The sequence below is a fragment of the Bufo bufo genome, chromosome 3 (genome assembly GCF_905171765.1).
Source record: "Bufo bufo chromosome 3, aBufBuf1.1, whole genome shotgun sequence".
Taxonomy (NCBI): Eukaryota; Metazoa; Chordata; class Amphibia; order Anura; family Bufonidae; genus Bufo; species Bufo bufo.
The window spans coordinates 460,318,630-460,449,301 of record NC_053391.1 but is presented as its reverse complement, the minus strand read 5'-3'; the positions used below and the strand labels follow the sequence as shown (position 1 = coordinate 460,449,301).

Genomic DNA, 130,672 nt, shown 5'->3' with positions numbered 1-130,672 from the left:
ACGACTAGTATCTACTGGCCTGGGCGTGGCTAAGCTCCATTCAAGTGAACAGAGCTTAGCCTCGCCCAGGCCATTGATACTAGTCGTGACATCACTGGGCCGGCGGTAAACAGTGAGAAGGCCGCGGCGCTGCTGGAGCGCCGCTGCCTTCTCAAACAGCTGATCGGCAGGGGTCTCGGGTGTCGGACCCCCGCCGATCAGAAAGTGATGATCTATCCAGAGGATAAATCATCAGTTTAAACAAACTGCAGAACCCCTTTAAATTTGCAGCATGTCAATTTATGGTGTGAATTTCTGCCACAGATTTCACTCTTTGCATTGTGAAATAAATCTGCAGCATTTCCACACCAAAGTCCGGAACATCAGTTTAAACAAACTGCAGAACCCCTTTAAAATCCACACCACATGTCAAGTTATGTGTAAATTTCATTACTGATACTTTCTGCAGCATGTGGATGAGACTTGCTAACATCTGATTCATTTTGCTGCTAAGTAACTCTGTAAGGCTTCACAGAGTTATTTGATCAGTTATTTCCATCAGTTAGGCCTCATGCACATGGCCATTGTGTGTCCGTTCCGTGCATTGGGGACCGCAATTGAAACATCCGTGCAGCGGGCTGGACCCATTCAACTTGTCATATTTTTTTGCGGTACGGAACAATGGAAAGAAACACCACGGAAGCACTCCGTAGTGCTTTCGGTGTTCCGTTCCGTGACTCAGTTTCGCATCTCCGGAATTGCGGACCCATTCAAGTGCATGGGTCCGCATCCGTGATGCGGGGTGCACACGGCCGGCGACCGTGGATTGCCGACCCGCCGTTTGTGGGCCGCAATACGGCCACGGCCGCCCGACGGCCGCGTGCATGAGGCCTTATTCTGAGGCAAAACAAGTAGCGAAGTCTACTCAGAGATAAGGTATAATGGAAAGATCTGCACCTATTCTGTGTTTTTGACCCAAACCTGGTTTTGGCTGACAATAACTGATGGAAATAACTGATCAAATAACTGAAGTGTGAACTCAGCCAACCAGTTCTTTCAGATTTGATGTCAAACATAGTATAGCATGAAGTACTATTTTAATGGAATCCACAACAGAACTGCTGGTGGACCCCATTATAAATATATAGGGTCCTTCAGCGATTGTTTGGATACATTATATGACAGATCTGGCACAGGACTATGGCTTGCACTTTGAAGGAAAGCCACAATGCATTTGTGAACAGTGATGGCCAGTTCGTCGTGTTCGCGGGCGAACACGGCGAACTGGCCAACACTGTTTGTGAACAGAGCCCTAAAGTGCAGCTGCACTTTAGAAAAACTTGTGTTAGCATAATAGCAAAGACTTTTATCGGTCGAGTTCCAAGTGCTGAGATCCTTACCAATCTCTATGGATTTATAAGCACTCAGCTGAGTATACTGTTCTCTATTTTTTATATCTTCATTACTGTTTTCAACATCAAGGAGAAGTGGCTCTCTGAGAGCTGAAAGCTTCAAACTCCTCATTTCAGTGATCTTTGGGTTTCTCAGCACTCAACCCCCCCCCCATCAAAACTTTTGATCAGTTGATGTGACATATCAAAAGTTTTTCTAAAGTGTAGGTACTCATTAATATATAAACTTAGTTATACCATAGGTAACTTTACACTTTTCTTCTAGTTCAATAGTCCAATATACTGTATATGTGGGTCTTCTTCCTTTTGCAGTGATTGTATTTTGACATTTAGGGAGAAGCAGTCATTATTTCCATATTCAAATTTGCTTTTCGGCGATCATTCGTTGCAAATACATGAATGACACAGGAATTACTACAAATCGAAGTATTGGTGAATTAGGGTACTTCCACACTTGCGGCAGAGGATTCCAGCAGGCAGTTCCGTCGCCGCCACTGCCTGCCAGATCTGTCAAAACATATGCAAACTGATAGCATTTTGTCCGATGGATCAGGATAAGAAATGCATTGAAATGCCAAATCCGTCTCTCCGGTGTCATCCGGAAAAACGGATCTGGCATTTATTTTTTTCACTTTTTTTGCTGTCTGAGCATGTGCAGATCGCAAAAACGGATCCATTTTGCTGGAACACTCGGGGCCGGATCCGGCATTAATGCATTTCAATGGGAAAAAAATGCCGGAATTTTGGACGGAGATAAAACCGCAGCATGCTGCGGTATTATCTCCGTCCTGAAAAGGCAAAAAGACTGAACTGAAGACATCCTGATGCATCCTGAAGGGATTGCTCTCCATTCAGAATGCATTAGGATAAAACTGATCAGTTCTTTTCCGGTATAGAGCCCCTAGGACGGAACTCTATGCCAGAAAAGAATAACGCTAGTGTGAAAGTACCCTTACTAGTCATCTCTTGTTAATTAACACCATAAAAATATATATATGTAATGTAAAAGGTTATCTTGAGAATCATCTGTTTGAATCTCCTTTTTTATGCTGCAGCTGGTTATTTTTCTGCTGCTCACATCGATTTTTATCTGTGGTTTATCTTGTAGCAATACCATGATTTTATGCAATTTTCTGCTTTAGAATAAGGGCAGTTTACTACATTTCTTTAACCAAAAGTCCCTAGAAAGACATACAGTCATGAGAAAAACAAAGCCCTCTCTTAATTTTATGGTTTTACATTTGAGGTAATAAGAAAAAAATTCTGGTCATTAGAACTTAAAATTAGGTAAATACAACAGATTGAACAACACACAACAGATTCCATTGTGTCATTATTTATTTTAAAAAAATGAAGCCATAATCGAAAAGTCATGTGTGAAAAACCAAGTACCCCCCATGAATCTATAGCTTACAGAACCACCTTTAGCAGCAATAATTTGAATGAGTCATATTCTGTATGACTTTATCAGTCTTTCACATAGTTCTGGAAGAATGTGCTTGCAATGTTGATTCAGTTTATTGAGATTTGAGGGCATTCATTCTTGAACAGCTTTCTTAAAGGTGTTATCCAACCCCTATAATGACATATACTTACCTGCTCCCCAACACCCGCATCGCTCTGGATCCTTGCATGGCTGCCGCGGCATCTCCCTTTCGCTCGGATCAAAATATCCTTCAATGGGGCTGCGATGGAGAAGAGCCTCCCTAGCATCGAGGAGATGCAGTGGCAGCCATGCAGGGATCCGGAGCGACTCAGGTACTGGGGTGCAGGTAAGTATAATGTATACTACGGGCCCAGGCATTGGAAGGGTCATTATAGGGGTTGGATAACCCCTTTGAGGTCCCACCACGGCATTTCAATTGGGTTGACATCAGGACTTTGTCTTGGCCATTACAACACCTTGATTCTTTTCTTTTTCAGCCATTCTGTTGTAAATTTGTTGGCATGCTTGGGATTATTATCCTGTTGCATGACCCAGTTTTGGACAAGCTTTAGCTATTGGATAGATGGGCTCACATTTAACTCTAGAATACTTTGGAATACAGATAATTCCATGGTTGATTCAGTGACTGCAAGGTGCCCAGGTCCTGTGTCTGCAAAACAAGCATAAAGAATCACCCTCCCCAAAAATTTGTATTTGTGCTGGTATGCTGTGTTTGGTTTTTTGCCAAACGTGGCACTATGAATTATGGCCAAAAATCTCCACTTTAGTCTTGCCTGTCCAAAGAACATTGTTCCAGAGTTTTTTTCAGATGCAACATACTGCCATGTCCTTTTTAAAAAAATGAGGCAACTCTTTTTCTAATTGTATTGTCATGAACTTGAACAATTGACATGCTAACTGAGGCTTGTAGAGTTTTTTTTCTAAGCATTCCACGGTCTGACCTTGGGGTGAGTTTGCTGAAATGTCCACTCCTGGAAAAATTGTCAACTGTCATGAATTTTTTCCACTTGTGAATAAATTTTCTCATTTCAGAATGATGAACTTCAGATCATTTGGCAATGAGCTTATAATTCTTTACAGATAGGCAGCAACAATTGTTTCTCTAAGATAATTGCTGACTTCTTTCCTCCATGGAGTAGTGTTAACACACTCCTGAATACTCCAGACCAGCAAACTGCCCAAAATGTAATATTTATAGAGGTAGTCACACTTTCTGATGATCATTTAATCAAGGACATTTGATTATAATCAAATGACTTGACTGCTGCTTAGCCTCTTAATTGTTATTAAAGCAGTAGGGGTTTGCGTCTCGTTCTCCTTGTTTGGGAGATGTCCAATCACAGCGGACCACGTCAGAGCCATTGAGAAAAAAAGCTCACCTTCTCCCTGGCTGTGACGTGCTCCGCTGTGATTGGACAGCTGACAGCCTGGGAGAAAGAGATGCCCACTGAGAAACTCGGCTGTCTCCTCCTCCCTGTACCCATGCTATTGATAGCATACAGGGCAGCAAAACAGAATGGGGGGCACAGCGCTGCAATGGAGCAGCATATCTGAAAAAAATAGTGATATCACATCTCCCATGCCCAACAGTGGCAAGTATTAAAATTGTAATCTCAGACCCGGTGAAAGGTCCTCTTTAAGTTTTCACACACAATTTCTACATTTTGGTCTAATTTTTTATTAAATAACTAATGACACGGTATAATCTGTCATATAAAAAAAGGGAAGGCTGGTACTCAAGTATGTGGAATCAATAGAAGTGACAATTTAATACATAAAAGCCAATACAGTACACAATCAATTGGTTAAAATACGTAAGAAATACACAGAATATAGAATAAAAATGGAAAATACAAAATGCCGCAACGTCAAAGTACACTGTGGGCTGCAATCCAGGGATAATGTGTCCCTGGGGAAGCTCAGGATACGTCTCTTGGTTTGCTCTGTGGGGAAACTTGTAGAGACAGTTTCTCTATGGTATGAGATGATGTCCTCCTAAAGGTAATCCTCTATTGGGATACAGGCTGTAATGAAAACGGCACTGTGGCCGGATGGTGATAGCACGTCAAGAAGTAAATCAAGTTCCAGCTAATGTGAATCTACCACAGGGTCGCTGTAGGGCTGCAGGTGGGGAGTAAGGCGTAACCGGTGTGTCTTACCCTGTTAGATCGGGTCCGGTAACTAGGAGGTCTCTTCCTCTTGCCACTACTCACCACGATGCGCCAGCTTCTCCTCGCGCTGTTCGGCGTCCTCGCTCGAGACTGTTGTGTCACGTGACGTTGGTCTCGCAGGATTTGCCTTACAGGAAGTTCAGTCCGTTCTTTCTTCCGGCTACTTTCGCTTTAGGTATCTGATGGAGCGCTCCAACATCCGATAGATTTAAGAACTTCTTTAGTGACTCCAAGTCATTCTTTGGGGGTGAACTCGCCAGACGCGTTTCGGGGACGTCTCTCCCCTTCCTCAGAGAGCCACTGAGGAAGGGGAGAGACGTCCCCGAAACGCGTCTGGCGAGTTCACCCCCAAAGAATGACTTGGAGTCACTAAAGAAGTTCTTAAATCTATCGGATGTTGGAGCGCTCCATCAGATACCTAAAGCGAAAGTAGCCGGAAGAAAGAACGGACTGAACTTCCTGTAAGGCAAATCCCGCGAGACCAACGTCACGTGACACAACAGTCTCGAGCGAGGACGCCGAACAGCGCGAGGAGAAGCTGGCACATCGTGGTGAGTAGTGGCAAGAGGAAGAGACCTCCTAGTTACCGGACCCGATCTAACAGGGTAAGACACACCAGTTACGCCTTACTCCCCACCTGCAGCCCTACAGCGACCCTGTGGTAGATCCACATTAGCTGGAACTTGATTTACTTCTTGACGTGCTATCACCATCCGGCCACAGTGCCGTTTTCATTACAGCCTGTATCCCAATAGAGGATTACCTTTAGGAGGACATCATCTCATACCATAGAGAAACTGTCTCTACAAGTTTCCCCACAGAGCAAACCAAGAGACGTATCCTGAGCTTCCCCAGGGACACATTATCCCTGGATTGCAGCCCACAGTGTACTTTGACGTTGCGGCATTTTGTATTTTCCATTTTTATTCTATATTCTGTGTATTTCTTACGTATTTTAACCAATTGATTGTGTACTGTATTGGCTTTTATGTATTAAATTGTCACTTCTATTGATTCCACATACTTGAGTGCCAGCCTTCACTTTTTTCTATTACATTACCCCCTTGACTGATTGGGTGATCAGTCTTCAGGCTAGAGCACCAGCTCTGTCTGGGGAGAGGTGGTGAGCTATCCACTAGTGTGCTATTCATAATCTGTCATATGTTGCTGTTCATCTGAGGTTGTATTTACCTAATTGTAAGACCTTCTCAGGACCAAATTTATTTTATTATATTTTAATATGTAAAGCCATAAAATTCAAAAGTGGTGTACTTCTTATGACTGAATAAAAACTAACTAGGCATATACATGGAGCACATAAGTCTGTCATTGTAAATATACTTTGTACTGGATACATTTTATACATGTGATTTTTTTCTCATTTGGCTGTATGTGTATATATATATATATATATATATATATATATATATATATATACAGTACAGACCAAAAGTTTGGACACACCTTCTCATTCAAAGAGTTTTCTTTATTTTCACGACTATGAAGGCATCAAAACTATGAATTAACACATGTGGAATTATATACATAACAAACAAGTGTCAAACAACTGAAAATATGTCATATTCTAGGTTCTTCAAAGTAGCCACCTTTTGCTTTAATTACTGCTTTGCACACTCTTGGCATTCTCCTGATGAGCTTCAAGAGGTAGTCCCCTGAAATGGTCTTCCAACAGTCTTGAAGGAGTTCCCAGAGATGCTTAGCACTTGTTGGCCCTTTTGCCTTCACTCTGTGGTCCAGCTCAGCCCAAACCATCTCGATTGGGTTCAGGTCTGGTGACTGTGGAGGCCAAGTCATCTGGCGCAGCACCCCATCACTCTCCTTCATGGTCAAATAGCCCTTACTTTCAAAGTTTTCCCAATTTTTCGGCTGACTGACTGACCTTCATTTCTTAAAGTAATGATGGCCACTCGTTTTTCTTTACTTAGCTGCTTTTTTCTTGCCATAATACAAACTCTAACAGTCTATTCAGTAGGACTACTGATTACTTCAGTAATCAAAGCAAAAGGTGGCTACTTTGAAGAACCTAGAATATGACATATTTTCAGTTGTTTCACACTTGTTTGTTATGTATATAATTCCACATGTGTTAATTCATAGTTTTGATGCCTTCAGTTTGAATCTACAATTTTCATAGTCATGAAAATAAAGAAAACTCTTTGAATGAGAAGGTGTGTCCAAACTTTTGGTCTGTGCTGTATATATATATATATATATATATATATATATATATAGACATTAAAAAAGCGGGCAGCACTCCATAAGATAAAAAAGTAGAAAAATCTTTATTTACCCAGACAGGACATGCAACGTTTCGGCTCTATGCTGGAGCCTTCCTCAAGCTTGAGGAAGGCTCCAGCATAGAGCCGAAACGTTGCATGTCCTGTCTGGGTAAATAAAGATTTTTCTACTTTTTTATCTTATGGAGTGCTGCCCGCTTTTTTGACGTCTATACATTGGATTTGCTTAATCCTAACTGGGCCAGTTGCACCCCCTTGTTTTCTCAATAGACGGTGCTGCCACTTTTTTAAATATATATATATATAGTAGGAAGGAACAAGGGGTCGTCATTGATGGTTGGTATGTGTCACTGAGGTTCCTGGCCTCGGTGAGGTAAGAGCCAGTTTTTCTCAAGTGTCATTATTACAGATTGCAGTCTGACACTTCAGCTGTTTAGTATAGCTGTAAAGCTGATCCAGGACGGCTTTTACTGGGAGTAGTCAAAAGTGCTGGGTGGGTGGCTACTCCCCACGTTCCAGGCCGGGTCTTGGCAGGCTTATAAAGCAGTCAGCACTATCAGGTGGTATGGATCTACCACCATCTGACAGTGAAGCTGTGGAGTCCTCTGTTCTGAAGGATGAAGACTGCAAACAGGCGTGCAGGCCGCCTGGAAGCCTGCCAGTGAACTTTTCTGTGGCTGAGCATTCAGCCGGGTGTGAACTGACACCTAGGATTCAAGGTGAACATTGTTTTGTTTTGCTGTGTATGAACAAGCACCAAGACTGTTATGTTTTGCTGAGTGTGAATAAAACACTGAAGTTTGATTTACAACCTGGTTCCTTGCCTTTAAACTGCACCCGCTAACCTGTCAACCAGAGCAAATCCCCACAATATATATATATATATCAATATATATATCAATCACTATTGAATAAAGTAATTACCTTAATATAACAAAAACAAATACAGGTGCACTCTGCGGTCTTACTAACCTCGTACTGGTGTACAATTTAGCCAACATATCCTGCTTGGAGGACATGTCTGAGCCCAAGCACCGCGCCAAGGTTTCTCAAGTAGCTCGGGAACCTAACGCTAAACCTACCTGGGCCGTATGGGCAATACCAGGAGCCAGTGGGCGAATTACAGGTGCGCAAGGTCCGACTCAAAGCAATCTTCCAGTAACCTCCAGCATGTGACCATGCATACAATGGGAGGAGGCAGAGAGCTCTGAGCCCCACCCAAGACTGGCTGATATAGCCCGGGCCTCACATGTGCACCAGAATGCTGCCTGTGGATGGAAATGAAGGCACATTCAGACTAGGAGTTTCTACACCTCCAAAAATTCAAACTACAAATTACAAATTGGCGTGGTGTTAAAAAGCAGGAAGTGCTCAACCCCATATGCAGTGGTGCATCTATACCGGGGGGGGGGGGGGGGGGGGGGCAGATCCTGCACTTGTGGCCCGTTGCTAATGGCAATCCCCAGCAAAAATGCATACAATGGAGGATGCCTGCAGCGGACCACAAGTACCACAATGGACATCCTACACAGGATAGCAATTGTGTGGATGTGATAAACAGTCAAAATAACATAACAAAAACAAATACAGGTGCACTCTGCGGTCTTACTAACCCTCGTACTGGTGTAAAATTGAGAATTAGCCAACATATCCTGCTTGGAGGACATGTCTGAGCCTGAGCAACGCGCCAAGGTTTCTCAAGTAGCTCGGGCTATTGCCCATGGTATTGCCCATACGGTCCAGGTAGGTTTAGCGTTAGGTTCCCGAGCTACTTGAGAAACCGTGGCGCGGTGCTCGGGCTCTGCCCATCTTCTCGTACGCGAATTGGACGATGAAGAGGAGGGGGAGGAGGAGCAGGAGACGGTTGCCTCCGCTACAGAGGGTAGTTCCCATGGAAGTTTAATTCCATCTGTTCAGCGTGGGTGGGCAGAAGAGGAGGAAGAGGATGAGGAGATGGACAGTCATCCTGATGATGACAGCGAAGTCTTGCCTGTTGGTACTCTGGCACACAAGGCTGACTTCATGTTAGGCTGCCTTTCCCGCGACCCGCGCGTTTTACGCATTTTAGACAACACGGATTACTGGTTGTTCACCCTTATCAACCCCCGCTACAAAGAGAACTTCTCATCTCATTCCTTAGGTGGAGAGGACGAGCAAAATGGTGCAATACCAGAAGGTCCTTGTTGAAAAATTGCTTCAAAATTTCCATCTGACAACGCTGGCGGCGGAGTCCGTACTTCCTTGGCCAACCGAGGAGGGGAGACAAGGGGAACACACAGCAGTTCCAACAGAGGCAGAGCAACAGGTAGGTCATACCTACCTGTGCTTTATACTGCACAGATTTACTGGTAGTTTTCTTGGTGTTATTGGCCCTGTGCTTCTCCGTATACTGTATACCGTCCTGTTGTTTTTCCATACTTTTATATTTTATAATAAATGACATTCTGATATATTATTTCCACTTGTTTGGTTTTTGTCAACACTCTCCAAGGCCTGGGACAGTTTCATGACACCCCGCCAGCACCCTCACCCTGATGCGCGGCCTAGTGTCACAAGGAGGGAAAAGTTTTGGAAGATGGTGAAGGAGTACGTAGCAGACTGTGTCAGCATCCTCAGTGATCCCTCAGTGCCTTACAACTACTGGGTGTCCAAGCTGGACACGTGGCACGAACTGGAGGTGCTGGCCTGCACTGCCATCAACGTTTTGTCTGGATTGCCCCTGACTGCTCAACTCCACCAGAGGAAAGCGGATGAACAAAGGCACTTTAAATGTATTGTTTAATGTACTCAATACACTGTATTCCCATGCACCTCTTCCACCACAAAAAAAGGTATAATGTTTAAATCTTCCTTTTCTCATCCTCCTCCTCTTCCATCAAATCAACATGCTTATTCATTGCATATAATGCCCTTGAATATATGCCCTCGCATATAATTTTTTACAAGGTCAGCTCACCTGCAGGCTCTCGCATATAATTTTTTATTGGGTCAGCTCACCAGCAGGCCCTTGCATAACATTTTTTACAGGGTCAGCTCACCTGCAGGACCTCGCATATAATGTTTTATAGGGTCAGCTCACCTGCAGGCCCTCGCATATAATGTTTTACAGGGTCAGCTCACCTGCAGGCCCTTGCATATGTTTTACAGGGTCAGCTCACCTGCAGGCCCTCGCTAATAATGTTTTACAGGGTCAGCTCACCTACAGGCCCTCGCATATATTGTTTTACAGGGTCAGCTCACCTGCAGGCCCTCGCATATAATGTTTTACAGGGTCACCTCACCTGCAGGTCCTCGCATATGTTTTACAGGGTCAGCTCACCTGCAGGCCCTCACCTACAATCTTTAACAGGATCAGCTCACCTTCTGATGACGACAGCGAAGTCTTGCCTGTTGGTACTTTGACTTCATGTTAGGCTGCCTTTCCCATGACCCGCACGTTATACGCATTTTAGACAACACGGATTACTGGTTGTTCACCCTTCTCAACCCCCGCTACAAAGAGAACTTCTCATCTCTTATTCCTCTGGTGGAGAGGAAAAGCAAAACGGTGGTATACCAGAAGGTCCTTGTTGAAAAATTGCTCCAAAGTTGAGAGGACAGACGTCCAAATGGATCGTCGCTGTCATGGGGACATGCGATCGCTTAGAAGTTATCTAGAGTCAACAAAGCGGCAGCAGGCCCTCACCTACAAGTCCAGTCCCAGTAGCCTAGAGTCTGGTCAACACTATCCTCACCATGACGGCACACTGGGTGAACATTGTGGAAGCCGGAAGCAAGTCCGATGCTGGCACCAGACTTGCCCTCACATAGATCCTCGTTAATGGAAAGTGTACTCATTCCAATAACAGGGCCTCTTGTTATTTATCGTCACTACCTCCCCAAATCAGGAGTGGGTAATTGTCGCTATCCTGCTGACATCCTAGGACGCCTGTGCTTTAATAACGACCCACCCTCTCTGGGTGGTTCACAATTAGGAAAAAAAAGGGGCAAGGCAACAACAGCCAATCAGATTTCGGCCATTGACCTCCCTTGGATGTGGTAGCCGTTTCTCAGGCTCCCTCTCTGGCATCGAACCCTGATCCCCCGGTACCCGTGATCCCTATGGTATGCGCAGAAAAGAACATCGAAAGTTGATAGGGCAGACATCCGAATGGATCATCGCCGTCACGGGGACGTGCAATCGCCCAGAGGTTATCTAGAGTCACCAATGCGGCAGCAGGTCCTTGCCCCTAATGTTTTAGATGGTCAGATCAGCAGGCCCTTGCTCCAAATGTTTTTGAGGTTCACCAGCAGGCCATCAATCATAATTTTTCAAGAGTGTGTATGATGCCCTCCTTTATGTGTAACAAATGGAATTTTTGAGTTCCGGTTCCTTGTAATATTTGGCAGCCCTTTCACATAGTGCATGGGCTTTATGAGTGTAGGAGTCCCATTACATGAACAATTGTACCACAATGTGAATGAGGCCCTCCTTTATGTGATATACAGGCTGTATCGGAGTACCTCTTCCTTGTAATTTTTGGCAGCACTTGAGCTTTATATGTAAGTAAATATATAGAAAGAATGTTTGTTAACAATTTTTCCTCTAAAATAGATTTTTTCCCCGTTTTTTGCGTATTATTGTCAGTCTGTAAAAGTGGCTTACTACTTGGACAACATGGTTCCCAGCAGCGACCTGGGAGTCCAAGATGCATCGAGACATCCTCCCCATGCTGTTCCCGAACCATTTCGGTGGTGTTTCAATCAATTTATGACCTTTTTCTATGAACCAGAGCAGGGGGTGCCTGGTTTAATGCTCGGGTTCTCCTATTGACTTCCATTATACTCGGGTGCTCGGTAGTGCAAATGTTCATTTTATTATGTTTATTTTTACATTTAATTTGGGGAAAGGGGATGATTGGAATTTTTATATTTTACATTTTATTTATTTTTATTTTTTTATTTTTTACCCTTAGGAAACATAAATATACGATCACTTTAGATCACTTCTTTCTTACACTGCAATGAATTAGCATTGCAGTGTATGAGAGATTCTCTATTTTCCTATGTAGATCTGCCAACTGCAGGCCTCCTTAGAAACTAAAGCTCTAATAGCCCTGTTTCCTGCAGAAAGACCCAGGCTATTGCAGAGAAAGAATGGCCTCAATGAGGCTTCTAAGTTACCTATCAGGTAGAACATGCAAACTCCATGCAGATGTTGTCTTTGGTCAGATTCAAATCTAGGACTCCAGGACTGGAAGGCACCAGTGATAACCCCTGAGCCACCACACTGGCATTACTTCTGGATGTGAGAACTTCTCTTTAAATTTCAGTGACACATTGAGGTTTACTGATGCAGTCTTGGAAGCCAAAACCTCCTCTCCTTTTATGATCCACTTCTGATTTTGGCTTCCAAAACTGCATCAAGAAACCTGAATGTTTGGATGGACCCTAACACAGTGATATCACAGTTTGTACAACATGACTAATAGTTATAATTAACTCCATGTCAAGTGAATGCAGGTAAGATACTCTTTCCTTCTTTTATACTATTTTTATATTGATCGACGAACTGTTAAATATCTTAAACTTTACAGCTTTGCATAAAAAATATTTGTGGTTCTTTCCTGTTGTCACTTCCTCAAGCTCTTTCCTTATCTTTAAAGATCATTTTCCTAGTGACATAAAGTGAGTGGCAGAATATCCCCTGCCTCACTTGTCACACATCAACATTTCCATTTGCAGAGGATGCTGCTCCTCCTCCTTTCTTGCTTAGTTTTGACTGAATCTGTGCAGGCTAACTTTAAAGGTAGGTGAATGCATTACTGATTTTGGTGGGAAGTCTAGAATTCTTTCGTTTTACATAATTAATTAAATAAATTATTTTAGATATTTCCTAAATGGCTGTTTTGGCCTCTGCTTTGGTTATCTTTATCATTTTTACATTTTTTAATGCTTTCGCTGCCCTCCTAAGAGAGTTGTAGTATACATTTGAAGCCATACGACAATCAGCCATAAAATTGAAAGTCCAAGCAGCTGGACACCTAGCCATCAAAACCTCAAACGTTGTTCGTTTACTGCCCAAAGACTTTTCCTCTCTTACACGAACCAATGTAGAAGTCAATCAGCACTTATTTAAAGAGGCCTTTACCATGGCCTGATGTGAACTGAAAGGGGGTGAATGATTGTTATTACGATCATTCACCATCCCCCATTCACTATGCATATTATTGGCATTGCTGCACATCACTGTTTACACAGGGCGACATGCTGCCATCCAACAATGATTTTGGGTGGTACATCAAAGATGGCATCACTGAACAAACAAGTATTTTGGTCATTTGTCAGGAGATCATTGGCACTTTTACACAGGCTAATTATCCTCTGCCAGTGTAGAATGGCCCTAACACCTTTGCTGTAGGAAGCAATGTTGACTACTGAGATTATATAGATGCTCACCTGTCTATTGTCATGTAAGGTGCTCTAAGGCTAGACTGACTCACCCAGTCAGAGGAAGGTGTAAATAGGCTTAAATAGGTAGACTGGTACACTGTATCTGGCGGTCAAGTGGAGGACAAACAGGTGATAGTTTAATTAAATGATAATTTATTCCTAATATAGTAAAAGCAATGTGGATATATAAAAAGAAATAATGTGTAGGAAATAAGGTTACAAGGATATAAAAATATGAAAAATATATAAATATATGATAGAATATGTTGACTACCAATCTTCCCTAGAAGTTTAGGATCCTCTTACTTGTACACCAGTTACCTTTTGTCTTTACTTACAAATTAAAGGGGTTGTGCAGTGGATTAGTATTCATGACCTGTCCTCAGGATAGGTTATCAATATCAGATCGGTTGGGGTCCAACTCCCGGCACCCCCGCCAATCAGCTGTTTGAAGGGGTTGTGGCGCTCGGGTAGCTCTGCATCGTCATTCAAAATTTACCTGCACACCATCTATAGTGGTGGTGCAGTGTAATTAAATCAAGTGAGTAGGACAAGCATTTGTAATTACGCTGCTTGCCGCTACAAAGAAGACAACGTGCAGGTATATAGTGAATTCAACTGTATTGTCATCCTCAGGACGATGGACCCACCTACAACAAGGAGCCACTTTTAGTTTTTTTTTTCAGGGCCACTTTAAGTTCCAAGTCTACCCCTGGTTTTCATTTATCTTTGTTGTTTATCATTCATATCAGTAAGGTGTGACCATAACATTTTTAATGCACACAAGTATCCACATGCATTTTAAAGGGTTCGAAAATTCTTTAAAGTGCTATTTCAATCTGGACATTTCTTGGCATATCAATAGCATATGCCAAAAATGTTCAATAGGAACCTCTGGGAACTTCTCCTATCACAAGAACAGGATCCTGCCGTGAATGGAAAGCAAGCTGCACATGCGCCTTCCATTCACTACTATGGGGTTTCTTAAAAAAGCAAAGCTCTGGTTATTTTTGGAGTTCCCATGTCAGTGAATGTATGCAGCATGGTCTCTGTTCTTGAGAGAGGATTGGGTCCCAGAGGTGGAACCTGCATCTTTTGGAAAAAAAAATTAAAATATGTACCTATTTATATAACATAAATGTCAACAGGGAACCACCACTTTAAGGTTCACTTTATGTGATTAACCACACTCTTAGATCTCTTTTACATCAGCCATGCCAATTATGTCAGGATCTGCTCAGGAATAAATGTAGGCTTGTGCACGCACGTTCAATCAATTTTGACTGTGATTGCATTCAGTGTCTGTGCGTTTTCTGTCTGGATTGCATGCGTTTTTTTTCACGTGGAAATAACCTGAAGAATAACAATCTAGATCTCCTAGCAGCCATCAGTGAAAAACGCATTGCATCCGGATGTTTTCTATTTTTCATGCAAGCCCCATTCATTTCTATGGAGCCAGGGCTACGTGAAAACTGTACAATATAGAACATGCTGTGATTAAAATGAATGGGTCAGGATTCAGTATGGATGCTATGCATTCACTACATCCGGATGGAAAACCCGCAGAGCCCTTATAAAACTGAATCCTGCTATTTTGCTTAAACTATATTTGGAATGGATTTTTTTCAAAATATAGTTTTTTGAATTACTAAAATTAATAAATTTGAATGTATGTCTTTATTTATATTATTTGTAATAATTGCTATTTTTATATTTACAATTCTGCCTTATAATATTTCTATTTCCCATATCTAGGTCCCCCAGAGGATGTAACTTTGTCATGGCAGGATCCTATTATGATCATTCAAACTTCAGATCAGTATGATGGGACAATAAATAGCAATTGCATAAAACTTGTTTTGCAGCTGAAAAACAGAGAAGAATTGGAATGGCAGGTCTGTAGTGATTTTCTTAATCTTGGTTTAAAAAGAGAAGATTGTCCGACCCAGCTGGCCACACCTCTATAGTTATGAGTTTTGAAACCTCTCATTTTCCATGCTCAGCTTTGGAGAGGCTACTGGTATGCAGCTTGCACTCTGCTGTCATCACATTATAGATTTGTAGTGGCAGACATGGCTGTGATCATCCTTGGATGTACACTTTTATTCAGTTATCTCCTGATATTGCCAATGTAACCCACAGTTATATCAACCCAATGATTTTGGGAGTAATATCTCTCCTTGGGGAGAGCGCTTATAGAGCCTATAAGTCTCCTCATGCCGATCGAGGCGCTCTCTCCCCAAGGAGAGATAGAACCCCCAAACCCTGACTTAGGCCTCTCACTCAGTTAAGCCAGTGCTCTCTGCTCTGCACTGATGAGGGGCAATCATCCCAAAACAGCTGTCTGGAGCTGAGGATCTGACTTAATATCCGAGTCATGTCTTAAGCTCTATTTAAAAAGTTGAACACTGACTTATAGGATAGCCTCCTTACATCTGGTAGCATCAGAGGCAGAGCTTGGCAAAAGCTCATTTGCATCCCTTCTTCCCCGAATTCCAGAGGAGCGTTGTCTGGCCTATAAGTCTGCTCACACAGATTTAAGGCGCTCTCTCTGCAAGGAGAGAAAGTACCCCCCAAATCCTGACTTAGGCCTCTCAACCAGTTAAGCCAGTACTCTCTGCTCTGCACTGATGAGGGGCAACCACCCCGAAACAGCTGTTTGCAGATAAGATGCTGGCTTATTTATTATCCGAGTCAGGTCTCAAGGCCTGTTTAAAAGGTTGAACATTGACTTATAGGTTCGCTGCCTTACATCCGGTTGCATCAGAGGCAGAGCTTGGTAAAAGCTCATTTGCATACCTTCTTTCCATCACCCTAATGATAAACATCAGGCTCCAGATATAATAAACTACTATAATAACTTTGGGGGTCAGTTACTAATCTGAAATATGCCAAAATTAGGCGTATTTCAGGCACAGATGGCAGCGCAAGGGTTAATTACTGTACTCCGCCATCAGTGACTTTTTCCCGCTTATGCCAGGTCTAAAATTTTGGGTGTGGCGTAGGCAGGGAACGAGCCGGTAGGCCCGTCTCATACAGAGAATAGGAGTAGAAAATTATCTATGATGTTTAGAACTGGTGCTGGATGCGCTGAAGTTATGGAGAGGCCGACGCTTCTTCATAACTTTGGCAGATCCACCCCAAGCTATGGGTCTTTATTAAGTCCGGCGTCTAAAATGCTGGTCTTAATAAATGTGCCCCTTTGTTATTTGGATAACTTTGAATTGAGAAGTCAGTTTACTATTTGTCATCATTACATATTAAAGGGGCTGTCTTATAAATACTACCTTTGTGCATATGCCCTATCATAGGGGGATCTTAGGACAGACAGAGGAGGTTCCAAGTGAATGGGCCTGAGATGCAATACAAGGCATAGCTCATAGACAAAACTGACACCCTTAACATATAGTTCCTAAAAGGCGGGGATTTTCTCTTTGATCTTCTTCATGTGTGTATCTGTTTTGCCCAGAGTATTTATTAAAGGTGCTATGCCATGATTGATTTAAAATAATAAAAATCAGATATCATATAGTACATGCCAAAACCTTTCAAACAAATTTAGAACCAGCCCTGTACCTCACATGGATCCAGAGATCTCCCTATTCATTGTTACTATTCCACTGCTGAATTTATCTCAGTCTGGTGGCTCGGGGGTTGTGTCCTTTCTTAGGGGTGTGTCCTTTCTGCAGAAGATTTAAAGGGGTTCTGCAGTTTGTTTAAACTGATGATCTATCCTCTGGATAGATCATCAGCATCTGATCGGCGGGGGTCCAACACCCGGGACCCCCGCCGATCAGCTGTTTAAGAAGGCAGTGGCGCTCCAGGATTGCCGCGGCCTTCTCACTATTTATCGCAGGCCCAGTGACGTCACGACTGGCCTGGGCACGGCTAAGCTCTGTTCACTTGAATGGAGCTTAGCCGCACCCAGGCCAGTTGATACTAGTCGTGACGTCACTGGGCCTGCGGTAAACAGCTGTTCGGCGGGGGTCCCGGGTGTCGGACCCCGCCGATCAGATGCTGGTGATCTATCCAGAGGATAGATCATCAGTTTAAACAAACTGCAGAACCCCTTTAGGCTAAGCTCATGGAACCAAGTTAGTGAGGTGGCAAGAAATAAGAAAAACAACAAACAGCAGGTGGCGCTATACAAATACATTTTATTTTGAATAGCTCAGTGGCTATACAAATTTTTTAATTACATGCAGTTTCAAAAGTATTCAGATCTATATGCTGGTTTGAAAATTGTGGAATATTTTTCGTGGCACAATCCCTATAAATTTAAACATTAAAGGAGTTATCTCCAGGACTTTGGATATATTCTAGTTATCAGTCAACCTGCAGAAGGAAAATCATTTCACTCCTACTTACCATTGTGTCGCTCTGTCGATTCCGCAATCTAGGCTGTGCTCACATGACCACCTGACTGGTGTCTTCCATTGATATCTTGACTAGTGATGAGCGGCAGGGGCAATATTCGAATTTGCGATATTTCGTGAATGATTGGTAGAGTATTCGAGAATTCGCGAAATTCAAGCTTATTTTCTTGATCACAAAAAATCGGCAATGTAATATTCGTGTAATGCGCTTGAAATACAGGCGTGGGTCACTTATGCTACATTTTTCAAGCTGCTAGAAGTTTCCTGAGACTGGAGAAAATGGTTGGCACGGCAGAACATTACAATAGCTTTATATGCAGATAGAGTGCTCCAATATATTCGCAATTGCGAAATCGGCACCAATGATGCGAATATGTTGGTGCAATACGTGCAACTTCACATTTTAGCAGGTCTGACTACATATTACTGATTGGTGCACTAAGTATTGTTGTGAACTTGTGACATCACAGCACTATGCATGTATGTATGTATGTATGTATGTATGTATGTATGTATGTAGCATAGATAGATAGATACATACATACATACAGCACTATACATGTATGTATGGACAGCAGCATCAGTCTGGCAGCGTTCAGCCTCCGCACCGCTCAGCAAGCGGACACCTGAACGCTGCTTGCAGCGTTCGGGTGTCCGCCTGGCCGTGCGGAGGCAAGAGGATCCGTCCAGACTTACAATGTAAGTCAATGGGGACGGATCCGTTTGAAGATGACACAATATGGCTCAATTTTCAAACGGATCCGTCCCCATTGACTTTCAATGTAAAGTCTGGACGGATCCGTCTGAACTACTTTCACACTTAGAATTTTTTCTAAGCTATAATGCAGACGGATCCGTTCTGAACGGATACCATCGTCTGCATTATAGGAGAGGATCCGTCTGTGCAGACACCAGACGGACCCGCTCTGAACGCAAGTGTGAAAGTAGCCTAACTAACTAACTAACTAACTATCTAATGTAATGGCACAGGAAAGCGGAGTGCACAGCAATGACACTGCTGTCTCTGTCAGATCTGCAAAATACTGCATACATGGGCTGCTTGGGAGGTTCTTATATAGTAAAGGGGTAGACAACTTTCCTATTGGTTGCTAGGGATGTTGCTAAGCTCAGACAAAGACCTTGCAGCCTTCTCATTAGCCCACAAGCAAGAAGGGAGGTTACTAATAAAAAAAATCTAGAATATTTGAAATTATGAATATATATCACTATATTCTAAATATTTGCAAATTCTCAAAGTGCCGATATTCGCAAATAATATTCGCTATTCGAATATTCGAGCCCAACACTAGCCTTGACTGGATGTTCTTTTGTGTCGACCATGTACATTAGGTGAGCATAGACAAGAGTGTGAAATCGGCAGTGCAACGGAATGGTAAGTAGTGGTGAAACAATCTTCAAAGCCCAAGAGAACCCCCTTTTAAGCATTTTGCATATTTTAGTGACCCAAAGATGTCATAGTTTTAGGGAAACAAAGTATATAATTGAAATATCTCTATCAGACCACAGTTTTATTTATTCTTAGTTAAAGGGCTTCTGTCACCCCCCAAAACTCATTTTTCATTTTTGGGCTTATTAAAATCGTTATTGTACGACTATTCCCTATATAGAGCTCTTACCTTGTTCTGTGGCTTTGTTTCATTAAAAATCGAGCTTTTAAAATATGCAAATGACTTCACTACCAGCAAGTAGGGTGTCTACTTGCTGATAGCCGCCGCATCCTCCTTTTATAAAAACGCCCCCTCCTCCAGTTGATTGACACGGCCAGCGAGCGCTCTCCTCCTCCGGCTGGCCCTGTCATCATTTCAAATCCCGTCACCTCTAAACCCGAAAGAGAAGACGTCATCGGCGCAGGCGCACTGAGGAAGTGCTGAGGAAGCGAGCGTCCTTCTCTCAGAGCGCCTGCGCCGAATGAAGACACGTAAGGCGCAGGCGCGGGATTTGAATTGCAGACAGGGCCAGCCGGAGGAGGAGAGCGCTCGCTGGCCCTGTCAATCAACTGGAGGAGGGGGCGTTTTTTTAAAAGGAGGATGCGGCGGCTACCAGCAAGTAGACGCCGTACTTGCTGGTAGTGAAGTCATTTGCACATTTTAAAAGCTCGATTTTTTATGAAACAAAGCCACAGAACAAGGTAAGAGCCCTATATAGGGAATAGTCATCCAATAAGGATTTTAATATGCCCAAAAATGAAAAATGAGTTTTGGGGGGTGACAGAAGCCCTTTAAATTAGTTATAAATATTTTCACAATGGCAATGCATATTGATGATTACTTTTCTGTGAAGGACAATACTAAACTTGCCATTTTAATTTAAATTGGTATTCCCATCTCAGTCATTTATGAGATATATAGAAAATACCATGATTGATAGAGGTAAATTTCCTATGTGGGACCCACACATATAGTGAGCACACTGGTCCCCCAACCTCATCCCATCTGATGAGGTAGCTTCCACATCCAGGAGGAGAATGTTGAGGTAGGCAATCATTTGCGTGGCTCTCTCACTTATTTGGAGGCCCGCATGTGGTCACCAGCTGGAAAGCATTTATGATTGATAGTCAGACTCGAGCACTTTGAATCCAGGCTAGAGATGAGCACATTTTTCTAAAATTCTATTCGCTGGTTTGCTAAATCTTTTTGGAAAAATTTGCTTCGATCCGAATAAATTTGTGGCGAATTACGTTAAAAATGGCTATTTCTTAGTTGCAGAGAGCCCTTCTAGTGGTGTAGAACACTGTGCCTTGCAGTAACACGCATAGGGAGTCTGCTTTGATAGTGAAATAATACTGTGAGTCCGTATGGCATGCAGATGACAGGCGTCACACTTAGAATCACTGCATACTTTACTTATTTGGGCAGTCACTGGGCCAAAACTAACCAAATAACTGAAGTATCAACTCAGCCTTACAGGTCGATGTTAGCATCAAGCGTGATTCCACATAGATGTCTACAGAACTTGTTCTATTAAACGCTTATACAAGTAGAGCCCCCCTTCCAGAGTGGAGAGGGTGTCAGCATTAAGTTTGTGTTGACGTCACTGATTAATTTGCCTTTCCTCTGATTCATCAGAACAATAACCCACAAAAAACGGATCCTGTCTGTGGAGCATACGCCTTCACTCGGTCAGCATTTGCTCAATAATCCATCAGTATTGCTAATGCCAAAAAAACAGCAGCGGATCTAAAGCAGAGATGACAGGTGAATGGAATATTTGCATGTCTTCTGTGTTTTTTACTCACTCCTGCTTTTGGCTACCAAATCATAAGCCAATTCTGATGGGACCATACAGGCCTTACAGCTGCTACACAGACAGGATCCATTGCGCGTCTCATTTTCCCTTTCTTCTGACAGATCAGAAGAAAGGTCAAATAAATGATGATGTCAGCCAGGCCGAAAGCCAAAATAGTGGACCAGTCATGAAGTGGGGAGGGTGAGAACAGAATGAAAAGTCCACAGAGTGGACCTATGACATAATGTGGAGGTGGAGGCAACAGCACTAGCATCAGGAGGAAACCACAGAGTGGCAAGGTGACATAGTGTGGAGATGGCAGCAGCAGGATACCACAGAATGGCAAGGTGACATAGTGTGGAGATGGCAATAGCAGCAGCATCAGGATACCACAGAGTGGCTAGGTGAAATTGTGTAGATATGGCAGCAGCAGCATTAGCATCAGGAGACCACAGAGTGGCAAGGTGACATAGTGTGGAGATGGCAGCAGAATCATCATTAGATCACAGAGTGGCAAGGTGATAAAATGTGAATATGACAGCAGCAGTAGCATACCACAGAGTGGCAAGGTGACATAATGTGGATATGGCAGCAGCAGCAGGATACCACAGAGTGGCAAGGTGATATAGTGTGGAGATGGCGGCAGCAGCAGCAGCAGCAGGAGGATACCACAGAGTGTCAAGGTGACATAATGTGGAGATGGCAGCAGCAGGATACCACAGAGTGTAATGGTGACATAGTGTGGAGATTGTAGCAGCAGTAGCATCATCAGGAAACCACAGAGTGGCTAGGTCAAATTGTGTGGATATGGCAGCAGCATTAGCATAAGGAGACCACAGAGTGGCAAGGTGACATAGTGTGGAGATGGCAGCATCATCATTATTAGACCACAGAGTGGCAAGGTGATAAAATGTGAATATGGCAGCAGCAGTAGCAGCAGGAGGATACCACAGAGTGGCAAGGTGACATAATGTGTATACGGCAGCAGCAGCAGGATACCACAGAGTGGCAAGGTGACATAGTGTGGAGATGGCAGCAGCAGCAGGAGGATACCACAGTGTCAAGTTGACAAAATGTGGAGATGGCACCAGCAGCAGGAGGATACCACAGAATGGCAAGGTGACATAATGTGGATATGGCAGCAGCAGTAGCAGCAGGAGGATACCACAGAGTGGCAAGGTGACATAATGTGGATATGGCAGCAGCAGTAGCAGCAGGATACCACAGAGTGGCAAGGTGACATAGTGTGGAGATGGCATCAGCAGTAGCAGCAGGAGGATACCACAGAGTAACAAGGTGACATAATGTGGATATGGCAGCAGCCGTAGCAGCAGGAGCATACCACAGAGTGGCAAGGTGACATAATGGGGATATGGCAGCAGCAGGATACCATAGAGTGGCAAGGTGACCATAGTGTGGAGATGGCAGCAGCAGTAGCAGCAGGAGGATACCACAGAGTGGCAAGGTGACATAATGTGGATATGACAGCAGCAGGATACCACAGAGTGGCAAAGTGACATAGCATGGAGATAGCAGCAGCAGTAGCAGCAGCAGGAGGATACCACAGAGTGGCAAGGTGACATAATGTGCATATGGCAGCAGCAGGATACCACAGAGTGGCAACGTGACATAGTGTAGAGATGGCAGCAGCATCAGACCACAGAGTGGCAAGGTGACATAGTGTGGAGATGGCAGCAGCAGAATCAGGAAACCACAAAGTGGCAAGGTGACATAGCGTGGAGATGGCAGCAGCATCAGGAAACCACAGAGTGGCAAGGTGACAAAATGTGGAGATGGCAGCAGGAGAATACCACAGAGTGGCAAGGTGACATAGTGTGGTGATGGCAGCAGCAGGAGGAGGATACCACAGAGTGGCAAGGGGACATAATGTGGATATGGCAGCAGCAGCATACCACAAAGTGGCAAGGTGACATCGTGTGGAGATAGCAGCAGCAGTAGCAGCAGCAGGAGGATATCACAGAGTGACAAGGTGACATAATGTGGATATGGCAGCAGCAGAATACCACAGAGTGGCAAGGTGACATGGTGTGGAGACGGCAGCAGCATCATCATCAGACCACAGAGTGGCAAGGTGACATAATGTGTATATGGCAGCAGCAGCAGGAGGATAACACAGAGTGGCAAGGGACATAGTGTGGAGATGGCAGCAGCAGGAAACCACAGAGTGGCAAGGTGACAAAATGTGGAGAGGGCAGCAGCAGCAGCAGCAGCAGGAGGATAACACAGAGTGGCAAGGGACATAGTGTGGAGATGGCAGCAGCAGGAAACCACAGAGTGGCAAGGTGACAAAATGTGGAGAGGGCAGCAGCAGCAGCAGGAAGATACCACAGAGTGGCAAGGTGACATAGTGTGGAGATGGCAGCAGCAGTATCAGCAGGAGAATACCACAGAGTGGCAAGGTGACATAATGTGGATATGGCAGCAGCAGCAGGATGCCACAGAGTGGCAAGGTGACATAGTGTGGAGATGGCAGCAGCAGTAGCAGCAGCAGCAGCAGCAGCAGCAGAAGGATACCACAGAGTGGCAAGGTGACATAATGTGGATATGGCAGCAGCAGCAGGATACCACAGAGTGGCAAGGTGACATAGTGTGGAAATGGCAGCAGCAGTAGCAGCAGCAGCAGGAGGATACCACATAGTGGCAAGGTGACATAATGTGGATATGGCCACAGGAGCAGCAGCAGGAGGATACCGCAGAGTACCAAGGTGACATAGTGTGGAGATGGCAGTAGCAGCAGCAGCATCAGGAGACCACAGAGTGGCAAGGTGACATAGTTTGGAGATTGCAGAAGCAGCAGCTGCATCAGGAGACCAAAAAGTGACCTGGTAACAGAGTGTGGTGGTGGGTGGCAATACCAGTACCCGCTGACGAAGGTATGTGAAATAAGGAGCACTTGGCATCAGATGTATGGCATCAGACGGGTTGCAGCATCAGAGTAGTAGCTGAATTGGTGGTTGGAAATCCTGGCTGATCCACGCCTGATTCATCTTTACAAAGGTCAGTCTCTCCACATTTTGGGTGGACAGGCGAGTTCTCCTTGTGGTAACTATGGCCTCCGCCGCACTAAATACCCGCTCAGATGCCACACTACTGGCCGGGCAGGACAGCTTTTTCAGGGCAAACTCTGCTAGTTGCAGCCACAAATCCAGTTTGGCTACCCAGTACTCCAGCGGATCTTCAATGTGCGGTGTCAGGGTGCTGTCCAAGTAGGCCACCACCTGCTGGTTCAGGTCCTGCTCCAGGTCTACTTGCTGCTGCTGGTGAGTAGTTTCTTCACTATGCGGGTGAAGAAAGCTACTCATCAGCAACTGTAGACTCTTGCTGCTGCTGATGGAGCTGGTACTGCTCCTGCCACCCACCCCTCCCCAGCAGCCATGGCAGTGGAACGTGAGCGCAGAGGGCCCCCTGGTCAGACCTGCAAGAGGATGGACGATGGTGCAGATAGGCAGCGGTCAACTGACTACATAGGATGTCTCTGTAGTAGTTCAGTTTGTCCTCCCTTTCGGTGTGTGTAAAAAAGACCCCCATTCTGGACCGGTAGCAAGGGTCCAACAAGGTGGAGAGCCAGAAGTCATTCCTCTGCCGAATGGTGACAATTTGGCTGTCACTACGCAAGCAAGTGAGCATGCAGTGGGCCATTTGTGCAAGTTACTCGGAGGGACTTTCTGTCTCCATCTCCACTGCATACTACCACGGGGTGTCCGGGTCCACTGTCTCGTCTTCCTCATCGCCCTTTAGCTCCTCTGGCTGCTCCTGTCCTGTCAGCTGAGTAGAAAAGCCACCTGTCATGTACCGGGGACCAGACGAGCCCACCATCTCACTTAACAAGGGTTGCCCAAGCTTTTCAGGCCGATTCACCTCATTCCCTCACACGCTGTTACGCCCTACGCCAGGCCGTAACTTGAGCATAAATCGCCACCTGAAGCCTGCAATCACACCCACGCACTCACGCGAAACTTTCACTGCCACCATCCGTCAGTTATAAGGTCGACAGGACACCCCTGAGTGTTCCACTCGCAAGCAGTCACCCACACGATAGCAAGCCTGATGGAAAAACAACATACAGCCTCAGACTGCACACACACTCTTCATGGAGCTAACAGGTTACAAGACAAACCATCAAACTTTTAGGTTTAATGTATAAAAAATAGACAGTACTTGGTTACAAAAAATCATTAACAAGAGACATACATAAATGGCAAACAATTGTAAAATAAAAAGGAGAAAACAAAGAAAGTTCTAATACTTAACATTTGTGTGGTAAAAGTCCTTTCCTCCCAGAAGATTTGGGCATAGAAATGGTGCACAAACCAATTCGATTGGATCTCCCACTTTGTGACACACAAATATCCCAGAAATTACATTTTTATGTCTATCCTCCAGGGGCAGGCCTGAGTGGGATTCTCCCTCACACGTCTGACTCAGCCCCTCTGGGCTGGGCTTCATTACACATGCAGCCTGGCCCCCTGGCCATCTAGGGAACAGGTATGAAAATATCCAAAAGTTATTTTACCATTTGCCCTGGTGAAGATACAGGCCCCAGCCCTTCTTCATAATTCATATCTCACCGTTCCGAGTCCTAGCATATCAAACGCATCGTCCAGGACGCTCGGAAGGTGACATCCTTCTTTTAAGAAGATGAAGGCGAGTTGATATACCTTGTCTGGTGTCCATGCAATGCCCCAATCATACCAGAGGTGACGAGCTGGATTTTGGGGACATCTGCCCCCTCCTGAACAAGTTATGAAGTATTACAAATGATTGTTCATTCTCTGGTTAGGAAGCCCCCTGCTGACAAAAGTGTGCCAGAGAGTCTGCAGACTCCTGTCCCAGGCGTGACCAGCAAACAGGCCCATCCTCGTTAGCATCTCTGTGCTAACTACCTCCCGGGGACAATTTGGCTGTTTCCCAGGTCCGAGGCAGACAGCTCGGCTCTCTCTTTATGCAGCCTTAAACCAATTTATAAATGGCTGCTGGCCTTGTAATACAAATACATAAATACACACTGTATGTATATATGTGAATCACACCGGAATATGTTACACTACGATATATAACCATAAAACATATAATATCACAGCAAACATTATAATAACTAGGGATAAGGCGGTCCTTATTCCTGACACCACCTATTTCGCTACACATTGCCTGTGCTCCAATGTCCTTGTCCCCCTCCTCTTCCAGTTCAGCCCCCACAGGGCTCATGTGGCCATGAGATCTAGGTGCCACGTTTCCTGTCCCCTGACCAGCCATTGTTACCAGCATTTGTTCCAGGACATGAAGCAATAGAATGATGTCGTTCAAACGACAGGTGTCACGCATGAGCTGCCACTAGCTGACATCGAAGTTACAGAGGGGAATACTATCCGCTTGTATAATTAAGAAATCGTTGATGGCCTTTCTCTGTTCGTGGAATTCCAACGGGTGGAAACGTCGCATATCAGCCTATTTTGGGGGATGCCGTTCTGCTCAAGGAGAGTGTGCTTTGCGGTGTACGAGTGGCTGAAGTGCATGCAAAGTTTCCTGCCCATTTTTAGGATGTCTAGCAGATGGGTGGAAGACTTCAGGAACCGCTTGACAACCAGATTGAACAAGTGTGCCATGTAGGGCGCATGGCTCAGCCTTCGTTGACGCAGCACCGACACTATGTTCTTCCCGTTGTCAGTCACCATGGTTCCGATTTTCATTTGTCACGGAGAAAGCCAGAATTCTATTTCTTGATGAATCACACGTAGCATTTCCTCCCCTGTGTGACTCTGTTCGCCCAGGGAAACGAGGTGCAGAACTGTGTGACACCGCCGTGCCCTGCACATGTGGTATGCTGGAGGGGCACTGTGAATTGTTCCTGCAGTGGAGGCTGAGGACAAGTTGGAGGGTGAAGAGGCAGAGGAGGACATTTTCGCAGTACCAACGGCGTTAGAACGTGGAGGCGGAAGGAGCGTGACCTGGCCAAGTTGCTGGTGTGGCTGTGCAGGAACCACATTCACCCAGTGGGTCGTAAAGGACATGTATTGTCCCTGACCGTAGTTACAGCTTCACACGTCGGAGCTGCCGTGCACTTTGGCAGACACCGACAGGGTCAAGGACAGGCCCACCTTCTGTTTTACATGTTTGTGCAGGGCTGGTACTGCCTTTTTCGCAAAGAAATGACGGCTTGGGACTCTACACCTTGGCTTGGCACAAGCCATCAGTTCACTAAAAGGTGCAGAGTCCACCATTTGGAAAGGGAGGGACTGGAGCACGTTCAACTTCTGCGCCGTTCGATGCGTGCACGCATACTGTTGTCTCTTGACAAACGCTTCAGTGATCAATTGCTGACGGAATGACTGACGAGGATTAGGAGCAGGAGCATCTGGACTAGCAGAAGAAGGGAATGACAGACAGCTCCCTTCGGCTAAGATGGTGGAGCCTTGACTGGCTCAAACCAGGTGCATGCCACTGGGTGATGCAGCGGTCGCTGCTGCAGGCTGGACCACCACATTGGAGCCTCGGTTTTAACTTTATGGTGACGCTGCATATGTTGATGCAGGGCTGTGGTGCCAACATTGGCACCCTGGCCACGCTTCACCTACTTCCCACAGATTCTATATATGGCCATGTTGACCTCCTCCGGCGGCTTCGCAAAAAACTGCCACACCGCTGAGTACCTGATTTTTCCCCCAACAGTACTCACTGGCTGACTGCTACCGCCGCTGCTTCCGTGAACCCGTGCACCACTCCTCTCCTGGCAGGAAAACTGCGGCAAAGTGGGTAGTCTACCCCGGTCACGTTTGGCTCCTGACCTACAACTGCTGCCACCCTGCTGACTCCCAGCCATGCTACCACCTTGCTGGCTCAGCCGCTGCCTCACAGGCAAGCTGCCACCCTCTTCTGATGATGATGATGAAGCCTCTTCTGCACCCGGCTCCCAAGTGCGATCGGCTTCATCATCATCGAGTATTGTCTGCACATCACTGATGTCCTCCTCAACAGTCTCTGGGTAAGGAGCCTGACCGCATGCAACACCACCTCCCACGCCACTCTTCTCATCACTACTTGCCCGCCTAGCGGAGGAAGCGGCGGAGGTCTCCTCCAGATCTTGGCTGGGCAGTAGCTGCTGACTGTCCTCTAGTAGCTTTTTCTCGCTGAAAAGTGGAGCTGAGCCCAGAGCATGTAGTATTTCTCATGGTGAGGGAACAGAAAAGGACAGAGACAGGTTGAGGACAGGTGAGGGCACAGGGCCTGCTCCCGGACCATGCCAACTTATGGTTGTGTCTGACGAACCCATCGACTGTTGGCTGGGGGTGTCTGATGTCACTTGGGATGACGTGGATGACCGAGTTAACCAATCAAGAACCGCAGGGTTGCTGGTCAAGACACGACCGCTAGATGACACCAGGAGCTTCTCGCTGCGACTCCTGCTGCCACGCCTCCTTACCCTGCTGTGATCACTGCTTGCGCCAGAAACATTTAGGCCCCTACCACTCTTCTGTGCATGGCCTGGCACTTCTCTGCCTGACATACTTGTACCTGAACTAAACAAATTAAACGGAAATTAAAACACCCCTAAAAGCGACAAATATATTTTTCTTTTTGTACTGAAATAGGCCACTAAACAATTTCACCACAATTAACTGCAGAAGTGAACTGAGAATATATTTTTCTGGTTGGACTAAAATACGCCACTATATGCTTTGACCAGAACAAAATTAAAGAGTGAACTGTGATATATTTTTCTAGTAGTACTGAAATACGCCCCTATACGCTTTCACCAGAAATAACTGCAGAAGTGAACTGAGAATAAATTTTTCTTGTTGGACTGAAATACGCCCCTATACGCTTTCACCAGAAATAACTTCAACAGTGCAGTGCATATATATTTTTCATTTTTTTTACTGAAATACACCACTACATGCTTTCAACAGAAATAACTGCAACAGTGCAGTGCGTATATATTTTTCTTTTTTTACTGTAATACGCCCCTATATGCATTCACCAGAAATAACTGCAACAGTGCAGTGCGTATATATTTTTCTTGTAGTTCTGAAATACGCCCCTATACACTTTCAACATAAATAACTGCAGAAGTGAAATGTGCATATATTTTTCTTGTAGTACAGATATCAGATACTAAAGATACTAAGATATAAGCCACTAATAGCTTTTCAACATTGCACTTGCAGCCCAATAACAAATAGCTGGAATGACACAGCTGTCTAATGGCTATTCGGATCCCCAAATAATCTTTCCTTGCACTTGTAAATTGCTTTCCTATCAATGTCCCTAGCGCCTTCTGACATCTCTCCCTGCACTAAGATGCTGTGAAATGATTCCTCCCTATCCTTTCCCTGCACTTATAAATCGTTTTTTCAGTCTTTTTTTTCCACAATCAGGTTTTTCCAATTGACGTCTTTCACACGTCTGTCCCTGTACTCTGAACGCTTGAAAATGTCTAACTGTAAGATGGTCGCCGTATTTATAGGGCTGTGACATCACAGGGCTGGCTGGCTGCTGATTGACTCCATGCAGGCATGTCAATCTGGGTGATCCCGCCTTCCCAGAGTTCCTTGCCCCATGTCCTCAGTCCTCACACGTGTAGCCGCCATTTTAGGAAAAATGCAATTCGTTACCATGAAGCGCAAGGAAATTCACATTTGTTGCGAATAATTTTTTTTTCGGCAGCTTCGATTCGCTCTAATCCAGGCCTTCAATTCTTTTTGTATCATGATCAATGCTGATAGTGATGTTGAACACCGGGGAAGCGGGAGGGGGTTCTTCCTTTGTCATCTCCCTGTGTTGTCTAGTCAAGTTTTAGACTTGGCAGCTTGAGGCCTAACAAAGTATCTAACAACAACTGTTTCTTACCTTATAGGATCTTGTGCATTTTAGTTGCACAAGCAGTAATAACACGTGTAGTACCCCATAGTAGGGAATACTTGCAAATTGTTTTATTTGTTTATGTTTATTTTATGCTTTATATCCCCAGTTCTTACAGGTTACAAAGCTGCTATTAGAGCTAACAGGCACTTTTCCTTATTTAATGAGGCTCTGTCACCAGATTTAATAATATTAAACCAGACATATAACCTGGTAGGGTTGATGTAGCTGAGTAAAACAATACCTGTCTTTCTTTTGTAGGTGCTGGTGTTATGGAGAAATTCAGACTTTTACTCCTATGCAAATGAACCATTGGAGCACTAGCAGGCGGGATTATGCGGTTTGAGGGCCACTCTAGCAAGTCCCCTAGTGCTGACATGTGCACTTATTAGTAAATACGGCGTGTGCACACCCCATCTTCTGCTGCTTGCCGAGCAGTGAGGATGATTAGTGTGCCCCACCGTGTTTGCTAACAAGTGCATAGGAACGAGAATCTACATTTCTCCACAATGCCAGAACCTTCAAAGGAAAGACAGGTATTATTTTGCTCAGCTATCAACCCTACCAGGCTTTATGCTTGGTTTAATAGGGTTGATCCTGGTGACAGAGCTTCTTTAATGTATACTTTAACAATGTCCTCTGTGGGATGTGGATATTCTCCTATGCAAGTGATCAGTCTGCTCATAGGGTGTGTCCAGGCTATGTAAGACTTTAATCTCCTTGATACATGGCTATGGAAACTCCGGGGTCCTTTCATTTTAGACAGCACTTCTCCACAGTACATCTCCTCACACCTCCTCTTTACTTCTGGAATGCTACTAACACAATTCTTTGCTCTTTTCTTATCTTTGCCTAGTTTAATCTAGAGCTTGACTCAGCTAGCTCAGCTCCTCTCACTTCACTGACTCAAACTGTTCTGACTCTAGAACGTTCTAACTCCTCCTTTCTAAGGAGGGATACAGCTCCACCTAGTGGCTAGTGGTCACGGCCTGTTAACAAAAATTTGCTTATTTACACAGCAAAAACAGAAATACACATCACAACAGTTTTGGTCTTTTGCAGTTAGAATATAGGAAATGCATCAGACAACTCCAGATGCAGGGGAACCACTGCTTTAACAGTGGGGCACTGCAATACTAACACATTTATTCTTCCTTCTGTATATAGTCTATTTTGTTTTAGAACTTCTTTACCTTGATCTTATCTTTTTATCTCAAATATGGTACTGCATGTGATTTTTCTTTATGTCAGCATTTGTTTGGAGATCTGATAATAGATATTGTAGATATTACGTTAGTAAATGTTGCAATTTCCTGCAGCTGGTTGTTCTTATTAAACATCGAAAAGTCAGTGACCACATCATCACTGTTACATTAACAATTTTCCACCATTCAGTGCTACAGCACAGTATTCTACACTAAGGCTACTTTCACACTAGCGTTCGGGTGTCCGCTCGTGAGCTCCGTTTGAAGGGGCTCACAAGCGGCCCCGAACGCATCCGTCCAGCCCTAATGCATTCTGAATGGAGGCGGATCCACTGAGAATGCATCCGCCTGCCAGCGCTCAGCCTCCGCTCCGCTCAGTGAGCGGACACCTGAACGCTGCTTGCAGCGTTCGGGTGTCCGCCTGGCCGTGCGGAGGCGAGCGGATCCGTCCAGACTTATAATGGAAGTCAATGGGGACGGATCCGCTTGAAGATGACACTATATGGCTCAATCTTCAAGCGGATCCGTTCCCCATTGACTTTCAATGTAAAGTCTGAACGGATCCGCTCAGGCTACTTTCTGACTTAGAAAATTTTCTAAGTTATAATGCAGACGGATCCGTTCTGAACGGATGCAAACGTCTGCATTATCGGAGCGGATCCGTCTGATGAAACATCAGACGGATCCGCTCCGAACGCTAGTGTGAAAGTAGCCTTAGCTGTACAATGCAATTCAAGTCATTGTATCTCCTTATTTTTCACCAGGAGAGAGCCAATGTGTAATTAATGCTTAGTCACTATTATGTAAATACAGAGAACCCTTTTTATATGTCCATATGCCCATGTTTAGCCAATAAACTATGGACCTATAGTATCTAAAGCCTAGAGCAGTGATGGTGAACCTTTTACAGACCGAGTGCGCAAACTGCAACCCAAAACCCACTTATTTATCGCAAAGTGCCAACACGGCAAGTTAACCTGTATACTATAGTCCAATATTGTATATCTTCCATGTACTTTATCATTTAGCTATAATATCCTGTCTACATTCAGTGCGCTGCCTGTGCCGTTCATAGTGCGCCCTGCGCTGATGAATGTAAGGAAAAGTCTAATGCCCCTTGCAGACGAGCGTGTCCGGATTACGTCGGGATGCGTTGCGGATGCGTTCAGTGAAAACTGCTCAATTTCGCAGGCAAAGTGATTCAGTTTTGCCTGCGAGCGCGTTCAATTGTTCAGTTTTTATCGCGCGGGTGCAATGCGTTTTGATGTGTTTTGCACGCGCGTGATAAAAAACTGAATGTATACAAACAACATTTCTTAGCAACCATCCATGACAAAACTCATTGCATCTGCACTTGCTTGCGGATGTGATGCGATTTTCACGCAGCTCCATTCACTTCTATGGGGCAAGCGTTGCGTGAAAATCGCAGAATATAGAACATGCTGCGATTTTCACGCAATGAACAAGGCATGCGTGAAAACCAATGCACATGTACACAGCCCCATTGAAATAAATGGCTCCGGATTCTGTGCGGGCGCAATGCGTTTGCATCACGCATTGCACCCGCACGGAATACTCTCTCATGTGAAAGGGGCCTAAGGCATATTAGCACACCATAGACTTTTTCCAGTGCATGGGTGCCCACAGACAGGGCTCTGAGTGCCGCCTCTGGCACCCATGCCATAGGTGTGCCACCACTGGTCTAGAGCCACATTGGTGGGCCATCGATATCAAAATCTCAGACAACCCCTTTAAATAAAAGAAGAGCGTCTCATTCTTGAGAGCATGCTTTAGGTCAGAAATTGTGTTTATCACTGCTTTGATGATGGACTACAGAAGTGCCAATCTAAACTTTGGATGTCATGAACACACATGCAGCACTTTTTTATGCTGATAATTTTCTCTTTATGCTCTTTATATAATATGTATAATATGCTGTAAGTGTTGAAGGTGAATATCACCTTTAACCCCTTAAGGACTCAGCCCTATTTCACCTTAAGGACTTGGCCATTTTTTGCAAATCTGACCAGTGTCACTTTAAGTGCTGATAACTTTAAAACGCATTGACTTATCCATGCCGTTCTGAGATAGTTTTTTTGTCACATATTGTACTTCATGACTGCTAAAATTGGGTCAAAAAAGTTAATTTTTTTTGCATAAAAAAATACCATATTTACCAAAAATTTTGAAAAATTAGCAAATTTCAAAGTTTCAGTTTCTCTACTTCTGTAATACATAGTAATACCCCCAAAAATTGTGATGAATTTACATTCCCCATATGTCTACTTCATGTTTGTATGAATGTATCATTTTGGGAATGATATTTTATTTTTTGGGGATGTTACAAGGGTTAGAAGTTTAGAAGCAAATCTTGAAATTTTTCAGAAATTTACAAAAACCCAATTTTTAGGGACCACTACAGGTCTGAAGTCACTTTGCGAGGCTTACATAATAGAAACCGCCTAAAAATGACCCCATTCTATAAACTACACCCCTCAAGGTATTCAAAACTAATTTTACAAACTTCGTTAACCCTTTAGGTGTTGCACAAGAGTTATTGGCAAATGGGGATGAAATTTGAGAATTTCATTTTTTTGCCTAATTTTCCATTTTAACCCATTTTTTCCACTAACAAAGCAAGGGTTAACAGCCAAACAAGAATGTATCTTTATTGCCCTGACTCTGCCGTTTACAGAAACACCCCATATGTGGCCGTAAACTACTGCACGGGCACACAGTAGGGCGTAGAGGGAAAGGTGCGCCGTATGGTTTTTGGAAGCCAGATTTTGCTGGACTGGTTTTTTGACACCATGTCCCATTTGAAGCCCCCCTGATGCACCCCTAGAGTAGAAACTCCATAAAGTGACCCCATCTAAGAAACTACACCCCTCAAGGTATTCAAAACTGATTTTACAAACTTTGTTAACCCTTTAGGTGTTGCCCAAGATTTAATGGAAAATAGAGATACAATTTCAAAATTTCACTTTTTTGGCAGATTTTCCATTTTAATATTTTTTTCCAGTTACAAAGCAAGGGTTAACAGCCAAACAAAACTCATTATTTATGGCCCTGATTCTGTAGTTTACAGAAACACCCCATATGTGGTCGTAAACCGCTGTACGGGCACACGGCAGGGCGCAGAAGGAAAGGAATGCCATACGGTTTTTGGAAGGCAGATTTTGCTGGACTGTTTTTTTTGACACCATGTCCCATTTGAAGCCCCCCTGATGCACCCCTAGAGTAGAAACTCCAAAAAAGTGACCCCATTTTAGAAACTACGGGATAGGGTGGCAGTTTTGTTTGTACTAGTTTAGGGTACATATGATTTTTGGTTGCTCTATATTACACTTTTTTGTGCGGCAAGGTAACAAGAAATAGATTTTTTGGCACTTTTTTTTTGTTATTTACAACATTCATCTGACAGGTTAGATCATGTGGTAATTTTATAGAGCAGGTTGTCACGGACGCGGCGATACCTAATATGTATACAATTTTTTTTATTTATGTAAGTTTTACACAATGATTTCATTTTTAAAACAAAAAAAATGTTTTAGTGTCTCCATAGTCTAAGAGCCATAGTTTTTACAGTTTTTGGGCGATTATCTTAAGTAGGGTCTCATTTTTTTGCGGGATGAGATGACGGTTTGATTGGTACTATTTTGGGGTGCATATGACTTTTTCATCGCTTGCTATTACACTTTTTGTGACGCAAGATGACAAAAAATTGCTTTTTTTACACCGTTTTTATTTTTATTTTTTTACGGTGGTCACCTGAGGGGTTAGGTCATGTGATATTTTTATAGAGCCGGTCAATACAGACGCGGCAATACCTAATATGTATACTTTTTTAAATTTATTTATACATATGATTTTTGGTTGCTCTATATTACACTTTTTTGTGCGGCAAGGTAACAAGAAATAGATTTTTTGGCACTTTTTTTGTTATTTACAACATTCATCTGACAGGTTAGATTATGTGGTAATTTTATAGAGCAGGTTGTCATGGACGCGGCGATACCTAATATGTATACAATTTTTTTTTTTTATGTAAGTTTTACACAATGATTTCATTTTTGAAACAAAAAAAATCATGTTTTAGTGTTTCCATAGTCTAAGAGCCATAGTTTTTTCAGTTTTTGGGTGATTATCTTGCGTAGGGTATGATTTTTGCGGGATGAGATTACGGTTTGATTGGTACTATTTTGGCGTACATGCGACTTTTTTGATCACTTTTATTACCTTTTTTGGGAAGTAAGGTGGGCAAAATTTCGATTTCCTAATAGTTTTTATTTTTTTTATTTTTATGGCGTTCACCATGCGGGGAAAGTAACATGACCGTTTTATAGATTAGGTCGTTACAGACGCGGTGATACCAAACATGTGTAGGGAATTTTTTTTTTTTCATTTTAATCAGTGATAAATGTGTTTTTTGATTTTACTTTTTTTTCACTTTTTTTTGGACCCAGACCCACTTGGTACTTGAAGATCCAATGGGTCTGATGTCTGTATAATACAGTACAGTACAATATATAGTGTACTGTACTGTATTTTACTTACACTTTGTCTGAACAGATCTCTGCCTTCAGCACAGATCTGTTCAGCACCATGGACAGCAGGATGCCTGAGACGGCGTCCTGTTGCCATGGGAACCTTCCCCGTCTGCTCAGTACTGGTCAGAACTTCGCAGACGAGGAAGGGTAAGGACGGGGCTGTCGGGGGGCTGTCTGGGAGCTCTCTCCCTCTCCATTGGGGGTCTGAAAAGGCACTGCAGCCCTCCGATGGGAGAGGGAGGGAGCTCCCTCTTACTGTTAACTTTTTCCATACAGCGGTCCGTACGGACCGCGGTATGGAAAGGGTTAAACGGCTGACATCGCATCACCGTTGTCAGCCGTTTATACCAGGGTGTCAGCAATGTGCTGGCACCCTGGTATACCCACTGTACACCAACGAATTTTCAAGAGGAGGCGGGCGGGGGATCGCGATCACGCCTGCCGCACCGCCCGCCTCCCGCACCGCCCCCACCGCCCACAACTCCTCCCCCCCTGCACCACCCGCCGGCAAAAAATCATGCAGGGGTGCAGGGGGGGCGTAAAATCTATATTTTAGGGACACTAAAGTTTCTGATCGCTGCGGTCAGGAACCGCGGGGATCAGAAACTGCAGAAAGCGCAGCAAACCGCAGGTCTGAATTGACCTGCGGTTTTCTGCGATCGCCGATACGGGGGTCAAATGACCCCCCCCTGCATTGTTACGGGATGCCGGCTGAATGATTTCAGCCGGCATCCTGTTGCGATTAACCCCCGCGGCGCCGGAATCCCGATTTAAAGTTAGGACGTACCGGTACGCCCTGCGTCCTTAAGGGGTTAAGAACAGAGGAATATACTGCAATATGATGATATTTATGGAATGTCAGTATATAATCTAACATGGGATTCAAGGGTCATAATAAGCAGTAGTGTTGGGCGTGAATATTCGAATCGCGAATATCGCCATGAGAATTCACGACTATTTAGAATATAGTGCAATATATTCGTATTCGCGAATATTCTAGATTTTTTTTACTTGAACACATGAGAAGACTGCAATGTCTTTGTCTGAGCTTAGCAACCTGCCTAGCAACCAATAGGAAAGTTGCCTACCCCCTACTATATAAGAAACTCCCCAGCAGCCATTTTCTGCATTTTTTTTTGCATTTATGAGAGAGACAACAGTGTCATTGCTGTGCTCTGTGCTTTGGTGTGTCAAACTCATTATATTAGATAGTTAGTTAGTTAGCTTATATATATAATACAGATAGTTAGTGAGAGATAGTCAGTGTAGGTTATATCCTGATATAGTGTAGCTGATGTTCTAGTGCAGGGTGTTAGGCAGTGTGATAAGTTCTGCTGTCCATACACACATGCTACAGGCATAGTGCTGTGATGTCACAAGTTCACAACAATACGTAGTGCACCAATCAGTAATATGTGGTCAGACCTGCTAAAATGTAAAGTTGCACGTATTGCGCAAAAATATGCGCATCATTAATTGCCGATTTGCGCAATCGCGAATATATTGGAAACTCTAATTATTTGCATATAAAGCTATTGTAATGTTCTGCCGTGCCAACCATTTTCTAGAGTCTCAGGAAACTTCTAGCAGCTTGAAAAATGTAGCAAAAGTGACCCACGCCTGTATTGAGTGCGCATTACGCAAATATTACAAATATTCTCCCAAATATTCGCGAAATATTGCGAATTCGAATATTGCTCCTGCCGCTCATCACTAATAAGCAGTATGGCTTGTCAACAATGTCTCTGCGCACATTTCAATCTTGTTCCTTTGCCCCTTGCTAGAGAACTATTACATCTTCAGATTGTCATGATATGGACTCATCAACAACACACATACATTGCAGTTTCAACAATCCAAATCTGGATCCAGAGAAGTGTTTTTATATGCAATTGCAGTTTCAAACCGTGGAGGGTTGTAAATGGTCAATATATGAAAGCGAGTGGAGTAATAACATCTTCATGAAGAACTACAGTCTAGTAGGTATGATTCACGTCATATAATATTCTGTACCACATTGTGTCTTGGTCTATTGCTTTGAAGTTATGTAGATTTGTTATTTCCTCTTTATTAGAGTCATGTGATGTGCCCCCAGCAGCCGGAGTGCAGACCTTCATCATTACTTTTTCAGTAATTTCTACAGTGATCATAATTATTGTAGTATTTCTCAGGTGTAATATGGAAAGGTACGTAAATTAACAAGTATTACTTACAGCAGTAAATGGGTTCTTCGAAATATCCATTTTCAGTGTGAAGTTTTTTTTTACAACAGGCAAAACTATTAAAAAGTGATGTAAATCTATAAGGCCTCTTTCACCCGGGTGTTCTAGATTTGCTCCGGATGCGTCGCGTGTGCATTGCGGGAAAACCGCGCGAGTAGGCACGCAATTGCTGTCAGTTTTGACTGTGATTGCGTTCCGATGTTCAGTTTTTTCCACGCGAGTGCAATGCGTTTTGCACACGCGTGAGAAAAAACTGAAGGTGGTACCCAGACCCGAACCCGGTCTTCTTCACTGAAGTTTAGGTTTGGGTTAGGTGTTCTATTCACTTTATTATTTTCCCTTATAACATGGTTATAAAGGAAAATAATAGCATTCTTAATACAGAATGCTTACTAAAATATTGCTTGAGGGGTTAAAAAATAAAAAAAATTAACTCACCTCATCCAATTGATCGCGCAGCCGGCATGTCTTCTTGCTTCTTCTTTCAGGACCTGCAAAAGGACCTTTGATGACAGAATCTTCTATCTTTATTCAGCAGGACCTGCGCTGACGTCACCGCGCTAACCACGTGGTCAGTGCGATAATGTAATCAAAGGTCCTGAAAGAAGAAGCAATAAGACATGCCGGCTGCGCGATAAATTGGATGAGGTGAGTTAATTTTTTTTATTTTTTAACTGTTCAATCCACATTTTAGTAAGCATTCTGTATTAAGAATGCTATTATTTTCCCTTATAACCATGTTATAAGGGAAAATAATACAGTGATTAGACTTTAATGGGGTTGCTCATCCCTATCATCTCCTAGCAACCATGCGTGAAAATTGCACCGCATCCGCACTTGATTGTGGATGCTTGCAATTTTCACGCAGCCCCATTCATTTCAATGGGGCCTGTGTTGCGTGAAAATCACCGCTCATCTGAACAGCCCCATTGAAGTGAATGGGTCCGGATTAAGTGCGGGTGCAATGCGTTCACCTCACGCAATGCACCCGTGCGGAATTCTCGCCCATGTGAGAGGGGCCTAAGTTTTATGAGCAAATGCATAAACACAGTAGAGAAAGCAAACGCTAGGTTAAAATGTACAATAGGGGACCGGGAGAATCGGCTTTAACTAAACAATATTATACACGGGGTTAAAAGGGTTATCCTGACTAGTGATGGCCAGTTCGCATTGTTCGCCCGCGAACACATGCGGGCTGCGATCTTTTCTCACAAGTCCGGCGAGGCACAGGTAAGCCCATACCTGTGCCTGCGCCGCGAGCCGGTCTGAAACAAATGCAGTCAGCGGGAGCAGGCAGTTCCAAGAACAGCCGCCGGTGCAGCGTCCCACTACGTGTCTGTGGGCACTGCTTTAAAGCACTTTTTACCTTGTCAACAGTATTAGGTTGTAATGTATGATTTTGTGTGTATGTATCTGCAAAATCCCTGTTACCAGGCAGATTAGGTGTAATTTATACATCCCACCACTAGATGGGGGTATAGCTTAGGTCTTATATATATACCTAGGCCAGGCCTAGTCAGTCAGAAGATGAGAGTGGAGTAAAAATGTAGTCAGAGAAGAGAGCAGATCTGAGGAAGTCAGATCCTATTAGTGGGAAGAAAATGTAGGGTGAAGACTTCATGACACAGATTAGTGAGTGGAGCCAACTTCGCTAGGAGGTGATACTCAGATGTGAGGCGCAGAAGAGCGTTTTCCTTCTGTAGCCGGACTATAGACTTGCATCCCTGACCAGTAGGAGAAGAGTTTGCCTCCCTGGAAAAGAAACAAGCTTTCCTAAGGAATCATCGGTGATAAGAGCCATTATTGAGGGCCACAGACACCTTTGCGCATGGTGGATGTTTTATAGCTTCTGGCAGCCACACCATACTTCAGATGAGTTTTCCTGTCTAAATATTCAGCTTGTAGGGAAAGACAAGGATTAGGATCCCACACATCTAAAGGAACCAGGTACACCTAACCCACTGCTCCAAACTACAACCTGAAAAGCCTAGAAACAGTGGATTTGCAGAATTAACTCTGTACCATCAAGAGACTGCATATTTGTACTGCTGCAACCAAAGACCTCAAAAGTAAAAGTTGTGAGTTGCATCTTACCACTGTCTACCTCATTATTACTACCTATGGTTGTACCACCATTAACGGTACTGGCGTCACGACAAAAACCATCAAGGGACTCAGCCGCAACAAGCACCCTAAGCACCCCTAACATCAAGAGCACCTCAACCACCATCTTGCCTGATGCTTCCTACCACAGAGCGTGCCCCGGAGGATTTCGTGCTGTCCACCTCAACACTGTACTGCCAGCCCAGGGAGGCTATCTGCTAACCGTGAGTAAACTGATGAACTGTGTGTTATATTATTTGGCCCCTCATCGGTCAACCGTGCACCTCACATGTTGCCCCTGCGACTGGCTGGCTGCACCGGGGGCCTTCATCGGGCTGTTCTCGGAACTGCCTGCTCCCGGTGACCGTATTTGTTTTAGACCGTCTCGCGGCGCAGGCACAGGTAAGGGCTTACCTGTGTCTCGCCGGACTTGTGAGAAAAGATGGCAGCCCACATGTGTTCGCAGGCGAACACGGCGAACTGGCCATCACTGATCCTGACAACACAGGTAATAGTTTGCAGTGATCTTGGCAGTCCATGATAGACAAGCATTTAGTATTAAAGGGAGCCTGTCATATTGAACATGGCATCTAAGCTACAGGAGAAGGCATCAGGTAATAGAGCAGGAGAAGCTAACCAGAGAAAAATTAGAATATTGTGCAAAAGTCCATTTATTTCAGTAATGCAAATGAAAAGGAATTGCATTAATGCAGCTTAAAATTAGAATTTTGTGAAAAGGTTCAATATTCTAGGCTCAAAGTGTCACACTCTAGTCAGCTAATTAATCCATACCCCCTGAGCAAAGGGTACCTCCAAATTGTGACTTTGGGGTTTCATAAGCTGTAAGCCATAATCATCCAAATTATAACAAATAAAGGCTTAAAATATCTCACTTTGCATGTAATGAGTCTATCTCATATGTTAGTTTCACCTTTTAAGTTGCATTACTGAAATAAATGAATTTTGCACGATATTCTAATTTTTCGAGTTTCACCTGTACAGTTCTGTGGAAAAAGTTTCAGGATTGCTTGTATTTCATTCATTTATATCTCTTCTCTTTCCAAACTTAGGATTCCATCAAGTGCTCCTACTAAGTGACTGACAGCCTTTCCTGTAGAACTGTGCATACAGAAATAGCTGTCAATTACTGTTCAAGTCTTCTTGACCCCTAAGCCCACAATGTAAAGGTATTTAAAGGGTTTCTGTCATCAGAAAAATCATTATGTAACTGGCTGACATTAGTGATGTGCTAATGTCAGCAGAACATAACTGTCTGACTTATATCTTATATATACACTGCTCAAAAAAATAAAGGGAACACTTAAACAACACAATGTAACTCCAAGTCAATCACACTTCTGTGAAATCAAACTGTCCACTTAGGAAGCAACACTGAGTGACAATCAATTTCACATGCTGTTGTGCAAATGGGATAGACAACAGGTGGAAATTATAGGCAATTAGCAAGACACCCCCAATAAAGGAGTGGTTCTGCAGGTGGTGACCACAGACCAATTCTCAGTTCCTATGCTTCCTGGCTGATGTTTTGGTCACTTTTGAACGCTGGCGGTGCTTTCACTCTAGTGGTAGCATGAGACGGAGTCTACAACCCATACAAGTGGCTCAGGTAGTGCAGCTTATCCAGGATGGCACATCAATGCGAGCTGTGGCAAGAAGGTTTGCTGTGTCTGTCAGCGTAGTGTCCAGAGCATGGAGGCGCTACCAGGAGACAGGCCAGTACATCAGGAGACGTGGAGGAGGCCGTAGGAGGGCAACAACCCAGCAGCAGGACCGCTACCTCCGCCTTTGTGCAAGGAGGAACAGGAGGAGCACTGCCAGAGCCCTGCAAAATGACCTCCAGCAGGCCACAAATGTGCATGTGTCTGCTCAAACGGTCAGAAACAGACTCCATGAGGGTGATATGAGGGCCCGACGTCCACAGGTTGGGGTTGTGCTTACAGACCAACACCGTGCAGGACGTTTGGCATTTGCCAGAGAACACCAAGATTGGCAAATTTGCCACTGGCGCCCTGTGCTCTTCACAGATGAAAGCAGGTTCACACTGAGACACGTGACAGACGTGACAGAGTCTTGAGACGCCGTGGAGAACGTTCTTCTGCCTGCAACATCCTCCAGCATGACCGGTTTGGCATTGGGTCAGTAATGGTGTGGGGTGGCATTTCTTTGGAGGGCCGCACAGCCCTCCATGTGCTCGCCAGAGGTAGCCTGACTGCCATTAGGTACCGAGATGAGATCCTCAGACCCCTTGTGAGACCATATGCTGGTGCGGTTGGCCCTGGGTTCCTCCTAATGCAAGACAATGCTAGACCTCATGTGGCTGGAGTGTGTCAGCAGTTCCTGCAAGACGAAGGCATTGATGCTATGGACTGGCCCGCCCGTTCCCCAGACCTGAATCCAATTGAGCACATCTGGGACATCATGTCTCGCTCTATCCACCAACGTCACGTTGCACCACAGACTGTCTAGGAGTTGGCAGATGTTTTAGTCCAGGTCTGGGAGGAGATCCCTCAGGAGACCGTCCGCCACCTCATCAGGAGCATGCACAGGCGTTGTAGGGAGGTCATACAGGCACATGGAGGCCACACACACTACTGAGCCTCATTTTGACTTGTTTTAAGGACATTACATCAAAGTTGGATCAGCCTGTAGTGTGTTTTTCCACTTTAATTTTGAGTGTGACTCCAAATCCAGACCTCCATGGGTTGAAAAATTTGATTTCCATTTTTTTATTTTTGTGTGATTTTGTTGTCAGCACATTCAACTATGTAAAGAACAAAGTATTTCAGAAGAATATTTAATTAATTCGGATCTAGGATGTGTTATTTTTGTGTTCCCTTTATTTTTTTGAGCAGTGTATATATTTGACTTTTATAATATGCATAATAGGAGCGGGATTTGCAGGGCACGGAGGAGACCGAGGATGTCAATCACCTTTACAAGGGCGAAAACGGTGAGAGGACGGAGCCTCTAGGTGCTGCAGCAACGCCCCACTAGCACCTAGAGGCTCATTTGCATATTATAAAAGTAATTATTTAGCGCGAACGGCGGCAGGCAGGGAGATATAAGTCATACAGTTATGTTCTGCTGACATTAGCACATCGCTAATGTCAGCCAGCTACATAATCATTTTACTGATGACAGAAACCCTTTAAATGGATTAAAATTTAAAGGGGTTTTCCAATCTCAGACATAGGATATGCCCCCAGCGGCACATGTCTGATAGGTGCGGGTCCCACCTCTGGGACCCGCACCTACAATTAGAACGGAGCTGGGAAATGAACGGAGGGCACACAGCCGCCCTCCATTCATTTCTATGGGGCCGCCGAAAATAGCTGAGCGCTGGCTTGGCTATTTCTGTCTGCCCCATAGAAATGAATGGGAGCAGGGGCCGCATGTGCATGGTGTGCTCCCATTCACTTTTATGGGAGCAGAGGGGAGCAGCGTTTGATGGTGGACGGACCCCGGGAAATCCGGGGTCCTCCAGCCACAGCGCTCCCCGCTCCATTCTCGTTGTAGGTGCGGGTCCCAGAGGTGGGACCCGCACCTATCAGACAAAGGAGGCATATCCTAGCGATATGCCCCCATTGTCTTTGATGGGATAACCCCTTTAGCTTATACTAAATCTTTTTCCACAAAACTATATATCAATCCAGTCAGCCCATCCTATCATATAACTTTCTGTTTGGAGTTAGGACTTCATGTAAAAGTGACAAGTTCCCTTTAAGTGGAGCCCATTTATTTGAATGGACAAACATATAATACATGCCTGTGCTGAATACTGTTTGCAGAAACTCTCCATTTTGGCTAATACTTCAGTTTTTCTGCTGAACAGAAACCATTAATTTGCATATCTTGCAACAATTGTCCAACATATAATGTACATTTTCTTAAAAGAAGACACAGCACAAGAATCTACAGTAATTTCTTTGTTTGCAGAGTGGGAGAGGACTGACATACTTAATCTGCTTGTCTGCAGGCCCCAGTTTCAGTGGTTTTAAAGTAGACACACTTGGGGCCCACCAATTTACACCTTCATTTTTAGCTAGCTACTGTATAAGGAATGCACATCCCCCCCATGCCACTTTTCTGCCATAAAAACGTGCAAACCCCATGATTGAGACTTTTTAAACGCCATTTGCAAATTAGCAACAATGTATTTACAAATAGCAACAATGTTGCATAATAACTACTGTTTAATCATGACATAGAAAGAAATACCAAATAAGTTTAATCTTTTAAGATATAAAGCACAATCCTGATCCAAGAGGCAACAATCTAATGTCGTGGGGTCCTTGCTCATAGTGTACTACTGCTACAAATTAGATATGCAAAATAAATAAAGGTGCTGTCTTACTGTATGTTGCTGCTGTGCTTCACTTTTGGTGCAGTAAACACACATTTTCTTCCAATAAAGGGAAAACACACAGCAGACTTCAATTACCTTAAAGGGGTTGTCCAAGTTATGAAAAAAAATATATAGCACTGTAAATCTGATGATCAGCAATATATAGAAAGTTTTAGGCAAAAAAATTATATTTCCTCATTTCTGGTTCTCCTCTGGCCCTTTGTTTACCTGCAATAACAACTATCTCTGCCCCTCTCCTTTCTCTGCAAAGGGAGTGAATAAGTCTGCCCTGAGTGACATGTCTGACTGCTGGGATACTCAGCAGCATGTTGTATGTGTAGGACTACAAGTCCCAGCTGCACAATGACTCTGCTGATTTACACAGGATCTTCCCCCCTACCTGTTCTTGTGCGATGTTTTGCAGAACTCCTCCAGTCTGTCAGGTCCTGTGCCCAGTATTTGCCCCCTCACTGCCTCCAGCTACTAAGTAAAGCCTTCAGCCCTGAGTCTGTGCTAATGAAGGGGTTAAAGTTTTACCTGAAGAATCCAGGGAGAGAGCAGACAGCAGTGCGGGGGTGGGGTGGGGGGCACGTCCAGCACAGTGGCGTCTTGTGTACAGACACATATCTGATCTCTCAGGCTTGTGCACAAAATCTCATAAGAACAGGGAGAGCAGCTAACATCATAGGTCATGTGACCCTCAGTGAAATCTGAGGAAGCAGCAACTGTAGATGCAGTAAGTGCATGGTAAAGCCTTTACATTTCATTAGTGAGAAACATACAAAGAACAAAAAAATAACCCGGACTACCCCTTTAACGTAAAGGCAGGTTTACACTGGCCAAGCTAAAGCCGATTGTTGGGAAGAAAGCATTTCTTCCCAACAGTCGGCTGCTCGTTCAGTGAAGGATATTGCTGTATTTACATGTATCAATCTTCTTCACAGTATGAGTATGAGGGATCACTATTGCAATTGCCTGTCCCCATACAGAATCATTGTTTTTGGTCAGCAGATCGCTGTTTATACTGCATGCTCTGCTGCCTTGAAACAACAATTTATGTGCCTGCATGAACAGCAGGATCACCTGACGAACAGACATTTTGCTCGTTCATCGGGTGATCAGCGGCACATTAAGCAGATTGTCAGACGTGTAAATCCACCTTAACTATGTTTTGTAATGATTAATAATTAATAATTCAGTTCTGCTGTGTGTTTTCCTTTGCGCAAAGTAAATACACCATAAATGCAGGTATGTTGATACAAAAACCACATGCATTTTTTGGGTGAATTTTTTTACGGCTTCAAAAATGCAGAAAGGCTGCAACCTTTGGCAACACCCTAAAACATATCTAAGATTCCTATAAATTACACAATGATGACGTATTGTTAACCACAGAATTGCCCATTGTTCAAACCTTTAGTGGGTATAAAAGCAGACTATACATTCACTACATCAGCCAGTAGTGCCCAACCCCCTCCAGTAGTGCCCAACCCCCTCCAAATGTAAAAATGAAATTAAACTTTCTAATAGTCTTTATTAATGTCCTTATATAGTACTGTATCATGCAATCTGTGAGATCAGATGAAGCCATGTTCTGCACACCTAGCAGAGAGGAAGTCACAGTTTCATTAGAGATTGCTCCCATGTCTGGATAAGATAAAGGCTGAGGTGTTTTTCATAATGTCTAAATTGCCTATTTCTAACAGAATGAAGAAATGTATATTTCCAATTGTACCTGATCCAAAGAATTCATTTCATGACTTATTTGACAGTCACAATGGATACTTGCAGGTAACATTTATTGAATAACAAGTACACCATGTATGAATATACTGTACAATGCATTATATTTACAGTATGTTTCCTTATTAAACTTTATATATTTGGAAACATAATTGTATTTAGCGATATTAGCTTACAATAGGTCACGCCTTCAGGCCAGTGATTGACAGGCAGCTGTCAATCTGAATATACAGAATATACAGGATCCATAAACTATGTGCCCAGTGTATTCTTTCAGTCTTTTAGTACTCAAAATGTCTTGTTTTGGCTACTAATAGAACATATTAACTGTAGTTGTAATATGTTGCTTTACATAGAACAGCATATTAAGCTGACAGATCCACTTGAATTATGTATTATGTTACACCACATCCCGTCCTGCTGATGCCTTTTTTTGTAAATGAGTAGTGGGAGGCCAGAGGTGCACTTACAATTCTGTTTTTTACTACTGCACAGCCAGCACTATCATCAATATTTAAAGGATTGTGAACATAGTTAATAATCTCTGACAAATCCTAAAATGATTTAAAATAAAAACATTTTTATACTCACCCCTTGTCAAGCACAGTTCTCTACAAAGCGTGCCCAGTTCTCCTTTTGCTATTTGTTTGCAGTAGTAGCAGTGACGTACATGGATACGACATGTGACCTCTGCAGCCAATCACTGTCCTCAGCTGTTTATTGATTGGCTGCAGTGGTCATGTGTGGTATCCAGGCACGTCACTGCTGTTCTTTGCAAACAGCAGGAGAGCTGGGCAAGTAATGTAGAGAACAGTTCTTGACAAGGGGTGAGTATAAGGGCTCATTCTCAAGGATGTATACATTTTTGCAGTCTGCAAATTACAGATCTGCAAAACACAGATACCGGCCGTGTGCATTCTGCATTTTGCAGATCAGATAGTCTTTCTCTTGTGTAGAAAAGCCTATTCTTGTCCGTAATTGTGGCCAAGAATAGGACTTGTTCTATCTTTTTTGCGGGGGCCACAGAACAGAAGTACAGATTCTGATAGCACACGTTGTGCTGTCCGCATCTTTTGCGGCCCCATTGAAATTACTGGGTCTGCATCACGGATGTGGACAGAAATATACGGTCACGTGAATGGGTGCTTAGTGAGTATACAAGCCATTTTAGGTCTTGTCCAAGATTTTTTATTATCTTGGACAGCCCCTTTAAGAAGAACAACCATTGTGTTTTTTGTATTTCTGTACCTTCAGAGGAGCATAAAAATGGATCTGTTTTAAACTCAATTTGCTTGAATGGGTTATTTTGAGCATCCGAAATCACTAAAATTGTATTGATTAAATGATAGCAAAAATTCATGTAAGGATGGGTTCACATCAGGGTTATGGATTCCGTTATGGCTTTCCGTTATAACAAGGCATTCCGTTTTGATCCGTCATAATAGAAGTCTATTTGCACTCATAACGGATCGGTCTGGTTCCCGTTATGCAGGACTTTTTTGTCCGTTCCGCATAACGGAAACGGGACGGATCCGTTATGATTCCTATAGACTTCTATTATGACGGAAAACAAAACGGAATGCCTCTTAAAGGCTTCTGCTTTGCATTCCGTCATAATACAAGCCTATGGGCAGCAGAACGGAAACCAGGACAAATCCGTTCTGCAGCCCATAGACTTGTATTATGAAGGATCAAAACGGAATGCCTCTTAAAGGGTTCCGTTTTGACTTCCGTCTTAGGGTACTTTCACACTTGCGGCAGAGGATTCCGGCAGGCAGTTCCGTCGCCGGAACTGTCTGCCGGATCCGGCAATACGGACGCAAACTGATGGCATTTGTCAGACGGATCAGTATCCTGATCCGTATGACAAATGCATTGAAATGCCGAAACCGTCTCTCTGGTGTCATCTGGAAAATAGGATCCGGCATTTCTTTTTTTCACATTTTTTGCGGTGTGAGCATGCGCAGACCTCAATGCCGGATCCGTTTTGCCGGATCCGGCATTAATGCATTTCAATGGGAAAAAATGCTGGATCCGGCATTCCGGCAAGTGTTCCGGAATTTTGGACAGAGATAAAACCGTAGCATGCTGTGATATTATGTCCGTCCTGAAAAGGCAAAAAGGCTGAACTGAAGAACGGATTGCTCTCCATTCAGAATGCATTAGGATAAAACTGATCAGTTATTTTCCGGTATTGAGCCCCTAGGACGGAACTCAATGCCGGAAAAGAAGAATAACGCTAGTGTGAAAGTACTATGTTATAACGGAAAGCCATAATGGAATCCATAACGCTGATGTGAACCCACCCTAACCCCTAAGTATCCCGTATCACTGAAAACATGGAAAATTTATTAGATATCATATAAAAAAGAGGTAACCACTGGGCCATAAACAACAATTCCACATTGACCCCTGATGAACCCGGATGGGTGAAACGCGTTGGTGCAGGATAAACAGTATTATAAGCTGTATTTGTCTTTTTTATAGTATAGGGTCATTTAGAGTATATTAGTTGTAGGTTACAGTGTGAGGTACATCCACCATCAGGCTATGTCCAAGTTTAGTTAGGGTAAAAGTAGGTAAAGGATTTTTTCTCCTGCCCTTATCTGCCTGCCTTATACCCTACTTCATTTCATTCTTGTCTGGTAGTGTTTTTGTTAGTGCTTGTTCTATCTGGGCTCTATTTATTATCATTATTGTCTATGGTCCAGTTGTGACCTTTTTTTTAACATCTAATATTTGATATCTAATAAAAGCTAGGTTCTGTTTTCCACGTTTTCAGTGATATGTGTTATGACCATCAGTTGTGCTCATTTTTTGTCCATTCTGTTTGGTTTCAGGCACTTTTGACTGTAGAAAAAGTGCCGTCTTTCCCTGTGTAAAAATCAATAAATATTAGAGTTTTCCAGTATTTTTCAAAACTCAACAAGCCCTTAACCACTTCCCATCTAGGCCATTTGCCCCCTTCCTGACCAGGCCAAATTTTGCAAAACTGACATATCTCACTTTATGTGGTAATAACTTTGGAACGCCTTTATTTATCCAAGTCATTCAGAGATTGTTTTCTCGTGACACATTGTACTTCATGATAATCATAAATTTGAGTCAAAATATTTCACCTTTATTTATGAAAAAATCCCAAATTTACCCAAAAATTTGAAAAATTCGCAATTTTCTAAATTTCAATTTCTCTGCTTTTAAGACAGAAAGTGATACCTCATAAAATATTTATTATTTAACATTCCCCATATGTCTACTTTATGTTAACATCATTTTGGAAATGTCATTTTATTTTTTTAGGACGTTAGAAGGCTTAGAAGTTTAGAAGCAATTCTTCAAATTTATAAGAAAATTGCCAAAACCCACTTTATAAGGACCAGTTCAGGTCTGAAGTCACTTTGTGGGGCCTACATAGTGGATACCCCCATAAATGACCCCATTGTAGAAACTACACCCCTCAAGGTATTCAAAACCGATTTTACAAACTTTGTTAACCCTTTAGGCGTTCCACAAGAATTAAAGGAAAATGGAGATCAAATTTTAAAATTTCACTTTTTGGGCAGATTTTCCATTTTAATCCAATTTTTTCTTTAACACATCGATGGTTAACAGCCAAACAAAACTCAATATTTATTACCCAGATTCTGCGGTTTACAGAAACACCCCACATGTGGTCATAAACTGCTGTATGGGCACACGGCAGGGCGCAGAAGAAAAGGAACTCCACATGGTTTTTAGATGCCATGTCCCATTTGAAGCCCCCTGATGCACCCTTACAGTAGAAACTCCCAAGAAGTGACCCCATTTTGGAAACTAGGGGATAAGGTGCCAGTTTTATTAGTACTATTTTTGGGTACATATGATTTTTTGATCATTCATTATAACACTTTATGGGGCAAGGTGACCAAAAAATTGGTTGTTTTAGCACAGTTTCTATTTATTTATTTTTACAGCATTCACCTGAGGGGTTCAGTCAAGTGACATTTCTATAGAGCAGATCGTTACGGACGTGGCGATACCTAATATGTATACTTTTTCTCATTTATTAAAGTTTTACACAATAATAGCATTTTTGAAACAAAAAAATTATGTTTTAATGTGTCCATGTTCTGAGAGCTATAGTTTTTTATTTTTTGAGAGATTTTCTTATGTAGGGGCTCATTTTTTGAAGGATGAGGTGACGGTTTTATTGGTACCATTTTGTGGGACATACGCGTTTTTGATCACTTGGTGTTGCACCTTTTGTGATGCAAGGTGACAAAAATTGCTTGTTTTGACACAGTTTTTTTTTTTTTTTTTTTACGGTGTTCACCCGAGGGGTTAGGTCATGTGATATTTTTATAGAGCTGGTTTTTACGGACGCGGAAATACCTAATATGTATACTTTTTTTTATTTGTTTCACTTTAACACAATAATAGCATTTTTGAAACCAAAAAAATTATGTTTTAGTGTCTCCATGTTCTAAGAGCTATAGTTTTTTTATTTTTTGAGAGATTTTCTTATGTAGGGGCTCATTTTTTGCAGGATGAGGTGACGGTTTTATTGGTACTATTTTGTGGGACATACGCGTTTTTGATCACTTGGTGTTGCACTTTTTGTGATGCAAGGTGACAAAAATTGCTTGTTTTGCCAGTTTTTTTTTTTTTTTTTACGGTGTTCATCCGAGGGGTTAGGTCATGTGATATTTTTATAGAGCTGGTTTTTACGGACGCGGCAATACCTAATATGTATACTTTTTTTTATTTTTTCTATTTTAAATATTTTTTTTCATTCCTTACTTGGGGACTTTTTTTTTTTTACATGTGAAGCTTTTTTTTATATTTTTATTTTCAACCTTTTATTTGTATTTTTTTTATTTTACACTTTTCGTCCCCCATAAGGTCATACAAGACCTCTGGGGGACATTTACTTCACTTTTTCTTTTTTTTTTCACTGTTGATTTCTCCTGTAACTGGGGCTGACATAGTAGCCCCAGTTACAGGACAAATACACCCCTATAGAGGCTGTACAGCAGCAATCCTGCGCTGTACAGCCTCACAGCAGGGCTGATCGAGGTCTCTGAGAGACCTCACACAGCTCCTGCACACTCGGGTCACGGCGGTCATATGACCGCCGGGCCGGAACAGGAAGCGCACAGCGCTTCCTTCTCTGCAGACACAGCGCTCGGTGAGCGCTGTGTCTGCAGCGATCTAGAAGGCAGGGACACCTGGGCACTGTCCCTGCCTTGTCTTAGGGTTGCCCTGCTGTCACTGACAGCGGGCAACCCGATCAGCAGCTGCACGATTAGCGTGCAGCTGCACTTTCTGAACGGACGTTCTGGAACGTCCGTTCAGAAATAGACGTCCACCCATAGGACGTTTATATCCTATGGGCGGACGTGAAGCGGTTAACCTTCTAATATTAAAAATACTCTTCATTTGCAGAGCACCAAAATATTCCTCCAAGTTGTAAGTTAGTAGCTGCAAACAATAAGTGTGGTAGGGGGCGCTGCTTATTAAAGATCACAGTCATAGGGAATTTCCTCTTATTAACACTGAAAACAAGGCTGGCCTCAGGTGGTTTTTAAATCTCAGCCTGAAGGAACGTTGAAAATGAAAATAAAGATTTTATTAGAATCAAAGAAAAGGGGTAATAGATAAAATCAAGCATACAGGGAATCAGAGATGCGGAGAGGGATAGGGTAAATAACCATCCGACACTCTGAAGGCCTGACTAATAACCTGTTGCTTGCTATCACTCAGTGTTGGAACACACTGATATAAGTGTAGTCAGTAGCAACCAGGTGATAGTATCGCTACACTCAGATCAGGGACTGACAATGCAGATCTAGTCAACTTTACATCTGTCCTAATGCTCTTTGTGTTGAGCCATAGGGTGGATGATCTGCACAGTTTAAGCAGCTACAATGGGTCCTGGTGCACCCTGTTAGCGCTGCCCTGCTGAGTGAGCGGTATGTAATGCTTCAAATCACTCAAGTCTGGACGGCCAGTGATGGTACATAATCACTAATAAAGACTGCCCTGCCTATTGAGCGAAAAGTGACACATCAGATCGCTCAACGCGTTTCTACATGACTACACTGTGTCATGTGTCATCAGGAGCGATACATAATGAATAGTAATATCAGATGCGAATGAAGCTGCCGCACTGTAGCCTGCATGCATCGGCGCTGTGATGGCCATATGCGGCCAAGCACACGGCGGATATAAATAATATAACACCTGCCCCCAGGAGGTGTGTGCCAGCATAAGCCACCAATCAGAGAAGGAGGCGCGTCATCTGACACGCTCCCTGACGCGGCCGCCGCAAAATAGAGCGTAATACGTTCTGGGGGAGGAGCGCACATGCACTCGAACATATGGGGGAACAATCACATGCGGTCTGTAATGTCGAGTGACACCGCTGTAGTTGGTTAATCAGGATATATAAGGAGGCCTATGTAGAAGAAACAGCGCAATGTAAATAGTCGATTTAACCATTCCACTGCCATACAAAATGGAGAAAGCAGCTAGCATGGAATAGACCACCCCATATATAAAACATGGGGTGAAATCATAGACAGGAGTAGGTGTTCACCAATGCGTCTCCTCAATTCACGTCTGGTCTTACCTACATATTGCATACCACATTGACAAGTCAATAGATATACAACTCCCACTGATGTGCATCTGATGAAAGATCTGATGGAAAATCTTTCCTTGGTCACTTGGCTAGTAAAGAATGTCCCTTTCATAATGTTGCCACAGATGACACATGCTCCACATGGGAAAGTCCCAGTCAGTGTATTTTTAAGCCAGGTCTCGGGTGTTGGATGTAGGTAGATGCTATGGACCAGACGGTCGCGTATGTTTGAACTACGACGGTATGTAATGGGGGGACGATCTGACACTATATCACCAATGTCCGGATTTGACTGTAAGATAGGCCAGTGTCTCTGGAGGATCTCACGTACCTGTTTCTGCACTTTGTCGTACGATGGTTTACAAAAAAAACTAGGAGATGCAGTGAACTTCAGTTCATCCATTTTTCTATAGCTATAGACCAGAAGCACATGTGCATCTCCCTTCAGCAGTGACTAGTGATGTGTTTCCAGGTTGCACACCCTGATAGTAAGTCCTTACAGGCCAAATTACAGACCTGTTGCCATTCCATGTGCCACCATATGGGCTCTCATGAGACATGTTCTGAGGATGCACAGATTCAGTTTGATCATTTACTTATGCAGAAACTCACTGAAAAAAGTGGCCTAAACGGGTGAAAATGCTCCAAACCCAGACACTGTGGCGTGTCTATAACCGAGGGAGCAATCCCTCTGCATGCGGTCCGCAGACAACGGCAATCCCCAGCAAAAAATGCGTACAATGGAGGATGCCGGGGCGGACCACATGCACCACAAGGACATCTTACACAAAATGATACATTGTGCAGATGAAAAAATATACATACACAAATCACTGCAAAAAAGGCACCAAAATGATACACAACTGACAATACTAGCTAATTCCTCAGGCCTGGTAGCTTCTGTGTCACATGGTCTGTTGTGGGTGTGGCTTCTGTGTCACATGGTCTGTTGTGGGTGAGGCTTCTGTGTCAGATGGTCTGTTGTGGGTGCGGCTTCTGTGTCACATGGTCTGTTGTGGGTGCGGCTTCTGTGTCAGATGGTCTGTTGTGGGTGCAACTCACAGCTTTATCCTACCTCACAGTGCATTGGTGATACCACTATGGAGGCCTGTGAGAGACTGGCTGTGAGTTGGTTCAGACCCTGTTCACACACCATGGGTAGTTTAGTGGTAGGACCCCATGCGTGCTGAGACACTGCGACGTGGTGCATGAGGGGCTCCGATATGTTCCTGACTAGAAGATATTGGCAAAGTTCTCAGCTTTTAACATCGGCCTGAGGAATTAGCTAGTATTGTCAGTTGCGTATCATTTTGGTGCATTTTTGCAGTGAATTGTGCATTTACCTATGCAGCATAAATCCTTTCTACAGCTCTGTGAGCGAGTCCTTATTGTAGTTTTCAATATGTGCCCAGGTAAAACAGGTAATGGGAAAAAGTGTTAAGACAAAAGGATGTGATAGTACTACTAGGAAACAGATATGTCCATTAGAAGGTATATTTTTAGGGAACACTTAAAAATGGGAAGTTTTGCCTGATAGACATAGAAATTGTGCCTCTATTCTACTGATGTTGATTCCAGGGCAGCATTTGGCCATTTAAATGCTAATGTTATTTCCAGTTTTGAGATCTAGGAGAAGATTTTGCACATTAGTATGCAACCGTTCCGTTAGGATGCGGTTGTGTAAAATCAAAACAATCCGTCACCATTGACTTACATTGTTTTTAGTGACGGATCTGGTTTGTTCCATAATACAAACAATGTAATAATACAAAGGTGTCCATAGCCTTTTCAGCTTCTGGGTCCCTATGTCGATCTGTCAAAAACCAGTGTCATTTCTGCAGTAGTACTAATGTCTTACTGTATGTAGAGTATCAGTTGGACTGTCTCAGACATCATGGTCTGGTATGACTGCAACATCTCCACCCCTGTAGCTAAGCTCACAAGTCCCAACCAAAAAAAGTTATGGTGCTTCTTAGCAGTACGACTGACTACCTCCCACTGCCTCCTTATTTTTGCACAGGAAGACATGTGAAGTTAAATGACTGCATATGAATTAAAGGATTAAGTTAAAAATGAGACAAATCTCAATAAAAAATGCTTAAGGTTTAAATAATGTTCAGTTTCCTATGTAAACAAGATGGATACTTATCAATGTAAAGTTTATGTTTAACCACAGTACACTTAAAAGCTCCTCTCAAGGTTACTTTTCAGACATAGTCATCAAAAATGACCTACTCTACTGACCTTTGTATGCACTCTCTTTTCTGGAGCTGCCCCCTCATCAAGTTCCACTTTTGTTAAGAGAAGATATACTGAACTTGAATTCGTTCTATTATACATAAATTACACAATCTCCCCTCTATAGCATGCCAGGTGACTGCTTACTCCACCTATTCCATATCTTACCTTGTGTATCTTATATTTTTATAAAGAGTGCATACAGTATAGACATGTAAGTACTACCTACTTTTAGTGCTCTCTAAGATCCCAAGGGCCTACATAAATATGTGTGTACTGTACTCTACAGGTATCTGTAAGATGAAATCTAACTTCAAGTCTCTATATTGTAGCTACACCTCTAGACTTCCTCATAAGTAAAGAAAAGCATCAGAATGTAAATTGAACATCTTAAAGTGTAACTGTTGATTCAGTTTATTTTTAATATTGTGTAGGGACGGGGATGTTAAACTCTTTGATATACTAAATTAGGGAAAGATGTTTCTTTGTACTAGAAAACAGGTTTTAAAGAATCTTCTTAGCAAAGCTCTAACATTGCTCACGAGAGCCTGTCTTCAGTCTTCAGCATTTTACTGAGCGGGAAGAGGCCTATGTTTAATACAGTTAGTTCCAGCCTACCTCTTGTCGCTACCCCTGTCCCTGACTATGTACACGTGTCCTATTACCGGCCATCACCCTGCCTATTGGATTTGTTTTTAGCGCTCAGTAAAATGCCTGATACTGAAGACAGGATCTCCTTAGCAACATTTAGTTAAAGCTTTGCTAAGAAGACTTTTTAATCTGAAATGACATTAACACTTTAAAGTTTAAAGCATTTGAAAATTGCAACTGATTCTTAGCCTAAAGATTTTTCAGTGACAGTTAAAATGGTCAACTGTTCAGTCAGCATATACTTTTGGTTTTTCCAAATGTGCGTCTTAAGCTAGCCATACATATTAGATAAAGGTCAGCCATAACTACTGATTTTGGTGGGGCAGGCCGACCATCTAAAGTGCATGGAGGCCTCTTGATTGGATTTCAGCTGCTCAAGCCTTTTCTTTTCAAAGAGATAAGTCACTGCCAGAACAGTATTGCTGAGGTTTTCTCATGCTCAGTCAAGCAGGCATAAACATTAGAACTAATGATCGAATGCGAATGGTCAGCCTTAGAAAGCAACAAGAAAGGAAATCTTTCCAGGTACCTCTCTAAGAGTAGTATTTACACTAGCTTTTTTCTTTTCCGGCATTGAGTTCCGTCCTAGGGGCTCAATACCGGAAAAGAACTGATCAGTTTTATCCTAATGCATTCTGAATGGAGATCATGCCGTTCAGGATGCATTAGGATGTCTTCAGTTCAGTCTTTTTGCCTTTTCAGGACGGAGATAATGCCGGAGCATGCTGTGGTTTTATCTCCGTCCAAAATTCCGGATGACAACGGAGAGGCGGATCCGGCATTTCAATGCATTTGTCAGACGGATCAGGATCCTGATCTGTCTGACAAATGCCATCAGTTTGCGTCCGTATTGCCAGGTCCGGCGGGCAGTTCCGGAGTCGGAACTGCCTGCCGGAATCCCCTGCCGCAAGTGTGAAAGTACCCTTATTTAACCACCTCCCGACCGCCTAACGCACGGATGCGTCCGGAAGGTGGTTGATTCATTCCTCCTGGACGCATCCGTGCGTAATCTCGCGAGACGCGAGATTTCCTGTGAACGCGCGCACACGGGCACGCGCGCTCACAGGAACGGAAGGTAAGAGAGTGGATCTCCAGCCTGCCAGCGGAGATCGTTCACTGGCAGGCTGGAGATGTGATTTTTTTTAACCCCTAACAGGTATATTAGACGCTGTTATGATAACAGCGTCTAATATACCTGCTACCTGGTCCTCTGGTGGTCCCTTTTGTTTGAATCGACCACCAGAGGACACAGGTAGCTCAGTAAAGTAGCACCAACCACCACTACACTACACTACACCCCCCCGTCACTTATTAACCCCTTATTCACCCCTGATCACCCCTGATCACCCCAGATCACCCCATATAGACTCCCTGATCACCCCCCTGTTATTGATCACCCCCCTGTCATTGATAACCCCCTGTAAGGCTCCATTCAGAGGTCCGTATGAATTTTACGGATCCACTGATAGATGGATCGGATCCACAAAACACATACGGACGTCTGAATGGAGCCTTACAGAGGAGTGATCAATGACGGAGGTGATCACCCCATATAGACTCCCTGATCACCCCCCTGTCATTGATCACCCCCCTGTAAGGCTGCATTCAGACGTCCGTATGAATTTTACGGATCCACTGATAGATGGATCGGATCCGCAAAACACATACGGACGTCTGAATGGAGCCTTACAGAGGAGTGAAAAATGACGGAGGTGATCACCCCATATAGACTCCCTGATCACCCCCCTGTCATTGATCACCCCCTGTCATTGATCACCCCCCTGTAAGGCTGCATTCAGACGTCCATATGAATTTTACGGATCCACTGATAGATGGATCGGATCCGCAAAACACATACGGACGTCTGAATGGAGCCTTACAGAGGAGTGATCAATGACGGAGGTGATCACCCCATATAGACTCCCTGATCACCCCCCTGTCATTGATCACCCCTCTGTCATTGATCACCCACCTGTAAGGCTGCATTCAGATGTCCGTATGATTTTTATGGATCCACTGATACATGGATCGGATCCGCAAAACACATACGGACATCTGAATGGAGCCTTACAGGGGGGTGATCACCCCATATAGACTCCCTGATCACCCCCCTGTCATTGATCACCCCCCTGTAAGGCTGCATTCAGATGTCCGTATGATTTTTACGGATCCACGGATACATGGATCGGATCCGCAAAACACATACGGACATCTGAATGGAGCTTTATAGGGGGGTGATCAATGACAGGGGGGTGATCACCCCATATAGACTCCCTGATCACCCCCCTGTCATTGATCACCCCCCTGTCATTGATCACCCCCCTGTCAGGCTGCATTCAGATGTCCGTATGATTTTTACGGATCCACTGATACATGGATCGGATCCGCAAAACACATACGGACATCTGAATAGAGCCTTATAGGGGGGTGATCAATGACAGGGGGGTGATCACCCCATATAGACTCCCTGATCACCCCCCTGTCATTGATCACCCCCCTGTAAGGCTCCATTCAGACATTTTTTTGGCCCAAGTTAGCGGAAATTATTATATTTTTTCTTACAAAGTCTCATATTCCACTAACTTGTGTCAAAAAATAAAATCTCACATGAACTCACCATACCCCTCACGGAATCCAAATGCGTAAAATTTTTTAGACATTATTATTCCAGACTTCTTCTCACGCTTTAGGGCCCCTAGAATGCCAGGGCAGTATAAATACCCCACATGTGACCCCATTTCGGAAAGACGACACCCCAAGGTATTCCGTGAGGGGCATATTGAGTCCATGAAAGATTGAAATTTTTGTCCCAAGTTAGCGGAAAGGGAGACTTTGTGAGAAAAAAATAAAAATAAAATTTCCGCTAACTTGTGCCAAAAAAAATAAAATTTCTATGAACTCGCCATGCCCCTCATTGAATACCTTGGGGTGTCTTCTTTCCAAAATGGGGTCACATGTGGGGTATTTATACTGCCCTGGCATTCTAGGGGCCCTAAAGCGTGAGAAGAAGTCTGGGATCCAAATGTCTAAAAATGCCCTCATAAAATGAATGTGGGCCCCTTTGCGCATCTAGGCGGCAAAAAAGTGTCACACATGTGGTATCGCCGTACTCAGGAGAAGTTGGGCAATGTGTTTTGGGGTGTCATTTTACATATACCCATGCTGGGTGAGATAAATATCTTGGTCAAATGCCAACTTTGTATAAAAAATGGGAAAAGTTGTCTTTTGCCGAGATATTTCTCTCACCCAGCATGAGTATATGTAAAAAGACACCCCAAAACACATTGCCCAACTACTCCTGAATACGGCGATACCACATGTGTGACACTTTTTTGCAGCCTAGGTGGGCAAAGGAGCCCACATTCCAAAGAGCACCTTTAGGATTTCACAGGTCATTTACCAACTTACCACACATTAGGGCCCCTGGAAAATGCCAGGGCAGTATAACTACCCCACAAGTGACCCCATTTTGGAAAGAAGACACCCCAAGGTATTCCGTGAGGGGCATGGCGAGTTCCTAGAATTTTATATTTTTTGTAACAAGTTAGCGGAAAATGATGATTTTTATTATTTTTTTTTCTTACAAAGTCTCATATTCCACTAACTTGTGACAAAAAATAAAAACTTCCATGAACTCACTATGCCCATCACGAAATACCTTGGGGTGTCTTCTTTCCAAAATGGGGTCACTTGTGGGGTAGTTATACTGCCCTGGCATTTTAGGGGCCGAATGCGTGAGAAGTGGTTTGAAATCAAAATCTGTAAAAAATGGCCGGTGAAATCCGAAAGGTGCTCTATGGAATGTGGGCCCCTTTGCCCACCTAGGCTGCAATAAAGTGTCACACATGTGGTATCGCCTTATCAGGAGAAGTTGGGCAATGTGTTTTGGGGTGTCATTTTACATATACCCATGCTGGGTGAGAGAAATATCTTGGCAAAAGACAACTTTTCCCATTTTTTTTATACAAAGTTGGCATTTGACCAAAATATTTATCTCACCCAGCATGGGTATATGTAAAATGACACCCCAAAACACATTGCCCAACTTCTCCTGAGTACGGAGATACCACATGTGTGACACTTTTTTGCAGCCTAGGTGGGCAAAGGGGCCCACATTCCAAAGAGCACCTTTCAGATTTCACAGGTCATTTACCTACTTACCACACATTAGGGCCCCTGGAAAATGCCAGGGCAGTATAACTACCCCACAAGTGACCCCATTTTGGAAAGAAGACACCCCAAGGTATTTCGTGAGGGGCATGGCGAGTTCCTAGAATTTTATATTTTTTGTCACAAGTTAGCGTAAAATGATGATTTTTTTTTTTCCTTACAAAGTCTCATATTCCACTAACTTGTGACAAAAAATAAAAACTTTCATGAACTCACTATGCCCATCACGAAATACCTTGGGGTGTCTTCTTTCCAAAATGGGGTCACTTGTGGGGTAGTTATACTGCCCTGGCATTCTAGGGGCCCAAATGTGTGGTAAGAAGTTTGAAATCAAAATGTGTAAAAAATGACCGGTGAAATCCGAAAGGTGCTCTTTGGAATATGGGCCCCTTTGCCCACCTAGGCTGCAAAAAAGTGTCACACATGTGGTATCTCCGTACTCAGGAGAAGTTGGGGAATGTGTTTTGGGGTGTCATTTTACATATACCCATGCTGGGTGAGAGAAATATCTTGGCAAAAGACAACTTTTCCCATTTTTTTATACAAAGTTGGCATTTGACCAAGATATTTATCTCACCCAGCATGGGTATATGTAAAATGACACCCCAAAACACATTCCCCAACTTCTCCTGAGTACGGCGATACCACATGTGTGGCACTTTTTTGCAGCCCAGGTGGGCAAATGGGCCCACATTCCAAAGAGCACCTTTCGGATTTCACCGGTCATTTTTTACACATTTTGATTTCAAACTACTTACCACACATTTGGGCCCCTAGAATGCCAGGGCAGTATAACTACCCCACAAGTGACCCCATTTTGGAAAGAAGACACCCCAAGGTATTCGCTGATGGGCATAGTGAGTTCATAGAAGTTTTTATTTTTTGTCACAAGTTAGTGGAATATGAGACTTTGTAAGAAAAAAAAAATCATCATTTTCCACTAACTTGTGACAAAAAATAAAAAGTTCTATGAACTCACTATGCCCATCAGCGAATACCTTAGGGTGTCTACTTTCCGAAATGGTGTCATTTGTGGGGTGTTTGTACTGTCTGGCCATTGTAGAACCTCAGGAAACATGACAGGTGCTCAGAAAGTCAGAGCTGCTTCAAAAAGCGGAAATTCACATTTTTGTACCATAGTTTGTAAACGCTATTGTTCAAAGACATGTAGAACAATAAATTTGGAGAAAAATTTATATATGGATGTCGTTTTTTTTGCAAAATTTTACAACTGAAAGTGAAAAATGTCATTTTTTTGCAAAAAAATCGTTAAATTTCGATTAATAACAAAAAAAGTAAAAATGTCAGCAGCAATGAAATACCACCAAATGAAAGCTCTATTAGTGAGAAGAAAAGGAGGTAAAATTCATTTGGGTGGTAAGTTGCATGACCGAGCAATAAACGGTGAAAGTAGTGTAGGTCAGAAGTGTAAAAAGTGGCCTGGTCTTTACGGGTGTTTAAGCTATAGGGGCTGAGGTGGTTAAAGAAGAACCATAGAACTAGACAGGAAAATCCAACCTATCCACACACTCCATCTTATAAAATAAATGTTTTTTTTATGATCTCACTGCTCCAAAGATTAAACTTAATTTTTTCATGAAGTTGGGAGTCAGACCTACAAAATGTAGAATGATAAGGGATTTACTTCACTGTTTGCTCACATTATTTTCCATACTTGTATTTGAATATTTTTTATTTCTGATTCTTGAGGAATGGGTAAAGACTGAAGCCAATGACACTCATCATGAAGAAGTAGAGTGCGTCATGGATGAAAAGAATGATGAGCCTGTATTAACGTATGTGAAAGCAAATGAGATTGTGATGCCAGTAAATCAATCTGATATCGAGAAACAAGAGGACAAAGCTTCTAATGTTTGCTTCGGGAATATAAACTTTACAATGAATGAAAGTATGTATGTAATGCTTTAGATCTCAGGGTACTTGATATAGATATGCTAATTACTTTTGAAGCAATATTAAAGGGGACTGCTTGCTTTACCCAGCACTTTATTATATACTCTACTAGGGTATGCTATGCTAAAAGGATGGGGGTGCCCTGTAGGAAAGGCTTGGTTTTGGTGGTCCACAGATCCCCATAATTTATATTGACACCCCAGTCTTCAGCTGCTGGCAGGATGTAAAATTAGTGCTACAGTAAAATTCTGCAGTTTCTTTCCATAAAGACATTATTCATGGACCCTTACCCTTACTGTTTTCAGACACCTTCTAATGGTCTGCATTAAGTCTAAGAGCTCTGACAGATGCAGGAATGTCATACTACAATTACTGACTTCACAGATGTATTAATCTTTTAGACAGTGTAAATGTCAATGTAGCTCATCCTGGAAAATAAATAAAACTATATAACACACTAGTTTGGTGCAAAATGGGGCATTATAATTCAGACCTCATTTCCCAATCAGCTACACCCCTTGACGAGCTAGGTGCAATGTATTTTTCTAAAACTAGATGCACCAAACTGCCAAAGTTTAGCACATTTTAGGACAAGGTCTAGGCACAATCACATTTGTAAATGTAATTCTGTATATATACAGGAGAATGCTTTGTATTGTCAGAACAGATCCAGTTTATCCATAGTATCTTTGCAATATTTTTTGCATTTTTTTATTTTTTATAAATTGCAATGTCTTTGCTTTTGTCTTTGTTAACTGAAACATTTATTTTCCATGATGTAAGGATTTGCTCTTTTCTGATCAGATGAGATCATGGATGAATTAAAATGGAAGGATGTTTGAATGATTATACTAAGCATTAGTTACTTTGTAGCATAATTAAAATCCTACAGTGGTGATTCAAAGGAAATGACCACATAACCCTGAATATTAACCATGAAGGCAAAATGGATCAGGGTTTTCCTGATCTTCAGTATATGTAAAATGTGAACTCCAAAATTACACACAAAATTATATACAGCATATCTTGCATTCTCAGACGAAAAATGTATTATCTTGATTTCCTGAAAGTAGCAACAAGATAAAATCTCAGAATACTGATATTGTATACACAGATGTAAGAATCATTAATTTGACACTCATTAAATACACAATTGCAACAAACAACTTAACTTTTAATGTCATTTATTATAAGTGTCAATTTAAAGTTTGATGCATCCATACTGTATGAAGGATATGTAATAACTCTTAGAAGCTATGGACACAGGGGCATATCTAAGTACACCAGCAGGACCATATGACTTAACCAGTTAAGGAACCTCTGCCATATATTTCTATATTTTCTAGCGTCCTCACCATAGTATACTTACAGCCCAGGCTTAGCCTGGGGCCTGACTGATCAGGCAGCTGAATGTCAGGTCCCCACAGTATAAGGGCTCATGCACACGACAATATTTTGCGTTCAGTATACTGGCCGTTTTTTGAGTTCAGTATGCGGAACATGTACTGAACCATTCATTTCAATGGTTCAGCAAAAAATACTGAAGTGTCTCGGTGTGCATTCCGTTTCAGTATTTCCGTATTTCCGTACCGTGAAAAGATAGCACATTTCCTATTCTTGTCCGCAAATCACGGTGCTTGGCTCCATTCAAGTCAATGGGTCCACAAATAAAAACGGAACACATACAGAAGTGCATCCGTATGTCTTCCATATAAGTTCCGTTTTTGCTGAACCATCTATTGAAAATGTTATGCCCAGCCCAATTATTTCTATGTAATTACTGTATACTGTATATGGCATACGGAAAAACGGAACGGAAAAACGGAAAGGAAACGGAAACACAACGGAAACAAAAAACGGAACAATGGATCCGTAAAAAACGGACCGCAAAACCCTGAAAAAGCCATACTGTCGTGTGCATGAGCCCTTAGACTGTCGGTAACCCTGGTCAGAAGACAGAAGCTTTTTTTTTTACCACTTTTCTCTGTTTTAGTATGAGCATTGTGTCTAGAACAGAGGCAGCAGCATTGCCTCTATTTGTCCGGGTGATCATGTGACTGGTCACATGATTGCTGGGATGCCAGTTCTAGGAGGCTGCTGCCTGTCACTTGTACTGGGCAAATTTCCCCTGTAACTGAGGCTGCTATGTGGCTCCAGTTACAGTGGAAGAGTATAATTTAAGAATACAGATAATAACAATAAAGCATGGTCATTTCTGACCTTCAAAGGCCAGACGATAAAATAAAAAAAGGATAAAATTAAACTGAATGAAAAAATTACGCAAAACAACCCACCCCCAAAAAATTGTCCCCTGCACAACTCATGATTGTACCTCTAGCTAAGACATGATTACCACAAAATAGATAAGTAATATATTAAAATTTATTGTAGACAATGATGAACGCAAGGTCTATTTTACGATGATATCATTACTAGAAAACACAGCTAAATGTAATGTTTTCAATTTATAAGCCTACCTAAGCCTAATTAAAGGTATAAAAATAATATGGAAGGAGGCAATGTGAGGTGGTGACCTCAGGTGTTGAGGTGCTAAGACAGCAAAGGGGCGGTAATTTACTCTCCAGCCGTGCATTCCTGCACAGCCCTGCAGACATCTCTGTCATTGAGAATTATTGTACAACATGGTTTTACTGCGGTTTGTGCCATACTTCATGGCAAACACCACAACAAAAGCGCAATGTACAATTATTCCTTCATATAGATATACATACCAGAATATACACTGCTCAAAAAAATAAAGGGAACACAAAAATAACACATCCTAGATCTGAGTTAATTAAATATTCTTCTGAAATACTTTGTTCTTTACATAGTTGAATGTGCTGACAACAAAATCACGAAAAAAAAAAAAATGGAAATCAAATTTTTCAACCCATGGAGGTCTGGATTTGGAGTCACACTCAAAATTAAAGTGGAAAAACACACTACAGGCTGATCCAACTTTGATGTAATGTCCTTAAAACAAGTCAAAATGAGGCTCAGTAGTGTGTGTGGCCTCCACGTGCCTGTATGACCTCCCTGCAACGCCTGTGCATGCTCCTGATGAGGTGGCGGACGGTCTCCTGAGGGATCTCCTCCCAGACCTGGACTAAAGCATCTGCCAACTCCTGGACAGTCTGTGGTGCAACGTGACGTTGGTGGATAGAGCGAGACATGATGTCCCAGATGTGCTCAATTGGATTCAGGTCTGGGGAACGGGCGGGCCAGTCCATAGCATCAATGCCTTCGTCTTGCAGGAACTGCTGACACACTCCAGCCACATGAGGTCCAGCATTGTCTTGCATTAGGAGGAACCCAGGGCCAACCGCACCAGCATATGGTCTCACAAGGGGTCTGAGGATCTCATCTCGGTACCTAATGGCAGTCAGGCTACCTCTGGCAAGCACATGGAGGGCTGTGCGGCCCTCCAAAGAAATGCCACCCCACACCATTACTGACCCAATGCCAAACCGGTCATGCTGGAGGATGTTGCAGGCAGCAGAACATTCTCCACGGCGTCTCCAGACTCTGTCACGTCTGTCACATGTGCTCAGTGTGAACCTGCTTTTATCTGTGAAGAGCACAGGGCGCCAGTGGCGAATTTGCCAATCTTGGTGTTCTCTGGCAAATGCCAAACGTCCTGCACGGTGTTGGGCTGTAAGCACAACCCCCACCTGTGGACGTCGGGCCCTCATATCACCCTCATGGAGTCTGTTTCTGACCGTTTGAGCAGCCACATGCACATTTGTGGCCTGCTGGAGGTCATTTTGCAGGGCTCTGGCAGTGCTCCTCCTGTTCCTCTTTGCACAAAGGCGGAGGTAGCGATCCTGCTGCTGGGTTGTTGCCCTCCTACGGCCTCCTCCACGTCTCCTGATGTACTGGCCTGTCTCCTGGTAGCGCCTCCATGCTCTGGACACTACGCTGACAGACACAGCAAACCTTCTTGCCACAGCTCGTATTGATGTGCCATCCTGGATAAGCTGCACTACCTGAGCCACTTGTGTGGGTTGTAGCCTCCGTCTCATGCTACCACTAGAGTGAAAGCACCGCCAGCATTCAAAAGTGACCAAAACATCAGCCAGGAAGCATAGGAACTGAGAAGTGATCTGTGGTTACCACCTGCAGAACCACTCCTTTATTGGGGGTGTCTTGCTAATTGCCTATAATTTCCACCTGTTGTCTATCCCATTTGCACAACAGCATGTGAAATTGATTGTCACTCAGTGTTGCTTCCTAAGTGGACAGTTTGATTTCACAGAAGTGTGATTGACTTGGAGTTACATTGTGTTGTTTAAGTGTTCCCTTTATTTTTTTGAGCAGTGTATATATAGGCCCTTTCGCAGTACTAATGCCTACATTGTCTCCTCCCACAGCAGTAATGCCCACACTGTGCCTAATTCACAGTACTTATGCCCACATTGTGCCCTCTCACAGTAGTTATGCCTACATTGTGCCTCATTACAGTAGTTATGCCCACATTGTGCTCCCTCACAATATTAATGTCCACATGGTGCCCCCTCATGGTAGTTATGTCCACATTGTGCCCCCTCACAGTAGAAATGACCACCTTGTTCCCCCTTCACTATAGTAATGCCCACCTTGTGCCCTCTCACTGTATTAATGCCCATCTTGTGCGCCATCACAGTAGTTACACCCTCCTTGTGCCCCCCTCGCAGCAGTAATGCCCTACATTCTGCTCCTTTAACCCCTTATGGACCGGGCTCATTTTCACCTTAAGGACCAGGCCATTTTTTGCAAATCTGACTAGTGTCACTTTATGTGTGAATAACTTTAAAACGCTTTTACTGATCCAGGCTATTCTGAGATTGTTTTTTGTCACATATTGTACTTCATGACACTGGTAAAATGGAGCCAAAAAATACATTTGCTTATTTCCAAATTTCTATTTCTCTACTTTTATAATAGATAGTAATACCTTAAAACATAGTTATTATTTTACATTCCCCATATGTCTACTTCATGTTTGGAGCATTTTGTGAATGTCATTTTATTTTTTGGAGACGTTAGGAGGCTTAGAAGTTTAGAAACAAATCTTGAAATTTTTCCGAAAATTTTTAAAACCCACTTTTTCAGGACCAGTTCAGGTCTGAAGTCACTTTGTGAAACTTACATAATAGAAACCACCCAAAAATGAACCCATTTTACAAACTACACCCCTCAAGGGCTCATTTTTTGCAGGATGAGATGGCGGTTTGATTGGTACTATTTTGGGAGGCCTATAACTATTTGATCGCTTGCTATTACACTTTTTGTGATATGAGGTGAGAAAAATGGCTTTTTTGACACAGTTTTTATGTAATTTTTTTTTACGGTGTTTACCTGAGGGGTTAGGTCATGTGATATTTTTATCGAACAGGTTCTTACGGACGCGGCGATACCTAATATGTAAATTTTTTACAATTTATTTTACTTTAACACAATAACAGCATTTTAGAAAAAATAAAAATCATGTTTTAGTGTCTCCATAGTCTGAGAGCCATATTTTTTTTACTTTTTGGGCGACTGTCTCATGTAGGAGCTAATTTTTTGTGGGATGAGGTGCCGATTTGATTGTTACTATTTTGGCGTACATACGACTTTTTTTGATCACTTTTATTACTTTTTTTGGTGGGCAAAATTTCTATTTCATCAGTTATATTTTATTTATTTTTTATGGCGTTCACCGTGCGGGTAAAGTAACATTACCATTTCATAGATCAGATCATTACGGATGCGGTGATATCAAACATGTGTAGTGCATTTTATTTTTTTAAGTTTTAATCAGTGATAAGTGTGTTTTTTTGCATTTTTTTGACCCAGACCCACTTGGTTCTTGAAGATCCAGTGGGTCTGATGTATGTATAATACAATACAATACAGTACACTATATAGTGTACTGTACTGTATTTTTACTTTGCACTTAGTCTGATCAGACTTAGCTTTACCATGGCGTCCGGTTGCCATGGAAACCATCACCCGCTGCCACAACAGAGCAGGCTGGGGTTAAAAATGAAAAGTTCTGTCATTTTGAAGTTTCTGATCCCCGAAAACGCTGCTAACCGCAGGTCTGAACCGCAGGACCCCCCTTGGCATTTTCACAGAGTGCCTGCTGAATGATTTCAGCAGGCACTCTGTTCCGATCACCGTGCAGCGGTGATCGGAAAGACACAGGACGTACAGGTACGCCCTGTGTCCTTAAGTACCCTGTGTCCCCAAGAGGTTAATTAGTGCCCTCTACCAGCTCCATTAATAACGTTAAAAAAAAACCACTACATACAGATAATTACAATAGCACGTAGCAGCAGCAGCAGAAGGGGTGGCTGCAACCTCCTTTAGGTGTGTAACTAGTGATGATGACAGTGGGAGCATGTGTTACGAGCGCTCAGGGATGTGGTCATGAGACTGGTGAGGGTGACGTAAGTGACAAACAGACATTTGTGGATGATGATGTAGCCGATCACACGTGGGAGTCAGGTGAAGAGGGGGCATCATCATCATTGGGGGGAGGGTGGCAGAAGGCTGTGAGAAAGCAGCAGGGTGGCAGCATGCCAATGAGCCAGCAAGGTGGATTGGGAGATCTCCCAATCTGGAGCCAAACGCGCCTGGGGTAGACTGTCTGCTACTCAGCCTACCTGTCAGGAAACAACTGGCGGTGCATGGGTTCATAAAGGCAGTGGCAGGCAGTCAGCATGCAGTGTGGCATTATGCAGGATATGTAGGCAGAAGGTGAAACACGGTCAGGGTGCTAATGTTGACACCACAGCCCTGCATCAACACATAGAGTGTCACCATAAAGTGGCCTGGGAAAACTGTGGCACTAATGTAGTGGTACAGCCTGATGACAGTTACATCTCCCAGTGGCCCACACACCTTCTCCAGCAGTCAGGCCTCCTCAACCTCAGCAGAAGGAAGCTGTCGTTCCTTCCCTTCATACTGTATATTACTCCTGATTCTCTTCCTCCTCCTTGTCATGTGTTTCGCCAGCAATCGATCACCGAGGCGATTGCAAAGAGACAACAGTATGCGTGCACTTATCCAATGGCGCAGAAGCTGAAAATGCATCTGGACAATTTTCTGGTACTACAGTCCCTCCCTTCCCATATTGTGGACTCTGAATATTTCAGACAACTGAAGGCTTGTGCCCACCCATGGTGGAGAGTCCCAAGCTGTCATTATTTCTCTAAAAATGCTGTACCAGCCCTGCACACGTATGCTGAGCAGAAGGTGGGCCAGTCCTTGAGCCAGTCGGTGTCTGGTACAGTTCATGCCAGCGCTGATTTTTGGAGCTGTAACTATGGCCAAGGACAACATATGTCCGTTACAGCCTACTGGGTAAATGTCAATCCGGCCTAGGCACACCAGCAACTTGGCCAGGTGATGACAATGCTGCAATTGTGATTCTGGGATTTCTGCACCAATGTGCTCCTCTGCTTCCTCATCGTCCACTTTATCCTCAGCCTCCACTGTAAGCACAGTTCAGAGTTGTCCTCCAGCATACCACTTATGCAAAGCAGGACATTGTGAAGCGGTTCTGCACCTGGTCAGCCTGGGCAAACAGAGTCATACCGGTAACGAACTGCTCTGTGTCATCAACCAAGAAATCGAATCTTGGCTGTTTCCTCACCAACTGGAGATAGGAACCATGGATACCGAAAAAAGGAAGAACATTCCATCTGCGCTGCATCAGGGAGGGCTGACATATGTGCCCTGCACATCTTCAATCTGGTTGACACCTGGTTCCTGAAGTCTTCCACCCAACTGCAAGATGTCTTTAAAATGTCAAGGAAACTGTGCATGCACTTCAGCCACTCTTACAATGCAAAACACGCCCTCCTTGAGAGCAAAATATGCCCTCATATGCAATGTTTCCACACGTTGTAACTCCACCCTCCACATGTTGGACAAACTGCATGAACAGAGTAAACCTGTGACAGATTTCTTGATGATGCAGACGGACAGGACTAGTCCCCGGTGTAACTTTGACGTTAGACAGTGGCAGCTCAAGTGTGACACCTGCTGTTTGCTCAGGCCCTATGATGAGGTCACTCTATTTTGTCAGTCGCCAGGACTATGGGATGAATAATGTCATTCCACATCTTCACATCCTAGAGGGCATGCTGATAAATTTGACTGGTGAGGGGACAGAAGATGTGGCACCTGCATCTCATGGCTACCTGAGTCCTGTAGAGGCTGAACCGGCACAGGAGGAGGAGGAAGATGAGGAGGAGGACATAAACACCCAGGAATTCTATATAAAACTAGATGGTTTATCTACCCAAGCAACAGGAGAGGTGCAGGAGGAGCATTAGCAGCTAAAGGGTGACAACGAAAACAATGCAGATGACCTAGACAGATTCTAGCAGTATTCAGTGGAGATGAAGTCCCTCCGAGTCCCTTGCGCAAATGGCCAAATGCACGCTGAGTTGCTTGAGTAGTGACGGCTACATTATCACCATTCAGCAGAGGGAAGACTCCTGGCTCTCCACAGTTACATACAAAGTTACATACATAGTTAATACGCTTGAAAAAAGACCATAAAGTCCATAAAGTTTAACCAAGGGATAAGTGGGGACGTGAATCCCAGAAGGAAGTGAGAATTCATCTAAACCCTTTTTAAAACTGTCCATTGTTCCTGCTGTGACCACGTCTGGAGGTAGTCTATTTCATAGTTCTTACAGTAAAGAAGCTTTGATGCTTCTGGATACTGAACTTTTTCCTTCCCAGTCGGAGGCAGTGCCCCCTTGTCTTTTGAGGGCATTTTATATGGAACAGTTTTTCACCATATTTTTTGTATGGCAAACTTAGACACATCCTATGCCTTGCCCACGTCTTCAACATTGTGCTTCAGCAGCTTCTCAAAATGTACCCCAATTTGCCTGAGCTACTGGTGAAGGTGCGCCGCATGTGTGCACATTTCCACAAGTCACCAACAGCTTCAGCCGGTCTGTCAACGCTGCAGCAGCGCTTGAATCTGCCAGCTCACCGGCTGTTGTGCGACGTGAGCACATGCTGGAACTCCACGTTCCACATGTTGGCCAGGCTTTGTGAGCAGCAGAGGGCAGTAGTGGAATACCAGCTGCAACATGGTCGTCGCCTTTCCAGTCAGCTTCCGCTATTAACAAGCGAGGAGTGGGCATGGATGTCTGACCTCTGTGAGGTTTTAAAAAACTTTGAGGAATCAACACAGATGGTGAACGGCGATAACGTTATTATCAGCATAACCATCCCACTTCTGTGTCTACTCAAACGCTCGCTGCTCACAATTAAGGATGAAGCTTTGCATGTGGAAGAGAGTCAAAGACATTACACTGGATGATAGCCAGACCACCCTCAGTTCATCTTCTCAGCACGAATTGGACGATGAAGAGGAGGAGGTGGAGGAGGAGGAGCAGGAGACGGTTGCCTCCGGTACAGAGGGTAGTACCCATGGAAGTTTAATTCCATCTGTTCAGCGTGGGTGGGCAGAAGAGGAGGAAGAGGATGAAGATATTGAGAGTAATCCTCTTGATGAAGACAGCGAAGTCTTGCCTGTTGGTACTCTGGCACACATGGCTGACTTCATGTTAGGCTGCCTTTCCCGTGACCCACGCGTTATACGCATTTTAGAAAACATGGATTACTGGTTGTTCACCCTTCTCGACCCACTCTACAAAGAGAACTTCTCATCTCTCATTACTCTGGTGGAGAGGACGAGCAAAATGGTGCAATACCAGAAGATCCTTGTTGAAAAATTGCTTAAAAAATTTCCATCTGACAACGCTGGTGGCAGAGTCCGTAGTTCCAATCGAGGAGGGGAAACAAGGGGAACACACAGCAGTTCCAACAATGGCAGGGCAACACTCTCCAAAGCCTGGGACAGTTTCATGACACTCCGCCAAAACCCTCACCCTGATGCGCGGGCTGCTGTCACAAGGAGAGAAAAATTTTGGAAGATGGTGAAGGAGTACATAGCAGACCGTGTCAGCATCCTCAATGATCCCTCAGTGCATTAGAACTCCTGGGTGTCCAAGCTGGACATGTGGCACGAACTGGCACTCTACGCCTTGGAGGTTCTGGCCTGCCCTGCCGCCAGCGTTTTGTCTAAGCAGGTATTTAGTGCTGCTGGTGGCATTATAACAGTGTCCACCTGTCAACTGAAAACGCTGACAGGTTGACTCTTTTAAAAATGAACAAGGCCTGGATTGAACATGATTTCTCGACTCCACCAGAGGAAAGCGGCTGAACATAAAGGCACTTTAAATGTGTTGTTTATAATGCACTGTATACACTGCATTTCCATGCAACCCTTCCATTACAAACAAGGGTATATGGTTGAATCTTCATTTTCTCATCCTCCTCCTCCTCTTCCATCATATCAACATACTTATTCATCACATATAATGCCCTCGCATATATGCCCTTGAAATATAATGTCTTACAGGGTCAGCTCAGCTGCAGGCCCTCGCATATAATTTTTTAGAGGGTCAGCTCAGCTGCAGGCCCTCGCATATAACTTTTTAGAGGGTCAGCTCACCTGCAGGCCCTCGCATATAATTTTTTAGAGGGGCAGCTCAGCTGCAGGCCCTCGCATATAATTTTTTAGAGGGTCAACTCAGCTGCAGGCCCTGGCATATAATTTATTATAGTGTCAGCTCACTAGCAGGCCTTCACCTACAATCTTTTACTGGGTCAGCTCACCAGCAGGCCCGCACCTCAAATCTTTTACAGGGTCAGCTCACCAACAGGCCCGCACCTCAAATCTTTTACAGAGTCATCTTACCAGCAGGCCCCAACTAAAATCTTTTACAGGGTCAGCTCACCTGAAGGCCCTCGCATAAAATTTTTAGAGGGTCAGCTCACCTGCAGGCCCGCATCTCAAATCTTTTACAGGGTCAGCTCACCTGAAGGCCCTTGCATATAATTTTTTAGAGGGTCAGCTCACCTGCAGGCCCTTGCATATAATGTTTTACAGGGTCAGCTCACCAGCAGGCGCTCGCATATAATTTTTTACAGGGACAGCTCACCAGCAGGCTCACACCAAAAATCTTTTACAGGGTCAGTTCACCTGCAGGCTCGCACATAAAATCTTTTACTGGGTCAGTTCACCTGCAGGCCCTCACCTAATTATACCTAAAAATAGGTAATTTGCGCGCATGCTGCCTTGCTTGGATGTGGTAGCCTTAGCCGTTTCTCAGGCTCCCTCTCCTGAATCAAACACTGATTTCCCGTTACCCGTAGTTACAATTGTTTGCGCTGACAATAACATTGATTTTTTTATTCGGTTTTGTCAGTCTGTAAAAGTGGCGTACTATTCAGACAACATCGTTCCCAGCAGCGACCTGTAAGTCCAAGATGCATCCATACATCCTCCCCATGCTGTTACAGAACCATTTCGGTGGTGTTTCCATAAATTTCAGACATTTTCCTATGAACCAGGCACCCTCCCCTCTTCAGAGCAGGGGGTACCTGATTTAATGCTCGGGTTCTCCCATTGACTTTCATTATACACGGGTGCTCGGTCGATCACCCGAACATCCCAATGTGTTCAGCCCGAGCACCCAAGCACTTCGGTGCTCGATCAACACTAATCACTATACACACCCAAACATGATTACCAGACCTGTTGAATCTAAACATCACTTTAAAAAAAAATAATAATATTATTTAGAAAACACCAAAACCAAAACAAATACATTTGATCAATAACACCATAATTATTGTTCCTCATTTTCCTTTTCTTGCCCCCCCTAATTTTTTCCCCTTCCCATACAAATGTACCCCAACCTACCCACCCTCTCTTGCGATGCTTCTCTGAACCTTCCTAAAAAAAATTAACAATCAGTACAAGCAAAGTGTGGGAGGGGTGAACCGTAGAAGAGAACTACCACTTCCAACCTCCCCATATCTTGGACCATTTATCCTCAGAATTTCTTTGTTTATATAAGACCTTCTCATATCTCTTCACTTTATTAACCAGGTACAACCATTCATTGAAGTTAGGAATATTTTGTGAGATCCAAACTCGAACAATCAACAGTCTGGTTAGAAACATAATTCTAATCAAAAGAATCTTTTTATCCTTATGGCAGTTTACCCTACTTAAATCGCTCAATATCCAACATTCGAGAGCAGAGGGAATTGCTACCCTCAATTTTTAGATGATAAAGTTCTGAATTGAATCCCAGTAAGCTTTAAGACCCAGAAATAACCAAAACATGTGTAGAAAATCTGTGCGCTGTTCATCATCAAATCGTGGGCAGTTCGAGGACTCTCTTAATCCACATCTATTAAGCCAACTCGGCGTGATATACACTCTGTGTAAAATATTAAACTGTACCACAATTTGATGTGCGTTATGCGATACTAATCTTAAATAGGCATATAGATTTCCCCATTCCTGTGCTGTGAACCTTGGACAGTCAGTTCCCCAGGTCTTCTGACCTGGGGAAGCGACCTCATAAAATAGTGACCTAACTAATAATTTATATATTTGGGAAATCTTACCCTTCCGGCCTGAAGTCCCTATCAGAACATTCGAATGTGTAGAAGTGTCTATCTCCAACAAAGAGGCTTCTTTTTCACTATATAGTTGTAACGGTCGCGTACACACACACACAGGGGGAGGGAAGTGACCACTGCGCTCCACCCTCACCCCTGGCCCTGCCTAATTGCCTCGCAAGTCCTAATGATAGGGGACAACTGGACGGCAATCCCTAGCTTGGAATAAGTGCAGGGACGACAGACAAACAACAGAACGTGAACGGACCGAGTCAATACCAGGAAAGCTACGAAGTACAAATGGAGCAAGCAGAGAATAGTCAGGAGAAGCCGGGGTCATAAATACCAGGAGAGCCGTGAAGTACCAAAGGAGTCAGCAGAGGATTGTCAGGAGGAAGCGGGGGTCAGAATACCAGGAGAGCAGCAAAGTACACAAGGAGCAGGCAGAGGATAGTCAGGAATTCAGCAGGAGGTAAGTACGCCAGGAAAGAAAATCGCAGACGGAACCTAAATAACAGGCAATCTGTGGTCAGCAGACTGCCTGTTTAAATAGGGAGCCAGAGTTGTCATGTGACGTGGCTAGTGTCACATGACTCCACACAGACTACACAGCCGAGCGCCGAGTGATCAGCTCGGTGCTCAGCTCTGTGCTCAGCCCTAAAACCATTCGCATAAATGCACATAGATGCACGAGGGGCGTGCATAGTATTATCAGGAGCGCGGGCGATGCTGGATGCGCTGTTGATGCGCGCGCGCTCCGGACGTGCCCGCCTCCTAGACGGCACCGGGACAATAGTGCTGAACGTATCTGAAAATACCTAAACCAACTTAGGTTACCTAAGTTACTCGCGCGCACTAGATCAAAGAAGGGAACTACATCATCATTCCTCATCACCTGTGAAACATAAATAATATTGCTTTTCTGCCAAAACTTATCCCCAAATAACTTATGAACATCCTGTAAGTAAAAATTATGCCATAAAGGAGTGCACAAAAGAGATCCCTTTATCCCCATCCAGCTTCTAATATTGGTCCAGGATCTAGAAAATTACTTTCCTGTCGCTCTAAATTCATGTTCAATTAATTGCCCCAATTCCAGTTGGGTAAATATATTATCAAATGGAGAACGTTCCACCAAGATCTTACACAAAGGACTTTTCTCCCATTCACAAAAAAGCCATAACTGCCCGCCAGAAAATAACCCTTGAAGTAGGGAAAATTCAACCCTCCCTGCTCAAAAGGTTAAAAATTATCCAGCTTTAGCCTCATTCGTTTTCTTCCCCAGAGAAGGTAATTAATCAGTTTCTCAATGAGTTTAAAAAAATGTATCCTCAATCCAAATTGGGGAATTCCTAAGGATATAGAGAAGTTGGTGAAGATCACCATCTTAACTAAAGAAATTCTGTCAGATGTAGTCAAAAGTAAGCAAAGCCATATCGTAATTTTTTATCTCAGTTTAGTTATCAATGGTGTCAAGTTAAGTTGGATAAAATCTTCCACCCTAGGCGATATCAACATACCCAGATATTCAAATGAATCAACCACCTTTAAGATTCTCAGGGGCCCCTCTTTCTGATACTCAAAATTGTCTAGTAGCATAAGAGTGGTCTTTGACCAATTAATGTCCAGGCCTGAAACTTCCCCAAAGGAATTGACTATACCAATATTTTTCGGAAGAACTACCGTATATTAGTACGATTTATAAAAAATAGGATATCATCCGCATATAATGAAATTTGATCCTCTAATCCCAATACTCCAAACCCCTTGATCCCTGTATCTTGCCTAACCCTAAGTGCCAGAGGCTCAGTATAAATATCAAAAAGTAACGGGGAGAATGGGCAACCTTGATGAGTACCTCTTGTCAACATAAAACTCGGAGTAAGGCTGCCATTAATATTCAGTTTTGCATTCGGAGAGTTGTACAAAAGTCTAACGATACTAATAAACCTTGTACCGAATCTTATCCTTTCCAACACCCTCTATAAAAATTTCCACTCCACCCTGTCAAACACCTTGAGGTGTCCAAAGACAGGATGGAGCAGGATTCCCCCCCAAGAGGACTGTATATTGGCAAAAAGTCGATGGAGATTATGATGGGTACCTTTATCAGGGATAAACCCATTCTGATCGGGGTGTATAATGAAGGAGATAACTCTGTAAAGCCTTGTGGCCTACATCCTAGATAGGAGCTTGACATCTGTATTTAAGAGTGATATTGGTCTATATGACTACAAATCTAAAGAATCTTTCCCCTTTTTCAATATCAGTACGATTACAGCTTCTGTCATGGACTTGGGAAGGATACCCTCCTTCAATGACTCATCAATTACCTTAAAAAAGCATGGTAAAATAAATCACCGTACTTTTCATAGAGCTCGTATGGAAAGCCATCTGATCCGGGAGAAGAATTTTCCAAACAGGCCTTTATTGTGGCCTCAAGCTCCTGAAGTGAAAAATCTACTTCCAGGGATTCTCTCTGTGCATCAGTAAGAACAGGGAAAATGATGGAATCCAAATATTCGTCCATCAATTCATCCAAAATATTATTCCTGGTTTGATACATTTCCTCAAAGTGTTTTAGAAAGGCTCTCTTTATTTTGTCTTGATTATCCGTATCTATACCCTTGGTTAAAGGGATACTAAGTATTTCATTTTTTTAATCCTGATTAGATATCACCTTAACTAGATGCTATCCTGGACAGCCAGATTCACAAAACAGTTTTTGTCCCTTAAAGAAGAGTCTCTGCTGGGCCTTATCTAGAAGAAATTCAGAGTACTCCTGGGTTGCATTTTGCATCACCCTTCTATTCTCTTCCCTTTTATTCCTAGAGAACTGAGTCATCCTCGATATCGCCACTGCTTTTAAAGCCCTCTCTTTCATCCCATAGCCTTTACTCAAATTTGAAATGCTACTTACAAATAGCCCCCTAACAAATGCTTTAAAGGCATCCCAAACCAGTTGAATTTTAGCTGATTTGAAATTAACATCCCAAAAATACACCATCTCCTGTTTCAACCAATCGTGATTGTCTATTACCAAGAGCCAATAAGGATTCAGTCTAAAGGGAGGTACTACCCCCTGCCTATCATCATACAAACAGAGCTCAAGTGATACTGAGACATGATCCGAGAGTGACCTGGCTTCATATTTCATTTATTTGATATATTTACAATATTTTTCATTTACTAACGCCAGATCGATCCTGGACATGCAGGTCCCAGATTTAGACACACAGGAGTACATTCTTTTCCCCCGTCCTAGAAAACTCCAAACATCTAGGAAGCCAAACTCTTGGCAAAATCGTGCCAAGGGTGACCCCTGATTAGCTGTACAACAATTGGTATCTCTGTCCGTAGAAGTCCGATCTATCTTGGGGTTGATCACACAATTAAAATCCCCATTCACTAAAGTGAGACAATCTAGGCGTTGTTCAATAAACAATAATAAACTATTAAGTACATGAAAAGAGAAAGGGGGAGGAATATAAATAAAAGCTAAAATACATGGTACTCCAAAAAGTTTCCCATATAAGAAAACATATCTCCCCTGCTTATCAATAGAGGAGGCCTCGCAGGCAAACTTGATCTTCTTATGCATAAACACCGTCACTCCTCTGGAGTGACTGGTAAAAGTTAAATAAAATACCTCTACTAATCCGCATCGCAACCTTTTCAATAAAATGGGTTTCCAAAAGCAAACCACCCCTGGTAAATGCCTCTGAACTAGATCAAACACTACCTGTCTTTTTAACTTATCTCCAAATCCCACACTTTCCAAAAAGAAGCATCGCAACCCACCCAAAAAAAAAAAAAGAAAAAAAAAAAAAAGGGACCTCCCCACCCTACATGATCAGCCACTGTCTAAAGCAGATCTCTCTCCATAGACCCTCCCTCCCCCTGCCCTAGTCCTGCCCCCACTATAAATGTTCAACGGAGAAGAAAAAACACAGCAAATTAGACATTATTCCGATCCAACCAATCCGTGACGAGTGCTGGATTATCAAAAAAAATTGTTGCCCCATTAAAGATTTTCCGGAGTTTAGCTGGATAAAGAAAAGAATACTTAATGTCTCTGGCCTGTAGACGCTTTTTTATAGCAAAAAAAGTCTCTTTTCTTGGATCTCTTTTGAGAAATCCGGAGAGAAGGACAGCCTGCTTTCATTATAAACAATAGGGGGGCACTCCCCGCCCCCCTTTAGGATCATGTCTCTATCCTGGGAGACAAAGATTTTTGCCAGAAGTACCTGGGGTGGCATTCCAGGATTTGGTTTACCACCACGAATTTAGTGAGCCCTCTCTATTAGGAAAAAAGGTGAGAAGTGTTCTTTTCAAAAATTCTCAAAAATCTAGGACTGAATAAATCCAATATGATTTCTTTCCTCTGCTCCCTCAGGAAGTCCCAAAATTCTATCATTAGATCGTCTCGACCTGTCCTCCAAGTCCACGACTTTTTTTTTGTAAGTTATTATAGTCCTTTTTCAAGATGACAGTTTCAGATTTTATTAGTTTTAATTCATGAATCATGATCCAAGGAGCCAACAGATCTTTCTATGTCCGTAACTCTATCTCATATCTTTGTTAAGTCATCTCTTATTAAGGACACGTCCGACTGGACTACCCCCAGCTAACACGCAACATCTTGTATTACCTTTCCATTGTTTTAACCATGTGTAAGATCTCTTCTAATGTAGAGGGACCCACCAAGGAACCATCAACTTCTTCCACCCTTTCCCCATCTCCATCCTGAAACCGGTCATCAGCCACCTCCTCCGGTGAGAGCCCAGCAATATTCTTTTTTTGTATCCTGCTTTCCTTTTTGTCCTGTTCTTGTATTTACAATAGGCGATTTTAGAAACGGATACATTTTTGGGGATTCTGCTGGTCTCTGACCAGTAGTGATAGACGAACATCAGCCGGGACGGTTCACGAACGCGAATGTGCATTCGCTATCAAATGTTCGTGAACCGCGAGCTCGCGGTTGGCCCAATTGACTTTAATGGCAGGCGAACCTGAAAAACCTTCAGGTCATATTTGCAGCCACCAAATACTTACTAGAAGTGCACAAATAGTCCCACAACATGGACAGTGACATACCAGAGGGGGGTCATTGGCAAAAATTCCCACAAAAAATATGTATTTTAATCAGGGGCCATTTTTATGCGTCTTAAAGGGAAACTCTCAAAAATGTGCCCTGCTGGAGCCTTGAAAATTGTTATTTTAGGCCAAGGAAGTACAGGCCCCAAAAATTAGGCATTCACCTGACAGAAAATAACTTGTGATTATGTGGCTGCAGGTACATTAGGCGGTCACTGGATAAAAATGTTACTGTAAGCCAGTACAGGCCCCAAAAATTAGGCATTCACCTGACAGAAAAGAACTTGTGATGATGTGGCTGGAGGTACATTAGGCGGTCACTGGATAAAAATTTTACTGTAGGCCACTGGAGTACAGGCCCCAGAAAATAAGGCATTCACCAGACAGAAAAGAACTTGTGATTATGTGATGGAACTTGTGATGGAAAAGAACTTGTGATGGAAGGCAGCAAAAATCCAGTGCTTCTGATCAATCACCTATTAAAGGTGATTGATCAGAAGCACTGGATTTTTGCTGCCTTCCATCACTACGATTCTACATGCGATCCTGGCTGGGGGGGTTCAAGTCACAGGTGTATTATGCTTATCCTGATGACTACCCCCCAGTGAAGTGAGTTTTATTTGTGTGAAACTGCCTTAAGGGGCACTTCACATTGTTTACATTTTTTACTATACTATTTATATTATTTTTATTATGTCTACATGGTTTTAGTCGGTCCCTTCTCTATTAGCCGTGTGTACTCAGGGTCTTCTATCCGGAGTACCCATTATCTTCACTTAACGCTATTGCTCTATGATATATTTTGTGCAACATAGTAGTTATTACTGCGAGTGGTGCTTTCTACTCCAATTCCATTTTTTATTTTCCAACTGTACTTTGACACGGGGTTTGGCGCTCTTTTTCCCTCATTTTGTCTTTGGGGTCTATGCTGCAAGTGTTTGACTTTGTTCAACACGGTAGATATATCACCCTGCACACGCATATACTTTCTTGTTAAGTGTCTGTAACCACAAACACTTTCTGGAGCTGCCTTCCCCTCCCTTTCCCTCCTTCTCTCTTTTTCCTTATCTCTACCACCCCTGTCGGCGCCCGAATTTTTCATTCCTTTGGGATACGTCGTGATCCCTACGGGTCTGAATTAACTTCCCCTTTTTTTCTCTGTTCTATATTGACTTATCCAGACCATTCTGAGATTGTTTTTTTTGTCACATAGTGTACTTCATGACACTGGTAAAATGAAGTAAAAAATAATAATTTTAATTTATAAAAAAATACAAAATTTACCCGAAATTTGTACAAAATTGCAAATTTCCAAGTTTTAATTTCTCTACTTCTATAATAGATAGTAATACCTCCAAAAATAGTTATTACTTTACATTCCCCATATGTCTACTTCATGTTTGGATCATTTTGGGAATTATATTTAATTTTTTGGAGATGTTACAAGGCTTAGAAGCAAATCTTTTTAGGGACCAGTTCAGGTCTGAAGTCACTTTGCGAGGCTTACATAATAGAAACCACCCAAAAATGATCCCATTCTATAAACTACACCCCTCAAGGTATTCAAAACTGATTTTACAAACTTTGTTAACCCTTTAGGTGTTCCACAAGAGTTAATGGCAAATGGTGTTAAAATTTCAGAATTTAGATTTTTTGGCAAATTTTCCATTTTAATCAATTTTTTCCAGGAAAAAATGCTATATTTATTGCCCCGATTCTGTAGTTTGCAGAAACACCCCATATGTGGCCGTAAACTACTGCACGGGCACACAGTAGGGCGTAGAGGGAAAGATGCGCTGTATGGTTTTTAGAAGGCAGATTTTGCTGGACTGTTTTTTTTTACACCATGTCCCATTTGAAGCCCCCCTGATGCACCCCTAGAGTAGAAACTCCATAAAAGTGACCCCATCTAAGAAACTAAACCCCTCAAGGTATTCAAAACTGATTTTACAAACTTTGTTAACCCTTTAGGTGTTGCACAAGATTTAATGGAAAATAGAGATACAATTTAAAAATTTTACTTTTTTGGCAGATTTTCCATTTTAATATTTTTTTTCCAGTTACAAAGCAAGGGTTAACAGCCAAACAAAACTCATTATTTATGGCCCTGATTCTGTAGTTTACAGGAACACCCCATATGTGGTCGTAAACTGCTGTACGGGCACACGGCAGGGCTCAGAAGGAAAGGAATGCCATACGGTTTTTGGAAGGCAGATTTTGCTGGACTGGTTTTTTTGACACCATGTCCTATTTTAAGCCCCCCTGATGCACCCCTAGAGTAGAAACTCCAAAAAAGTGACCCCATTTTAGAAACTACGGGATAGGGTGGCAGTTTTGTTGGTACTAGTTTAGGGTACATATGATTTTTGGTTGCTCTATATTACACTTTTTGTGAGGCAAGATAACAAGAAATAGCTTTTTTGGCACCGTTTTTTTTTTTTGTTATTTACAACATTCATCTGACAGGTTAGATCATGTGGTATTTTTATAGAGCAGGTTGTCACGGACGCGGCGATACCTAATATGTATACAATTTTTTTATTTATGTAAGTTTTACACAATGATTTCATTTTTGAAACAAAAAGAATTCATGTTTTAGTGTCTCCATAATCTGAGCCATAGTTTTTTCAGTTTTGGGGTGATTATCTTAGGTAGGGTCTTATTTTTTGTGGGATGAGATGACGGTTTGATTGGCACTATTTTGGGGTGCATATGACTTTTTGATCGCTTGATATTACACTTTTTGTGATGTAAGATGACAAAAAATTGCTTTTTTTACACCGTTTTTATTTTAATTTTTTTATGGTGGTCACCTGAGGGGTTAGGTCATGTGATATTTTTTATAGAGCCGGTCGATACGGATGCGGCGATACCTAATATGTATACTTTTTTTTATTTATGTAAGTTTTACACAATGATTTCATTTTTTAAAACAAAAAAATCATGTTTTAGTGTTTCCATAGTCTAAGAGCCATAGTTTTTTCAGTTTTTGGGCGATTATCTTGGGTAGGGTACGATTTTTGCGGGATGAGATGACGGTTTGATTGGTACTATTTTGGTGTACATGCAACTTTTTTGATCACTTTTATTACCTTTTTGGGGAAGTAAGGTGGGCAAAATTTCAATTTTCTCATAGTTTTTTTTTTGTTTTTTTTATGGCGTTCACCGTGCGGGGAAAGTAACATTACCGTTTTATAGATCAGGTCGTTACGGACGCGGCGATACCTAATATGTGTAGTGTATTTTTATTTTATTTTTTTATTCAGTGATAAATGTGTTTTTTTAATCTTTACTTTTTCACTTTTTTTAAAAAAAAATTTGACCCAGACCCACTTGGTTCTTGAAAATCCAGTGGGTCTGATGTCTGTATAATACAGTACAGTACACTATATAGCAGGCATGCTCAACCTGCGGCCCTCCAGCTGTTGTAAAACGACAACTCCCACAATGCCCTGCTGTAGGCTGATAGCTGTAGGCTGTTTGGGCATGCTGGGAGTTGTAGTTTTGCAACAGCTGGAGGGCCGCAGGTTGAGCATGCCTGCTATATAGTGTATTGTACTGTATTTTACTTACACTTTGAACAGATCTATGCCTTTAGCACAGATCTGTTCAGCACCATGGACAGTAGGATGCCTGAGAAGGCGTCCTGTTGCCATGGGAACCTTCCCCGTCTGCTCGGTTGTGGCCACAACTGAGCAGACGGGGAAGGGTAAGGAGGGGGGCTCCCTCCCTCTGTGACCCCATCCTGTCTGGGGGCTGCAAAGGCACAGCAGCCCCCCGATGCGAGAGGGAGGGAGCTCCCTGACCCTGACTGTTAACCTTTTCCATACAGCGGTCCGTATGGACCGCTGTATGGAAAGGGTTAAACGGCTGACATCTGCAATGTGCTGACACTCTGGTATAACCACTGGCCACCAATGAATTTTCAAGAGGAGGCGGACAGGGGATCGCGATCCCGCCTGCCGCACCGCCTGCAACCCCCAAATCAACATTTTGGGCATCATTTTGGGATCAGAAAATGCAGAAAGCGCAGCAAACCGCAGGTCTGAATTGATCTGCGGTTTGCGGCGATCGCCGATACGGGGATGGCGTTGTGACAGGATGCCAGCTGGCGTTGTGACAGGATGCCAGCTGAATGTGGCCGTGGATTGTCGACCCGCCGTTTGCGGGCCGCAATATAGCCACGGGCGTCTGCATGAACATTGTGTGATTACAGGTGTTCCTGTTCCCTCTGTCCGCCGCAGGTCGTCGACGGACGAGTTGGAGGTGGTGGAGGTGTCCGCCGAGGAGGACGGGAAGCTGGCCGGACCCTCCCAGCCGCAGCAGGATGCATCACCCCCACCTTATGTGGGCGAAGACGTGGAGGAGGCCGGAACCTCTCGGCAGCCGGATTCCCCAGCTCCAGATGAGGAGGAGGAGGATGTCACAGCCCCCACTAGGAGGGTAAATATGTGCACACAGCAATATAATTCTGTATCCGTGCCTCTTAACAGTACTCATTAAATTAAAACAAAAAATGAGGCAGCTGCAGCGGAAGCATGATGTAGCCATAAAGGAGATCCGGGAGCAGGTGCGGAAGTTGGAGTAGCTGCGCCGCAAACGGATGAATGAGATGTTGGACCTGCACGACCTTCTTAAAAAGTTGCCTTAGAGCCATTTTTGTTAATAAATAGTTTTTTTCTGTTCTAACGTGTGCTTCCGTTTTTTTTAATATTGTTAGGTTTTGGTGTAATTTTAACCAATAAGGTTGCAGTAAGGCCCCTTTAGTCCAGGGTCAAACTCATCAGGATCAGGACACACAGCATCAGCAGCAGGTACATGGTAACGGTCGAGTATAAGGCCTACACATAGCTCGGCCAAAGACATCAGAATCAGGACAGGCAGCAGCAGCAGGTAATTGGTAACGGTGTAGTATAAGGCCTACACATAGCTTGTCAGACCCAAGGTCGACCAGTGGTGGACTGAGGGGAACAGCATAAGTGGAGCCCCTGACCTGGCTCCGCTGTCCCCCTGCTGATGTCTGGGTCTGACTAGGTGCGGGGGTTCTGTGGCTGAAACCACCAGCACCAGTTGGAAAGGATGTCACTAGGGTAATGACGGGCGGTACCCCCTCCTCCTCCTCAATCCCTTCCAAAAGGTCCTGACCGTCCGGACCAAGCTGCAGCTCACTCTCCTGCATTACCTCCCCCAGGATATCACTGCCCAAAATTAAATTAAAGGCCAAAAAAATAAGCAAATAAAATAAGGAGGGACTTTGGGAATAACTTTATTGGGTTTGGGACAATGGGGCAAAAATCTAATAAAATAAAATAGTAATTTAGAATAACAGACAGCGAATGTGTTTTTATTTTATTTTTTCAAAGACAAAAGATGGTGACACTAATCCCTCTCTAGCACAGTAATTCCTAAACTAGCAAACTAAACCCTAGGACAGTGACAGAAAAACGGACAGAAACTGTTTTTTTTTTTAAGGATGAAAGACAGTGACACTAAACACTAGCAAAGTAATTCCTAAAATAGCACACTAAACACAAACCCAATTAAAACACAGTGTCACGACCCATGATCATGGTCGTGACTCTGGATCCGCATGCAGTTGCCTGCGGTTTCGGTTTATTGTTCAACCACTGGTGAATGCTGTTAATATGTTGCCTCACATGTGGTTGCTGCTGGCAACATGATTGGTACTTGGCAGTATAGCAGTCTGAGCTGTTGCTAGGCAGCTTGCTGTCAAGTGCATGCGGTTATACCAGGTAGGTGTGGTACTGGTTGCACTTACTGCCATTGCCATATGTCTGTTTCTGTTCCCCTTTTTTCATAGCTTGGCCAGTGAGACTCTGGTTCCTCCGTATCCAGGAGGAACAGATCGTCTTACCCTGCTCCTAGTCCAGGGCCGCCCTGAGGGCTAGTAGGAATTACAGGTTCCAGTGTATGAGCCCTCCCATCATCAGGGACGGCTCATACGGCTAGGAGACAGGGTCAGAAGTAGGGATGTGATTAGGAGGTGACCTGCTCCCTAATTCTGTCATCCTGGTCAAGCAGCGACCACCATCTTCCGTCATCACACGGCTGAGGGTTTTCCCCATCTTCAGCAGTCACAGTATGACCACAAGGGTGGCCCTCACTGGCAGATGGTATAAGGGACCAGGAGGGTGCCTCCAGCTTACAAACAAGGCTGGAGTACCCCTCAGCTTCAGGTCTTCACTGAGGCTTTATAGCCCAAGTAGCCACACCCACACAGACACACCCAGTGTTCACACACACAGAAGGGAATTAACCCTTCTCACACCAGGGAAGGGAAGACAGCCACTTAAAGGAGAAAGTGCACACAAACACACTCACCTGTTACCGCTGGCAATGGCATGCGTGGCAATCATGTCCTGAGGAACAGCCAGCAGGCCGAGACACTGCCACCACATGCACACAACACCAGACGTTGCCGCGGACAACCACAAGTGAAGGGAGGTGTCACAGTGCACACAAACACAACCTCGTGCACAAAAAACAGACATACAAAGTGCGTACATACACACACACCCAACCAAGTGTAACCGCATGCACTTGACAGCAAGCTGCCTAGCAACAGCTCAGATTGCTATACTGCCAAGTACCAATCATGTTGCCAGCGGCAACCACACGTGAGGCAACATATTAACAGCACTCACCAGTGGTTGAACAATAAACCGAAACCGCAGGCAACTGCATGCGGATCCAGAGTCACGACCATGACCATGGGTTGTGACACACAGTAATCCCTCCCTATCACACTCCATTGTATACATGACTGCTGGGGATTGCCGTTGGCAACGGATCACATGTGCAGGATTTGCTCCCCCCGGATGGAAGTGCGCTACAGCATTGGGGTTTGGAGCATCTCCTGCTTTGTAAAACCACTTTATTCTGTAAATCTGTTGTATATTGTTGTGCATTTTCATAAGTGTCCAGTATTATCTGATGATATTATAGCCAAAATAATTGCTCATTGAGTTGAGCGGACACCTTGATGTTCGGGTTCGACGCGTTCAGCCGAACTTCACAAAAAAGTTTGAGTTCGGGACCCGAACTTGACCGGAACTTGACTGCGAACCCCATTGAAGTCAATGGGGACCCGAACTTGTCATGGAAAGGGATAGAGGGCTGCAAATGCCAGCACAATGTGGTTAAGAGCATGGTAAGTGCTCTACAAACAAATGTGGATAGGGAAATGACTTTAAATAACATAAAATACGTAAAAATAATAAATAATAATCTTGATCTAGGAGGACAAGGTCCATATGGAGTAGGAGGTTGAGGAGGCAGTGAATGTGGCGGTGTAGGTGGAAGCGGCGGTGGAGGTAAACCCCAAAACATTGGGAAATATAACCTGTGATAACCCCCTCCAGTTGTGCTAAACACACGTTCAGACAATACACTGGCTGCAGGGGAGGCCAGCACCTCCAAGGCATAAAGGGCAAGCTCAGGCCATGTGCCCAATTTGGAGACCCAGAAGTTGCAGGGGGCAGACCCATCAGTCAGTACGTTTAGGTGTGTGCACACATACTGCTCCACCATGTTGCTGAAATGCTGCCTCCTGCTAAGAGGTTCCATATCAGCTGGTGGTGCTGGTTGTTGTGGCGTGCTGACAAAGCTTTTCCACATTTCGGCCATGCTAACCCTGGCTTCTGAGGTGCTGGTGGTGCCCCAGCTGCGTTGGCCACCTCTTCCTCGTCCTCTGCCTTCGCCTTGTGCTTCCACTGTGCCCTCGCTGTCAGGTGGGAATGCCACCAGCAGCGCGTCTACCAGCGTGCGCTTGTACTCGCACATCTTACAATCACGCTCCAGTGACGGAATTAAGGACGGTACATTGTCCTTGTAACAGGGATCTAGCAGCGTGACCACCTAGTAATCAGAACAAGTTAGAATGTGGGTAACTCGGCGGTCGTTGCGGAGACACTGCAGCATGTAATCGCTCATGTGTGCCAGGCTGCCCAGAGGCAACAAAAAGCTGTCATCTGTGGGAGGTGTATCGTCTGTGTCCTCTGTATCACCCCAGCCATGCACCAGTGATGGCCATGAGCTGGTTTTGGTGTCACCCTGCTGTGAACACAGTTCCTCCTCCTCTATCTCCTCCTCCTCATCCTCCACCTCGTCATCCTCCAGAACTGTGCCCTGGCTGGACAATTGTGTACCTGGCGTTTGTGGGTGCAGGAACCCACACTTGGAGCCACTTGTGAATGACTGGCTGGAAACCCTATGAAATGATCCCTCTTCCTCCTCCTCCTCCTGTGCCACATCCTCTTCCATCATCACCAGCAGCGTTTTTTCAAGGAGGCATAGAAGTGGGATAGTAACGCTGAGAACGGCGTTATCGGCACTGGCCATGTTGGTGGAGTACTCGAAACAGTGCAACAAGGAACACAGGTCTTGCATGGAGGCCTAGTCATTAGTGGTGAAGTGGTGCTGTTCCGCAGAGCAACTCACCCGTGTGTGCTGCAGCTTAAACTCCACTATTGCCTGCTGCTGCTCGCACAGTCTGGCTAGCATGTGCAAGGTGGACTTCCACCTTGTGGGCACGTCGCATATGAGGCGGTGAGCAGGAAGGCCGAAGTTACGCTGCAGGTCTGACAGGCGAGCAGCAGCAGGGTGAGACCACTGAAAGCGCGCACAGATGGCCCGCACATTATGCAGCAGCTCTGACATATCGGAGTAATTTTTAAGGAACCTCTGCACCACCAAATTCAGCACATGCGCCAGGCAAGGGATGTGCGTCAAACCGGCTAATCCCAGAGCTGCTACGATATTTCACCCATTATCGCACACCACCAGGCTGAGCTTGAGGCTCACTGGCACTAACCACTCATCGGTCTGTTGTTCAAGGCCCATCCACAGCTCCTGCGCGGTGTGGGGTTTGTCCCCCAAACAGATACGTTTTAAAACTGCCTGGTGTCGTTTACCCCTGGCTGTGCTGAAGTTGGTGGCGAAGGTGTTACGCTGACCGGATGAGGAGCCGGTAGAGGATGAGGAAGTGGAGTAGGAGGAGGAAGCAACAGGAGGCAAACTGAAGCGCCCTGCAATCCTCGGTGGTGGAAGGACATGCGCCAAACTGCTATCCGCCTCAGGCCCAGCCACCACTGCATTAACCCAGTGTGCTGTTATGGAAATATAACTTCCCTGACCGTGCTTACTGGTCCACGTATCCGTAGTTAGGTGGACCTTGCCACAGATGGCAGTGCATACCTGATTTTGTCCCCCACTTGGTTGTGCAGGGTAGGGATGGCACGCCTGGAAAAGTAGTGGTGGCTGGGCATAACGTACTGTGGGACATAATTACAAAAAACAAAATGGCTGCACACCGTTATATATACAAACAATAGAGCAAAGAAATGGGGGTCATTCTAGATAAAAGTGGTACAATACCGACTGTAAATAAATAATGGAAGCTCTTAGCGCACATACGTGTCGGGCCCATCTACCAGGCGTCAAGGTGGCTTCCGCAGATGGGTCCCTATCACTAAATATACTGCCTCACTTTGGACTTACTTAAGCCTACAATATTCGGGGCAGTGTAGGAACCAGCTACAAACGTACTCTGCTCAGAAGTCCCAGGTAGATGGGCGTGTTCAGTCTAAAAGAGGTGCTACCCTCAATATATTGCAAGAAAATTTTGACTAGAACCTTCAGAATCACAGGTGAATATCCATGAAGCGAACATAATTACAAAAAACAAAATGGTTGCACACCGTTATATATACAAACAATAGTGCTAAGAAATGGGGGTCATTCTAGATAAAAGTGGTACAATACCGACTATAAATGAATAATGGAAGCTCTTAGCGCACATACATGTCGGGCCCATCTACCACGCGTCAAGGTGGCTTCCGCAGATGGGTCCCTATCACTAAATATACTGCCTCACTTTGGACTTACTTAAGCCTACAATATTCAGGGCAGTGTAGGAACCAGCTACAAACGTACTCTGCTCAGAAGTCCCAGGTAGATGGGCGTGTTCAGTCTAAAAGAGGTGCTACCCTCAATATATTGCAAGAAAATTTAGCCTAGAAGCTTCAGAATCACAGGTGCATATCCATGAAGCGAACATAATTGCAAAAAACAAAATGGCTGCACACCGTTATATATACAAACAATAGAGCTAAGAAATGGGGGTCATTCTAGATAAAAGTGGTACAATACTGACTGTAAATGAATAATGGAAGCTCTTAGCGCACATACGTGACGGGCCCATCTACCAGGTGTCAAGGTGGTTTCCACAGATGGGTCCCTATCACTAAATATACTGCCTCACTTTGGACTTACTTAAGCCTACAATATTCAGCACCTGTGTTTTGTCATCATCCGAGACGTGCTGCGATGGTCCTCCCATGTACTCTTCTTGAAAGATAAGTGGTTGGGCATCGGTACACTCAATCTCTTCCACTTCTGGGACAGGGCCAAGTGGATGGCCCTGGGAAAGCCTGCTAGCAGAGTCATCAAAAAGCAGAAGAGACTGCTGCATGACTTGGGGCTCAGACTGCTTGGCTGATTTGCAAGGAGGTGAGGTGAAAGATAGATGGACATCGGCTGCAGGTGCCAACTCTGATCTTTCAGCAGGAGACTAGGTGGGAGACAATGTAAAGGAACTGGATTTACTGTCCAGGGCCGGTTCTAGGTGAAATGGGGCCCTGGGGCGAAAAACAATAAGGCCCCCCCCCCCATGACACTTGATGACTTTTACAGAGGAAACTGTATATTGTGGGGCACGGTGTATGCTATATGTGTATAACATAAACATATTTCATATGAAAACTTACAGTTACTTGGCTTGGCCCTTGGGGATCTCGGACACCACTTCAACACTTTGGCCAGGGGCTCGGTGTAGCTGATGTGTTTTATCCTAATGAGAAAGAATTCATAATAAGGATTTGGAGAAGGGGCAGAGGGATAGCAGAGCAGGGAGAGGTGGCGCTGCTACTAGGGGGTCATACCATGGGGGAGTAATAAAGCCCACCATAATGCCCCCCCATAGAAATAATTCTCCTTATAATGTAAATGCCCCCATAGTGCTCCTCTCCCCCCTCCCTCCTAGTGCCCCCCATAATGTAGCAGTATAAAATGCCCCATATATAGTGCCCCAGTAGATGCCCTCAGTGTCCCCCATAATTTGTAAGTATAAAATACCCCTTCTCAGTTCCCCCGTAGATGACCCCATAGTAGTCCTCTCCCCCTTCCCCATAGTACCCACCATAATGTGTCCCAGTATAAAATGCCCCTATACAGAGCCCCCATACAAAATAACCGTTCTTTGTGGCCTCAGTAGATGCTCCTATAGTGCCACCAATAATGTGCCAGTAAGAAGTGCCCCCATAGATGTCCCCCAATAATTTGCCAGTAAAATGTGCCCTCATAGATGCCCCCCAATCATGTGCCAGTAATAAGAGCCCCCCCATATCATGTTCCAGTAGCCAGAGGACCCCCCATCATGTGCCAGTAGCCAGAGCCCCCCCTATATCATTTGCCAGTAGCCAGAGCCCCCTCTATCATGTGCCAGTAGCCAGAGCCCCCCATATCATGTGCCAGTAGCCAGAGCCCCCCCTATATCATGTGCCAGTAGCCAGAGCCCCCCTATCATGTGCCAGTAGCCAGAGCCCCCCTATCATGTGCCAGTAGCCTGAGCCCCCCATCAACATGTGGCAGTAGCCATATGCCCCCCTATCATGTGCCAGTAGCCATAGGGCCCCCCTATCAAGTGCCAGTAGCCATAGGCCCCCCGATCATGTGCCAGTAACCTGAGCCCCCCATCATGTGCCAGTAGCCACCAGTATTGTACAGAAAAAAAAAAACCTTATACTTACCTCCTTGGCAGTGATGCGATGCAGGCCTCTTCCGGCCTGTGTCCCCCGCTGTACGGCTCACGGCTCAGGCGGCGCGATGACGTCATCGCGCCGCCTGCGCCGGCCTTTGATAGGCTGCCGACCTAGTGCCTACAGCCTATCAGAGGAAGGGGAAGGGACACACCTCTCCCTCCCCTGCCCTGCTGCACAGCCATCTGTATCGCTGTCCTGAGGACGGCGATACAGATGACTGGAGATGAGCGCTTCCACAATGAAAGCGCTGATCTCCATGTGACACTGACTGTCCTGCCTGCCTATAGTTAGTTGCAGGCCGGCGCGGGGGGGCCCCTAAGGACTCGGGAAACTGGGGCAATTGCCCCCCTTGCCTCTATGGAAGCGCTGGCCCTGTCAGCAACCCAATCTACTATCGCCTGTACTTGTTCTGGCCTCACCATTCGTAGAGCCTCATTAGGCCCGACCAAATACCGCTGAAGGTTCTGTCGCCTACTCGCACCTGAGGAAGGTGTTTCACTTGTGCGTGTAGCTGGCACAGATCGTCCACGTCCTCTCCCTGCAACAGGAGCTCCACCAGCAGCACCACGACCGGGGCAACGTCCCTTATTTGACGCTCTCCTCATATTTCTCAAATGTAGGATCTTGCCCAAAATGGGTGTTTTTTAATAACAGAATAGAACACCAGTATCTAACGCGTGTATACCACAATGACAGATGCAGCAAAGGCTGCCAAATTAAGTTTTTTTGCCCAAAATAGGTGCTTTTTAAATAGCAGAATAGAACAGCAGTATCTAAGGCATGTATCTCACACTGACAGATGCAGACAAGGCCGCCAATTTAATTTTTTTTTCCAAAATAGGTGATTTTTATTAACAGAATAGAACACCAGTATCTAACGCGTGTATCTCACAATGACAGATGCAGCAAAGGCTGCAATATTAAGTACTTTGCTCAAAATGGGTGTTTTTTTAAACCCAGAATATTATTGCTGTATTTCAAGCTTGTATCTCACAATGACAGATGCAGACAAGGCCGCAAATTTAGTATTTTGCCCAAAAAGGGTGTTTTTTAATAACAGAATATGACAGCAGTATATAACGCTTGAATTTCACACTGACAGATGCAGCAAGGGCTATAAAATTCAGTATTTTGCACAAAATGGGTGTTTTTTAAAAGCCACAAAATTATTGCTGTACTTCTAGCTTAAATTGCACACTGAGTAATGCCGCAAATTTAGTATTTTGCCCAAAAAGGGTGTTTTTTTAATAACAGAATATGACAGCAGTATATAATGCTTGAATTTCACACTGACAGATGCATCAAGGGCTGTAAAATTTGGTATTTTGCCCAAAAAGGGTGTTTTTTTTAAAGAATAACTGTCGTATATATATTTTTTTGAGTATTGGATTGTGGTGATTAATATCACCTTGGTGGCCCAATTTCAACTTTTCACTGTGTATTCAGTTACCCCTTAATTCCACATTTTTGTTCCCTGTACTGCCTATTTTTACCTGTGCTTAAAATAGAGTTGCTAGGCATGGTCCGTCTATCTGTTGATAGACGGAGCACGCAGAAGCAGGCTGCGTGCAGGCTCACATAACTGGCAGCCATGGACTGTAAGTAAATGATTAAAGCCAGGTCCTCCCCAGCAGCTGATAACAGTGCCTGGGCTGTGTGCACTTCTCCCTGTCCTTGCGCTTGGCAGACGCTCCATCACTCAGCAGTGCTGGAGAATGCAGAGTTGGAGCAGCGCACGCCAGGGAAGGGAGATCTGCCATCTGCTTAGTGTATAAATGAAAGCAACATGTGGTAAGAGGACCCCTTTGTGCTGCAGGAGATTAACCTTTTAGGGGGGAGGGCTCTAGTTACTGACACTTTTGGGGGGCTATTGTTACTGGCTAGTGCATGTGAGGAGCTCAATGCATTGTGTGTAGTGATGGCAGGCAGGATTAGCATCAGGGTGAGGGCAGTGGTGGTCCTCTTAACTGAATAGTGAAATTGCAGTTTTATGCAGACTGGTTGCTAAGGGCTGAATCTTATTAAATATGGGGTAAGTCAGTCTAATAGTAACTGATTCTGGAATATCATGTTATTAATAACTACATATATGAAAATTGAAATTAGGGTCTAAATGTGACAGTTATCCTTTAAACCCAGAAAATTATTGCTGTATTTCTAGCTTAAATTGCACACTGAGTAATGCGGAATAGGCCCCAGATGGAGGGTATTGCCAAAAATGGTGTTTTTTAAAACCCAGAAAATTTTTAACAATGACAGATGCAGCAAATGCCGCACAATTAGGATTTTGCCATAAAAGTGTGTTTTTTTAACAACAGAATACGACAGCAGTATATAACGCTTGAATTTCACACTGACAGATGCAGCAATGGCTGTAAAGTTGAGTATTTTGCCCAAAAAGGGTGGCTTTTAAAACCCAGAAAATGATTGCTGTATTTCTAGCTTAAATTGCACACTGACTAATGCGCCATAGGCCCCAGATGGAGGGTATTGTCAAAAATGGGTGTCTTTTAAAACTCAGAAAATTATTGCAGTATTTCAAGCTTCTATTTGACTGTCACAAATGCACATATGCTGTGCTGGTGCACAGAACTTGCATAAAATGGCTGCCATCACCCACCTAACAGACGGATAAAAGTTATTTTTCTGGGTCACTGAGCTCAGGGCAGGGTAAAAAGATTGTGCACTGCACCCACAAAAAAAAATCTAGGTAGACCGCTGAGTTAACTAGCCCTTCTGATTAAAGATTCTGTCCTATTCTCTCCCTCACAGCAGCAGCATCCTATCCCTACACTAATTAGAGCAGAGTGACGTGCAGCGCTACGTGACTCCAGCTTATATAGAGGCTGGGTCACATGCTGCACTGGCCAATCACAGCCATGCCATTAGTAGGCATGGCTGTGATGGCTTCTAAGGGCACACGAGTGAAACAATTGTTGATTGGCTGCTCTGCAGCCTTTCATAAAGCGCCATTAACTCGACGAACACCGAACCCGAACTTAAACTTTTACTGAAAAGTTCGGGTTCAGGTCCAAGGTCCAAGGTCCAAAAATCCTAAAGTGCGGTACGAACCCGAACTTTACAGTTCGGGTTCGCTCAATCCTACAAACGAATAAGTTAAATTGACTCAGAATGGTATCAATTGGAACAAATCAACCACCAACATTATTATGACTAGTGATCAAACATAATATATTAGGATTATTGATTGATAATAATTTGGTGAAGGGATATAAATAAAATCATATTAAAAAGTAACAATGAAAATGAAAATAAAATGAGAAATTGTTGCATCAAGTGGGGGACTTACTTCACCGGGGAGGGAGGTATAGGATAAGCATAATACACCTATACCTTCTCCCCGCCGAGATCACTTGTCAGATGGTGTAGAATCGCCTCCTCATCCCAAAAGAATGGTAACCAGGGTTCCAGTTGGAAGACTTTTTATTAATTCAAAGCGCAAAGCATTTTGGGGTATATATCCCCCTTTCTCAAATAAAGGGAGAGAGGGAGTCATGTGACGTGGCCAGCATCACATGACTCATCCCCCTGCATCCTGCTGAGCACCGAGCGCTCAGACTTTTTGCTGAAACGCACCGCATGTCCTTGCTCCGAAGTTATCGCAGGGCTCCGGCAGCACCGAAGGGAAGGAGCGCGAAGCCGGCGCCCTGTGACATAACCGCGGAAGTGAACTGAGAATATATTTTTCTTTTTGTACTGAAATAGGCCACTAAATGCTTTCAAGACATATAACCGCCGATGTGAACTAAGAATATATTTTTCTTTTTGTACTGAAATAGGCCACAAAATGCTTTCAAGACATATAACCGCCGACGTGAACTAAGAATGTATTTGTCTTTTTGTACTGAAATTGGCCACTAAACTCTTTCAACACAAATAACCGCCAAAGTGAACTGAGAGTATATTTTGCTTTTTGTACTGAAATACAAAATAACACATATAACCGCCACACTGACTGACTGCTACTGCCGCTGCTTTCGTGAACCCCTGCACCACTACTTCACAGGCAGGTAGGCTGCTGTGAAGCAGTTGGTCTACCCCAGGCATGTTCTACCCCAGGCACGTTTGGCTCCCGACCCCCCACTGCTGCCACCCTGCCGACTCCCAGCCATGCTTTCAACACATATAACTGCTGACGGACGTAAACTGAGAATATATTTTTCTTTTTGTACTGAAATAGGCCACTAAATGCTTTCAAGACATATAACCGCCGACGTGAACTGAGAATTTATTTTTCTTTTTGTACTGAAATAGGCCATTAAACGCTTTCGTCACAAATAACTACAACAGTGAAGTGCGTAGATTTTTTTCTTTTTGGTAATAAAATAAGACACTGAATGCTTTCACCACATATAACTGCAGAAGTGAAATGTGTATATATATTTTTAGTTTTGTACTGAAATAGGCCACTAAAGTCTTTCACCACAAATAAATGCAACAGTGAAGTGCGCATATGTTTTTCCTTTTGGGAATAAAATAGGACACTGAACGCTTTAACCACATATAACTGCAGAAGTGAAATGTGTATATATTTTTCTTTTTCCACAGATATAAGCCAATAAAGGCTTTTCAACATAGCACTTGCACCCCTAGAACAAGAACAAATTGCTGGAATGCCAGAGCTGTATAATGGCTATTTGGATCCCCAAATAATGTTTCCCTGCACTTGTAAATCGCTTTTTTTTTCACAATGAGGTTATTCTAGCACTGTCCCTAGCGACTTCAGATGTCTCTCCCTGCACTAAGATGCTGCGAAATGAATGATTCCTCCCTATCCTTTCCCTGCCATTGTAGCCGCCATTTTAGAAAAAAATTGCGATTCGTTATCACAAAGTGCGAGGAAATTCGCATTCGTTGCAAATCGAATTCGATTAGCTCATCTCTAATTATGATCACTGGCTTATTGCACGGAAGCTTCAAGAAAAGTCCTATGTGCCTGAGAGTATATCTAGCAGATCTTCCGCTACTTAATTTAAATAGATGTTCTCTTTATCTATAACATTATCTACCATATTAATTCACATTACACAGTTTCCCTTTGAAGATTTATGTAACACTGGCGTATGTATAATTTGAAATCTGATCAGAACATACAACCACACGTATTCTGTTATCACAATCTTTAAACATATACCTCAGTAAAAAAGACATTTCCTTTTGGAGGATTAACGTTTATTATCTATATAATAAGTGAAAGTTCAATCTGATTTATTTAATTCCTACACATATAATGTTATGCAATTGCATCATGTGTGTAACCTTAGGGTAAAATACTGAAATATAGATACCTTAAAGGTGCTTCCATACTATATAAAGTCATAAAATATTGCTATGACTTTGTGATTGGTGAGCGACCGATCTCTGGGACCTCACTAGTAGTGTTGAGCGCGAATATTCGAATTGCGAATTTTTTTATCGAATATCGCAATTTCGAGATTTCGCGAATATTTAGAATATCGTTCTATATATTCGCGAAATCGAATATTCGTTTTTTTTTCTTTTTTTTTTATTATATTTTTTTCTTTCCCACTTCCCTAAAGTTGTTCTTACCTGTCCTTTGGATTCCTGGCTTCCTGGCTGCTCCAGTCAGTGGCGTTTTCAACTTACTGCTATATTCCATATTAGCTAAATTACAATCTAATCTATATGTGTATTTTACGAAATTTCGCAATAGTCGCAATTGCGATGCAAGTAATATAACACGAAATATTCGCATGAAGATTTCAACTTAGCACTGCTATACTCCATATTCTAGCCTAATATGGAATATAGCTGTGCTAAGTTAACACTGCTATATTCCATATTAGGCTAGAATATGGAGTATAGCAGTTCTAAGTTGAAATCTTCATGCAAATATTTCGTGTTATATTAGTCGCATCGCAATTTCGACTTTTTCAAATGTTCTTAATATTGCTCTAACTTCGTCTTTTAGAAATTTCGTAATATTGCTCTAACTTCGTCTCTTAGAATATTACGAATATTCTAAAAGACGAAGTTAGAGCAATATTACGAAATTTCGTAAAATACACATATAGATTGTAATTTAGCTAATATAGTGCTATAATCCCTTTTTTTCCTGTAATTTTTTTTTGCCTCTTCTGAACTTAAGTTTTGTAAAATATGTACACTATTAAAAATTATTACTATAGCAGTATATTAGCTTAAATACAATCTATGTGTATTTTACGAAATTTCGTAATATTGCTCTAACTTCGTCTTTTAGAATATTACGAATATTCTAAAAGACGAAGTTAGAGCAATATTAAGAACATTTGCAAAAGTCGAAATTGCGATGCGAGTAATATAACACGAAATAGTCGCATGAAGATTTCAACTTAGCACAGCTATATTCCATATTCTAGCCTAATATGGAATATAGCAGTGCTAACTTAGCACAGCTATATTCCATATTAGGCTAGAATATGGAATATAGCAGTGCTAAGTTTAAATCTTCATGCGACTATTTCGTGTTATATTACTCGCATCGCAATTTCGACTTTTGCAAATGTTCTTAATATTGCTCTAACTTCGTCTTTTAGAATATTCGTAATATTCTAAGAGACGAAGTTAGAGCAATATTACGAAATTTCGTAAAATACACATATTAGCCTAGCCATAGTCATTAGCATAGGAACGTTGCCTTATACTATCAAGATAAATTTTCGCAATATGCGAAAAAATAATTTCGCGATAATTGGAATAATTGCGAATATTCGATTTCGACGAATATAACACGAATATTCATGCGAATATTCGCGAAATATCGCGAAATCGAATATGGCACCTCCCGCTCATCACTACTCACTAGTCCTGTGGATGAAGGTGATGCAGCATTAGTGTAGTCATATATGTATAGCACCAGCAGCTGTATATATTTTTCTATAATATGAAGCCTTTATAAATTTGGCAAGAATGTGGATGGATGACATTAAAGACATACATAGTTACACAGTTGACAAGTTTAACAAAGTAGAAAAAAGACATAGGTCCATTAAGTCCTACCTGATAATCTAGACTGTTGTAGAACTACCAGACATTGCCCAAACTAAAGGGTTAGTTAACAGAAATCAATCTTGATTACATGTGTAGGTACCAAAATGCTGATGGATTTCACCTCATTCTGAGCTCATTTACTGTATCTAAACCTAGAGATAAATATTTTTTAGTTTTAGCAGAGTTACTCCATAAAATATCCCACACCACTAATGGCCATATAATATCACTGAGATAGTAGAAAATACACCCAAACCTAGCCCCCCATTACTTCAACTTAACGTTTTCTTAAGCAGTGTGGATACATATGATTCTTCTCTTGAGGAAGATTTCCTTTACAGTGATATACCTACTACCACAGCAACTGCTCCTGACTGATATACAATCTACTGCACAGTAAAAGACAGAATAAGTGCCTCAAGATCTCACCAATAATACTCTAGCCAGTCTCGGAATCCAAGCATAAAACAATCCGCTCCACTTACTATACCTCCCTATGATTTTAGTTGAGATCCTTCCGATTATAAAAATGACCCTTTGTGAAAATGCACATTTTTGGTAAAAACCCACATTAGGACACTGTTGTATTTAATTTATGGCATAAACACTTTTTATTGTCACTGTAGGATTCAGTATATTTGTAGAACCTCTCAAAATAAATGTTTTTTTTTATTGTCCATTCTTTGTGTTGCTAGCAGTTTTTTTTATATAAGAAATAATATTGGTAATTTATTAATATCTTTTGCTCTATGTGTCTCCTTCCATATGTAACAAGTGTCTGCTGTGTGACCTCTTGTCCCGTAGATATCACCAGAACCCAGGTGATGAGCTGTGTCTGGCAAAGGAGAATGTCTGAGAGGTGGGAGGAGGTAGGCCTGGGGAAAAGGAAGAGGAGGGGAGTTAAGCTGGAAGGAGGATTGAATAAGGGACTGCTGTGTGAGCTCTTGTCCAGTAGATGGTGCCAGAACCCAGATGATGACGAGCTGTGTCTGGCAAAGGAGAATGTCTGAGAGGTGGGAGGAGGTAGGCCTGGGGAAAAGGAAGAGGAGGGGAGTTAAGCTGGAAGGAGGATTGAATAAGGGACTGCTGTGTGAGCTCTTGTCCAGTAGATGGTGCCAGAACCCAGATGATGACGAGCTGTGTCTGGCAAAGGAGAATGTCTGAGAGGTGGGAGGAGGTAGGCCTGAGGAAAAGGAAGAGGAGGGGAGTTAGGGCAGAAGGAAGATTGAACAAGGCAGGAGTGTGTTATTGTGCTTTTCTCTGGACAGTGAGTAAGGCCTCTGAGGGCTGCAAAAAGAATGAGGGTGTAAAAGACCGGAGAGAGAGAGAGCCAGCGGGTAATGTCTTTGTACACGTGTAGACAGAGAGAGAGAGTTTCACGCTCCGCAGGCACACAGCCGAAGAGAGACTGTCACCGCTGAGAAGGACTGAGCTGCTTCACAGACTATAATGTTAATCTTTATTTCTGTTATTACCACTGTATGTTTGACTATTTGTTTCCAACCGAAATCTTCAGTAAAGTTCTGCTAAAGTCCAGTGGAGTTGAGTTTGTTGATAGTATACAATATTACATGTACAGACTTAGGAGGTCATTTATTATACCTAAATATGCCTATATTAGGTATATCTCAGGCGCAGATGGCGGCGCAACGGTTAGTTGCACCGCTGTCTTTGACTTCTCCCTGCTCACGCCAAGTCTAAAATTGGCCCATCCCAATAGACCATTTTCTGAGGCTGTTTTAGGTACTGTATAGAAAATGGTCTAAATGTAAGACAGGTGTAAGGCCGATTCATTGGCCTGTATTTGTGGGAGAGGCATGGCTGCCTACTTCAACGGCCAGCGTCCCTCCCACCTTGTACGTCGTTACAGCATTTAAGGAGCCACACCTGGCTTCCCAGTGAGAGGAGTGCAGCATACCTGGATATCCTGACGTCGGTGAGGGTAAGAAGCTGCTTCTCTGCAGCTCGCAGTGTTAGGGTCCGGCCGGCGGGGGCTCGCCCCCCTAGGTGAGGGGGGGCTCCCCCACACCGGAGAATAATACCAGGGAGTTTCGCGGCTCCCCACGGGGTACGGGTGTCCAGCCGGCAGTGGGTTGGCCCCTGGCTGAAGGGGGGCTCCCCGCACTGGTGCACTCTGCCAGGGAGCTTTGCGGCTCCCCACGTGGCACACGAGTCAAGCCGGTGGTGGGCGGAGCCCATGGTGAATGAAGGGCTCCCCCTGCCCCGGTGCACAATGCCAGGGAGCAGCGCTGCTCCCCACGTGGTACGGGTGTCCAGCCGGCGGTGGATCGGCCCCTGGCTGAAGGGGGGCTCCCCCGCACTGGTGCACTCTGCCAGGGAGTTGTGCGGCTCCCCACGCGGCACATGAGTCAAGCCGGCGGGGGGTGGAGCCCATGGTGAATGAAGGGCTCCCCCTGCCCCTGTGCACTATGCCAGGGAGCTGCGCTGCTCCCCATGTGGTACGGGTGTCCAGCCGGCGGTGGGTCGGCCCCTGGCTAAAGGGGGGCTCCCCCACACTGGTGCACTCTGCCAGGAAGCAGCGTGAGCTCCCCACGCGGCAATTGGGTATAGGTGCAGGGGACAGTGTGTCCCCGCTCCTCGTTTTCACTAAAGTCTGGCACGGGCCGCTGTGCTGTTAGTTAGGCAGGGTTCAGGGGTGGGAGAACTAGGCTTGGTCAGGGTGAGCAGGTTATAGGCGGTGGCTGCCTTCCTTCTGCCGGCCGTACATAAGGTTTCCCAGGGATTTATTTAGATACAGGGTGTTAATGAGTCCATGCAGGTGATTTATTTAAATTTGCAAAGGGTTAATTTCATTAAAGGATAACTGTCACACTTAGACCCTAATTTCAATTTTTATATATGTAGTTACTAATAACATGATATTCCAGAATCAGTTACTATTAGACTGACTTACCCCTATATTTAATAAGATTTAGCCCTTAGCAACCAGTCTGCATAAAACTGCAATTTCACTATTCAGTTAAGATGGCCGCCACTGCCCTCAACTTGAGGCTAATCCCGCCTGCCCTCCCTAGCCAGTAACAATAGCCCCCTAAAAGTGTCAGTAACCAGAGCCCTCCCCCCTAAAGGGTTAATCTCCTGCAGCACAAAGGGGTCCTCTTACCACATGTTGCTTTCATTTATACACTGAGCAGATGGCAGATCTCCCTTCCCTGGTCTGCGCTGATTCAACTCTACTTCTCCAGCTCTGCTGAGTGAGGGAGTGTCTGCCAAGCGCAGGGACAGGGAGAAGTGCACACAGCCCAGGCACTGTTATCAGCTGCTGGGGAGGACCTGGCTTTAATCATTTATTTACAGTCCCTGGCTGTCAGTAATCTGACCTTGCACGCAGCCTGCTTCTGCGTCCTCCGGACCATGCTTAGCAACCAAATTTTAAGCACAGGTAAAAGTAGGCAGTACAGGGAACAAAAAAAAAATAATTATATATATATATATATATATATATATATACACAGTACAGACCAAAAGTTTGGACACACTTTCTCATTCAAAGAGTTTTCTTTATTTTCATGACTATGAAGGCATCAAAACTATAAATTAACTCATGTGGAATTATATACATAACAAACAAGTGTGAAACAACTGAAAATATGTCATATTCTAGGTTCTTCAAAGTAGCCACCTTTTGCTTTGATTACTGCTTTGCACACTCTTGGCATTCTCTTGATGAGCTTCAAGAGGTAGTCCCCTGAAATGGTCTTCCAACAGTCTTGAAGGAGTTCCCAGAGATGCTTAGCACTTGTTGGCCCTTTTGCCTTCACTCTGCGGTCCAGCTCACCCCAAACCATCTCGATTGGGTTCAGGTCCGATGACTGTGGAGGCCAGGTCATTTGGCGCAGCACCCCATCACTCTCCTTCATAGTCAAATAGCCCTTACTTTCAAAGTTTTCCCAATTTTTCGGCTGACTGACTGACCTTCATTTCTTAAAGTAATGATGGCCACTCGTTTTTCTTTACTTAGCTGCTTTTTTCTTGCCATAATACAAATTCTAACAGTCTATTCAGTAGGACTATCCGCTGTGTATCCACCTGACTTCTCCTCAACGCAACTGATGGTCCCAACCCCATTTATAAGGCAAGAAATCCCACTTATTAAACCTGACAGGGCACACCTATGAAGTGAAAACCATTTCAGGGGACTACCTCTTGAAGCTCATCAAGAGAATGCCAAGAGTGTGCAAAGCAGTAATCAAAGCAAAAGGTGGCTACTTTGAAGAACCTAGAATATAACATATTTTCAGTTGTTTCACACTTGTTTGTTATGTATATAATTCCACATGTGTTAATTCATAGTTTTGATGCCTTCAGTGTGAATCTACAATTTTCATAGTCATGAAAATAAAGAAAACTCTTTGAATGAGAAGGTGTGTCCAAACTTTTGGTCTGTACTGTATATCACCTTGTCTCCTTAAAAAAAGCTCATCAACTCACTTTCCTTTGCCGATATGATTCTATATAGTCAAGCTGAACAGCACACAAAGACCTTTTTGCAGTAAATGATCAAAAACCTCTCGCTCAGCAGCAACCCTTGAATTCAGACAGTAGTTCCCACACAATATCATGAGACCCCCAGTACTCCTAACCAAATCTACAGAGAAGAGAGAGGGAAAGAAAGAGAAAAAGAAAGAGAAAAGCGCCAAAATATGAAAAAGGAAAAAATTTATAATAGACTTAAAATAATAATGGGTTGGTAAATAAGGAAAAACTGAAAAAAACTTGATTACATCAATAAAAACCTAAAAAATAAAAATAGATTAGTAAAAGAAGACCTGTAAAAAGGAGAGAAAAAAACCTGTACTGTATATATATATATATATATATATATATATATATATATACACTGCTCAAAAAATAAAGGGAACACAAAAATAACACATCCTAGATCTGAATTAATTAAATATTCTTCTGAAATACTTTGTTCTTTACATAGTTGAATGTGCTGACAACAAAATCAAACAAAAATAAAAAAATGGAAATCAAATTTTTCAACCCATGGAGGTCTGGATTTGGAGTCACACTCAAAATTAAAATGGAAAAACACACTACAGGCTGATCCAACTTTGATATAATGTCCTTAAAACAAGTCAAAATGAGGCTCAGTAGTGTGTGTGGCCTCCACGTGCCTGTATGACCTCCCTACAACGCCTGTGCATGCACCTGATGAGGTGGCGGACGGTCTCCTGAGGGATCTCCTCCCAGACCTGGACTAAAGCATCTGCCAACTCCTGGACAGTCTGTGGTGCAACGTGACGTTGGTGGATAGAGCGAGACATGATGTCCCAGATGTGCTCAATTGGATTCAGGTCTGGGGAACGGGCGGGCCAGTCCATAGCATCAATGCCTTCGTCTTGCAGGAACTGCTGACACACTCCAGCCACATGAGGTCTAGCATTGTCTTGCATTAGGAGGAACCCAGGGCCAAACGCACCAGCATATGGTCTCACAAGGGGTCTGAGGATCTCATCTCGGTACCTAATGGCAGTCAGGCTACCTCTGGCAAGCACATGGAGGGCTGTGCGGCCCTCCAAAGAAATGCCACCCCACACCATTACTGACCCAATGCCAAACCGGTCATGCTGGAGGATGTTGCAGGCAGCAGAACATTCTCCACGGCGTCTCCACACTCTGTCACGTCTGTCACATGTGCTCAGTGTGAACCTGCTTTCATCTGTGAAGAGCACAGGGCGCCAGTGGCGAATTTGCCAATCTTGGTGTTCTCTGGCAAATGCCAAACGTCCTGCACGGTGTTGGGCTGTAAGCACAACCCCCACCTGTGGACGTCGGGCCCTCATATCACCCTCATGGAGTCTGTTTCTGACCGTCTGAGCAGACACATGCACATTTGTGGCCCGCTGGAGGTCATTTTGCAGGACTCTGGCAGTGCTCCTCCTGTTCCTCCTTGCACAAAGGCGGAGGTAGCGGTCCTGCTGCTGGGTTGTTGACCTCCTACGGCCTCCTCCACGTCTCCTGATGTACTGGCCTGTCTCCTGGTAGCGCCTCCATGCTCTGGACACTACGCTGACAGACACAGCAAACCTTCTTGCCACAGCTCGCATTGATGTGCCATCCTGGATAAGCTGCACTACCTGAGCCACTTGTGTGGGTTGTAGACTCCATCTCATGCTACCACTAGAGTGAAAGCACCACCAGCATTCAAAAGTGACCAAAACATCAGCCAGGAAGCATGGGAACTGAGAAGTGATCTGTGGTCACCACCTGCAGAACCACTCCTTTATTGGGGGTGTCTTGCTAATTGCCTATAATTTCCACCTGTTGTCTATCCCATTTGCACAACAGCATGTGAAATTGATTGTCACTCAGTGTTGCTTCCTAAGTGGGCAGTTTGATTTCACAGAAGAGTGATTGACTTGGAGTTACATTGTGTTGTTTAAGTGTTCCCTTTATTTTTTTGAGCAGTGTAAATATATATATATATATATATATATATATATATATATCCAGAAAAAAGAGCGGCACTCCAAAGGATAAAAGAAAGTGAACCCTTTATTCACCCCAGTGGTGCAACTTTTCGGCTCTGGTCACGAGCCTTCCTCAAGCCTTGAGGAAGGCTTGAGGAAGGCTCGTGACCAGAGCCGAAACGTTGCACCACTGGGGTGAATAAAGGGTTCACTTGCTTTTATCCTTTGGTGTGCCGCTCTTTTTTCTGGATTTATTCATCAGGGATATCAGTCTATTCCCCTTGGGACGTGCACCCGCAATTTCTTTCTGGAGCCAGTGCCGCCATTTTTCTCTTCCTATATATATATATATATATATATATATAAAAATAATAAAAAAATAAAATAAAATGCTGCCCGCACTGGTGCACTCTGCCAGGGAGCAGCGCAAGCTCCCCACGCGGCAATTGTGTAAAAGTACAGGGGACAGCGTGTCCCCGCACCTCGTCTTCAATAAAGTCTGGCACTGGCCGCCGTGCCATTAGTTAGGCAGGGATCGGGGGTGGGAGAACTAGGCTCGGTCAGGGGGAACAGCTCATAGGCGGTGGCTGGCTTCCTTCTGCCGCCCGTACTTAAGGTATCCCAGGGGGTTATTTAGGTACAGGGTGTTAATGAGTCTATGCAGGTGATTACCAGGGATCTTAGGCGGGTGTTTTGGGTCTGGTTTGGTAGGGACGGGATATAATAAAAAAAAAATAAAAAAAAATATAATAAATAAATAAAAAGGGGGGGGGGGGGTGAGAATTTGTGGTTGGTGAAGCAGGGTCTCCGGGGAAGAGCGGGTTGCAGAGTACCGCACGGTCTGCGGGCCTGGTCCGCCGTGAGCAATCCTAGCGGAGGCTGCAGGTCAGGGGCCTAGGTTTGCTTGTGTCAGTGTTAAGCAAGTACGGGGGCTTAGTAGGTGCGGCTTGCCGTGGTATTTTACCCTCCCTAGGTTACCAGGTTAAGAAATTTTTAATTTGCAAAGGGTTAATTTATAAATTTAATAAAAAATAAATAAAAAAATGCTGCTCTTGTTCCATCATTCACGTTTTACACATTTGCATGGTTTCCTCACGACGTGTGCACAATCCAGTGTTGATGCCTTAATTGTTTTTGCTTCTAGGTCCAAACCTCAAGTTACATCCTGAATTTTGGCTTATCGGCAAGGTAGTAGGGGTACATGTCGGGGAGGGGGGAGGAGAGAAGTCACAAGCTTGGTTTGTGTATCATGCAGTGTCTCACGTCCAGGTCGTGCTGTATTACTACTGTTCTGCGGTTGTCAGTCCGTAGGTATTCTGAGCGGGTAAGTGCATGGTCTCAACCTCTGTGTGTTACTTTCTGGGTGTCGGTAAACTAGTTAGGATCAGGGAAGTCATTCACAGGTTTCTGTCACAACTGTGCTCACTAAGGCTGATTCACAGTCGTTACTGGGTATGTTGAATTTCGCCATGCGTATCATCCCGCTAGGTAGGTCGTTCATCTCCCGCTTGCTGGTGCTCCTGGCCACAGCTCCGAAACAGGACAGCCCAGTGCGTCCGGATAGTCAGGCCTAGCTGACCTACACATGTGGTACCACTTTCTTTGCCAGTGGAACGGGATGTCCTTGTTATCCCCGAGTTGTCTAGCCAATCTCCTGTAGTCTTTTCGGACGCAGCTGCTAGCTCAGGTTTTGCTGCTATTTTTGGCACCCACTAGGCGAGTGGCCTGCTGAGGTGAGACAGATCCCAGGTTTCCTGCAAACCTCAGCACTTTTCGACCTGTACCCCATTGTGGTGGCCGCCCGTGTTTGGGGGCAGCCGCTGGGTAAATCGCACTGTTTATTTGTAACCAACAACGCTGCGGTGGTAGATATCTTAACTAATGGGTTGTCTAAGTCGTCTTATGTCATGTGTCTCTTGAGACGTCTAGTTCAACTCTTCTTGCAACATCATTTTGTGTTAGTAGTACGCATGTGCCAGGTTCTCAAAATGTGCCAGCTGACGCTTCATCGAGGGCTAATTTCCCCCTTTTCCGCAGGTCATGCCAGAGGCAGATGTTGTGGGCGCTACTGTCCCCCTTCACGAGTCACTAATACTGGTTTAACTTGTCACCTAGAGACGGCCCACTCATTACTAGCCAAGTCCCTTTCGCCGTATTCGGCTAGGGCGTATCGCACTGGGTAGAGGGCATTTTGCAGGTTTCAGGGAATATGCCCTCAAAGGGAGTCCAGTTTTGTGGAATACATCCTTACCTTCATTGGCTACTGCCACTCGGAGCTTAAGCTGTCCCACAACACAGTGGAGTCATACTTGCCGTGGGTTCAGCATTTCTTCTCTGTCAGTCATCCTGAACGGGCATCAGTGTTTTCTGTGCATGCTGTCGAAAGCTACGTTGAGGGGTTTGAGCAGATGTGGACCAGGAGGCCAAGTACGCAGACAAGCTGTTACTGGACTGCTTTTTGTAACCTCTCTGACATCCTAGATAGGAACCCTTCCGGGGTTTTGCCAGCCTGGTGCTTAAATCTGCTGTTTATTTAGCCTTCTATGGTTTCTCGAGGCCTGGGGAGTTTAATTGTTCCCCTAATAGTAGCAAGTTTCTCACAGTCAGCCAGTTGGTCCAGGGTCCCGAGGGTTACGTGCTGCTGCTGAGGACGTCCAAGACCTCACAGATGGGTCCCCCAGTCCCAGTGTCCTATTTCCCTACGTCTCATCAATGGTGCCCTGTCAGAGTTCTTCGTCAGTTGCAGACAGCCTTAGCTGGGTTCAGGCCAGATAGTCCACTATTCCTTTTCGGGGTGGTACCACTCGCTACTCACCAGTTCGTGTCTCACATACACTCCTTAGTTGCCAGTTTGGGCGGCGACCCATCTACGATCTCAGGACATCCATTCCGTATAGGTGCAGCACCCAAGGCCTCCAAGAATCAGGTGCCATCCAGAAGTTGGGTCGTTGGCGCTCCTCGTGTTTTAGCCGCTATATACCTTACCCCAAAACTGAGATGTCAATGGCTTTCCGAAGTCTGGTTTTGTGATTTATGCTGTAATAATTACTCCTGCTACTCAGTATGTCTTTTGCCCTCTTTCAGGTGTCCCTACCATGGCGCGGTTGCGGCATAACTCTAACCGCTTAGGGGCAGGGTAGTCTCAGGTGGGACGGGGTGCATTCTCTTGGTTGCCACGACCACAAGTGTAAGGCCGATTCATTGGCCTGCATTTGTGGGAGGGGCATGGCTGCCTACTTCAACTGCCAGCGTCCCTCCCACCTTGTACGTCGTTACAGCGTTTCCCCACCCACCCACCCTTACTATCCACTACTCTTAAAGGGGATGCCCTCTTTCAGGTGTCCCTACCACGGCGCTGTTGCGGCATAACTCTAACCGCTTATGGGCAGGGTAGTCTCAGGTGGGACGGGGTGCATTCTCTTGGTTGCCACGACCACAACTAGGAAACTGTCTTACATTTAGAACTGGCGCTGGATGCGCTGAAGTTATGGACAGGTCTGTGCCTCTTCATAACTTCAGGGGATCCAACGCCAGCACAGAGGCTTATTAAGACCGGCATCTAAAATGTCCCCCTTAACGTTTATTCCCCTCAAATATATTTTTTATGTTTAGTAACTGTTTATTTTTTTGATTGCCTTCCCAAAATTATTACAAACAGTACCCATTATAAATTGTATGGACTGATCAGACTCTAAAGCAAAGGGTTTTTGTGCTAGAACTAAGGGGGTCATTTATGTAGCTGACCAGCTAAGACCTGTCCTAGGTTGCTAATATAGCTTATGTTTTTATACAGCTAGACCTGCTAATAACCTTAATACAGTTCCTATGTTTGTGTGTTAAAGACAAAAGCAGAGCATGTTTTGGATGTTATATAACTGCTATATACACTGCCTGTCCAAAAAAAAGTCACCACCAAATAAAAGCCTTTAGCTTTAGCTTTACGGCATACATTCACTGTGGCATTGTTTCAATAAGCTTCTGCAATGTCACAAGATTTATTTCCATCCAGTGTTGCATTAATTTTTCACCAAGATCTTGCATTGATGATGGTAGAGTCTGACTTCTGCGCAAAGCCTTCTCCAGCACATCCCAAAGATTCTCAATGGGGTTAAGGTCTGGACTCTGTGGTGACCAAACCATGTGTGAAAATTATGTCTCATGCTCCCTGAACCACTATTTCACAATTTGAGCCTGATGAATCCTGGCATTGTCATCTTGGAATATGCCCGTGCCATCAGGGAACAAATCCATTGATGGAATAACCTGGTCATTCAGTATGTTCAGGTAGTCAGCTAATCTCATTCTTGGAGCACATACTGTTGCTGAACCTAGACCTGACCAACTGCAGCAATCCCAGATTATAGCACTGCCCCCACAGGCTGGTACAGTAGGCACTAGGCATGATGGGTGCATCACTTCATCTGCCTTTCTTCTTACCCTGATGCGCCAATCACTCTGGAACAGGGTCAATCTGGACTCATCAGACCACATGACCTTCTTCCATTGCTCCAGAGTCCAATCTTTATGCTCCCTAGGAAATTGAAGCCTTTTTTTTCTGGTTTGCCTTACTGATTAGTGGTTTTCTTACGGCTACACAGCTGTTCATTCCCAATCCCTTGAGTTCCCTTTGCATTGTGCATGTGGAAATGCTCTTACTTTCACTATTAAACATAGCCCTGAGTTCTACTGTTGTTTTTCTTCGATTTGATTTCACCAAACGTTGAAGTGATCGCCGATCACGATCATTCAGGATTTTTTTCCCGCCACATTTCTTCCTCGAATACGATGGGTCCCCACTATCCTTTCAGTTTTTAATAATGCGTTGGACAGTTCTTAACCCAATTTTAGTAGTTTCTGCAATCTCCTTGGATGTTTTCTCTGCTTGATGCATGCTAATGATTTGACCCTTCTCAACCAGACTAACATCTTTTCCACAACCACGAGATGTGTCTTTCAACATGGTTGTTTACGAAATGAGAAGCAACTCATTGCACCAGTTGGGGCTAAATAACTTATTGCCAGCTGAAAGATAATTGCCAATGCAGTAATTATCCAATAGGAGGCTCATAACTATTTGCTTAGTTAAATCCAGGTGGCGACTTTTTTTGGGACAGGCAGTGTATATTGTGTTCACAGAAGCAGAAAAGATAATATGCCTTTAAGATTCATTTTATGAATGTGAGGTAAGCTCAATGACACAGCAGAAACAACAGAAAGCATAGAGTTAGACTGCTGTTGCTGGGCAGGAGTCTAGACCAATCACAGCCAGCCTCATACACAGCAGGAGTTTTGACCAATCACAGCCAGCCTCACACACAGCATGTGTGGGAAATCCTTCTAGCAGGAGCTGCTAGATTCAGTACACCAGAGGAGAGGAGCTGAACAGACACACACTCCACTAAGAGCTGTGTTTTATGGAAGCAGAGAGGCCAAAATAGGTATTTAAAACAGTTATACAGGGTGGGCCATTTATATGGATACACCTTAATAAAATGGGAATGGTTGGTGATATTAACTTCCTGTTTGTGGCACATTAGTATATATGAGGGGGGAAACTTTTCAAGATGGGTGGTGACCATGGCGGCCATTTTGAAGTTGGCCATTTTGAATCCAACTTTTGTTTTTTCAATAGGAAGAGGGTCATTTGACACATCAAACTTATTGGGAATTTCACAAAAAAAACAATGGTGTGCTTGGTTTTAACGTAACTTCATTCTTTCGTGAGTTATTTACAAGTTTCTGACCACTTACAAAATGTGTTCAATGTGCTGCCCATTGTGTTGGATTGTCAATGCAACCCTTTTCTCCCACTCTTCACACACTGATAGCAACACCGCAGGAGAAATGCTAGCACAGGCTTCCAGTATCCGTAGTTTCAGGTGCTGCACATCTCGTATCATCTGAAGGCAATCGTCTATGCTGTGAAGATACATATCACCAACTATTCCCATTTTATTAAGGTGTATCCATATAAATGGCCCACCCTGTATAATGTTTCTATTGTTAATTTAGTGATTAGAACTGTATACTTATCTAGTTATATATGTGTTTACTTACAGTTCCATCAATTGCAAACAAACAAATTCAAATTCCATATTGCAATCCAAATTGCATACAACCATACCAGATTATACTTAATCTGTAAATAGTTACTGCTAACTGCATACTGCAAATTGCGACTAAATTCAGCAAGTAGAACTATTAGTTAGACCTCAGATATACCTCTCAGAGAGATCATAAAGTGCTTAAATAACTTAAAGTGAGAGTACAGATACTGAAGAGAGAAATATATCCACCATTTTATGTTGAATGACAAGATTGAACAGTTGAACCACCATCTTAAGCATACCACCATTTTATGAATCTTCATGCAACACCTGTTTTGTACATGGACTATCTGCTGCGGAGGCGGCAGTGTTATATGAAGAAAAGTTGAAGTTAAGAAAGAAATTATTTCAAGCATTTGGTGTGCTCTTTAAACCTACTGTTTCCATAGAACGGCGCTAGAGGAATTACAGAGTAACAAACAGTCTGGTTAGACTAAAAGTGAGAGATATCAGAATTCTTCTAATGCCACAGCGCAAAAGGCACTTCATAGTGCTGCGGATGCCACAGTGGAAATATTACCCTCAGAGGGCGAAGTGATAGCGCTCCTCAACTTGCACAGTAAAGAGCGTATTAGAGCAGCAGAGCACCAGGATATACCGCCGCGCAGCAACTGTTCCCGGAGTGAGCAAGCAAACCTCCTGTGATCCCTAGAGAGAGAAAGAGACGTATGGTGGGAGGCCAAAGTCCAGAGCTAGAGGGCCTGCACTGCTATCCACAGAGCCAGCGCATCACAAGTCATCACAGAGTATCACAAGTCATCACAGAGCATCGCAAGTCTGCACAAAGCATCGCAAGTCTGCACAAAGCATCGCAAGTCTGCACAGAGCATCACAAGTCTGCACAGTGCATCGCAAGTCTGCACAGTGCATCGCAAGTCTGCACAGAGCATTGCAAGTCATCGCAGAGCATCAGCACAAGTATCGCAACACAGCAAGAAAAGACACGTCTCCTTTAAGACTGACATTTGTTCCTGTTCTTCAGAATAAGGTCAGAACTTTCCTTGTATTACTTATCATTGCATATATGTTTTGGCATAAAGAAACATTTTTGTGTTCAGGAATAAAAGACTTTAAAGTAAAACAAAGGACAGTTTGTAGTACACGGACTCTAAAGTATTTAAAGTGAAAGTCATTTATTGCCAGCATTTATCGTTCTTACATTTAAAGTGAAAGTCATTTATTTCTGCATTTGTCAATATTGCATTTAAAGTGAAAGGTTCTTTAATATTCGTATTGATTGTTATAGCATTTAAAGTAAAAATGTCTCAGCCTAGTATAACCATGCCACTGTTAGAGGATACAAAGATAGAGTAGAAGTTGAAGAGCAAGGGAACCTGACTGAGATAGAAGAGTCTGATGCAGAATTAGTCTTGCCTCAAACAAATATAGCCCGAGCAGAAGAATTAAGACGTTCATCACTTGCCAGAAAACCGATCTCAAAGATGCTGGAAAATTTGGAGAAAGAAGCAGCATTAAAAGAAAAGATATTCACCTGGATGTTTGATAGGTGGAAATCATACATTAAAGACATGCGTAGAAAGCTAAAGAGAGAAAGTATAAAAAGGAACTTGAGTGATAAGGTAGAGATGGTAGAAAAATCTGAATTAGAGCTTATGGCAACATATGTCAACCTGCAGTCATCTACGACACCTTCACAGGACACAGGATATTGTAAGGAACATGAACACATGTACTGTGGTCACTAAAGATTTAGTAAAGCTCATGAGAAAACTTTCATCTGCAGCAAACTATGATGAAGTTAAAGCAAGAAAGAGAATGAACAAGCTTTTTATGAAAGACTATGATAGGTCCTTAGGGGGAACCACAATCTCAAGTGTGACTTCATTCGCTTGCAGAAGTGCCACCCACATATCAGAGTCCTCAAGTATTTCAGCTAAAGGATAGGAATTGGTTGAACAACTTGCTGTCAAGAGAGTAGAAATTGAGATGGAAGCTGCCATCGAGGCACAGCGCCATCAAATGGAAGCACAGTGCCACCAAATGGAAGCTGAGATGAAAAGTCTGGAAAGGCAGAAAGAAGTTAAGATCATAGAATCCAGACTCAGAGTAAATGAAGAGGATATGAATCAGAGTAGTCATAGGTTCAAATCTGTACTAAGTGAAGACACAGACTCCTATTTTCTTCTATACGCCCAGGAGAATGGAAGGAAATCTCCAGCATTTAGTGAGGAAATAAGTCATTATCCTTCCATCCCTGCTCAGAATAACAAATAGAGACCTAGTCCAGTTTTTGGAAAAAGGTGTGTGGAGTTACCCTCTATCTCTACAGGAAAAGATGAAGAAAGGGACTCACCTAATTCAGAACTAAGTGAGAAAATAGAACCTGGTGATTCTATCCCTAGATGTCACTGCAACGGTCAAGAAAATGTTACAACTATTGTCCCAGCAAGACAACAGAGAACAGTCCTCGCTAGACTTCCCATTCCGCAACCCACTGTATTTTCAGGAGACATACTGAAGTTCATAGAGTGGAAGGCAAGTTTTGAAATGATCATTGAGCATCATTGCTTCAGTCTAGTTGACAAGTTATTTTACCTTCAGAGATATGATGGTTGGGAAGCAAAGGAAGTTCTTGAAGGTAACTTCTATAGAAAAGACAAAGCCTACAAGCAAGCTTGGGAAAAATTAAATCCAAGATATGGTCATTCTTTCTTAGTACAAAGAGCCTTTAGAGAGAAACTGAATAACTGGCCTAAAATAGGTCCTAAAGAACACTTCAGGCTCCAAAGGTATGGTGACTTTCTGCAAACATGCAGCAATGCCATCCCACATGTTCAAGGACTGGAAGTACTGAACGACTATCTAGAAAACCATAGGATGCTAACTAAGCTACCTGAAGAACTGGCTTCTAGATGGAATCGCTATGTGACTAAACAGTTAGATCTAGGTAAGAACTTCCCAAGTTCGTCAATGAGGAAGCATGGATAGCATGTAATCCAGTAACAGCATCGTGCGTCTTAAAATCCTTAAAATAAAGGCCTGCAAGAGAGATAAGACGTTCAAGAGCAACTAGCTTTGCAACCAACATAGCAGCTAAAGGTCCAGATACCTACGAGAGCAGGTCCAAAGTCACTACTGGAATCAGTAGAGAGACAGAACTCGTAAAAAGCAAGGTTAGCATGGTTACGGACGGACAGGTAGTGGCGTGCAGCATGATGTAGAGCGTGCTGCAGGCTCCGCCCCCTTTCCTACCTCGGGCCGCCCGTCTCTCTTCCTCTCCTCGCTCCCTCGCCCCAGCTGATTTGCGACGCGATGTTAATGCCGGGCCGCCGGGCTGACTGAAGCACTGCCCTCCGCACTACTCTGGACTGGTACTTCCTGCTCGACATTGATATACCACCTGGTAACCTGTGACCAGGACGGACCAACGGCGAGTCTTTTGGTTCCGAGCGGCGGGTGGGCAGCGTGCAGTGAGAGGGCACTGCGGCCGCCCAGCACGGCACATGAACTACCAAAGAGCCTCAGGAGGGTGAGTCGCATGGATGAGAGAGCACTACAGCTGACCTCTGCGCCGCATGTCCCCAGGGAAAGCACTAACTCGGTTTACTCCATGGATGAAACACATCGGTGGCGGGATGGGACAGCTGACCAGCTGGAGTTGTGAGCCCCTATGAACCGTTGAGGAATTCCGGACCAGCGTAATCCTCCCGTGTTTTACACAGTACAGCAGAACCCAGAGACACTGACGAGCGGGACCGTATTCATCGTTCGTAAAGTGGAGCCACTTACGGACCCGGATCCATTGACTGACCGCGTTCAGGATGGGCAAGTAGGGTGAAAATCACCCGGTTAATCGTTTAAGTCTGTTATTAACATCTAACTAACTAACTAACTGAACCCCATAACAAAAGGCCTCCGATTGAGAAGTCACCGTGTGTGGTCCCTTAACAACATTAACAAAGTAACACCCCTGAATGATCTGAGGGGCACGAGTGACTCCCTGGGCTGGGGTAGAGTGGCCCACTAACACATCCAAAGGGCCACTCCGAAGGAACTGAGGACTCGGGGGGGGGGGGGGGGGGACCATTGTGGCCTAGGCTAGATTGCGTAGTTTATTGCCATAGATTATTGCAGTGGCTTAAAGGTGTGAATATGGCCCCCAAAACTCAAAACAGGAAATCTCTGGGTACTACGTCCCCAAAAGGGTCAGAAAACAAAAGCCCAAGACCCAATATAGAGAAATATCTAAGATCCTCCCCCACCAAAACAAAAGGTACACTGAAACCTATCGCCCGTCAAGAGGAAAAGGAAGAGCCTAGAAAAACCGTAATGCCCTCCGATTATAGTGATAAGGAAGATATGGATAACCGGATACATACACGTATGGGAATAATCTAGCAAAAATTGGGGGACATTCTGGACACCCTAAAAATCACTAATCAAGCCTTAGGAACACTCACAACTACTGTATGCTCTATGCAGACTGACATTTCTCTTCTTAGGGACGATATGGATAAAATTCTCTATAGGGCAAACGAAACGGAACAGTCCTTAACTGTCACTAAAAATTGGGTAAAAAAATTGAGATGATTGATCTAGAGCAGGGATGCCCAACCTGCGGCCCTCCAGCTGTTGCAAAACTACATCTCCCAGAATGCCTGGACAGCCTACAGCTATCGGTCTACAGCAGGGTATTGTGGGAGTTGTAGTTTTACAACAGCTGGAGGGCCGCAGGTTGGGCATCCCTGATCTAGAGAATAGGGCCCTCAAAGAAAAATTGACCGACTTAGAGGACAGGTCACGCAGGGGGAATATCCAACTGATAGGCCTCCCTGAAGGATCAGAGGGGGACGACCCAGGGGGCTTTATACAGAAATGGCTGGGGGATTCCCTGGGCCGAGAGTCCTTCTCATCATTATTTATGGTTGAACGGGCACATAGAGCCCCTAATAAAAGGCCGCCCCCTGGCGCCCCTCCACGCAGCCTCCTTGCTAAAATTTTGTGTCTTAGTGATCGAGATAAAATATTGCGGCGAAAGAGAGAGCTAGGCGATTTGGTGTATAATGGAAACAAAATTTCGATCTATCCTGATTATTCTTTCTCTACTCAGCTTAAAAGAATAACCTACAAAGAGACACTGAGAACTATTAAGCTAAAAAATATTGTTTTATTGGACATATAGTTAAAAACATATACAAAGAGATGACGAACAAGTGCAGAATGGTGCAGTACAATCCTGGGAGAGTTTATCCAGTATAACAGAGTAATAGGGTAAGTGACCAAAGATATAAATGCCTGTATATAGAAGAAACTCCTATACAAAAAATACACTTGAGAAGAGTCCACAATGCAAATGAATGCATTCAATATGAAAATGCAAATGCGTATAATCAATTGTAAGTAGGGGGCAAAAGGTATAAACCCTCAGGTGTGGCTCTTTCCAAATGTATAGTTGTATCTATACAGCTACATGTAACGAACAGTAAAGTGCATGTGCAAGCTGTTCATTTGCATTGTGGACTCTTCTCAAGTGTATTTTTTGTATAGGAGTTTCTTCTATATACAGGCATTTATATCTTTGGTCACTTACCCTATTACTCTGTTATACTGGATAAACTCTCCCAGGATTGTACTGCACCATTCTGCACTTGTTCGTCATCTCTTTGTATATGTTTTTAACTATATGTCCAATAAAACAATATTTTTTAGCTTAATAGTTCTCAGTGTCTCTTTGTAGGTTATCTAGTTATTTTCTGAGTTAAGCTCTAGTTAGGGGCTTTATTGCTTTTCCATGCTATTCTTTACGTAACCTATTTCTGCACTAATCAGCTTAAAAGAAGACAATTCGGGGAGATTAAGAAACGCCTTATAAATGCCAATATTAAATATTCGATGCTATTCCCGGCCAAATTAAGAATAGTACACAATGATTCTGTTACTTTTTTCTCAATCTCTGAGGAGGCTTCTGCGTGGTTGGACGCCAGGGTGATATGAAAACCGCTGCTGGGTGGTTTGTGTACACTCACCTAAAGAATTATTAGGAACACCATACTAGTACGGTGTTGGACCCCCTTTTGCCTTCAGAACTGCCTTAATTCTACGTGGCATTGATTCAACAAGGTGCTGATAGCAATCTTTAGAAATGTTGGCCCATATTGATAGGATAGCATCTTGCAGTTCATGGAGATTTGAGGGATGCACATCCAGGGCACGAAGCTCCCGTTCCACCACATCCCAAAGATGCTCTATTGGGTTGAGATCTGGTGACTGTGGGGGCTATTTTAGTACAGTGAACTCATTGTCATGTTCAAGAAACCAATTTGAAATGATTTGAGCTTTGTGACATGGTGCATTATCCTGCTGGAAGTAGCCATCAGAGGATGGATACATGTTCTCATTCTGTTTACGCCAAATTCGGACTCTACCATTTGAATGTCTCAACAGAAATCGAGACTCATCAGACCAGGCAACATTTTTCCAGTCTTCAACAGTCCAATTTTGGTGAGCTCGTGCAAATTGTAGCCTCTTTTTCCTATTTGTAGTGGAGATGAGTGGTACCCGGTGGGGTCTTCTGCTGTTGTAGCCCATCCGCCTCAAGGTTGTGCGTGTTGTGGCTTCACAAATGCTTTGCTGCATACCTCGGTTGTAATGAGTGGTTATTTTAGTCAATGTTGCTCTTCTATCAGCTTGAATCAGTCAGCCCATTCTCCTCTGACCTCTAGCATCCACAAGGCATTTTTGCCCACAGGACTGCCGCATACTGGATGTTTTTTTTTCTAGGAGGCCTAGGCGATGTGTAAGAGGAGCATGGGTATTAACTGCCTCGTGCACCATGGGAAGGGGGGGCTGGGGCGGGGAGGGTCGTTTCACTGCTGCGGGACCCAATGCGGAGCTAGGAGGGGAGCGGATGGTATGGACCATCCTCCAATATAGGGTAAATGGCACGTATCTTAACATGGAATGTCCGCGGACTGGCGGACAAACTCAAACGGAGGGTGGTCTATGACACCTATCTAGACACCTGCCTGCTATCGTGGGGCTGCTTGAGACCCATTTAACTGCTGAAAAAATGTATTATATGCATATTATATGTATTATAAGGACAGAGTGTCCGTGATCAGTGGAGGGGGGAGCGTTAATGATCAGCCCACTACCATTAGCAGGATCTGCCAGGAGTTGGGCCTTATGGATGTGTGGCAGTCTCTGTATGGAAAAAAAAGTGCTTTCTCCTGCTTTAGCAGATCTTGCAGGGTCATGTCTAGGATAGACTTATCCCTGGCGACCCCAGGATTTCTGGAACGGATACAAAAAATGAAGTATGAGCCACATGGTATATCCGACCATACTCCAATGTTGGTATCAGTGGTTGACTCTGTGCAAAAGGGCAGAAAACCTTTCAGGTTAAATCCACACTGGATACATGTGGCTGGGGACCAAGAAAGTATCGGGGAGGATATTTCAGAATTTTGGGCACTAAATTATGGATCCACACATATACACTTTGTGTGGGACTCCCTGAAGGCTATGATAAGAGGGGTATACTGTAAGAGGATAAAAAAAAAAAAAGTAGAATATGATAAGACTGAAAAAGAATTGGCAGAGAGGGTTGGGGCCTTGGAGGTAGAGTTGGCTAGACAGAACGGGGAAAATGCTTGACTATTATTAATGGAGGCTAAGAGGGAACATCAGACTTTTTTATATGAAAAAGCACAACACAAGGCCTTCTTCGCAGGACAGCGGGCCTTTTTTGAAAAAGGGAAAACAGGCAGATTGCTGGCATCTGTAGTTGCTAATCAAAAGACCCAAATCCCGATAAAGCAAATTAAGCTATCTTCCGGTGCCTTAACTAATGATTACTCAAATATTAAATCCGCCTTCATAGAACATTTCACTAAACTATATCAGTCAGATCTCGGGGTGGAAGATGGAGCCTCGGTTCACTTTTTGGACAAAGTGGTTCTCCCTCGCCTCTCCGATCAAGATCGTTCTAAATTAAATTCGCCAATAACTCTTGAAGAGTTGGAGGCCACGGTTGATAGTATAAAAAACAATACGGCCCCGGGCCGAGACGGCTTGCCCTTTGAACTATACAGAGTACATCGTAAAACGGTATTGCCTCTCCTTCTTCAAATGCTTAATGAATCTTGGAGGAGCGGTTCACTTCCTCCCTCTTTGAGGGAGGCTTCCATCTCTCTAATTCTGAAAAAGGACAAAGATAAGACTGAAGTTGGATCGTATCGTCCAATTTCATTACTCAATACCGATTACAAGATACTTGCTAAACTGCTCGTTAATAGGCTGAGGGGGGTTATACACTGTCTGATCCATCTGGATCAGACGGGGTCCATCCCAAAACGAAATATACAATCAAATATCCGTAGAGCCTTCCTTAATATATATGTTGGGGACGGGGAGGACCGCTCCATCCTGTCTCTGGATGCCGAGAAGGCCTTTGACAGGGTGGAGTGGCCCTTTCTATGGGGAACCCTGAACAGAATGAACCTGGGTGAACATTTTATTAAATTGATACAGTTGCTCTACTCTGGGTCCAAGGCCAGTGTTAAGATAAATGGGATTGATTCAGAACAGTTCTCCCTACAGCGAGGTACCCGGCAGGGATGTCCCCTTTCACCTCTGATATTCGCCCTGGCTTTAGAGCCTCTTGCATGTAGAATCAGACAGTCTAAAGAGATCGTTGGCTTTGGAGGGAGCGAGAGGAAGACAAGATTAGCCTGTACGCGGACGATATTCTCGTTTTCCTGAGGCAGGGATGGAAGGGTGTCCCACCCGTAATGAATATCTTGGAAGAATATGGGTCCCTATCAGGCTATAAAGTGAACTGGGATAAGTCTGAACTCCTCCCCCTAGCTCGAACCCCCCCTGATGGAGTATCAGGTATTAGGCCACTCGGCCTTACCGATTCTATTCGATATCTGGGCATTAGAATTAGTGCGGATCTGACTAGATATAACTTCCTAAATATAACCCCTATGATTAATAAGGTGAAAGAGAAGATTCGAACTTGGCAGAAGTTGCCCCTGTCACAGGCAGAAAGGATTGCACTGGTTAGGATGGTGGTCCTCCCTATCGCCCTATACCCCTTGACAGCATGTCCGATATGGATCGATGATTCCTTCTTCGGGCTGCTAGATAGATTGTTAAATGAGCTAATCTGGGGGAGGGGAAGGGTCAGGATCAAGCAAAAATATCTCTGCCTCTCTGAGAGAGATGGTGGCCTCTCCCTTCCATTCCTTCAGGGATATTACATTGTGGCTCAGATAGGGTGGTGGGTGGGGCGGGGGGGGGGGCGGGGACCATCAGTCTGCGACGCTGCTGGATATCCTGTCAAGGGATTTTCAGGGGCCTTATGGAGATATTTTTTCTATTTTGGAGACTGGGCATCCGGGAAAAAGGAAAAAACTGTGCTTAATCAGCGACATGTTAGATAGGGTTTGGAATAAGACTAAAAAGATATTAGGTGTAAATAGTCCCACTCTTTTCACTCCACTTTGGCACAATCACAATTTAAAAGAGTTCATGTTAATTGAAGACTATAATTATTGGAATTTACGCGGCATCAACCGCTTAACTCAAATAATATCACACGGAAGTATTATCCCTTTTGATGAATTAATAAAGGGTACAAATGTCACTTTCTTAGACAGATATAGATATGCACAAATTAGTCATGCATACACGAGCACTCAGGATAAAAGCCTTCTGATCACTAGGGCAAATTCCTTTTTGGATTATTGTTTTAAATTTAGGGATACACAACTCACTCTTTCTCAAATATACCGTAGATTTCGGGACTGTTTAGGAGAAATAACAACATTTAAAAGCGAGGGAGGCTGGGAAGCTGAATTAGGCGAAGGAAGTGTTGTTGATTGAGACATAGTATATCGAAATATAAAAAAAAGTATCGATATCCCAAAAATATAGATTGATCCAGTTTAGGATTCTACACCGCCTGTACTACTCCCCCGCCTTCCTCGCCAAAATATACAGGGAAAGAAGGGATACGAGTTGGAAGTGCTCGGCTGAAAATGCCGGTCTAAGTCACTTGCTATGGAATTGTCCAGAAATAGGTGGATTTTGGACCAGCATCTATGAAGATCTATATAGTAGATACAAGATTAAATTGAACCATTGTTTTACGCAGGCAATATTAGGTCTTTTCTTCCCTATGGATTTAACGCCCTATCAGATCAGAATCTCTCTGGAGAGCTTCATGGCCGCAAAGGCCTTGATTCTTAAATATTGGGGCTCAAAAAACAGCCCTACCTACTTTGAGTGGAGGGCTCGGATAGACACCATTGACGCTTATAGAAGATTAGCAAGAAAATCTGAGTAATCCTGGACAGGGTGGGTTCTTAATATATTTCCTCGCTCCAAAAGGCTCGGCTGTCTGTGGTATTAGGGAACGACCACAGTAGCAACGGGGGTGCAATTGGATCCCGCAGCAGTGAATCAAGGGGGGGGGGGTATAAGGGGTTAATTATATAAATTGGTGTATGATTATCTGTTATCTTTAAATTATATGTAATGGAATTTAGAATTTTTGGTTCAGAAAACAATAAAGATTTTCTTTAAAAAAAAAAGAAAGAGAGACAGAATTGACAAATCTTCAGACTACCTTCAAATGTATGTTCTATGGAGAGAACCAGTCCATACACAAGTGCCAACAATTGAAGAAGTCCAAAGAAGAAAATAAAAAATTTGTACTGGATAACCAACTGTGTTTCGGATGTCTAAGAAAAGGCCATGTTACTAAGGAGTGTAAGAAAAAGGCCACATGCAGCGTTTGCAAAGGACACCATCCTACAACAGTACATGAAGAGCGTCCAAAGAAAGAAATCCTCAATACCAAAAGATACTGAGGAAGAAAAGAAAGTATCGGTATTCTCTTGCAGAGTGAGGAAAGGAGAAAGCAACGGCACATTAATGGTTGTACCAGTGTGCATTTCAAATCCTAAAAGGAGGAACAAGTAGGTATATGCCTATGCGCTACTGGATGCCCAGAGTGACGTCACCTTCATTGATCAAGAAATCTGCAAGAAATTACAAGTAGCTACAGAACCAGTGAAGCTCAAACTCACCACAATGACGGGGAGGGACACATTAGTGAACAGTCAAAGGGTCAAAGGACTGAGAGTTAGAGGACTTCATTCAAACTTCACATTAGATCCTCCTCCATCTTATACAAAAGACGATAAACCTCTAGATCAAGATTGCATACCTACCTGTGAAACAGCCAATAAATGAGAGCATCTATCTGTCATATCTCATGAAATGTCCCCGCTGAAGGAGTTTGGTGTTGGACTGTTGATAGGTTACGATTGTCCCAAAGCTTGGTACCACAAAAGGTAATCATAGGAGGAAAGGGTGAACCCTACGCTGTTCAAACTGATCTAGGATGGGGTGTTGTTGGAGGAAAACAGCAGATCGCAAACTCAAGACAGGTGAAAGAATTGTGTCATCGAATATCTGTCCAAGAGTTACTAACCGTAAGTCCAGCAAAAGTAATCAAGATCCTTGAATCCGACTTTTCAGACATAAGTTCTAAAGGAAAGAGTGTATCCCAAGAAGACATAAAGTTCATACACACTCTAGATGAAGGTATTCAGCAGAATCAACAAGGTCATCTTAAAATGCCCTTACTTTTAGAGAACGACCTCGTCTGCCAAATAACAGAAATATTGCCCTAGCAAGATAGAAATGTTTGAAGAAAAGAATGGGAAGAAATCCCAAACTCAAGAATGATTATTTGAAATTCATGGAAGGTATCCTTGAAGAAGGACATGCACAGAAAGTTAGTAACCAACCTAAAGAAGGAGAAGTGTGGTACATCCCACATCAAGGTGTTTACTTCTCAAAGAAACCAGATAAGATTAGAGTAGTATTTGATTGCTCAGCAAAGTACGATGGTGTTGCATTGAATGATCATCTACTAAAAGGACCAGATCTTAAAAACACTCTGCCTGGAGTACTCTGTAGATTCATACAGTATCCCATAGCGGTCATGTGTGACGTTGAAAAGATGTTCCACCAGTTTCATGTGAAGAGACTTCCTGAGGTTTCTATGGTGGGAGGATGGAGATACAGATTCAGAGCCAGCAGAATACAGAATGCGTATTGGTTGCGCCAATTATGTTATGAAGTACCTGGCCAATCAGAATGAAAAGAATTGCCCATCAGCAGAAGATTTTCTGAAGAAAAACTTTTATGTAGATGATGGTCTTATAAGTCTAGAGTTCACAGAATCTGACTAGTTAAAAAAAAAAGCCAAGAGTTATGCGCAAGAGGAAACCTGCACCTTCACAAATTCATCTCAAACAACAGAGAGGTACTGGAATCCATCAGTGACTCTGAACGTGCAGCAACAATGAAGAATGTAGGTCTCAATTATGATCATCAAATACTACAAGAATTATGCAGACAGAAGTTGGGATGGGACGAGCCCATACCTGAAAATTTGAGGCCAAGGTGGGAGAGTTGGATAAGAGACTTGCAAAACTTGAGAGAAGTTCGGATACCCAGAAGCTTTGTACCTCATGATTTCGGAAAGTACAAGAAAATAAAACTTCATCACTTTTCAGATGCCAGTAGTTATGGTTATGGCCAGTGCTCCTACATCAGAGTGATAGGAGAAGAAAGGATACACTGTTTCCTGGTTATGGGAAAGACCTACCGGTATTCAGACAATACCAAGACTTGAACTGACAGCAGCTGTTGTTTCAGCATCAGTAGGCGAGTTTCTGAAAGAAGTCAATGGAAATTGGCCAAAGTTATAGAAGTTCAAAAGGATGAAGACAGACTAGTAAGAAGAGTATTGTTACAAATAGGAGACTCAAAGCTTGAAAAAAGGGAAAACGTCTCACTACTCCACTCGTGTTGGAACGTCCTATACAGAAGTTAGTTGTTCTACTTGAGATTGATAAAAGACACTTGGAAGTTGAGAACCTGATGGAAAATTCTTCAAATTCATGTTTAAGTCCTACCACTAAGAACATAGAATTATAGGTAATTTTGGTGGGAGTTTAGCTAGCCAGCTAAGACCTGTCCTAGGTTGCTAATATAGCTTGTGTGTTTATATAGCTAGACTTGCCAATAACCTTAATACAATTCCTATGTTTGTGTGTTAAAGACAAGAGTTATTTACAGTGAATCATGTTTTGGATGTCCTATAACTGTTATATACACTCACCTAAAGAATTATTAGGAACACCTGTTCTATTTCTCATTAATGCAATTATCTAGTCAACCAATCACATGGCAGTTGCTTCAATGCATTTAGGGGTGTGGTCCTGGTCAAGACAATCTCCTGAACTCCAAACTGAATGTCAGAATGGGAAAGAAAGGTGATTTAAGCAATTTTGAGCGTGGCATGGTTGTTGGTGCCAGACGGGCCGGTCTGAGTATTTCACAATCTGCTCAGTTACTGGGATTTTCACGCACAGCCATTTCTAGGGTTTACAAAGAATGGTGTGAAAAGGGAAAAACATCCAGTATGCGGCAGTCCTGTGGGCAAAAATGCCTTGTGGATGCTAGAGGTCAGAGGAGAATGGGCCGACTGATTCAAGCTGATAGAAGAGCAACGTTGACTGAAATAACCACTTGTTACAACTGAGGTATGCAGCAAAGCATTTGTGAAGCCACAACACGCACAACCTTGAGGCGGGTGGGCTACAACAGCAGAAGACCCCACCGGGTACCACTCATCTCCACTACAAATAGGAAAAAGAGGCTACAATTTGCACAAGCTCACCAAAATTGGACTGTTGAAGACTGGAAAAATGTTGCCTGGTCTGATGAGTCTCGATTTCTGTTGAGACATTCAAATGGTAGAGTCCGAATTTGGCGTAAACAGAATGAGAACATGTATCCATCCTCTGATGGCTACTTCCAGCAGGATAATGCACCATGTCACAAAGCTCGAATCATTTCAAATTGGTTTCTTGAACATGACAATGAGTTCACTGTACTAAAATGGCCCCCACAATCACCAGATCTCAACCCAATAGAGCATCTTTGGGATGTGGTGGAACAAGAGCTTCGTGCCCTGGATGTGCATCCCTCAAATCTCCATCAACTGCAAGATGCTATCCTATCAATATGGGCCAACATTTATAAAGATTGCTATCAGCACCTTGTTGAATCAATGCCACGTAGAATTAAGGCAGTTCTGAAGGCAAAAGGGGGTCCAACACCGTACTAGTATGGTGTTCCTAATAATTCTTTAGGTGAGTGTATATTGTGTTCACAGAAGCAGAAAAGCCACAATTTATTATACTGAAATACTTCTAAATTAGGCAGATTAGGAGAGGCCGGCGCCTCTTCATAACTTCCATGGATCCTCCACCAGCTATGGGGCTTTATTAAGACCAGCGTCTAAAACGCCCATCTTAATAAATGTGCCCCTAACTGTAGACTTTTCTCACTTTATGCAGGGTTGTCAACTGGAATTTTTCTTTTTTTTTCAGGACAGTTACTGTTCCTGTACTGTTGTAAAAGCAGCCCCTTAATATATCGTCTGGTTGAAACTGGGCAGTATGATAGGAGTGCAAGATGCACAGTTGTGGGGTTTAGCAGATGTTTCTTACTGAAGCAACCTGGCTGGTTCATTCCTTTTGACCTGGCTTATCACATATGCACTAAATGCTAACAGGTAGAAGAGGTAGTAAGTGCAGGTTGGGTAACACTGCTCAATGTTTGTGTTACTGCTTCACTGCTTCACTGCCTTTAATCAGACTCCAATGTAGTGGGCCAATTGCACAAACCTCCAATTGCTAGCTAATTACCATGCAGTGTGTTGCTGGTCTTCTTCATATCAGTGTTTTCTGTGGTCTCCCGCACTCTTTTTTGGTTCTGATTGCTGCTCAGTGTGCCTGACCACGAGATCCTTTAGGACATTCCTAATTATCTACTTTGAGAACATGCTACACAGAATGGGGAGACATAAACCCTGCACTTACAACTGACTCAGGCTAGAACTGCATTGTACAAGGCCATTAACCCTTCATTGGCCAACATTACCCACTGCACTATCTTTCCATATGCTATCTGTTTCACACAAATACAGTACAGTGTGGTTTCTCTTACTCTCACAACTCTGCAGTGACCATCAGTAACATGTCTGAGGGTATATGGCTCACATGGATGTTATTCCTATTTCACAGGCCACCTGTCATCATCACAGTGTAAATCTTACAAATGGTATAAGTATTTAAAGCATTTCACTCACAGTGGTGCATACATTACCTAATGACTTGTTGGAATTAGTCTTGATCGAGCACCATAGTGCTTGGGTGCTCGGGGCAAACACATCAGGATGCTCGGGTTCTCTACCGAACACCCGAGCACAATGGAAGTCAATGGGAGAACCTGAGCTTTAAACCAGGCACCCCCTGCTCTGAAAAGGGGAGGGTGTCTGGTTCATAGGAAAAGGTCAGAAATTTATGGAAACATCACCGAAATGGTTCGGGAACAACATAGGGGCGATGTCTGGATGCATCTTGGACTCCCAGGTTGCTGCTAGGAACGATGTTGTCCGGGAAGTATGCCACTTTTACAGACTGACAATAATACGCACAAAACTGAAGATAAAATCAATTTTAGAGGAAAAATTGTTAGGAAACATTCTTTCCTGTATATTTACTTGTATATAAAGTGCAAGTGCTGCCAAAAATTTCAAGGAAGAGGCACTCCGATGCAACCTGCATATCACATAAAGGAGGGCCTCATTCAGATTGTGGTAAAATTGTTCAGGTAGTGGGACTCCTACACTCATAAAGCCTAAAGTGAAAGGGCTGCCAAAAATTACAAGGAACCGGCACTACAATACACCCTTTGTTACACATAAAGGAAGGCATCATACACAGCCTTGAAAAATTATGATTGAGCCTGCTGGTGACCCTCATTTGGAGAAAAAGCCTGCTGATCTGACCATTTAAAACATTATGGGCAAGGGCCTGATGTTGCTTTGGTGACTCTAGATAACCTGGGCCTGATCCCACGTCCCTGTGATGGCGACGATACATTCGGAAGTCTGCCATATCAACTTTCGATGTTAATTTTAGAGCAAACCACGGTGACCATGGGTAACGGGGAATCAGGGTTTGATTCCAGAGAGGGAGCCTGAGAAACAGCTATGGCTACCACTTCCAAGCAAGGCAGCATGCGCGCAAATTACCTATTAGGCATACTGTAATTAGGTGAGGCCAATATATACCTACAATGTTGTTAACAAACAACGACAAAAAATGCTGAAAATAATCCAAAATATAATAAATTTTATCTTCCAATAAATACATAGCATATCAAATATACATAAAAATAGAAATAGCAGGGAACACCAGCAGAAAGGCAAGTGCCAGAATCCACTGGCCTATGCCACTAGCACCCACCAAAAGTTGTAAAACATGTCGAGGACCCCTTTGGGATTGTTATATGCTTATAGGACACTTGAATGGTATATACTGGCCTTATATCATCGGTATTATCTCTATGATTGGATTATGTATGTATGTTTCATCTGTGCTCGACATGTTTTACAACTTTTGATGGGTGCTAGCAGAATAGGCCAGTGGATTCTGGCACTTGCCTTTCTGCTGGTGTTCTCTGCTATTTCTATTTTTATGTATATTTGATATGCTATGTATTTATTGGAAGATAATAAAATAAATTATATTTTGGATTATTTTCGTCATTTTTTGTCTTTGTTTGTTAACAACATTGTAGGTATATATTGGTCTCTAATTTATGCCCATACTCATTGTGTTACATAGTGAGGCTTGTTTATGGTTTTGCATAATTAGGTGCGGGCCTGCAGGTGAGCTGACCCCGTAAAAGATTGTAGCTGAGAGCCTTCTGGTGAGCTGAACCTCTAAAACACTGTAGGTGAGGGCCTGCAGGTGAGCTGATCCTGCAAAAGAATGTAGGTGAGGGCCTGCTGGCTGGGGAGATAACCTTCAAAAAAATTATATGCGAGGGCCTGCAGGTGAGCTGACCCTGTAAAACATTTTATGCAGGTGAGCTGACCCTGTAAAAGATTTTATGTGCGGACCTGCTGGTGAGCTGACCCTGCTGGTGAGCGGATTCAGCTCTCAGAGGAGGGTTTGTTTCTGTTGTGGGGGTATAAATCATTTGGCTAATGTTTGCCCCTCTAGGAGACTCATGGAGATTTATGAGGGTAATAAAAGAAAAACAAAAAGAAAAAACCCTCTAAAAACTTTCCATTTGCTACTATTGGCAAGGTTGATGCGGAAATTGAAGGTTTGCCGTTTACTTGTAGTTCCCGTTTTCTCCTACCTGCCAGGGTGGAGCTAGACAGCAAGAACATTGTTTGTGAGATTTTTGTAGATAGTGGAGCAGCTGTCACTCTCATTGATAATCAATTTGCAATAACACATGGTGTCCAGGTATGCACTTTGGAAAAGGATATACCTGTTTTTGCTATCGATTCCGCTCCACTTTCTCAAAGATCGTTAAAGGGCATAGTTCACAATATCCGTTTGACTGTGGGTGACGCTCATGTTGAGGATATGTCATGTTTCGTCTTAAGCGGATTACCTACTCCTCTAGTGTTGGGGCTACCCTGGCTCACTAAACATAACCCCACCATTGATTGGCAAGCAAGGCAAATAAATGGTTGGAGTGAGTTTTGCAGAGAGAATTGCCTCACGGCGTCTCTTTCAGAGGTTTCTACCAAGACTGTGCCATCTTTTCTCTCTGAATTTTCGGATGTGTTTTCTGAGAGTGGTGTCCAGGAGTTGCCCCCTCACTGGGAGTACGACTGCCCTGTTAATCTCATCCCAGGCGCCAAACTGCCAAAATCACGTTTATACAATCTCTCCCAACCTGAAAGAGTCGCTATTCATACTTATATCACTGGCAACAGGAGTCGTCCCAGAAGATTGGAAATTAGCAAATGTTGTGCCCATTCACAAGAAAGGTAGTAGGGAGGAATCGGGCAACTATAGGCCAGTAAGCCTGACATCAATAGTGGGGAAATTAATGGAAACCATACTTAAAGGGTTTCTATCACTTCGTATGACATAATTAGTTGTCAGACACTAGCGATCTGCTAGTGTCTGCTCTGGCCAACCATCCTACTATAATCACTTGTGGGGCAGCGGTTTTGCTAAAAAACTAACTTTTATAAATATGCTAATGAGCCTCTAGGTGCTATGTGGGCGTCATTAGCACCTAGAGGCTCCGTCTACCTTCATACACAGCCGCCGCCCAGCGCGTCCCTCCAGCCCGCCCATGTCCTCCTCCGTGTGACGCAGCGGACGAGTTCTCGCGCATGCGCCGTGCGCGGCTGTATTCGGCGCATTTGAGATCTCAGCTCGGAGCGGTCAGACATTCAATGCGCATGCGCCGAATACAGCCACGCATGCGCATTGAATGTCTGACCGCTCCGAGCTGAGATCTCAAATGCGCCGAATACAGCCGCGCACGGCGCATACGCGAGAACTCGTCCGCTGCGTCACACGGAGGAGGACATGGGCGGGCTGGAGGGACGCGCTGGGCGGCGGCTGTGTATGAAGGTAGACGGAGCCTATAGGTGCTAATGACGCCCACATAGCACCTAGAGGCTCATTAGCATATTTATAAAAGTTAGTTTTTTAGCAAAACCGCTGCCCCACAAGTGATTATAGTAGGATGGTTGGCCAGAGCAGACACTAGCAGATCGCTAGTGTCTGACAGCTAATTATGTCATACGAAGTGATAGAAACCCTTTAAGGAGAGGATTGTGGAACATCTAAAATCCCATGGATTGAAAGATGAAAAACAGCATGGGTTTACTTCAGGGAGATCATGTCAAACTAATCTTATTGATTTTTTTGATTGGGTGACTAAAATAATAGATGGAGGAGGTGCAGTAGACATCGCTTATCTAGACTTTAGTAAGGCTTTTGATACTGTCCCACATACTGTAGAAGGCTTATCAATAAAGTGCAGTCATTGGGCTTGGACTCCCATATTGTTGAATGGATTAGGCAGTGGCTGAGGGACAGGCAACAGAGGGTTGTAGTCAATGGACTATATTCAGACCAAGGTCTTGTTACCAGTGGGGTACCTCAGGGATCTGTTCTGGGACCCATATTGTTTAATATCTTTGTCAGCGAAATTGCAGAAGGCCTCAATAGTAAGGTGTGTCTTTTTGCTGATGACACAAAGATTTGTAACAGGGTTGATGTTCCTGGAGGAATACACCAAATGGAAAAGGACTTAGGAAAACTAGAGGAATGGTCAAAAATCTGGCAATGTTGATAAGTGCAAGATAATGCACCTGGGACGTAAAAACCCAAGAGCAAAATATAAAATCAGTGATACAGTCCTAACCTCAGTTTCTGAGGAAAGGGATTTAGGGATCATTATTTCAGAAGACTTAAAGGGAAGGCAGACAATGTCACAGAGCAGCAGGAAATGCTAGCAGAATGCTTGGGTGTATAGCAAGAGGAATTACCAGTAGAAAGAGGGAGGTGCTCATGCCGCTCTACAGAGCACTAGTGAGACCTCATTTGGAGTATTGTGCTCAGTACTGGAGACCATATCTCCAGAAGGATATTGATACTTTGGAGAGAGTTCAGAGAAGAGCTACTAAACTGGTACATGGATTGCAGGATAAAACTTACCAGGAAAGATTAAAGCACCTTAACATGTATAGCTTGGAAGAAAGACGAGACAGAGGGGATATGATAGAAACTTTTAAATACATAAAGGGAATCAACAAGGTAAAAGAGGAA

At 43.6% G+C, this 130,672-nt stretch overlaps 1 protein-coding gene across 1 annotated transcript; it reads left to right on the top strand.

Annotated features, from left to right (window-relative positions):
- The first annotated feature begins 12,958 nt into the window (after nucleotides 1-12,958).
- CRLF2 (cytokine receptor like factor 2) lies at nucleotides 12,959-62,669 on the top strand. Its single transcript, XM_040421978.1, has 6 exons — nucleotides 12,959-13,055; nucleotides 15,455-15,594; nucleotides 37,738-37,936; nucleotides 38,028-38,139; nucleotides 46,351-46,435; nucleotides 61,779-62,669. The coding sequence occupies exons 1-6, from the start codon at nucleotides 12,995-12,997 to the stop codon at nucleotides 61,995-61,997; spliced, it is 816 nt and encodes a 271-aa protein (XP_040277912.1). The 5' UTR covers nucleotides 12,959-12,994; the 3' UTR covers nucleotides 61,998-62,669.
- Nucleotides 62,670-130,672: the final 68,003 nt, after the last annotated feature.

What these genes read in the sequence shown, in the direction of transcription:
- CRLF2 (XM_040421978.1), top strand. Translation starts at nt 12,995, where the DNA reads ATGCTGCTCCTCCTCCTTTCTTGCTTAGTTTTGACTGAATCTGTGCAG. An exon ending in GAAGAACTACAGTCTAGTAG is followed by an intron (nt 37,937 to 38,027) that starts GTATGATTCACG and finishes CCTCTTTATTAG; the next exon opens with AGTCATGTGATGTGCCCCCA. An exon ending in GTCACAATGGATACTTGCAG is followed by an intron (nt 46,436 to 61,778) that starts GTAACATTTATT and finishes CTGATTCTTGAG; the next exon opens with GAATGGGTAAAGACTGAAGC.